Source organism: Anguilla rostrata, chromosome 8 (genome assembly GCF_018555375.3).
Source record: "Anguilla rostrata isolate EN2019 chromosome 8, ASM1855537v3, whole genome shotgun sequence".
NCBI classification, from domain to species: Eukaryota; Metazoa; Chordata; class Actinopteri; order Anguilliformes; family Anguillidae; genus Anguilla; species Anguilla rostrata.
The window spans coordinates 17548779-17692957 of record NC_057940.1 but is presented as its reverse complement, the minus strand read 5'-3'; the positions used below and the strand labels follow the sequence as shown (position 1 = coordinate 17692957).

The 144179-nt window shown below is 41.3% G+C and overlaps 2 protein-coding genes and 1 long non-coding RNA gene across 8 annotated transcripts in view; all 3 read left to right on the top strand.

The window, feature by feature from the left end:
- Positions 1–2576, top strand: part of LOC135260995 (importin-4-like) — a 12519-nt gene extending 9943 nt beyond the window's left edge. For all 3 annotated transcript variants that reach the window (XM_064346798.1, XM_064346800.1, XM_064346799.1), the window contains 8 exons: positions 29–222; positions 345–395; positions 551–676; positions 782–1008; positions 1137–1269; positions 1368–1472; positions 1795–1864; positions 1950–2576. In XM_064346798.1, the coding sequence (XP_064202868.1) occupies positions 29–222; positions 345–395; positions 551–676; positions 782–1008; positions 1137–1269; positions 1368–1472; positions 1795–1864; positions 1950–2080 (1037 nt within the window). In that variant the 3' untranslated portion in view covers positions 2081–2576. The remainder of the gene's footprint in view (positions 1–28; positions 223–344; positions 396–550; positions 677–781; positions 1009–1136; positions 1270–1367; positions 1473–1794; positions 1865–1949) is intronic.
- A 4644-nt stretch (positions 2577–7220) lies between these two features.
- On the top strand, positions 7221–12183 carry LOC135260996 (programmed cell death protein 6-like). Of its 3 annotated transcripts, XM_064346801.1 has the most exons (6): positions 7221–7541; positions 8040–8101; positions 9059–9103; positions 9832–9990; positions 10756–10865; positions 11362–12183. In XM_064346801.1, the coding sequence occupies exons 1-6, from the start codon at positions 7468–7470 to the stop codon at positions 11458–11460; spliced, it is 549 nt and encodes a 182-aa protein (XP_064202871.1). In that variant the 5' UTR covers positions 7221–7467; the 3' UTR covers positions 11461–12183. The 3 variants fall into 3 exon arrangements, with proteins under 3 accessions (XP_064202871.1, XP_064202874.1, XP_064202872.1); XM_064346802.1 differs by lacking the exon at positions 8040–8101 and having other exon boundaries at positions 7224–7541; XM_064346804.1 differs by lacking the exons at positions 8040–8101; positions 9059–9103 and having other exon boundaries at positions 7222–7541.
- Positions 12184–31423: 19240 nt separating this feature from the next.
- Positions 31424–131164, top strand: LOC135260994 (uncharacterized). 2 transcript variants are annotated; one of them, XR_010331802.1, is made up of 7 exons: positions 31424–32816; positions 95638–95766; positions 113608–113676; positions 127559–127669; positions 128079–128157; positions 128568–128715; positions 130096–131164. It is a non-coding gene; the product is annotated as an uncharacterized LOC135260994 (long non-coding RNA). The 2 variants fall into 2 exon arrangements; XR_010331803.1 differs by lacking the exon at positions 127559–127669 and having other exon boundaries at positions 31425–32816.
- The last annotated feature ends 13015 nt before the right edge of the window (positions 131165–144179 follow it).

Sequence of the window (144179 nt, the reverse complement as noted above, 5' to 3'; positions counted from 1 at the left end):
GATTGAGCGGGGGATCTCTCTTCCTCAGCCCTGCAGAAGCTGCTGTCGGTGGTGCTGCCCTGCTTCCTGGAGTCCGTGCGTAAGGAGCGCGAGAGGCACGTGGTCATGGCCGTGCTGGAGTCCATGAACGCCGTCATCAAGTCCTGCCAGGGGGAGGCGCTGCAGGCGCCCGGCAGGCTGGCGGAAATCAGCCACGCCATCCGCGACGTGCTCAAGAAGAAGGTGAGTCGCCAACGTCGAGGAGGGCGAAGGGCGGCCTGGGCTTCCCCGAAACTCGCTGTGCTGAGCTGCGTCCGACGTTCCTGCTCTGACCCAAATAAAAGCGGCTGTTCTGCCCTCCGCAGACGGTGTGTCAGGACGGAGGCGGTGATGAAGGCGACGATGAGGAGCAGCAGGTAGGACTCTCGCTTTAACACAACGTTGGGCGTTTGTTAAAGGCGGGCTGCCTTAGTGACATTCTGTGCGTGTGTGTACGTGTGTGCGCATGTGTATATGTGTGTATGTGCTTGTGCGTGTATGTGTGTGTGTGCGCGTGCGTGTCTCTTGGCAGGCGGAGTACGACGCCATGCTGCAGGAGTTTGCGGGAGAGGGCATTCCTCTGCTGGCGTCGGCCGTTCCTGCAGACACCTTCTACCCCTTCCTGAACGAGCTGCTGCCCCTCATCATGAGCAAGGCTGTGAGTCTCTGTCCCGCCCACCTTCACTGTCGGGATCTGCACGGTTCAGACTGCCCTCATCCATATCACTCCACCCCTAATTTTGTCCTTTATCGCTATCCGTAGAAATCCTCCTGCACCGTGGCTGACCGCTCCTTCTCTCTCGGCACACTGGCAGAAATTCTACAGTCACTCGGGGGTGTGGCCGGTGGCAGGGCGGTTGCCGGGCGGTTATCCAATCGGTTACTGCCTGTGCTAGTGGCCGGGGTGAGGGACAGTGACGCAGAAGTGCGCAATAACAGTGTTTTTGGACTGGGATCCCTGGCTCAGGCTGCTGGGCCAATCATCACACCGTATCCTCCCTAGTAACCAATCAAATGCTCAGGACATTACTGTGCGTGCATGTGTTGCGTTGCTCAAAGTGAGTGTGTTTTCCCTGCTGTTGTTGTCAATCTGACATCCCCTTGACTCCGTGTCTCAGAGACTATCCCATGATGCTCTCCTTGTTCTCATCCCTTATGACCAAAGAGTCGGACAGGAGGGTGATTGACAATGTGTGTGCTGCCCTGTGCAGAATGATCATGAGCAACACTGAGTGTGTGCCGCTGGAGCAGGTACTGTCTTTCTCACACGCACACACACACACACACACACACACACATACACGCACACACGCTCTGTGGGGCAGGGTGTGACCCTCTGTCTCTCCCAGGTCTTCCCTGCGCTCCTCTCCCGCCTCCCTCTCCAAGAAGACATGGAGGAAAATAAGACCGTGTTCAGCTGCCTGGCCTTCCTGTACTCTAACAAACCACCAATGGTACAGCCGCCTTGACTATTACACTACCAGCTGTACCACAGCACAGCTATAGACGCATCATAACATCCCTGTACTAAAAAACTACCCCAAATTACTGCAGCATCAGAGTACACCTCCATAAACTAGCCCAGATAACCACACTATTTGTGATCTGTAACTACCTAAGATTACTGTCCAGGATTTTCTTATGCAGATGATATGGCTCTTGCTTGCATAATGGACATATAGAAATGGTTTGCACAGGAAAGTAAAGAGATTTTAATGGTGTGAGTGAAGGCAGCTGTAGTTTTCTGGGCAACACAAAATGCTGCTGTGTTTTTAGGTTGTGAGCAACATGAAGGCCATAGTTTCTGCATGCAGTCAGACCCTGGGAGCCAAAGGCCTGGATACAGGTGAGTCTTAATCTGCGTACACTTCAGTTACATTGTTCACTCTACACACGATTGCTGACTGTCTGTCATGACTGGTGTTTTTCAGATACCCAGAACACCATGCTCCAGTTGCTAAGAGATATTGCTCAACATCACACTCAGGAGTTTCAAGGAGCTGTGATGTCACTGCCAACGGAAAAGAGGGCCATTCTCACAGCAGCCGTCACTCAATCATAGTCCTTCCTCTCACAGCTTTCCTTGTCAGAGAAAGCCAGTGGTATTGAGGGGGAGGGGTTTTGTTTTTCCCTCATGGACAGAAGGACAAGGACACATCCACCGCAAGTGACTTCAATAGGCCACAGACATTTACACTTCAGCACTTCAAACATAATACTGCAACTCATTCTCTCCTATAGAACCTAAGACTAGTTATCTTCTTTTTTTTGCTCCAACTTCTATACTATTACTAATAATAATGATGATTATTGTTATTATTATTTTTTTTATTAATAACCATTTGTAGTGTTCTGTGTAACCAGTGTTGACAGGTGTGGAGAATTGGCTGAAATGCAATAGAGGTGGGTGTGTTTGTGTTAATATTGCTCGAGTGTACTATTTGCCGACTCTGCACTTGGGGTTTCATAGTTATGGAGTCTCCAGGTTTGAGAGGAGCACTTGAGTTGAGCACCAGTGAGCTTCACTCCAGAGAAATAAAGTCACTTGTGAGACTCTCCTTCAGGCTTGGATTGGTCTTTTTCTGTGGCTCAAGCCCTGTTTTTTTATGGGTAAGGGGGTTCTTGGTGACTTGTATGTGGGCAGTGGGTATGTTGTTCTTTTTATTCTGCCCCATTACCTATATTTACCTGCTCCTGGTGTGGTTCGGCTACATACAAATTTTGAAAAAGTTGCAGTTTTTATTGCTTTGAGTTTAGCATCTGTTGCCTAATGCCTGTGTTTGTCACACTGTAAAATAACTGGGGTCAACCACCCTCTACACACTGCAGGTTTCAGTGTCTGGTCTCAGTCAGATGGCAGGGTTGTCCAGTGCATGAGTACATTTCAAACCAGCGGGCCATTGATTCTAGGCCCAAGACAGGACATTCTTGCCAAGGAATTTGATCTGAATTGCTCCTGATGTTTATCCGGTGCTTCTGGGGAAAAGGTAAACTGTCAAAGTCTCTCTGGATATGGGCTCCTGGTATTGGAACGAAATTAAATGGGTAATGCTGCAAATGGTGTCTGAAGCTGGTGCTTATACAAATGTCAGGTAGGTCAAGATATGATTGAGCTAGTTAAATAAGAGCAGAAGCTGGCACAAAATCCTGGAACTAGTGGGTCCTTCTTTTGCTCCCTTGGTGTAATGGAAATCGTGGGAGTCTGGGTTTGCTTGCAGGCAGGGACCGATGTGACCAAAACAAAAAGGATAGTTTCAAAGAGTTTATTTCTTCCGTGTGCTGTCCTAGCACATAGATTAGTTTGAATAAAGGGGTTTTCAGCTTTGGTTCTCTGTTAAGTCCCAGTAATGTTACGTAACCAAGCAACAGACGTGTGTGAGTTATAAATACCTGCACTTTTATCAACCCACCCAATCCCATCCCTGACAGATTCCACTGATCTGTATTCTGGATGGTTCTCTTTTGCCACTACCATTTCTTCCAGAAACCATCAATATTTAAATGCAAGTGTTTCTGTAACTCACTTAAAAGCTTCGGCCCTTCTGATTTGTGTGCTCATCTGATCTGCTGCCACACAGGAATGTGAGCAATATTTTTAATTAAATTAAATTAAAATAAAAAATATAGCTTAGTTAACAGGTAGGGCTCAGCCATTACAACTAGGTAACTGTAACCTAATTTGTTTATACAATATTGCAGATGTGCAATATTAAAATGGGACCCACTAAAACCAGGGCACTGTACCGTGAAAGGTGAAGGTAACCATCTGGATTAACAATGCAAAGCTAGACGATGGTCATGGGTTCATTCTTCAACCTCCTGCTGTTCTTCTGGCATCTCAATCTCAGGTTGTATTTCAATGTCCAAGGAGAGTGTCACCTCCACTGGCTGTGAGTCTGCGAGAGAGAGGGAGCGAGTAGGAGATTATACTGCAAGCATATTAACACTGCTCTGTGAAATAGGGCTCTGTACCTCTTGACTGACAGACACAGGCCCCAGTGTACTAGCACATTTGAGGGAGGGAAGGCGAGGTCTGAGGTCATTACATGCTCATATTAATGACTGAATGACAATCATGATCTCATTAATGGCTGCCAGGGAACAACTGCTGTGGGTTCGAGTTTGTGTTGGGATGATGGTGTGTGTTTGTGTAAGGGCACAGTGCGGTGGGTGATTGCGCAGTGCGTACTTGGTGAGTGAACAGTGTGTGCTGGGTGAGGATGCGTATTGCGTAGTGTGTACTTGGTGAGTGTTTTATCTGGCCTGACCTGGTATGTTTATCCAGGGCAGGACATCCAGAGAGCAGCGGCCGAAGGAGCGGTCGGAGTGGGTCTCGGTGGCGTACAGGACCTCCCGAAGGTCGGGGTTATCAGGCCGCTGGGCCTTCACTCGCACCTCCAGAAGCATGATCGCCTTCTCCTTGATCTTCCCTGAGCTGCTGTGCACCGTGGTCCGTCTGCTGTCCGCCCACAGCACCCTCTCCTGCACCTGTGTCCTGCACAAACCCCACACAGGCACAGCTACGAGCGGGACCCCTCAACACGCAAAAACCCCACTCTGTTCAGAGCGCAGTGGTTCTGCTGATACTACACACCACATCTACACTTCCACACTCCGCTCCGTAACATACCCTGACACCCTCATACATCTCTGACACATATATGAGACTCATCCTCACTCCAGTACAGATCTTACACTGCAGAAAACAGAAAATAAGTCTAATTACAAGACTAAAGCACTTTAGACATACTTTTACTGTGTAATAGACCCACACTGCTTTCTTTAACACCCCTCATACTGCAACACTACTTAACTGCAGATGGGCAGTATCACTGAACCGTATACACCATATCACATACTGTATCTAATGTAGCTTTATTCTTTTGCTGAGGTTGTATATTTACTAAAGCATTTATCTATAGATCCACACATGTACACTCTCTCAGCCGCTCAGACTCACGGTTCGATGCCCAGGTTAGCCAGTGTGGCTTCCAGGAAGGGGAAGGTCGTTTCGGCGCTCAGGATCTCGATGGGCAGAGGCACACACAGGGGTATGTCGTACCACAGCTCGCCACACCGTGTGTCGCCCTGGCGCTGAGAATCCACCGGTTCGTCCGTTGCTGGAGGCGTCTGTTCCTCTGACAGCTCCACCTCTCCCGGATCAGAATCTGTCTCTCCAACCGCCATTCTGACTGTCCAGGTTGGTTCAATCGCAGTCAGTCAGTCTTGTATTTCGTCTGTTTGTCTGTCTGTGTACTTTTTTCTGCCAGCACACGTCCCTGCTCCTCTTTGGGAATTCCTCCCCCGTCTTCCTTTCTAAGATGATTATTGTTGCAGTCCTAATCCTCTGCCACCTCCCCAAAAAGTAAAATCAAAGTAAAGCGATGGGGAGACCAGCAAGCATCTCTCCTCTTGTGTGAATCTGACGTGATGGCCAGACACTGGCGCCGTCTGCCTCTCTCTCCCCCTCTCCACACGGTGATATAAACCCTCGGTGGAAACGTGTGTAATCTGTCGCCCGGTTGTGAATTTATTAAAATGTCAACGTCTGATGAACGAACCTGACATGTTTGTATCCCAGGATTCTCCTGCCCTGGTGTGTGTTAGGATGTAGGTGGGGTTCCACTGGGAGGGGGTTACCCTCTACGGATCACTGTGCTAACAGGTTGGCAGTGGCTTGTGGGTAAAGACCTTAGAATTTCAACCAACCCTTCAGATTCCCAGCCAGTAAACTTTCACCTACTGTGCTCAGTATGAAGTGAAACTATCACCATGTTGTATACTTAAATCTCCACTTTATTGTTTATTAAACTACATGCTTGTCAGGGTTCTCATTGGAAAATGTATGTCTGTTTGGGGTCTGTATCAGTTGCAAACTTTTAAATTATATCAAGTATTCTTAATATGCTTGTGCAAGTTATGTGGTACTGTTTAAATAGCTTTTCCTGTTACTTACGTGTCTTTGAACTGCTCTAGTAACTCACTATTTCTTAGTTGTGGAATTTAATGTTTGTGTGAGAGCAAGCAAAGTGCTTAAACTGTACACATGTGGTTCCATGTCCACTTTCTTCTCAGTAATCAGCAAAAAAAAAAAACAGGTGTGAGATGCTGCTCTCCGTAGGGACCCCTCTCCTTGTTTCCGCTGTCCTCAGGCTTGTCTGGTGGCAATGTGGTGCTACATTTTTTCTGGATAACTCAAACCACCCCCACCCCCCACCCCCCACCCGACACCCGCTACCATGGTTTAATTGTATGAAGTTATTCAGCCGTGAGATCAGATAGAACATTTGCCAGAGAAGCACAATGATGTCAGAGAAGGCGGTGTGCTGCCTGTTGTCCCACAGGGCTGCTGACTTTGCTCTTTAATCTGCAATTTGTGCTTCCACAGCTGCCTCCTTGTGGCCAATCTGACTCACTAAACAAATCTTTTTTCTTGTAATGACCCTGAAGGATTTTCTTATTTTATTCCAAATGACCTCAAGACCTGTCTGGCTACTGCACAGGGAAGCCAATAAGAGTTGAATGTTGTCACTTTCCAGAGACTGGAAATGGGCCACTAAAATTCCATAGAGTAGTTATTGTCAGTACCAGTGCAATTGGTGCGTCAGATTCCTCATACTGTAGGAGCGGTTTTAATGAATGCCACACAAGTGCACTGTCATGCATCGTTATTATCTCTGCTTGAAGTACAAAGTGTGTTGCCTATGTCATAAACATTGCTATTTATCTGTGTATATCCTGGCAACACTGAATCACACTGTCTGTGTGTCTAATATGCCTGCTGAATCTGAGCTTTGTCTGTGTGTCCAATGTAGGCCTACCTTCTGAAAACTCATTAAAATAGGTTTGATTTGATTGTGATCAGTTTGGAAACAGAGGTACAAGGAGAGGATAAAAAGTAATGATGGTATGTGTAAGGATGGTTTGTTTGCGATTAATCAATTCCTTGAGATTACAAGAAAGTGCTTGTGTACAACTGACAGTAATGACACAAAAGAAAATATGGTGTTACAGCTTGAGTTCACTGTAATGCCACTTCAATGACCTGCAAATTGCTTGACCCTGGTGAGGAAAAAAAAATCCTAACTGCATACAAATACACACTCACACACGCGCGCCCACACACAAACTTGACCACATAACAATTCTTCCTTCATGTCTAATCGATTTGAAGACTACAACGTCAAACGAAATCCGGGGAAGGGGGGGGGGGACTTTCTGAAGCCCCTTGCTCGAGCTAACCCCTTGCTCCAGTTCTTGGGCTGTTGCAAGTGGCAAGTGTTGGCAGAGCTCCCAAAAATGTGTTGACGTCTTAGTTCTGATGAGAATCACGAAAGTTGTGGGGAAATACACACCATACTCAACAGTAAACATAGAACGTGGGTGAGAAACTGAAGGAGTAAAGCTGAATATTTCGCATTCCAAGACGCCTTTAAGACAAAATCTAAAATGGCATATCAGGCGTACCAAAGCGCTCAGCACAACGCCCCACCGGATCAAAGTTTGTGGAATATATTTCAGAGGTGAGTATTGTAAACAATATAACCAAGTTAACGCACATTTAGCGACTCACTTTCAAATGAGTCGCGAAATGCAGTGCTACTTTATTGCTTTCTGGTGAATAAAATAGGAAAAACGTTATTTTTTCCATAACGTTTAGTTAAATGTTGCTGTGATATTATTTGACATAGTTGCATAGTTTGAACACGAAATCGCGTTTTGGTGGCATAAGTAGCCTTGCAGTCCTAGCATTATACAATAATGCAAAAAAAATTAATTGTGTGCAAGCGTGAAGTTGGCATTTATTTTTTATCAAGCTGACAAATCGACCTTGGACTTTTTAAATATCATATTTGATATTTAGTTGGCGAGCTAACAGTAGCCTACGCGGATTCGAGCATTAACTCGAGATTTAAAAAATGTAAAATTACACCTTTAAGCTTGTAAGAGAAAGACCCCATGAAAGCAGCGTGCTGAAGTTTTATGTACCCCCACCCTCCTACCCCCGCCCCAATCTACAGAGTAGACAAAGACCACAGCGGTGCGATCTCGGACACAGAGCTTCAGCAAGCTTTATCAAACGGTACTGTGAACATGCACCTGCCGGTGTGGTATTCATGTGTGCTTCAGTGTCTGTGGTAAGAGGCGTCAGGCCAGCCTGTTCCTTGTGTCCATGTGGTTTCAGATTCCTGTTCTATTTTCAGCCAGAATTCCTGAGACCCCTGTGGGGGTGGGGTCAGTAGGGCTACCCCTGTCTGTTGGGAGGGTACACCACAGCGCCCTCCATGTACCTTTCCTGGTACTGCCCTTAACTCTGCACTTTATTCATGTGTGTTGACAGAGCCAGATGCAGTGGTTAGATATCTAAACTTGTAACTAGAACGTTGTCTGTTCAGATCCTTGGGTGGGGTACTGCTGAGTGTATACAAGCTTGGGCTAGAGGCCTCTTCTCACACAACCCTATTCACCTGTTCCAGTTTACCCAACCCTATTCACCTGGTCCAGTTTACCCAACCTTATTCACCGGTTCCAGTTTACCCAACCCTATTCACCTGTTCCAGTTTACCCAAGCCTGTTCTCCTGGTCCAGTTTACCCAACTCTATTCACCTCATCCAGTTTACTCAACCCTATCCACCTGGTCCAGTTTACCCAACCCTGTTCACCTGATCCAGTTCAGTTTTCTTGCTGAAAAGTGCTATTTCTGAGGGAAATCTATCAGCATGTGAAAATCTGGTCTGTCGGGGAGGCTGTGTGTTGGTTGTCAAGTTGGCCAGGCAACCAGAAGGATGTCGGTTTGAATCCTGGGAGGGGCCCTTAGCACAGGATCATGGATCTATAGGTTCAAAATAATTCAGCCTTTCTGAATTCAGATATTTTCATCAGCACCAGTAGCTAAAATATGATTGCTTTCCAATCAAGATGACAGTCCATTATGAAGGGCAAGATTGTAAAATCAGATCAACCTAACAAACCCATGTCATTACTAATTTCTTCATCCCTACATGTCATTTAGTAATACATCTCTCTTATTTCTTATAGGTACCTGGACACCTTTTAATCCTGTAACTATTCGATCTATTATATGTGAGTCTTACATTTTACCAGTTTATATCTGCTGTATACAAGCTTTGCACATATTTAGCCAGGCTCTGAATTTACATGTTGCAGCTGGCAGCAGTTGGTCCAAGTATAGTGCCGTGAAAAAATATTTGTCCCTTTACTGATTTCCTCTATTATTGCATATTTGTCACACTGAATGGTTTCAGACAAAATGTAACATTAGACAAAGGGAACCCGAGTAAACACAAAACACATTTAATGATAAAAGTTATCAAACACCCATATCACCCATGTGAAAAAGTAATTGCCCCCTTAAACAAAATAACTGGTTGCTCCACCTTTAGTAGCAATATCTGCAACCAGACGCATCCTATCATGTGATAAGTCTTTCACATCGCTGTGGAGGAATTTTGGCCCACCCTTCTTTGCAGAACTGCTTTAATTTAGACAAATAGGTAGGTTTTTGAACGGTTCATTTCAGCTCTCTATTGAGTTCAACTCAGGACTTTGACTAGGCCACCCAAAACTTAAATTTTCTATCTTTTCAGCCATTCAAATATGGACTTGCTTTTGTGTTTTGGATCATTGTCCTGCTGCATAACCCAATTACACTTCAGCTTCAGCTTTTTCACGGCACTGTACATTGTATACCATGATCAGATAATTTAACCTGTCCATCTAAGGACTTAACCCATCTGGATTCATCAGAGTAGTTTACTCAATAGTTGGCTCATGCTCTTCGCTTTGTGTAGCTATGTTTGACAGAGACAATAAAGGTGGGGTGAACTTCCAAGAGTTTGGGGGAGTCTGGAAGTACATCACTGATTGGCAGAACATCTTCCACACCTACGACACGGACAACTCAGGCTTCATCGACAGGAATGAGCTGAAGCAGGCCCTGACATGCTTTGGTAAGCAGTGTATTCGCTCCTCTTAGGCCTCGTGTTTGTTCATTCCTGTGTGTCTTCAGCCTCATGTGTGTTCATCTCTGAGTCTGTTCAGCCCTGTGTGTCTTCAGCCTCATGTGTGTTCATCCCCAAGTGTGTTCAGCCCTGCGTGACTTCAGCCTCATGTGTGTTCAGCCCTGTGTGACTTCAGCCTCATGTGTGTTCAGCCCTGTGTGTCTTCCGCCTCATGTGTGTTCAGCCCTGTGTGTCTTGAGCCTCATGTGTGTTCAACCCCAAGTGTGTTCAGCCCTGTGTGACTTCAGCCTCATGTGTGTTCAGCCCTGAGTGTATGCCTGTGACCTGTGGGCACAATTTGGATACGGCACAATATTGATAAAATTAAAAGAAATTGTGAGACCATGAGTTCATCTGTAATTCTGGGTAGTGAATGTACTGCAACATAAATATCCCTCTTATCCTACAAAGAAAGTTGACAAAAAATGACACAAGGCAACTTGGTCACTTTTATTCTTGAATATTATACTCATGAGGAAAAACGGTTTTGTGCAGACATCTGAAAACTGAGTAAATCTCAGGGTTAGTAAAGCTTTCAGACGCTGTATGCCTACATGTCCACACTTCCAATATCACATTTTCTGTACAGACTTCTGCTTCAGGCTGTGTGTCTCACCAGCGCTGCTCTGTGCTCCAGCTTCGTTTGCATCGGTTCTGGGCTGTAGGTGTCTGTAACGAAAATGAAACATTAACCTAACGTGAAATCCCTTTTAGGGTACCGCCTGTCGGATCAGTTCTATAGCATCCTGATTGAGAGGTTTGACAGACAGAGGAAGGGTCAGGTGGCCTTTGATGACTTCATTCATTGTTGTATTGCGCTCCAGGTAAAGTGTCTCCCTGTCATTTACACTCATTGAAATTATGTGTTTCATTTATGGTGTCTTCCTCACGTAAAATGGGTATGGTGTGTAAATGGACATACTGATGTTGGTACTGTATCTTGCTGTAGTTAACAGTGAGTAGCATTAGAGCCAGCCATTGGTATGAGAGTACAAACAGTTCTCTGCCAGTCTATGCAGGAATCTGGGACAGTGACTAGAGCTCTGCAGTCTGCATGCAAAGACTGTGGGCTGGAATTATGGGCTACAGAAGGGTTAATGGTATAATCATCATATAGACGTGCTGGTAGTTTTGTTGGAATTTGTTATGGCAAAATGTTCAGTTTTAGTCTCCTGAATAGTCATCGCTGACGTGGCTATGTTCTTTCTTTCTTCTGGCCGGGCCTTATGTTGTCGCTCCGGTGATTTGCATCCGAATATTACTGGCAAATATAATGGTATCCTGTTAACTCCTTTTTGAGCTGCTGTTGTTCTTCCGCAGAGACTAACGGACATGTTCAGACGATATGACACGGATCAGGACGGCTGGATCCAGGTCTCCTATGAGCAGTATTTGTCCATGATGTTCTGCGTTGTTTAATGATCCCGAGGTTTGCTTCCACTCTCTGGGACGAAAGTCAAAACCGCTGCACTTATTTTGCTGGTAAACGTAGCCAGACTTGCAGGATGGACACGTTGTTTTGAGAAAGCAGTCCATGTGAGAAACTGACAATAAACTCTTGAGTAAAATCAAGAGCAATGCAGTGTGTACGGATTTACACTGTGAAAGCAGTCTATAGGCACAGAGCCTACTGTTCAAATGACTGACATTTTAATTTAGCCATATTTGTGTTAACAAATATAGTTTATTTACAGTAGTATAAAATTAGAAATGTGTGGTCTTTGATTTTGCAAGGATATTATCAAATTCAGCTAATTTTGTCTCGCTGTTCCTTCTGGGCAAGTGCCTTGAACTGTACTTTATATTAAAAAAAATATTTTATGAAGAAGAGATGGAAACGGTTTTGAAAACTGACCAGAATGTTTTATGCAGGCATGTGCTAGAGCAGACAATAGGTGGCGCCTTTGGACTACAGTAAAGATTTAACATATTTGGAAAATCAGTCTGGCACTGGGTAGGAATCACTTCTTTGTTGCTCAGGAAGATCAGAACTGTGTTTTATTTAACCAAAATCTATTTGTAATTACAAAGCTCTTCCTTAATCATGTTGTTTTACTGATCATTTGTTGCATTCTGTAATGTTATGCAATGGGTGGACTTTGCTATTCCTTCAACAGTGAGATAAAATTTGGGCAGAAATGATCTTCACGGCCTCATGTTAAATCCGCAGTCACTTCAAATGGGAGGAGGTCTCCTATAAGAGTGTATAGTATGCTCAACATTGGAAAAATACATGCTGAAAGTTAATTAGCCTGCACTGACAGGCTGAGATATGAACACGGGCACGTTATATATAAAATAAGCTAGCTTGTCACCATGTGTCAGGCTGGCTTTATTCAGACAGCCTTGCTTAGATATGTGGCACTACTGCATCAAGTCCCTTAATGATGTAATGTGAATGCCCACTGTGCTGTGATTGGGTGAATTTTGTGCTGCGTGTTTGTGCATCTGTACAGGGGATGGCATTCACCAGGCACGTTGGTACGTTTCACACACACTTGCTCCAAGGCACAGATGGAAAACAGGTTTTCCCCCTGAGATGTAATATCCCATAAATCCGACAGCTGCTTTGCTGCTACGCACAAAATACACTTTTCCCACAATTTCTGCTGCAGTTACTGTACACTTCACTTGCAAGAATCAGTTGAACTTGCTAAGAGCCACAAATTTACTGTTCCTCATTTCCAGCTCAGTTAGCAGTGCTGGTGTTAAATAGTACCCTGCAGGCTGAGCCATGTTGAGCGGTTAATGACCGTGATCCTTTAAGATTAAGATCACTTTATTGCCCACTGGAATATCACTCCTGGATACACACATGCATGATCCTGCGACATACGTGCACTGTATCATCAGAGAGGTCAGAGCGCAGGGTCAGCCGCAGTGCCACGCCCCTGGAGCAGTTTCGGGTTCAGTGCCTCACTCGAGGGCCCTTCAACAGTGTTGATGGGCACCGTAGATGTAACTAGTGCTAGCCTGCTAGTTGTCAGTCAAATTCTCTACCCCTGTGCCACCTGCTGCCCCAGTTGTTTATCATTACTTACATAATTACATAATCATCACTTTAGTGGAGTTGTGTGATTTTAGTGGAGTAGTGATCTAAAACGTTAGTTTTATTAGTGGTAGGAAAATGGCGAGCATTTTTGGGCTGAATGGCCTGTTCTCGTCATTGTGTTGTGTTGTGTTGTGTTATGTTATGGTATGTTATGTTATGTGTCTGGATTGGGCCATCCAGGACTACGGTATAGTGCGCTATGATATTCCCCCTCTGCAGGTGGTAACCCCTGAGTGATTATATCTTACAACATGCAGGGATGTCCAGACCCTTTGATGCTGAAAGGCATTCTGCAGTTAAAGGGACAGGTCACTGTAGAGAGTGGAAACAGGCATGTTGTTTTGAATGGGCAAAATCAGACCCACCCCAACCCCCACTCTAGACAGAAAGCAGGCCCTTAGTCTTGATGTTGGGAAGTTTGCAGGCTGTGAGTTTGACACTCCCCCCCTTCCCTCCAAATTGGGAAGGACAGAGAGGGCCGGGGAGGAGGGTGTTTGGTGTGGTGTCTCCTCAGATTAGATGTGCACTGGCTGGTTTTGGTGCTCACCCCTAACAGACGGGCCCTGCCAGACACGGATTGCTTTGTCACATGATGCCGGAGGATCTGCTGAGATGGCCGAGGATGCAACGGGCTGCAGGCAGAGAAACTCAGACTCCACACTGCCCTTAGGGTCCTGTCTCTCCCAGCTGGAAGTGACATCACCCATGAGGTGCCACATTAGCATCACAGGACAGGATGTTCTGAACAGACTTGGCCTTTTGGCACTATTAGGATCATCGTAAATCAGAATGGTCCATTTGTGTGTGTGGGGGGGATCAGGTTGTTAGGGAGATGAAGCAGGGTGTGAGCAGCACTCTGTAGGGACCTGTGCAGAAGATATGAGGACCGGTCATGTGATCATGTTCTGTGGTCCATGTCCCAGTCTAGTAACCTTAAATCTCTTTATCAGGTAGATTTTCTGTGCCACAGCTAATGCATATTTATTTATACTAGCAATGGTAATAGAGGTAGCAGTAATTGTAATAATAGTAAAAACAACATTAACAATAATGATTATTTGTTTTGAAAATAATCACTTGTATACGGTATCTTACTCGTATACAGTTGTAGCTTCACTTAATACTACATAAAATAGTCACTCTGAGAGATTAGTCCAACAGGAGAGCAGACTGCAAAATAGGGTAAGCCAGTTACCGATGTACAAACTAACTCTCACCCACTCACTCACACAGACCCACACACATGCAAATATGCGCTTGCATACACACACACACACACACACACTCGCTCTCTTATGCAAACACATGCGCATTCTCTCTTTTAGCTGGTAAGGAGTGTTTCCCAGCACAAAGAAGTGTCTTATTCCATCTGTTGATTCTTATTGTGAGAACAAATGTCAATTTCACACAGGCCAAACTCCAAACACTTAGCTAAGCAATCAGCACTGTGTCATGTGCTGGTAAATTTAGCCGGAGAGAAAAAGTGTATTTATTTTTAATAATTCTCTGCTTTGAGGGCTGAGCTATCATGGAGGTATGAACTGTGTGCTCTCTGTTAATTAGCAAAAAAAACAGCACCGATGGCAGATACCCTTCCCCCTTTGGCCAAACTGTAGATGAGATGCTCCTTTCATCAAAGTACCTCCCAATACTTCAAAGAACATGTTTGAGGGAAGAATGTGCCAGCAATAGTTTGAGATTAAATTCCGTATATAGAAATGTAAAAAAAGCAAATTTATCAGTGATTTTGAAGAACACATGACTGTGCTTGCTACACAGTATTCATTCAGTTCAGCTCTCATTGCATCTGAGCTACGATTTACTTTTCCATTAGCTATGACGATGCCAATAAAATGCATTGGTATCTCAGACTCACGTTTTTGGCTGGATGTAAACGCCTGTATGTGTTGTGTGTAAATGTAAAAGCTGTAATGGCTTAGAGAACTGTCTCAGTGATAGGCTGACTGATGCAGGATGAAGAAGTCAAAATATGGCTTGAATGGTTGGTTTGAAATGCAAGCCGGTCGATTCTGTTGGACCAGCTTTGAAAGAGGAAACACTTTTGTGTGAAATATCGGTGCATATCTGCAGGGTCTGCTCTTTAAATGGAGAGAGGGCCCAGCACTGACATGTCAGTAGAATCCACAGTGGTCTGTAACTCATGCCAGTGACAGTAGGAGCTCATTGCCTGGGGGGCACACACAACGTGCAGAACAAAGACCCTTTCATTCAGAAATGCTCACGCAACCACATATGTGCTCACATGATATTACAGACATGCACACACACGCTCACTCACAAACACAGACCCACACACTCACACACACACACACACTCACACTTTCACACTCACGCTCACACACATGCACATGTGTATACACACGTACAGGACATGCACATACTGTATAAGCATTCGTGTACTAACTTGCATTCTATCTAAGACAGGTCTGCCTGTCTCAGCTGTCCCCTCAGAGCACCTACCACCTGCACAACCAAAATGGTGCTCAGCTTAATACTGTGTTCAGAATGGTGCTCAGCTCAATGCTGTGTTCAGAGAGGTATCTTCATCCACTCAGCTTCATTCAGCCTGCAAATCTGAAGCTGAAGTTTCCCAGCATGTTTGCAGTGCTGTCTGTCTGTCTGTCAGTCATGTTGTTGGGTACAGTCAGATGCACTTAGGGGCTCATGGTAGGACTGTTGCTGCAGAGGAAAGGATGTCCCTTAGACAGCCAGTCACAGCATTACGCAGCATTAACAGTCTCTAGCATGGTGCTTGTTGTTTAACTGGAGTAATGAAGACATGCTGTTTAGCCAACCACCTGTCTTTGAGGTACCAATCAGTCCCACTCATTACGTGCAGACAGAAATAATGGGGTGCCCAGTATGTGCCCGACCTCCAGAGACAGAACGTGTGCTCCTGTCTGCAGCACCATGACTCAGCCCCTTTCCCTGGAGGTGAATGCATGCTGTGAACTCCGTAGGGGACATGGGCAGGTTTTAATGCCGCTGGGACACACGTCCTGCTTCAGTCACCTCTGGACATTCCTCCTACGGACATGGCCAGGACGGTAGCCGTGCCGCCACTGTCCAGGAGTCCCCCGACGCGGTTCCTCGTCTTTCCCAGCATCCCCTATGGCCTCGTCGCACGCAGGAGGAGACCGTTCCCGGCCTGCGCCGAGTCACTTGACCTCTGGTCTCAGAGACCACGGGAGAGGGAAACAATTTAGCCTGAGCCCAGAGGCAGAGGGCCTGAATGGGGTCTCTGTGAGGGCCCCCGAGGGTGGGCTCATGAGAGAGAGAGTGGGAATGCACAGGGTTTATAAATCAGCTTCACATGGGCCTGCTGACTGGATGTGGGCTTGTTTTGGTAAGTCTTGAAATGTTCTTTTTTTCCATTTAATGCTCCTGTTAGATATGCATTGTGATTGCAAGTTGTCATTGAAAGGTCAAACGCGTCCCAGTGCTGGAAGATCTTCCTCATGTGCACTGCTATGGCGTTTTCTCAGGACCAATTCTGCACGGTCAGGCTTATAGAAATCAAGCCATTATGATGGATTGTGTCTCCTAGGCCACCTCTGTCACTGCATAGTAACTAATAGTTTCCCTACTCTGTGTTTGACCCACTTTTGTTTTATGTCTGATTGGTGATTCCCACCTTTCTGTGAGTACTGACATTCAGCACCGTGGCCAATACACAGGCTCAGTTGACTCAAGCCATTGCACAACGTTGTGCTTAGGCCACGCAGAGGCGTATGATGGTGGCTGTAAGAAGTGAACTGTGGGTAAACCTAAAGAGATCTTTTAGGGGAATGTAGAGACAGCATGTTGGAGGCTGGTGATGCAGTGTGTGCAGTGTGTGGGAGGCTGGTGATGCAGTGTGTGCAGTGTGTGGGAGGCTGGTGATGCAGTGCTATGCAGTGTGTGATAGGCTGGTGATGCAGTGTGTGCAGTGTGTGGGAGGCTGGTGATGCAGTGTGTGCAGTGTGTGATAGGCTGGTGATGCAGTGTGTGCAGTGTGTGATAGGCTGGTGATGCAGTGTGTGCAGTGTGTGATAGGCTGGTGATGCAGTGTGTGCAGCTTGTGATAAGCTGGTGATGCAGTGTGTGCAGCTTGTGATAGGCTGGTGATGCAGTGTGTGCAGCATGTGATAGGCTGGTGATGCAGTGTGTGCAGTGTGTGGGAAGCTGGTGATGCAGTGCTGTGCAGTGTGTGATAGGCTGGTGATGCAGTGTGTACAGTGTGTGGGAGGCCGGTGATGCAGTGTGTGATAGGCTGGTGATGCAGTGTGTGCAGTGTGTGATAGGCTGGTGATGCAGTGTGTGCAGTGTGTGATAGGCTGGTGATGCAGTGTGTGCAGTGTGTGGGAGGCTGTGGGCCTCAGTCTAAAAGCAACAGCACCTGATTTCTCAGGTCAAAGGACGGTTCTGAAAATGCAAAACTTGAACCATGAAATGTTCTTAATTTCTCTCTATTTCACAGGCACCTCTGAAAGTATTATGTGCACTTATCTTTCATCAGGAATAAGCATACAGCAATAAACAAACAGTGGCCCTGTTACAGACTGACCGCAATGTGTCTTGTCCCCTCTTCAAGTCACAAGGCATGTTGCAATGACTAGAATACTATTTTTTTCTTAGAGGTCTATGTTTTCTAAAACAGATACCTCTTTATTTTCCAAAGCAGTTGTCACTAAATGACATATGGACTGAATGTTTGAATCAAATTCCCAGAACCTAGTAAGGCGATCTATTGTCTAAACATAAGCAAACAAAGAACAGAAAAGTTCACAAGATGACACTTCACTTTTCAATGACCCTACTGGCCATGATACTGAATACCAGTAACATGATGATAGCATTTAGGCAGGACACATTTACCTGTGCAAGTCTGTTGCACAAGAGACTGAAATGGTGGTGCAATGATTACCAGTTCAACAGGGATATGCGCATTATTTATACAATACACGGTCAAACACAGACAAACACAAATCACGGGCAGAGGAAAGGCAGCAAGTTGGCCAAGACAAATAATGCAAAAGTGTATTTATTTTGGGCATTTCATAAGCGTGATTGTGGTGTGACTATATTATTTGCCTGCGCATTTGCATGCAGAGCACAAGCCCGGAGAAACAGAGCAGCTACAGCTGAGAGACATGCAACAGGACTTATTACTGCCACATACAGAGCAGCAGAAGGATCTCTCCGTGCGCAGGGTTCTCTAGGGATAAATACTGGGGGTAAAGCTGGCTTTGTGTTAGTTCTGAAAACTCAGATGGTCTCTGCTTAAGAGCAGTGTCACTTCCATAAACTATACTGTATATACACACTGTATGCATGCATTCATGTGTACATACACAACACATGCATTAAATTTGTATTTAAACAATGATTTTTAAATGATTTATATTGCCATTATGTTAGGTATACTTCTTTATAGTAATTATTATAATTTATTCTTTTTTGTTTTGGGGAAGTCATGATGCTACAGTGAGAATTCACAACATCCTGCTCTCATAATGGTGTATAATTTGTTTTTTCCAACCAGCAGAGGGCGGTATGGCACTTTCTTCAAAGGAGCTTCAAGTCTGTTAAATGCAGGACAGTTTTTCATTTGCTGTTTGCAGAAAATCAAAAATCAGTTATTTAAAAAAATTCTGCTGCACAAGCATGTGAAAATATAAATAATAAATATTGTGTGATACTATTTTTACTCATATAATTATTTTGACATTGATTTGATAGTTTTTAAATCTTGTGATTATCAAAGTATTAAAGGATTGCAAAGGAGTAATGTTTGAAAATAGTATAGGAATTAGTTTCGTATGAGTCATTCTAGACAATGCTTTACCAATGTCTGCACATTTCAATGAAATCCTTCGGAACTCGGGGCCCAAATTAGTCTAACTGCTTAAAATATTTCTAATGAAAATTTTAAAAAATATTGTGTATTATTTTGTGATAAAGGTCTTGGTGCAACACAGGGTAGAGAATATGAAAAAATACTTGAACTTGCACTTAAACAGCTTAAGAACATGTTTAACTATGCTACTGTAAGCACATGCTCATAAGCTGGTTACTGCAGTTAGCAACAGAAATGAGAGCTGGTTACTGGAGTCAGAAACAGGAATGAAAGCTGTTTGCTGCAGTCATGTAGAGAGAAATGAAAGCTGGTTACTGCAGTGGAGAGGGATGAAAGCTGGTTACTGTGGTCAGGAAGAGGGGATGAAAGGTGGTTACTGTGGTTAGTAAGCGTGGAATAAAAGGTTGTTACTGAGGTCAGGTGGAGAGCAATGCAATCTGGTTATTGTGGTTAGTAAAAGAGGGATAAAAGCTGGTTACTGTGGCCAGGAAGAGATGGATGAAAGGTGGTTACTGTGATCTGGAAGAGAGGAATGAAAGCTGGTTACTACGGTCAGGAACACGGATGAAAGCTGGTTACTGTGGTCAGTAAATCAGGGATGAGTGTGGGATGAATGGGATTACTATGAAACAGGCTGATTGTCTGTCACCAATAGCGCTTTAAAAATGCGGCTGTATGTAAAGCTCTTTTCTGTGAGAACACGGAGCTTTGGTGGTCTTGTCTCAATCACTGACCTGGGAACAGACAGAACAGCAAATGTCTGAAAATGCAACCATTTTAAATATCTCCAGAACGACCCAATTCCTGCCAGGTGCACTTGACTGTGGTTGTGGTAAGAATGCATTAACATTCCCCTTGATGTTGAAATAAGTCATAGCACTGGCATTGGAGTGTGAGATTAGCTCTTTGGCACCAAATGATTATGCTGTCCATTTAGCACTAGCCGATCAGTTATTTCATGGGCATGCTTCTTTCTCCCCCTGTCACCATCTTTGGGTAAAACACAGCATTTGCCAAAGAGTGACAGGTGGGTTATCGGAGTGAGTATGGTGTGGGCACAGGACAGTGGAGAGATACGCACCCACCTCACTCCCCTCCCCCCTCCCCCCTTCCTTGTGACAGTTACACCCACATTTTAGCGGCTCCTGACCCATAAACTAACACACATTCATTTGATCACATCAAAGTCAATGTCATTTCTGTTGATCTGAGGCACCAGTAGCTGTGTGTAATTATTGCTTTTAATTGGACATTGGAGCCCATCAGCGCAGCCAGTGGACGGAGGTAGTGACAAACAACCCCCCCCCCCCCGCCTCCTTTGGGAAACTGGGCCTTGTATCCCATCAGAGCCGATTTGCAAATGTCAGTCACGGCCTCCCAGGGTCCTGGAGGCCTGGTTCATTTACAGGATGTGGGGATCAGACTGGTGTTAGGCAGCCAGGGTCATGTCTGTCAGTCTGAGGGGTGAAGTCTGTCAGTCTAAGAGAGCCTGAGAACCTTGGCCGGCCCACACAGACCAGTGGAGTCACAGCCCAATCCTGGAGGGGCTGCCCTTCATACTTCCTTCTGCCTCCCCTGAATCTCTGTGCTGAATCTTGTAATCAGCCAAATTATTTACTCAAATTCTGAAATAATACACTACAGCTGAAGACATTGCGCTAACTAACTGGACAAACAAAACTTTTCCTTCAGAAACTGAATTTGACATCCCTGAGACAGGTTCTGGCTTATTAAAGACAACAGAGCAAATGACATTTTTCTGCATAGCGGAGATCAGCACCTGCTTCATGGGCTGAGAAACATTTCACAGAGCCAGGAACATGGCTCTACAGTATATCACGGGAAATATGGACAATCATAACTCACTGAAAGTGCGACGGTGTGTCTATCTAAACCAAGCCATATTGGGTAATCTACAGTTAGGCCTTATAGCTAAATTGGGCCATAGTAATGTACAGTTACTTCCTTAGACTGAAAATTGAAACTCATTAGATTATAATCTGCTCTTAAATCTTAATAACTGTCTTGAAGAATATACTGTGATATGTTGCGGATGTTTTCTCATTGTTGGAGGCTGATATTAAATGTAATGACACAAATTCATTCTTCCAACAAGGTCCTGTCAGTAGTGGCAGGTGGAAATTGGTTTATATTTCTGACTGTTGGTCAGTTGGGCTATAGGGAGCATTTCTTTACACAGGGATGAAATGTGACAACAGGAGACCCTAGGGCCTGTCAGGGCTGTACTTGGGGCAGTGGCAGGGCCAGACAGGCTGGCCACTGCTGGCTGGTTTTTGCCATTTACTCACTTATGCATTTGTTTCTTCTCTCGCAGTGAGAACTCTCCCGCCTTCATCTTTCTACACGTCTGTGTGAAGCAGGCAACAGTGGCTGTCAGACTGATCTCATCCACACTGACATTGCTCTATTAAACTGTTTTCTAACAGTTTCTCTGTCTCACAGGAGGAGGGGGCGGTTGGTCAGGGGTGGGGGTTGCTGTGCAGAGGGGCGTGGGCTGGGGGTGGGGCGTGGGCCAGGGGAGGGAGGCTGCTGTCCCTGCTTTCCCTAGCCCTCTCTGGCGCTGCAGCGATTAGTAGAATCCTCCCATTAAGATGATGGTACCTCCTGTCAGGGATGTCATGTTGAGGGGAGGTGGATCTCTGAAGGCCAGTTTCCATAGCGTCCAGGCTGGGGCTCTGGCTGGCATATCCTGGAGAGTGATTAGAGCAATTGCCCATCAAAAGCCTGTCAGAGCCAATCATATCGCTCACCCTATTGCGGCTGTGACTAACTGGCCCAGACCCACTGGGGAGGGGGGGTAGCTGGGAAGGTTTGGGGAGACTGTATTACCCTGCAGATTCAGGAGAGAGGATGCAGCACTGACGTGATGCCTCCACCTCGGGCCACCTTTCCCAAATATTTTTGGTCAGGGAACCTTCAAATCATCATCTGTGTCTCCCAGCCCACTAAACCCCGAACCCCAAACTCCTATCCTTATCCAAAGCACTACTCTTCCTGAGCCAGCAGTCACCTCAGCAGACCTCCAGCAAAGTGGTTTGTGTCTTTCTGCCAGGAGCATGTTTTCAGTTGGAGAAACTTGTGAGCACAAAAGATAAACAAGTTATCCTTGGATCCTTTCGAGAGAGAGAGAGAGAGAGAAAGAGAGAGGGAGGGAGAGAGGGTTTGACTGACCAACAGATAGACAGACAGACAGACAGACTTACTGACTGACTAACTTCCTTCCTTCAAAACCAGCTGAAGTATTTAAGTAAAACCAGGACACCTCTTCCTTTGTCCCTACAATACATACACAGGGGAGTTTGCTCTTGAATGGCTTGATAAGTAAAAGCTGGCACAAATGTTGTCAGTAAAGTAAATACTTGATAAGTAACAATAGCACAAACTAAGCCCTGTAGTGGAGGCAACATCAGCTACTTTGCTCACCAGTCAGAAGATACTTTTGAATGCATACTACCTCATAAGATGCTCCAATGCACTTTGCTCGTCATTTACTATCAGTTATGTGTAGTGTTTACAAAAACATTTACATAGCAACAATGAGATATGCATGGATTCACTCAGTAATTCTAGTTGTTAAACATTTGAGGTTTGTTTCATAAGCCAGAATATGTAATATTTAATCTTGTGGGATTTAATATGGCCCCTGTGGTGAACCTTATCCCCTTAATGGTAACATAGAAATTTAACTCAAACAGTTTTGACATTTATTTGCTTTACAATTTCTCTTTGTTTTTGTCTGTTTACATTAGGTCATGTAGTATCCATTAAAGGAGTCATTCTCATTTAAAAACACTAAAAACAGAGGCTAATATTCATATCATAATATTTAAGCTTGCCACATGAGTTGTTGTTAGCATAATGTAGAGACGTACGAAAGGCCATTTTCAATGACCGATGAAAAAAGTATGAAAAATAATATCAACATCTCATACATGACTTCGTATTATCTTTGCCAGGTGAACTCGTATTATTAAATCAGATATATCATTTGTGAAGTTTCCAATCTAGCTGTCAGTGGCCTGAGCAGGGCTGCCTGGGGGGTTATGAGTTCTGGGTGCTGTAGTCCATCTCATCCTTCCTGCGCTGCCCATCTGTCTGTGTGTCCTCATGCAATAGCGCTGCCGTTGCTCTGAGCCATTGCTCTGCTGGAAAAGCCAATAATGTCTGTTCCAGAGCCATCCGTTCCATTTCCAGCCCATGAGCGCAGAGGAGTACCCGCAGGAGATGGGCAAGCCTCTCCTCATCCGTGTGACACTTACTGATTTACTTTGGTTTGTTTGGAAGGAGATAAATGGAGATATTTTATAAAGTGTGGAGACATTTTGAACAGAGAAAAAGACATTCCACGGCCCACGATGTATTGACGATATATATGTAGACTTACACTGTTGTGTGTGTGTGTGTGTGTGTGAGAGAGAGATCCATTGGTTGACTTGTTAGTGTTGCTGGAGTCACATATCCCTCAGTCCAAACCCGTCAGATAAGTGCAGTCACTTGAGCTGGCCTATGCACGCATGGTCTGTCTATTGTGTTGCTTGCATTGCAGGTTACAGTTTGGCTGCTTTTGAAGACAGGGATGATCTTTGTGAACACACTCAATAGAAAGGGCTGGTGCTCATATTCCCTCACATTCTAAAGCACAGCGCTTACCCTTTTCACCTAGAAACTCAGATTCACAACACAGGTAACTGACACATCCCCTGAACACTGGAGACCAGCGACAAGCTCAGCTAGTATGATAAGCATGACGGTTGAATGCCTGTGCACTGTGGTAACTCAGTTTCCCCAGGGGCAAAAAGGTGTGCTGGGCATTACTGCTCAAGCTGAAGACAGCAAGAGGACAGAGGATAATGCCAGGCATCTGCAATATTCAGAAAAATATGTCTCTCATATTTGGAACTCTGACAGCATTCATGAATGCCTTAGAAATCAAAGCCCAATGTTATGAGAGTATCCACTCCTTAGACAAGACATTCTAACAATGAACACCTGAGTATCACTGTGACATTCTTTTAGCGCTGGAAACAAAACAGATTGTTCTAATATCTTTTTATGATCTGCCCCGCAGAAGGGTTGGGTGACTCACGTCAGCCACTACCAATACATAGCATACATACTCGGTGGCTATTTTGTATAAACACAGATTTCTGTGTGGTATATGGACAATAGAACAGAGAGCAGGTCCTGTCACTTCTGAGTTGGTCTCTCTGATCATGTGGGTCACTGATTGTCTCTCACCATTACTTTAATTCTGAGCAGTGCTGCTTTTGGCCACAAGGTAAAACGTGAATAAAAATCTATATGAATGCAGGAAGGGTACCAAAACTATTATCTGGATCATTTCATATACATCTTGCACATTTAAAGAGAACATTACAGAAAATCTCTGATTCTCTCGTACATTGTTGCATACCGTCATATGATTTTATATTATATTTGCAGATCATTGTAAGGATGATCTAGTTTCTATGATATCATGTTTTATATTGGTACACTATGCTAATTCTTATTAACCCTTTGAACGGTAGGTTTATTGAAATGTTTTTTCTTCAGGGTTCTAATTCAGTGTTATAGAACTGCATTGCTTTCACTTACAGTACCAGCAGTGATTGTTACTTTAGCATTAGCATGTTCTGTTCTGTTAATCACATACTTGTGACCTTATACCTTAAAGGGTCAAATTGGTTTTTATGTTTAACCCTTTTAGGTGTAAGATCACAAATATGTGTCTTAGAATATTCTTAACTGAACATTCTAATCCCCATGTAACAATCACTACTGGTAATTGTAAATGGTAAATGGACTGCATTTATATAGCGCTTTTATCCAAAGCGCTTTACAATTGATGCTTCTCATTCACCCATTTACACACACACACTCACACACCAATGGTGAAAGGCTGCCATGCAAGGTACCAATCAGCTCTAATTGTAAGCAATGAAGTTCTAGAACTTATTTTGAATTAAGTCAGAATTTTGAAAAAAACATTCCAAAAAATCCGCTCTTCAAAGGGTTAAATAATAAGGAGCAGTCTTTCCTTTGATTAGCAGTCAGGTGTTTTCTACACCAGGCAGTCTGAGGGATATAACCGAGCTCAAGTGTTCCCTCGGGAGCCGTTGAAAGAGTAGAGCTTCCCCCTTTTCCCCTGAGACATGGGGGAAATCGCTGACTGAACACAACAAGCTTCTCCTCCCTTCCACTGCTCCCGTTAGAATTCTACAAGTCAAGGCAAATCATCAAATGTGCTGCTCCTCGATTGCAAAGCTGTGGGAAGGCGTATAATCTCAGAGGAAGGGGACTTAGCGTCCTGTAAATTAGGTCAGTCCCCAGACCCCGAGCGCTACGCTACACACTTCATATTTCATGCTACATTAGGCTGATTTTAAAACCTAATCTCCTTCCTTGAATGTTTTTACGGGTAATTTCGCAGAGGTACAGATTGGGCTGACAATGCAGAGATATGAAGGACACGACCAGAGGATGGGCTCTGAACGAGGGGGGCATCACGCCCTGTCTTTTACGCTTCATGTATCACTGTGCAAATAAAGCCTTTCTATTATTATAATTATAATGGACATGTGGTCTGTTCCTCTGATGCAGATCTGCGTTTCTGCCCTTTACCACTGCAGATTAATGTCCTTCATCCTTTTACCACTGCATACAAAATGATGCTACAGTGTTTACTGGTTTTAAATCCCAAGCCATGAATGTGCATGGCCTTGTATATGTAAAACCATGAGATGCATTGTAAAACAGAGGCTCCTTAATGTCCTTCATCCTTCAGTTCAATTCAATTCAATTCAGTTTAATTTTATTTGTATAGCACAGTGTACAGAGACACTCAGAACTATGCTTTACAGAGGAAACAAAAAGTAAGATTTAAAAAACCAGTAGACACTAGCACCACCAAGGAATGCCAGTGTCTACTGGTTTTAAATCTGGCATGCATGAGTATTGTCTTATACATGCAAAACCATGAGATGTATTATAAAACCACGCTTCTGCTGATGCCTAGTGTTGTTGCATTCTTTTGATTTAACCACTTACACCTTTGTAGCAAAACCTGGTGCAGATGTAGTGCGTGTGTGTGCGTTTGTGTGTGTGTAAAATCCCTACTAATGAACTGGAAGGCCAAGGCATTGCTTCCTTAATCTGGCTTTTCAATCAAGTGCTCATGAAAGCGATTGCTTTGAGACATTATCTGCTAGACGTAGCTATGACCGGGTGCTTATTTAATCTCATTAGAGGAGACTGTATTGATGTCTTCTGTGCTAACCATGGCTAATTTACTGTGAAGCTCAACTGGAGCTCATGCTGTTTGGGGACTTCCCTAATGGTACTTGTGTGTGCACTGTGATGCGCTTTAGCCTTTTATTAACACTGAAACACATAGAGGCTGAACAGGTGATGCGATAATATCACAGCGCTAGACAACGGAGACATTTGAACCTTATATAACACCCTTAAATTCTCTGTTAATGACTGACTACAGCTACAGTATACAAGACATATGCTAGGCGTAAGGACTTCATTTTGCTTTGGGAGCACCTGTGCTATAACTGAGTTGTGTGATTATGCAGAGTTCGACTCCTAAATGGTTCATCAAATTGTGCTCACAGTTACTTTATCAGAAACATATACGTGAATATACTAGCCTCATGACTCCTGAAAACCTTCAACTGCAGTTGGTCATGGTGAACACAAATATGGCTGTACAAAACAGCCAAATTCTGTAAAAAAATAAAAATAAAAAATAAAAAAAATGGGGGGGGGGGGGAGTGAAAAGGAGAGGGAGAGTAATGCAGTGGTAGATTGGAATGACTTTCTCTGTTTTTATTGTTATTGTTTTCCTTCCTCCGACAACAGGAAAAAACGGATTGCCTTGAGGGAAGAAATTTTATTTTCTCTTCCTGTTTCATCCTTTGGCTTCATCTCATTTTTTAAGAGTTCCTGTCCCCCACCCTCACTTCATCGCTGAAGAGTCCCATCTCCTTTATTCCTGGTGCGGTGGGGTGTCTCCGCACATATGGACGTCTCCTAGAATCCTACAGTCAGCACAAAGGTTCCCGCTGATTTTATTAACCTTGACTGCAGCATATTCCTTTCTGATGGAGCCCTGGTATGGATCACATGCACTCCTCTGAGTAAGACAAGGGCCATGTTTCAGTTCTTCCTTCACATATGACATGACAGCATTGTTTTCATGAACAGATAAATATAAGCAGCAGTGATTCCCCTCCCCCACTGTCTCTGACTGTCATCATCTCCGTGATGGGTACAGGTGGACTTCCGTGTGGTATTCTTACTGTGGCATAAAGCAACAGAAAATCAAGGGGAAAATAAGCAACGTGCATGGAATGCGCAGAGAAACTTCGATCAGGAAACTCTTGCTGCAGCCAACCATTGGTCAGACTCAGCAACAACATGTTCTCATACTCAACCAATCACATACACATATCACTACATGTCCTCAACTCAACCTATCACATGCACACATCACTAATGGAGTGCATTTGGTAAACAGACAATCAGACTTCTCCAGTACTGCTCATTACCTGTGCTGCTCTTTGCACGCTCAGCTTCCTACTGCTCACAGAATTGCTCACCCTTCCACCACCCCAGCTTCCACCTGTCATTTGGATCTGGTTTTATTTACTGGGGGTTTCGGTATTTCTCCTGTTCAGCAGGGGAGATGTATCATGCACCCTGTTCGATAGATAGGCTGGTCTGTGCACAGAAGTACCTAAAGCAGATCCATTCAGTGCAAAACAAAAATAATTACATTGCATATTCACTAAAATATTTAATCTAAATACGTGAATTATCCTTACTGAAAGGGTATTGATTAATACCCTTAACCAAACTTGAGAGGTTGTAACAGGAAACAGGTATTGTATTGAAAAGTGGCTTATCTCCTGTGCTCATAGCGAATAGCTTATAGCTCATCATTGCTCATAGCTCACAGCTCATAGCTCATGGCTCATAGATCATAATTCATAGCCACATCATACTGCTCTCTAGTTAGCACACCCTCTGAACGTGTCCCCAGCTTACAGAAGTGGAACAGGCCTGATATTCCTCCGCAGACCAGGGAAAGAAAAAAAAATGAGCAAAAATGAGCTTTACAAAAAGGCAGACTAGGTCAGGCAACATATTTCCCAGTGCGCCCCAAGCACTCCCAGGATGCAGTTGGGCAGCTGCAGCCATCTGGGGGTGGCCCATCCAAACACTCTGATCCCAATGAGTGCATATAAATCAGTGTTATATTTTGTCATTAGAACAACGCATGCAGTGATAAATAGTCAATGATTCAACGTGTGCCTGTGCAGGAGATTCCTGGACTGCCAGGCAGGGCTTTCATTTAATTCATTTCTTCATTGTGCATAATTCATTTGAACTCTGCTGACAAACCGCTATGCTGGTTTTTACATTAACAAACAAATAAAACATCACCTGCATTAAGGTTTTTGGAAGGAGGCCACAGCACCAAGATGTGAGGTCATGAAACATTGCATAGAAAATAGATATTGTGCCCTGAAGACAGCTACAGCTACCAGTCCATTAAATATTTAATATTTATTCATATATATTTCACATTATGAGTGACTGCAGAATATTTGCTGTCCTCAAGTAGACTGTCAGGAATTATATGTATGAACCTCATTTTTATCCTTCCAACTGAGCAGCAGTACCAATGTAAATCTGCCCTGAAAGATTAATCAAGTTACTTATTTATGAATAAATCTAGCAGCGAGGAAAATGGCCGGAGGTTACAGATGAGCACAAATCATTGACAGGCTTACAGAGTTATATCACTGTTATATCAGTTAATACACTGATTCCCTCAAATCACCTCAAAGCATGTCCCATCTAGCAAGATGGAAGTACCCTATGATGGAAATTCAAGAAAAAAAAAAAGAAATTCAGGAATATTTTAAGGAGGCGATGTTTGTTAACTGCACCATTTTGTACTGTGAATTTAAAGGGTGTTTTACACAGTGATCCACTAGTGTTTCTCGCTGGTTTTGACGCTGTGCTGTCTCTTACACTGAACAGGGACACCTGTCCCTTTGAACTGCTGGCTGACAGAACAGAGGTATCCTACAGCACTGTTAGCGGAACTTACTGAGAAACCCTTGGAGAGCACCCTGCTGCTTCTCTGAACACAACCTGTCTGCTTAATATTCCAGCTTCAGGCAGGTGTATGTTAGTCTTCTGCCTGCATCTGCAGCAGAGCATTCAAAGTTACAGTATTAAAATTAGCCACAGCATCCTGGAACATTTCCCTTATTTGTATCCTGTATTTCACATCCAAGGCTATAAAACACAAGTTGAAGCAAACTTCAATTTTTTTTCATATTTTAATGTGCTTTCTGTGACTGTCTGTTGTACATTATTGAAAGTGCATTTAGATTTGAGTGAGACAGAACAGCTCAAAAGTTCTCTGGGGAAGTTTGATGTGTGTATGATTTCAGAACTTTCCACAAACCCTAGCCCCTTTTTCATACACACACACATGCAGACACACACACACACTCACACACAGAGTGGTGAACAGCAGTGCTGAGGCTAATTCTCTTGGGGGAGATGCAGTACCCCTGTGCATTGTCTTGAGGTGCTTTGATGCCTCCCTCTTTCGGTTCTGATGTGGTTCTGGGAGAAGGCATAGCTTCATTCCCCATATCCCAAACCCTGAGGGGACAACGGGGCCTGCATTGTGAAGCCCTCAGGACCACTCATTTTGCATGGAGATCTGCAAAAATGAGAGAGTGCTGAGATTTCTTTTGCCAGTTGGTCATTAATGCAGGTCTGGCCCATTCCACCGTTAAATGTAACACTAAGAGCTTACCATACATATCGTGCATGACAGTATTGCCAAAGAACTGTTGTGCAGGTTTTACTCTGCCTGTGACAAAGAACACTGCTCCCTCTCTTTTTTAAATAATTACTTGGTTAGCATAAATATTCCAGATATGCTCCGCCAATTTTCACTTAATATGTAGTAATATATGTAATAAGTATGTTCAGTTGTTAAACTGGATATTCTGAGATAGAGTTCAGATTAAGTAGCCTTAATTAACCTGGGATATGATAACGGTTCACTCCTTCAGGTTCCAATGTAATTTCTCTAATACTCTGCCTCAGTGCTGAAGGCGTGTTCTTCACTTTCTGATTTTTACGAAACATACAAGCTGCAGTACTTAGAGAAGACCCATGGGAAGATTTCCCTACAGGGACAGAAGAGCATTTTTAAAGCCTGGCTTTCCCCTGTAATGTTGATCCGTCTTCACAAACGAAGCGCAGTTGCCTGGGGGTTTTCTCCCAGGGCACGCCATTTCGCCCCCTTAGAAAATCTCCCAAAACATTTGAAAGACTGGCAGACAGAGATTATGACTGTGGAGATGCTTGTGCAGTCTAAAGGGATGGACTTCAGAGTTCAACATCAGCATACTAGCTTTTGTCATATGAGCATGATATCACTGATATTAATATGTGGGCTCAGGAGGAAATCAAGTAATATGTTTTTGGGTTGTATTTTCGTTATAGTGTTTCCAAAGGATGTTACACATTCTTAACTGCATAATATCTGCATTTAACATCTGACATTGCAGTAATTAATAATGCAAATGAACTGGAGTTCGGAAATTTGTGTTGATCAAAGGTGTCCTGAAAAGGGCTGATGTGGGTGCAGGTTTTGTTTCAGCCCAGCTCGAAGATTCAACTAATGACCTAATCATGCAACGGTCTGGGCTAAACAAAACCTGCACCCATATCAGCCCTTTTTGGATTAGATTGGACACCCTGAAAAAAACAAGGACCTATATGTTGTGAGTTAAACTACCAGTTGTGGGAGAAACACAACTGTTAATCGTAGTTAGAGCACCATGAAACCAAGAATTTTCCTTTCATCAGTTTAGATGGAATAGTTTTTGTTCACCTGTTTATTAGGACATGGGAATGCAAAATGCTCAAGTAAATCACAGCAGTTTATCATAAAGGTGTGCTGTAAAAGCAAGATGTAGTAGTAGCTCCCAACAAGGAGCCAACCAATGAGAGGAGAAGCCTTTTGGCACATGCTCAATGCAGTTTCCAATGAGAGGACAGAGGCCTTTCTACACATGCTCAGTCCGTTTTCCAGCAGCCTTCTCACGCTCTCATTGCATCTGAACATGAAAACATATGGAGGGAAAAACACAGGGATGGTTCTCTTTACAAAATAATCCCATGCTTATTTGTCATAAAGTCTGAATCCTTTCCCAGCAATGGAAACCTGCCATGTGAAAGTAAACACTAATGCCATACTACCTGATATTAAACTGGGTTCCATTATAACCCCTCTGTGTTCTTCTTATCCAGGGCTCAGTGCCCTGACTGCTGTCTGTCTGTTTCCTCTTCTCTTTTTTATTTCTTTGGATTTTTGGGGGGATATTTTTTATACAGCTGCATTCTTGTTAAGTATTTAAGGCATGCTTGCTTCTTAACTGCTTTAAATTAATTTTATTTACGGGGCAGATCATACAGTGTGTATTTACAAGGCAACCATAAACAAGGACTGTTTATTTACACATTGCCCGTATTAGCAGTACCTACTTCGGAGGCATTTTTCCGAGGTAGGACCTCTCCTGGTGAAATACAGTCAGTGCAGTTAACTGAGGGACGTCGCTGCTTCTCCTAGCCGAAATTCTAACCTTGTGATATCACAGATGTTGGCGAGTCTATTAACAGATGAGCTTATGAAGCCCAGTGAGAGATAAAAACACCGAATGATTTAAAAAAAAAGGAAGAAAAAAAAAACAATAAACAAAAGCAAAACAACAACCAAGAAACACAGACTATGGACGTTCTGCAGCTTCCGGATTCGAGTTGCATTGCGCTTAGAGTGGGAAGGGGGAGGGGGATCCTGGCCGAAGGCCTAAGAGGCAAAGGGGGGAAAAACATCAAATTGTTTAAAATAAATAAAAAAGATAATAGTCATAAAACTGTATCGTGCTTGGTAAGGTGCATAATCTTTCTTGTCCAATGAGTGAATTGTTCAACTTTTGATATGATGTTAGGTTTCCAATCATTCACACTCATGGGGCTGGGATAATGTGTTGCAAACTAGATAGAACAACATTATACAGGTAGCAACCTTAGCGAGATGGCTAGTTAGAATGGAGTCACTGGCACCATGACAGCTGAACACACACTGATGGTTAGCGAGCTGGCTCCAGCAATGGAATCTCAGCACCACAACCACCGCTGTGATCCCCGACACCCACAGCGGTAGCACCCACTGCTGGGTCACGAAAGGGCTGCCTGCTGCCATGCCAGAACAGACACGCTGACTTCTCAGCTTCTGAACAACAAAACGAACATCAAACGGGAAGCTATTCAAAAAGCGTTTTAATGAAAGTGTGTCAAAAGCGAACCTGTGCTCAGCAAGTTACTTTGTGTTACTTTAGTTGCGTTTTGTCTGTCGGTTGCTCCATGTAGCTGCTGCATTACATCTGCAGAAACATCGCACCGATTTGCAAAATGATTTTGCTGAAGACATGGACAAAACAGAATAAGGAAAACCAAACTGCACGAACATTGCTTCAGGTAGCAGTAAGGAACGTGCATATAGTATTTCCTACTGTGGACATAGCCTTTCACATAACCATGACGTGTCAGTAATCAACGCTTCTGGAGAACACTCTTTGTCCAAAAGCACAATGGTTAAGAAAATCATACAATCCTTAATGAGACAAGATGGACAAAGTCACCAAATGCTGATGTCCCTGGAAAGTGACATTTTGGGCCTTGGATTTTAGTAACCTCGTCGACGACGTTTCTTCCCGGAACAACAGCTTTCTAAAGGTAGGCCTTGTCTTTATTATAAGCCTGCCTTTGGACCGGTGAATTAGCACTTTTCTTTATTGCATTGATTGATTTGGAGAGCCCATTCCTGTTGCACACTGTGATTTTATTCTGTTATAAATTGTGTTTTATTGCGTCTCTTTGTACGTGCATTTTCCCCCTTTCTTCTTGTTTTATTATTATTATTATTATTATTATTATTATTATATGCTTATTGCATGCTTGCGATCATAGTCTGAGCGGTGCTGCGTACATGCCCGGTCTTGTAAGTTATAGGCTACTTATATACTTATACTTATTTATTGGTATTTCTGTTCTGTTTATCTTGCTATTGGTTATTAGGAGCGCCCACTCCTTTGTTTTTTGACTTGGTAGACTGACCGTCACTTGTGCTCATCTGCTTGTGGTGTGGTTTTGTGTTCATTTGTGTATTTCATAGACCTCTTTACATTACGTTCTGTGCCTTTTGTTGACACAGGCTGATAATAGTGCACGCTCTACCATTAGACAAAATGAAACACACATGCTTCTGTAACATAAATCCTGTGAAGTGTGCTGCCTGCATTCATTCCATGATCGTGGAATCTTTAGGAATTTTGTGGAGCTGTTTTTTTTTTTAAACAATCTACGTGGAAAATAGTTGTACAGGTTGTCTTTTGGATGGGGGTGACCGTGATTGTGAGCAGGATGATGGGTTACAGGTTAGGCGGGTGGCGATGGCTAGCCCCGGGGCCCACTGTCATTTTAATGGAGGCTTGGATCATGCAGCCAGGAGTGGGAAGCTTGTAACTTTGCAAGATGGAATCATTACTTCTGGAATATGAGCCTTTTTAACGATTTTAACAATTTGGAAATTTGAAAAAAATATTTTTTGACCTAACGCATGAGTAAAATTTGCGGGGCAGAACAGTTTGGCACTCACGCATATTTTACATATTTTACTTCTATTTGCGTGTTAATTATTTTTTTGTATGATGTCTGTATTTCCAAGTTCACTGTACAAATCTGTGGATTAGCCACTCATAATCAATACACTTTCTAATTTCTGTGTCCCTTTGTGTGTCAGATCTTGAGTAGCACAGTGTTTCTGCTTCCTGTTGTTTCCTGCTCACAGGCAGCTTGCTGCTATCTCTGTTTCTCAGTGCTGCGTAATCTCTCTTCACTGCCTGATGAATGAAGAGCAGTTAACCTCAGGCCTCACTGATGACTCAGCTCATGCGTATAATGTTTCATAGTTTGCCAAAGAATTCCACACCTGTGGCAGTCCATTAATCTAAGTGCACCTGAGGTGCCACTGCTGCTGGTAATGGGGTCCAAGGCACAAACTGGTTAAAAGGAGACGTAGGTGCCAATAACCACCCACAAAATAGCTTTTATGAAAACATTAACCTCAGTGGCCCTCATGTAATCCACAGAAACGTTTTGCATTCATATTTCCTATCACAATTATGCTGTTTGGTTGCTTGAGAATGGCCTGTTCGATAAACGATTTAACTTTATTTGTTGTACATACACAGCAATATCTATATTTGCTTTTGGACTTGAATGGGAGGACTGCAAACTATCATTTTCTTTATTCGCACTATTGTTTTCCAAATTGACTTTTTTATGTGAAAGTAGTATTTAGTTTTTAAAGCAATCTCCATTTGTTTTAGTAAGTTACTAATTAATTAGAAATGTGCACCTGAGGGCGGTTGTTTTTTAATTCAGAAATGGTGTAGGTTATGTTTATTTGTTAATGTTCCTGAATGCGCATGTAGGGCAACTGGTTGTGTCTAATTTTTTAATTGCTTACTACTAACTTACATTTGGCATGTCGTACCAAATCAGGAGTCAAAATTTTAGTGTTAGAAATTCACAGTATTTTGGAAACTTTGCTATCGAATGGTTGACAGTGGCTGTGATAGCTAGAAAAAGAAAGCAAATACATTTATTTGAAGATGATGACAAAATGTATCGTATTTTGTCTGAAATCTGTCACTTTCATCTTTTCCTTTCCGCATTGGTGATGTTTTAGCATCGCTCCGAGTGAAAGGCTAGCGCTGAGCGCACAGGAGAATGAAGCGCAGTAATGCCTTTTGCCTTGTCCCTCCCTGAAGGTTCAGCGTAACTGATTACACCTCTCCACCTGCATCTACACTGATGCGTCCACGCCTTTCAGGCCTAGAGCATGGAATTAGTCTACAATTACATTCACTTTCATATATCTGCTCAGCACCGTTAAACAGGCATCGCGTGGCCAGGAGGTGATTTGTCTTCCCAAGCCATTACTCCATTGAACATCTTGATAACCAAAGGTTGCTCTAAGCCATGTTTAAGCATTAAATAGCTTATTATTATTTCACATTAATCAAGCTGAGATGTGAGGATTCATAAATTTTGCATCTCTTACAGGCAGAGTTTGAAACACTTTCCCAGCATGCTAGAATTTCAGAGCAAAGAAATTTTAGTCCCTCTGTGCAACGTGGTCAGAGCCCTTTGATTTTGCAATACTAGTCCACAGAGGTCCGTAAAAAATACCGCAACACAGGTATTATGGTATGTATTAGGCCTATATGGAGTCTGTATGTAAGATTAGTCATTTCCCTGGAGATAGGCTAATTGCCAAAAATAAGGTGGACATATGCAAAATTTCTAACTGCCATTCTGGTTGTAACCTTGCATTCACTATCTGTTAGTTTAATGGATGAACCAGTGTTTCGATATAAAGTCTTAATATAACGGTGTACAGGTATAAAGAAGTCTCTGTTGATCTTTATGGTCAGCTTTTTCTCTCTCTTAGTCTCTCTCTCACACACTCTCTCTCCCTCTCTGTCTCTTTTTTCTTTCCCTCTTTCTCTCGCTCTGTCAATCTCTTCTCTCTGTCAAATTAAAGTAAATGCATTTTTCGTGAAAGCGGTACGTATGTCACATTACACATATCTAAAGAATCTCTCTTAACAAATTCCAGCAAACATAACATTTAGCGGTTTCTCTTCCCTCTTATCTTGCGCTTCCTCTCTGCCCTTTGGTGAAACGTTCTCCTGGCACGCAAATCCCTTTTACTTTGATTTCCCCTCCACCGAACTGCCCTCTGCCATGGTTTCCATTTTCAGGCACTTCTCTACATCGTCAGCAAATGCTGAAATTTGTGTAGAGGAGCCTACCAATGTTGAAAAACCTTGAAAAAAGAATGTTCCCCGTAGACAAGGATTATTTCCTCACTGTGCAAAAGGATTATTTAATAGGCTTTCTGAATGTGGAAAACATAAAATATGAATGAACAGTAAAATGGTTCATTTATTTCTAACCACTTTACAATTAGCTCATGATGTTACTGAATATTTTATAAGATTTTTGTAAAATCACATTATGATATGATGTGGAAGCCATTTCTAAATATTATATTATTTATATGATATTTATGGTTAATAAAGAGTATCTATGATGTAGATAACCTAAGAACATAAACCTTTAATATCATATAATATAGCTAATGTATAGTATACTGTCACAACATTTTAAATATTATTATTCCATGTTTACTAAATTCTTGAACTACAGAACCTGTAATTTTAGAGATGGCTGTATGTCCTGACCCCACTCCCCCCACCACAGACCGAAAATGAGACTTCATTTTATGGGGGTGGTGGGGGTCTCTATAAAATAGCTTGAAAACAGGAAAACCAATAGTGGGAATAGGCCTAAAACTCAATTAATTTTGGAGCTATTAATGCTTAATGCTGGAGGAAGAATTCAAATCAGTTGCAGATTCCTTCCTGTTTGGTTTGCGTGACCGTAACCAATTACAACTGAACTCTGCCACGGCTTCACTTCCTGTACTACCTCAGAGAGAGAGAGAGAGAGAGCGAAAGAGAGAGAGAGAGATATTTTTACAGATAAGGGAGAAAAATTATTCAAGACGCAGTGTATGTAAGTAAGGCCGGTTACAGTAAGCTAAATATGTCTCTGTGTTATGTCAATCTCATACCTAATACTCTGTCAGACACCAGTGTGGAGCTCAATGAATTGAAAATGCAAACAATTAGTTCCAACCGCAGCATGTTGTTCTCACTCTGTGAACCACACTGTTATGGAATCTCTCACAAGGGGCAGAAGTGTACCCAGATGTTTTATTGTCATAGTTCAGGCACTAGACCAGAAAGCAGAAAAAGTTGCAGAAACTATTATTTTCCACACTGAAAATCATTTTAATGAAAATAGGTTAGAACATATAAGCTATGTGAGTTACCCAGGATAAAGAATGATCTGCTTATGAAATTAATAATGTAAAATATGTCTGTCTGGGCATCAAAGACATATCTGTCCTACATCACAAGAAATAAATTCAAAACAAATGGGTGCAAGCTTTGCCTTTAGCCTGGTTCTCCTTGCCTTCTCTTTGGACTGTCCTCTTGGTTTTGGCATTTTAATAACTTTCCGCCCCATATTGGTAACTGACTTCTACCCTAGAGGTGAGTCTAATTCACTTTTCAAATGATTGTTTATATTATGTGGAATTACAGTTAAGCACTGTGGGATCCTGCAGATGTGATTAAATGAGCGAGGGCACCATAAGAGAGATTCATTAATTCTGCTCTGCTCTCTTTGGTAATTGGGTCTGCGTGCTCCATGTTCTGAGAGCTATCGTAATGTACAGTAGTCCTTACACAACGTCCAATGGCAAATATTTTCAGCATACAGGTGATGTGTAAAGCTAGGTAATCAATATAGGTACTATTCCTGAAAAATAATATTTTTGTGGTTCTGTTACATTCCTTTTGTCAGCTTCTTTGTGCAAAACCAGTTTCTTTGTATTTTAATCTTGACTAAATAATGATGACCTTAATGAATATGTGCTCTGTTATTCTACAGGAGACACTGTAGTTATGCCACATTGCAGGGTGGAGAAGGTTTTCATACTTACAGTAAGGGATCATCATTTTAAAATCATGATCTACATTTCACAAATTAATTTACGTAGCTCTTCACTAAAGCAAATGATTGTCAAATTAACAAGTTCCTAATGAACTTGCAGAAAGTAAGAAAAATTGAAAAAAAAAAAAAGTAACTTTATGTACATTTTGTATTATTTTTGGTAAAAGGGAAGGTTGCATTTAATAAACATTTTAAAAGTTTCTAGAAGCTACTAAAAAGCTGCATTTTATTCTCCCAACAGGTGTTTATTGTATGAATATCCTCAGTATAACCATCTAAGACTGGACACACTGTTGAGCTATCTAAGTGAATGATTGCATTCATTAAGACGAAAGGAAGGGACAAATAGTCACAGATTTTTTTTAGTTGTAATGTGCTTAGGCTGCGTTTGTAATAAGGAAAACAGGCCAATATACGGTCATCAATCAAAGCCCCAGCTCAGCCGCCCAGTTAGTTTCTCACAGATCTGATTAGAGGCTTCACAGTTTATCAGCCTTGGGCTGTAGCTTTAGCAGCCGGGCCTTTACAAATGCTCACTGCTGAGCGTCCACTGTAATGTGGCTGGACAGTGGAACAGGAGCATCGGCTGATTACCGTGAAGCACAAACACACAAACATGCCACACCGGGCTAGCTGTTCACACATTCTTAATGCATATGAAAAGCTTTGCCACCCTGAACTGTGGCAAAACTACTATATATATATATATATATATATATATAAAATATATATATTACTGGGAGCATTTATATGGTGCCAAAAATATTGACTTTTCTTGAATAAATTATCTCCGGCCAAATTCAATAAAGAATGTTTTTGTTGTCTATGACAATGGAAAACCTTTTCTAATACCTTTTCACAGATGTGAAACAAATCCTTCATATTATGGAACAAAAGGCACAGGGTTGCTGTTACATGTGCATTCAGGTATTTAGCGAATGTTCTTATCGTAGTTACACAGATTATAATTTTAGATACAATCCATTAAGTACAGCTGGATATTTACTGTATATTAAAGCAGATCAGGTTAAGGGCCTTACTGCACAGTACTGCACAGAAAGCAGGCACTGTTTTGGCTGCGGCTTGAGTTAAAGGGGGACTATATCACACCAGGAGGGTCTAGTGCTCCACAAAGCACCTTGAGTGAATGAATCCGTAAGGCCAGCACAGCTATTGCTATTTGTAACGTAATAGTGTCGATAAAGGCCTGGATCAAATGTGCATTTAACCTATGACTTTGTCTTTCAAAGTATGCAGATGGCTTCCCTTCACAAAATGCATTTTCACAACCGTAATGAGTTAGCATTAAAGACATGTATTGATTAAATTCAGGCCATAGTCTGGAATACAATACAAACCATGAATTTCTGTATAAAATCCATCAAATAATGAGCACATGTTTTCCATACATAAGAATCCTTGTGTGTATGTGTGTGTGTGTGTGTGTGTGTGCGCGCGCGTGTGTGTGCACATGTGTGCGTGCGTGGGCGGGTGTGTGAGGGGGCTAAGTTCCACCCTTCCAGTTTTTAAGCAAAGCGCAGAGATGTCACGCCATCCTTCTGTTTTGAATGTTTTGCCTACAGCTGTTAGAGAGGAAGCTGGTTTACTCACGCACCACAGAACCTGACAGCCTGCCGCCGTCCACACGGCCATTCTTCAAACATGGCGGAACTCTTAACTAAGGCTTACGCAACACATGCAGATCCTCGGAGTCATTCATTTGGCTACATGCACACGCACACACACACACTACAGCCGCCTGATGCACCACATACCTGCCAGTCTAATGCCACTGCACTTTCAGGACAGACATTTCGTAACATCATGGACTCGGTAATTAGCAAAAGAAAAGAAAGCACAAATAAAACAATTTAAAATTAAATATAGTACAAACATTTGTAAAATATTAAAGAAAATACAATAATAATTAATTGATTGAAACACGCTGTAGTCAGTCGCTTTGCACATATTTTCGGCTCAAGGGAAAAATCCAGTCTATAACACCAGGCTTTGTTTTTGTGCAGTCTTTGGAAAAACAGAAACATATAATAATGATAAATATGTAATGAAGTTGGCATGAAATGCTGCCTTGTTTATCCAGTAGCAGGCACTGGACCTGATGACGCTGAAAGGGTTGGGGTGGAGAGTGGAACAGGCTGTGGCTAAACATGTCTACAAGCTGTTTCCAATAAACTGTTAAATTTGATAAAGAGGGTGCTATTATATTACAATGCCCGGAAGGCAATTGGTCTCTCCATATCATGAATACGTTTTGGCAGATAATGACATTGAAACTTATAATTGCTTCAAAAACCCAAAACAAAACAAACAATGCGCCCCCCCCCCCCCCTTAAAAATGCACAGGTGTGAAATGTGTAAAACAATGGTCCAGTCATATTATATTTATGTTGTTAATTATTGTTAAGAGGTTGCAGAACTAACAGAATTTTTAAAAAAGGAAACCACAAAAGATGATCAGTGGGAGGTCTAAAACAAAACATGGTGCGCTGCTTTCAATATTTGCATTGTTGTTTGTTTTGTTAGTCCGTAAATAAAGTCAGTATAATTCATCACTTGGTGCTAACAATAACCAATTGTGCTCAGAGGAAGACTCTTTTATCATATGACCACATTTTCCATGTGGAACAAACAACTATTTAAAGATGACAGTTGTTTATTCAAAGAGAAATGCTCCCTTTCAAGCGCTCGATTTCAAACATTCAAGGAAACACAGAATAGAATATATAACTGATTAAAAAGTAGTCGTTATGCAAGATGAGCTATTTCTTGTTAGAGGCCTTTAACCGGTACTTGTATTCATTAATACAGCTGCATATTTACTGAACAAGATAAGGTTCTAAGCTCAACACACAGTCATATTTGACATTTATAGGCATTTAGCAGATGCCAACAAACTACACATCTTACATTCTTTTTTACGTACAATCATTTTATAAAGCTGAATATTTTACTGAAGCAATTCAGGTTAAGTACGAAGATCACAACAGCAGTACCCCACTTAGGAATTGAGCCTTTATACTACATTATACTACACTGATGCCGAGTAGTTAGTGTGCAAGCTTATGTGCATCTGTCCGCAGTATAAGAGCGAGGTACTCCTATTTAAACCATATTTACCGGATCATTTTACACGAAAGCTCACATATAATGGATAATTAAAATGTTACATGGTTACACGCATGCTTCTGAGATACACTAAATATATGAAATATGTCTGAGATTTTGTGCATTGCTTACAAGATTAAGGAGCAAATAAGTAATAAATCAATTAAGTCAATAACCAGGCCAAATTAGGGATATTTTTTACTTTTCCATGGGTCAGAGATGAAATATGACAAGATCATGGGAATGCCAAGAAGATGGAAAAACAGACAAATATTCAGACGGCAAGAATCTCTTGCTTTTAGCCATTAAATTCAATAAATATCCAGAATGCGAAGCACACAGGACAACCTCTGTTTATCATTTGGTTTTTTTCTTGGCTGTTTTCAGTTAGGCCTGAGGGACGAACACAGGAGGAAAATACAGTTGTTCTGTTCGACGAGTGTGTCTTTGTATCATGCATATGCTTCCCTCCAATCAAAGACCAAGAGCTTTTCACATGCATGTATTTGTTTGATTGAATTACCTTTCTTTGCATTTGATATTTTTCAAAATCTAAAAATGGCCTAGTGTGGAATTTGCATGTTTTATACATGTTAATGGGATTTGTCATCGTCGCATTTTATATTTATTCCCAATCAACTGTATATCACAATGCATAAAGGAAAAAAAAAATCTATAAATGTACAGTGATGATTAAATTACTGGTTGAATAAGTGAGTAAACACAATCATATACTGTGATTTGCTCACATTACTGCCATTGAACCAGCAATTATGAAGAATCAAATGGGAATATTAATTTAAGTTGCCTGTGTATAAAATGATCTATACTTCATTCAGTCCTTTTTTATTTTCTCAGTAACAAATAATCTTCCTAAGGGAGCTTGCAGTTCCTTATTCTTCATTGATCCATAATGAGACAGTTGTAATTTAGCAAAAGTTGCAAAAATTAAATATCATTTCCTGACACCGAAATCCCTTGGTATGTAATTACAGCGGTGGTTAGCCTTATTAAAAATTCATTAATTTTGCATTTTAAAGGAATGGCAGGACCTGTATCCTGTTTACAGCTTGTTTTATAAAAAATGATAACAGGATATGAATGACTTTTACTGTGAATATTTCCACCACTCAGGTCTTTGACCTCTTGAGTAACACCTGCAGCAGGTCACACAGCACCAACATGTAGCATTGCGCTATTTCACCTGAGCACCTGAGAGAAAGATTGAACTCAGTGGAGATTTCATCATCATACCCGTATGTGAAGGCATCAGTACGGAAAGTTCAGTGACTTTTTTCACTCTTCGTTTATAGATTGCCTTTATATTTTACTTCATTCAACATAAATTGCATATGTTGTGTAATTTAAGGTATGTCTGGTTTAAACATTCATACAGAACAGGGAAAGGCCTAAAACCCTATGTTCACACTTTTGAATTGCCTGAATCCATTGCATTGATGATTGTATTGGAAATTTGAATGATGAATAAAGGTCAACACCTTTTCAGTAGCGCTTTTGGTAATTCCAGACTATCGATGTTTTATACACAGTAGCTCCCTTATTTAGACATTCGCTTAAACAGCTGGATATTTACTGATGCAATTCCAGTAACCAGGAACTTGATTCAAGAGTACAAAAACTGTACATCAAATTGGGATTTGAACATTTGGGTTCCTACCATCTCTGTAGTGTTACAATATACATATTGTTGCCCATAGTCAAACCATGTACATATACTTATGACTAATTAAGCATCTAGGAGGGTAACATAAGTGTAGGCCTACCTCTCTACAATCACTGACCTTGTCCTCATCTTGCCTCCATAATCTTCTGTTTTACTTTAACTGGGACTGTGGATAATGACTGAGCTGGTTAACTCACTGTAAAACATGTCATGAGGGAGACCATCTGCAAACCTGCACTGGGGCAAAAACAGGCGTTTCACTTTAAGAATGGCAAATTGCCAGAATAAATCACGCCTGACATCAGTCAGCTGTAATGTATTATATCAGCTTTACAGTAAACCTCCCCATTTAACCCCGCAGTTAATGCCCCGCACTGACTCATTGGTTAATAAGGATATCAATAAAGGGCAAAGCACTCAACAACAGCTCCCAAGTTACAATCAGTATAATCTGTACAATCAACACAACACAAACGATCCTTTGGGATAGCGAGGGAAAAACCTCAGGCTGGTGATTTCCTGTGGGGCTAACCTGGGATGTCATTAAATCAACATTAAAGTGTTATGGGATTTATTCTACAAGATATACAGTCCCCTCCACACTGTAAAGATAAGAAAGGAAGGCTGTATGAAATAACAGTATCACGCACGTTTACCAGACGTTGTGATTTTCCCAACAGTCCTCCATGTGTCAGTGAGTGTGTGCCACCAGTATGAAGCTCACTGGTCTGTCGTACCCCTTTAATCCTCCGTGAGCTGGGGGAGAACTCCCCTCCTCATGGATCACATTATATGCCATGCTAGCGCACGAGGTCCTAATACAATTTGTGACCCCTGTTCCAGCAGAGAGACAGGCCTGCAGGGATACCTAGACTCGGTCCCTCTTCCAATATTTCTTCTTTATATATTGTGTAAAATGTCCCCTTTTGGGAAATTCTGCAGTAAAATGAGTGTTATTTATCATTACAGAGCTCTTTATCATTTAGTCAATAAAAAGCAGCCTTTCCACCTGGCACCCCCCCCCCTTTTTTTTTGACAGGACTGGGGGCAATGGGGGGAGCGGGGAATGGGGTGGGGAGGGGGTAGAGGCAGGGTGTCAGAGGCTGAATCATGACCAGCCTGAGCTTTCTGACTAAAATGTGTTCAAAGGCCTAAGGTGAAAATGGTGCACCATCTTGTCTGAAAAATGTCCTTTATCTTTATCCCATAATACCCAAGACAGTTTGTCGCCAAAACTTGCATGTGCATGTATGATTAGTTATTTTCTGCATATATGTGCATATACAGTACATTATAGTAAGTATTAGGCTACTATTTAAAAAACCTGTGGTTTTAAATAAAACTTAACATAGAGAGGAATTCAGTTAATATATAAAAATTAATTGAAAGACAAGCCAAAGTAAAAACATTTTATTTTCAATTTATACCTACAAATACACAAAAAGATGAGAAATATACTGAGCTTTTGGTGTGGGGATAGCCATCAAAGATAGTACTTGTTAATCATGAACATTTTTACACAGTTCACGGTTCACGGTTTAGCTATTGGCTAAATGGGTGCGCTATATTTATAACTATATTTACATACATGTATAGTTATGTATATATATCTATGTCTATTTGCAATTGAAATTCGATGATATACAGTATGTAATGTTACATTAAAGTTTCCATGTTCCAAATATAGACTGGTACCGAAAGACAGGAAGGCATTGACCAAAGAGGATTAGAAGGTGAGCGATATGATGGCCTAATACTACAGATTTCTTTGCCCCATCAACAGGTACTGTACTAGTACAGATTCATACACTGCAATGTACTGTGGACCACTGGTACTGATTTGTATTTCATGTGTTGTGAAAATGTGATTTCTTTTAAGATTTGACAAATGTAATTATTCAGTTTCTAGCACCATAAAAAAAAATTCTACAGTGTTCCCAAAATTCTTTCTCGTCTTCTGACTTTTCACAGGGCCAATGTCGCTAACTCTCTTCACTACAGGATTAAAGATGACCAAAACTATATCTGTGCTCACAGTGATAGATACATCTCTGTCTGCCGCAGGTTGATAAATTCTGGCAAGGCTCTCAGAGAGCAGACATATTGATTTTTCAATGATTAATAAGTGGAAAATAATTGTATTTTATTAAGATGGATGAGGTTTCATTTAGGCTGGTTTCTCTTCATTGGGAATCAAATTTTAGAACCACTCCCTTGGCAGTCATGACAACAAGGCCTCTGGTGATGGTTCCTCTGTGTGTGTGTGTGTGTGTGTGTGAAAGAGAGAGAGAGAGAGAGGGAGAGAGGGGGTTGAAGAGTAAATGCAGGTGCTGGTGAGTCTGAGAGGGTGAGAGAAAGTATCTGTGTGTGTATGTGTGTGTGTGCGTTTGTGTGCGTAAGTGAACGTATGTGTGCGTGCGCACGTGTGCATGCGCGTGCGTGTGTCTGCGTGTGTGTATGTGTGTTTGTGTGCATAAGTATCAGTTTCACTTTGTAAGGAATGCTTGCTCTAAAGCTGCACATGACTGCGAGATACGATGCGTGGGAATTTGTTTCCTAAACATGCTGACATTGTTAATGACAGAATGAATTTTAAACAATTATTATGGGGCGTTCTCCTGAAACTGACTCACAGTACGTTTTACAGTGAAAATGTGTCATATGAATTCATTATCAAATTAAATTTCAAAATATATACAGACTAAAAAAAACTTACAAATGGCTTTAGAAGGATGATGTTCAGTGCATGGTGAGTCCAACCTTACCCAAACTCAAAAACGCTTTTATAGTGCTTCTTTCAAGGAAAGGCTAAACACTGGCCCTTGTAAGAACCTTCCCAGCTGCGACCCCCCACCTCCCCGCCCCCCATTTGGGAAAAGGCATTTGCGCTCTTTTACAATGCTGTCGCTCCATGGATTGGCCATACAATCACTTTCACGTGTCGTGTATCATTTTAATGCTTATTTAATGACCATGAACTTTCAAATGACATCCTTTCCAAGTTTCTGTCATGGCCCATCAAAAATCGTAATTGTAAATTGATTGATTGTCAGCTGAGGGTGTGAGCATGGAGTTCTGTGATAGGTAATTGGTAAGAGAGAACAGATTCTTTTAATGAATATATCAATAACAACTGACAGCTGAGAAAGCACCCGTGCAATTGCAAATAAGCATGAGCTCTGCTCAAGAATCACAGGCTTCTCTCTTTTTCTTTTGCTTTGACATACACTGAGCTGTGCATAAGTGGGCGGGTGAATGTATGGATCGGCACAATTACTCAGCTGGAAATTTTTAAATTTTGAATGAAAATAGAAATGGAAAAAATAGATGGAAAAATTATAGTGGTATAAAGTATAATTTACAGAATTTTTAAAGGTTTTATAATTCAATGATTCTTTCACAGCATTCAGTTGGAATGTCTTTGCTTTTGAGGAGTTATATTCTGCATGGTCATATCAGGACAACTGAATGTTTTCAAGTTGATTGTGTTCTCTGTAGAAAGGTGATGTTTTGAGTAGGTGCTCAGGCATGCTGTTTCTAGGGCGGGCTCCATGTTTCCTTCAGCAATTTCCGAAATTCTCTCCCCTTGTACCAAAAACATAATTCTCACGGATGTAAGTCTGTTCTCATGGGTAGAAAATTGGCTTTTTTGTTTATTTATTTATGCAGAAATGTGGATGGCGACTTTTACCAACCCCAGTTTAAGGTCTTGTCAGAGGGACAGTAAACAGATGTACATTTCTTGTTTATAGCAATTTAGAATACATGATTGCACCAGACAGATGAATGCAATTATCGGAAAACAATTAACATTCCGACACTATCCATATCCTTTTGCTATGGTATGTTCTACAGATCAGAACCAAGATCTGTGCACAGACAGCATTAAAATAAATGTTTCTCCGCATTATATCCGGATCCAAAAGGATTAACCTTACTACAGAATCGTGGCACAGTATCACTGTTTTTCTTACTATAAACTTAGTTCAGTTTAAGTGATATACTTGAAAAATGTGATAAAGATATTAAAAAAGTGTGTTTAGACACTATAACCTAATAAAGAATGCTCTTTACTGACAGAATTACTCATGTGCATGGTTGAAACAGTCACACCTGGGATTTTTTTCTAGTATATTGTATTTGAAAATGTTTTTTTTTTTTCATGATGTGAGCATCAATGTTCTACACGTATTAATACACATTTACAGTATGCTGGGGTAGGAGTAGAATTTGCCAAATTAATGTTCATATTAATAAAACTTCCTTAGGAGAAACATTCAAGATTTTCAGATTTATTTTTCAGCAGAAATAAATAATGCTCGTGCTCCCAATTAGTTTAAACTAAGTTAGTTTATAGATGTGCCGCTAACAGTATGGGACATTATTTCAGAAAGAAAAAATACAACAGGCTTTTGATATGGGACATGCATCATGTTAGATATAGAGTGCTCATTGTTTTGTTTATTGGCTTGTTATTTGCATGCTAATTGAATTAGGCAGTGTAGTTTGTGGCAAGTATTTACCAAAGACATGTATTAATCAGCATCTCTAATGGAGTAATGCTGTAAATCTGGGAGCAATTATTTCCCCCCAGTACACACAGTACTTACATCAGTTATATACTAGCTCCTGCATTTAATCTTCACATCAGGACCTTGCTCATTTTAACCTCTTCCTTCCCCTCTGGTTTATTTGTCTTTGTCATGCACGGCCTCCACATGCTGGCCTTTCAGCGGACGATTTATATCCGCAAAAACACAGACTCTCCGGTCTGAGGCTGGCTCAGGTTTAGACTGGCGAAGCCGACAAGTACTGTCGATCACCGTCAGGGAGAGAGACCAGCACATCTCTCCCAGAGAGAGAGAGAGAGAGACCAGCACATCTCTCCCAGAGAGAGAGAGAGAGAGAGAGAGAGAGAGAGACCAGCACATCTCTCCCAGAGAGAGAGAGAGAGAGACCAGTGCATGACTGTAGATCTCCCTCAGGGAGAGAGACCAGCAAATCTCCCCGAGCAAGAGTCACTTATTTCAGAATTTATGTTCTTGGCTGCATGGTTCAGAAATATGGCCAGCTGAGATTCTGCTGTCTGTAAAAGATGTGCAAAGGCTTTCAGGCTCAGTCGGTGGACTACTAGCAAACAGCTGAGGCCAGATAGTAAAGAATGCAATATAGTTGGTGAGCAATCCTGCTTTTAGACTAGCCGATTTGTGAAACACTGGCAGACCAACAGCTGGCAGCCTGACACTGAGGGTGGTTTGATATATGATTGCTATGGCTTGGCAAGAAATGGTAAGGCCCGGCTTGCTTTGAGGTTTGTATAGCCCAGCATCACATAGGAGAATATCTTGGGTGCTAAGCCATTCCAAAGAAGAACTTAGCCAGAGCTCAAACAGGAAAATGGAATCTGGCCCATCACTGATATTCCCCAGGTCTCCTTCACCAGTGCAGCGTCATGTTTAATTAGGTCATCACTCCAATGCTCACCAAACATGGATAAACTGAAGGGTAAATGCTCAAAGGTAGCACGGATGTTTTCAGAAGAGGCCAGGGACTCAGTTCAGTGTAACTCTAATCGAGACTGAATTCATCTAACTATGACACACTGTTGTAAGTCGCTCTGGATAAGAGCGTCAGCTAAATGCCTATAATGTAATGTAATGATGGAGTTTGCATAAAGAATTTAAACAAGCTTAATATTATACCCAGTCAAGAACAGATTGATGCCTTTGTATTGAATGATAAATATGATAATTCTTCCTAAAGCCGAAGTTAAAGGCAAAGCAGAAGTTGATAGGGTATGTTTGATTGTGGAATTCTGCTGTCCACCAAACCTCCGGTCCTCCGGCACTTGGATATGCAAAGAATTACCGCATTAGTTTAATCTATTTGTTTGTTTATATGGGTAAATCATAGATTTGACTTTAAAACAGGCGGTTTTCATTTTCTGTTTGCTGAGGACGCGCCATGACAAGCTAATCAGATCCTGCTGAACCTCAAACCATCTTGACTTACTGAGTAATGGTTACGAGCTAAGAAAAACCACGTTGCCTGACAATACATCAATAGTCAGATTTTATCATGAAACCATGTCCTCCAAAGACATAGAATGATGGTTGTGCAGCCGGCCCTGCAGAAGAACAGCACAATCCCCCTTCATCCAGATGTCCATAGGAGGCACGCCCCTTTCTTAAATTTCAGGGCAATAAATTAAGCCACCCAGCTCAGCATACCTCTATCTTGGCGCCTGCACTTGTTCAGACGAGCACCATAGGCATTGCGCAATTGAAAATGTAATGAATAATGTAACAGCTGCCCATTCTGGCTTCATTATCTATTTACTCAATCAGTTCCTTAATCAGGTGCAACACATCTACCTGGCTGCATATGTACTGAGCCATTAAAGGAGAGGAACAGCTGGGCCATACTTGGGTAACAAACCTTCAGTTGTCTGGTTTAACGCCATCTTCCTTACCCACCATACCCGTAAAGCTAAATTATGTAAAGCAACGCATTTCCTACTAAACTAATGAAGTCCATGTCTGTTACTTCTGTCCTCGCTGCCTCACATCATGTGGTCTTAGAGTTCAGTAGCAAAACGGAGCGAGCTCTGTTCTGTCCTGGCCGCCTGATGATGTGCCTGTAGTCCAAACCCGAGCAAACGACACCTCAACTGACCTCAGAAATATACATTTTCAATGTACTTTAGATTCATTTTTATTTAAGCCTGTCTGTTAAGAGCAGTGCTGTGTAGATCAAAAGGATTTTACTGGTTAGTGTTGGACAATGTACAGATGAATGTGAAACAATATGCATTTCTACTCTCCATTCATCTTTCAAGAGCTATTTAGCACTAAATCAGTTTGTTATGAGACTTAATTTGAGTCTAATTAGTGTCTTGACCTATGATACTGACCTTATCCTTAAAGACACAGAACACAAACAAGAAAAATCAGCTTAATTGCTCTAAAAACTCTTTTTGTAGCAAAGTAATTGGACCTCTGTGAAAGAAATGGATCCTCAGAGAATTCAGTGCAAACAGCAATCAGACACCGGCAGTCTGACCATTGGCCCCTATTAACATTGAGGAAACCCAAATAAAAGTTGCAACCGAAGTACAAAGGGTACATAAATCCCTCACAAATGAAATGCAATATAAGTGTGTAGCAGGGTGATGCCAAACAATCGTTTATAATTCCTATAAAGAAATATAGAATTTCAGGCAAATACTTTTAATATCGGCCATGCTCTCTCTAACAGAAGACTCAATCTCAGAAAAAAATACAATTTAAACAATAATAAAAATAAACAACATAACAATAAAAAATAAGGTTTAAATGAAAGTGTGTCTTTTCCCGTAAATCATGTTGTATTACACACAAGCCACTCTAGGTCACATTTTATTCTCGCTTTCTCTTATCCCCTGATGCATGCTTGCGGAAATCATTGTGGTGCAGATACTCTCACGCCCCCCCCCCCCCCCTTCTGACAGGGTTAACACTCAGTGACACCTTTGGGACAGAATGTAGCAAGCTGGGAAGTCATGAGCTGCCAATCAACAGGGAGTGTTTGACAAAAGCTGACAGCTTCACTTGTGATAATCCAAAATAACTAACGTAATTTATTCTGAGTCACTGTAGCCAAACTCTAGCCATACTGTGGTGGTGGTTACGCATTGACTGTAGTCACTGCAGGCCTCCGCACTGCAGACAGTGCTCTGGTCTTGGGGTATTTCAGAGTGATGCAATCGGACCCTGTAATGAGAGAGTGACCTTTTCGTGACCTATTCGTGACCCCCTATTCTCAACGTTCTACACATTCAACCTTTTAAGGTGTTCATTGTGATGTCTTTTTTCAGGTCCTCACTAACCTGCGGTCATGATGATTTTTTTGAGGTATCATTATAGCCTGGAAAATGAAGACCTTAAGAAGAACATTATGAGTTATTTAATTTTCACACAAGAGGGTATTAAAAGAGGCAATGAGTGTAGATCGTGCATCTTCTTGAATAGCTGTGTAATGGTATTTAATGCCATAAAGTCCGTTATCAGCCTGGCTGTGGCACGTATAGGGGCTATTAAATATAGGAACTCATCTTGAATGGGTAAAATCATTCACTGACTTCAATGCTGAATTCTTCGTGTATATACTGTCCTCAGTGTTTTCCAGTATATTCCAGTACATTCCAGTGTATTCTAGTGTTTCCCAGTATGTTCAAGTACATTCCTTGCAGTCGAGCCAGGAAAACTCAAGCTAACATCCTCTGTATTTATCCTGTTCTCACACCTTTCCTTTACATCTTTTTCACATGTGCTCCATGGGTGTAGTTTATAATGCTCTGCAAATTTGGCAGCATTTTTGTGACTATGCAAGATACGATTGCCTAAAGTTCCATTTCCTGTCCAGCATGGTTTGGGAATATTCAACTGCTCTAGTTACACAAATGGCTATTGTTCTGTGCAAGGGGCTTAGAAAAAAAGAGAAATGGTCAGTTTTGCCATATTCTTCTTTAGTCTTGAAAAAGATTAATTATTTACAGGGTTATTCGTATATTAATATAAACTGTAATTACAGTTTGTATAAAAGATATGGGAACTACAAACCCAGACAAATCACAGTTTAGTCCTCCAGTCACAAGATGGCGGTAAAATGCAAAAACAATGGGACTTTCTTTTAAAGTCACCATACTCTGCTGTGATAGTGTAGTACAGAATGCAAGTTTATGAGGCTAGTTGACTGAACCAGGCTCAGAAACTGACCCAAATCTATGTTCTTTGGTATATATTGGAATGAGTCAGTTAGCCATGGCTTTCAGAGGAAAACCAGTAACTGTAGCAAAACAAATGAATTGAAAATTATTGTTGAGAATTGTGTATTTTTTTGTTTGTAATGCAGGTGTGTAATTTGATATAATGTACCATGACTATCTAACATCTGATCACAAGGGAATCTTTCGCGGCTGCAACTCTCGGGGAGGGAGGAAGTGGCGAGCAGGAATTCGGTTAAGCCCTCCGAGAGAGTTTTAATAGGCCAATTATTCATTGATGGGATGGAATTCTTTTAGGATGACTAAATGCTGTCGGAGACCAGCTATCGAGGGATTGGGATGTCTGCTGCATGATGCTCTTGCTTTGTCTGGACCAGCTTATGTTGGTAGGAGACACAAACCATTTCCTTTATTTAAAGAAAAGGAGTTGTGACACAAGTATGAGTAAGGTTCAGGCTGGCTTTCCAAAAGAATGAAGAATGAAGAGCAGTTAAACCCAACGAGTAAGCACAGTTATAATAGTAAAAATAAGCTGCTAATAAGTAATATGGCAAGACAAAGGCACAACTTCTGTATTGCACTGGTGCCAGCAATACTAGTGTAGCAATGCTGGCTCTTTCTATATTTAAATATGGCAAATAAGAGTTGAGGAGGGTATTTGTGATTATACGACTTTCTTTGGCAGTTTTATTTTTATGTCAGGGTTGGTCTTCAGCTGTAAACACATACAGTCTAATCAAATAATTTTACAGATGCGTATATTTAGAGTGAACAGCCACTGATATGCGCAACATGTGGATCTATTTTTTGATGATCATTTTCATTCCTCAAGGCTGCTGTGGTACAGCTCAGAATGCCATTGCAAGGCAAAGAAATATTCTGTATATAAAAGCTATTCTGATTGAATCATATGTTATCACTGCATCTACAAGAAATTGAGTGAAGAGCTTTCACATTTATCGGTGGTGGTGCAGCTGGAAGACATGCGGTCTGTTCTGGTATTAAGAGGCCATTCTCTGCAAACTGTCAGTGGTGTGTCCCTCAGAGAGCTACACTTCCTGTCACAAGTTTTTGTTTTTGACTGGCTGAAACGGCATTATGTAAAGCATGGACTTTATCAAGAATGAATTGTGTGTTTTTTCTTCATTGCCTCATAAAAATGAATTTCCACTATTTGTGATAAATGCTCTGGATTTTTTTTATTGTAAAAAGGAATTTTGAGCCTTGTGTTTGGGAACTAAATTTCTGGGATATTCATGAGGAATTGCCAGTATGCATTTAGATGGATCTGCGTTTTTTATGGCTGTACTTTAATCTTTAGAAACATGAGTATGTGCCTTTTTCAAATCAGAAGTCAAAGGTCATGTATAGAGCTCTAAGGCTTATTACACCAGAGATGAATCTGATATTTACCAGCGACAGTGAAATTCTCGTTTCAAAAATATTATTTGCCTGTGTTCATATGTTTTTAATTAGTATTAGGACGGACCATTGATACTGACAGGTAAACACAGTTTACTCACTTCCTGACCAAAAACAACCACAAATCTCATTACTTGTGTCCTACTTAAAATTTCTTTAATAAATGCAATAAATGAGTTATAAGCATGCAATGTTTTGTGTGTTGTGTGTTTTGAGGTACTAAGACTCTCTGAACTGGAAAGAGTTGCTCAGTAAATTCATGAAGGCAGTAATTGAATCAAGTGCTCTAAGGGTCTGATGCAGAATAAAACCTATTAGACCATGACATTCCCTGAGAGAGAGAGAGAGAGAGAGAGAGAGAGAGATGGACACACTGGTCTAACACTAGGCCAGTGCTACAGTACATTATTTATCATTTTGGATTTAATGTTCACAAGTTGACTGGATGTATGGATTGGCAGTAATAATGGGAAAATATGTCTTCGCAGGACATTTGGGGAACCGTACTTCCCCCTTGGATGAGTGATATTAGGATGAGAGGGAGAGAGACAGAATGAGTGATGTGTGAAATGTAATATAACCCATGACCGTAGACCTCTCCTAAAGGTAAAATGCAAAATGAGCTCTTAAATCCTTCTACATGCCAGTATTGGCCTGTATTAATCTGCTGTGCAATATTCTGTGTGGCACATTGTAGCGGGGCGTGCAGAGGCACTGCAGTCGTATCTCACGTTCAGGGGCTCCTTCGCTCCCAGTCATTTCTCCATTCAGTGGCATCCATCATTATTATTCATCTATTTGCACGTGTCATTTTTTATGAGAAATTCACTGCTGAATTTTCATTCTTTTCACATGCTGCAGTGGTTATGTTTCGACTTACGCTGCACCTTCCGTGCCTTACGTGTACTGTAGAGGAATGTGGGTTAATTAGTTTTCATTTCTTAAATGAAATTGTAAGGTGGGGTTTGGTAGAACTGAATTTTATGAGAGTCTGCAGAATTTGTTTAATAAGCTCATGTAAGTGTTATAGTGTGGTTCCCTGTAATAGCCCTGAGTGCTAGCTACAGTTCCTAGCTTCTATGCCACTCGGATGTGAACAGATTATAATGCCATTAGATGTTAATACCTGTGATCATTTTTATACAAATGTATAAATCCTGATAGATTCTGTACAGCACAAAACATGAGCTATCCCAGTGAATCAGCATCCCAGAATACTCCCCCCAAACTGGTCCTCTCCCACCCCAACTGGTTTTTAGTATGAAATAGGGCCTATACTATAAAATGTAATTTTTATGGCTTTAAATTAAAAAAACTAAATTAAAATGAATGCGCCATATGTAAATATTGTTAATGACACCCCAGTAGTTTATAACAAATATTTATTGACCTTAAGCAGTATCTCGGTTCTTCTTATCAGGGAGATCTCACATCTTTTGTACTTAAACAAATTCCCCCGAATAACCAAAATGCTGGTGCCTTATCTGCCATCTGTAATTACAGCCTTTGCCGGGAGTGGGCAAGCCTTAAGTGCTGCGTGGACAGATCTCTTTAACCACTTTGGCCACTCAGGGAGAAAAGCATGATCTTTCCTTTCAGCCGCCTGAGTTCACAGTTCTTTTCTCTGGTGACAATACAGCCATTGTAGTGCCCACTGACCCCACCCTCTCTCCTCCCTCCCTCTTCTCGTCTCTCCCTCCTCCTCCCTTCTTCTGTCCCTATGAGGTATATTACTCTGACCCCAGCCCATCAATCTGTTTCCACTGGATAATGATCTGTAATCGCTGTCTTTCAGAGGGAGTCTATAAAACAGTGCATCCCTCCCTGGAGAACACCTTCTGTTCACTCCCATTAGATGTAATTCTGGCCCGTCCAGGGGGGGTGAACACCCAAATGCACGGCCCTGTCCATTCAGCCAGCAGCAGGCGCAGCTCAGCCGATTCTTCACGCTCCTCTTCTTCAAAAGGAGAGCTAAACGCTGTGCGGAGGCGCTCTGTGGGCGCTCTGTGGGGCGGCTTTCAGTGCCCACGCTACATTACGAGCGTCTGGCACTCATTAATACAGACCCGTCCTTACCTAATGCACACAGACCCCCCACCTGAGAGAAGAGCAGCGGCCTGAGAGAGAGAGAGAAAGAGAGGGGGGGTGGGGGGAGAGAGAGAGAGAGAGAGAGAGAAGATGATGATGCTGCCAGTGATGATGATGAGAGAGTATGGCACTTAGGAACTGTACCGTGTTGTTTAAATATTATTTAGAATTATCATATTATTTTTTAATAATAAAAATTATAGAATAAAGAGAGCGAGAGAATGAGAGGGGGAGAGAGATAATATATTGAGAGAGGGATTAAGAGATCTGAGAGAGGAAGAGAGGCTGTACCAAGAGAAAGAGAGAAAGAAACAAAGAAGAGCGTGATAGAAAGAGTAAAAGACAAACTCATTTGACAATATTTCAATGGTCTTTCTGGATAAGAGGTATGTGAATTATATCTATGGGTGTTATGGTGTGCATGGGTTGCTAGAAGGAAAAAACTGATTTCAACCATTTCAGTGTGTAGTGTTTGGTGTAAAGGGTCAATCTATAAGACGCATGTGAACCACAAACAATAAGTTAGTTGATGGATAAGGTGACTGTTTGGCAGTCGGAGAAAGGCCTGTCTGGTCTGTTTTTAGCTACGCTCGTTCCACCGTGGGCTGAAGGCTTTTACGCGCTGAGCAGATGCCTACTGCAGGGTTGGCACCATGTATGGGCGGCCCAGATGGACGCCGTCCGCCCCTTAATGGGACAGGACAATGGGGAAAGGAAGCGGTGTTAAACGGGCTTGTCCCGTGCCATTCAGTCTCCACAAAAGAGGCTTGTAGGAGGGGAGTGCAGGGGAGGGGCGCTGTGACTGCAGGGATGTGCCACGGCTGTAAACCAATGGCCTGGTCCAGTCAGTCACCCTGTCAGTACAGCTTCTTAGTCACATAATGACACCAAATGTAAGTTCCCTGCCAGAACTGCCAGAAAGTAACACACTTATTTCCAACCAAGGTTTATAGCTAGTTTATGCAAAAAAAACATGCTTTGATGAGAGTGAATAGACCAGTCAGAGATTATGCTAAGAAATGGCAGACTGCTGTATGAACAAGCCTTTCCAACATGTCCTAAAACAAACAAAACACAACCGGAAACAAAAGGAATTTACTTGTTACTTCATGACATAATCTTGCTTATATTACGGACCAGCAGTTAAGTAATGCTCGTTATAGCCTGTATTTTATATTCTTTTGTAATTGTGAATAAATAAACGTAGTTAGAGAAATAAATGGTCAGATGGAGCAGGAGATGCTAAACAAACATCTTGAACAAGTGAGTGCAGAACTTCCAGTCAGTCTCAGTGGACCCGGCTTGTGCAGGACAGAGCCAGGTGCTACACTGACCGCATGGACCCATATGTGCAGCAGGATTGGCTGATTACTGAAAAACACCGTTGAGCCATTTTCACAAAACCAGAACCTCTCTGAGTGTTCTTCTGTCCTCCACAGCTGGAGCTCCCAAGCTGAGCAATGAGTGTGTGTCACAAGCCAAGCTGTGACCTCTGACCCTGGTGACATCACCAGCTGAAGGTCATAATCCAGCCTCCTCTTGAGGTGACCTGACTAATAAAAAGCTCATTTCCTCCATCAATGAAGCTGTCACAGCAGCCTTCTAGTGGCATAACTGAGAGGGGTCCCTCACCTACAGAATCCTAACCTCACAAACTTCCTAGATTCATTTTAATGTGTTTTTTTTTCTAAGATGTTCAGTTGTGAAATACACCAGTTGAATTTCAAAACACTGTGGCAATGTTTGTAATTGTCTGGAATTGTCTGTATTTCATTGTCTTCAGAGAGCAGCTATTTCCCATGGCCTATATGAGTGTGAGTGCCGTACTTTACCTGTTCGTATTCTGTGCTATTCGCCCATTTGAAGTTTACTAATGTAACCACAAACCAACAAAGTTTCTCTACTGTGTCTGCTGATTGGTGTGTCACACACATACAGAGACGCAAAGCCCATCAAATATGGCCATGGTTTAATTCCCACAGTTACTTAAGCATGGACTCCTACAGTATTCCTACAGAGACCCCATAATGCTGAGGTACAGATGAGCCCAGATGAGCCTTTAATGTTTCTGACTGCAGAGGCTGCTGTCAGTGGCCTCCTGCTTCACAGTGCTTAGATGTGGGCAGACCAGAGAGCCGGCGGTTACACAGAAAACCACCAGAATACACTACAGGAATAAACTGCAGGAATAAACCAGAGAAATAAACTGCAGGAATAAACCAGAGAAATAAACTGCAGGAATAAACCAGAGGAATAAACCGCAGGAATAAACCACAGAAATAAAATGCAGGAATAAACTGCAGATATAAACCGTAGGAATAAACTACAGGAATACGCCACAATAATGAACCTTAGGAATAAACTACAGGAATAAGCCACAGGAATAAACCTTAGGAATAAACTACTGGAATAAATTTCAGGAATAAACTGTCGGAATAAACCACAGGAATTGGCCACAGATGATCAGCAGTGAATCAACCTCACTGATCGGTGCTTGCTCATGCAGTAGCCAGACCAAAGGAGAGGCTGCAGGAACATCTTCTCTGAAAAGGGCGCTCTGCGTGTAACAGGAAGTTGGGTCACAGGTCAAAGGCCTCGGTTCAAATCCAAAGCAGCTGCCACTATGAGAGCATCTGTATCCTAGGGCTGTTATGCTACTGACCAGCAATGCAACAGCTAGTCAGTAGGTTTAGGCAGATACACACTGCATCTCACCACAGAAAGACTTTCAGCTTTACACTACATATAACCACAAAAGCAGTTTCCCCTTAACGCTGCATCTTACGACAAAAGTACTTTCTGCTTAACAGTGAAACCAATCACAAAAGCACTTCGTACTTAACACTGCATCTCACCACAGAAAGACTTTCAGCTTTACACTACATATAACCACAAAAACAGTTCTCCCCTAACACTGCATCTAACGACAAAAGTACTTTCTGCTTAACACTGCATCTAACCGCGAAGCATTTTCCTCTTAACTTTGAGTGATTTCACATTTTAGATGTTTATTTTTTTGTGCTGCTTTCCTGGTCAGGCCAACTGGGATGTGTAGAGAGTTCATATTTAGAGTGTACAGAGAGTGTGTGATAGAGTGTATAGAGAGTGTGTGATAGAGTGTACAGAGAGTGTGTGATAGAGTGTACAGAGTGATATGTTAAGAATTCCCTGTGATGTGTACAGGTAAAAATAAAAACGCCCAGCGTTTCATTTGTTACTGGAGTTGAACCTTCAATAATGATTAGATGAATGCTCTGGGCCCAAGGAAAGAGCCAGTTTGTCTGAAGCAATTTTTTTAGATATAGATAAGTTTGAGAGCTAAAAAATGAGTAAATAAATTTATTTTAAGGAAAATGCAATAACTGCTTGAGGAAGCAGGCTTTGTTTATCTGCCATGCCAATACAATCACCCATTATGTAATGCAACATTGTATGGTGCAAGCCGTGATCTCGGGGCTGATTAGGTGGATTTGGTCTGGCCTTCATCATGTATACAATTCTATTACAAGTAAACAACACCCAAGGCAGTCTGAGACTGTTCCAGTCATCCCTTTTGATGTGAAGAGAGAGCTTTGCATCTGAAACCAGATGTTTTAACTGCTAAACGAGACAGTGGAATAAGCCATCAAAAATCTATCCTCCATCAGAACCAAATTATCGATAGGAGAAATATTGAACCAATCTAATGAGTAATTACGAAAAAGCTTGGTTAAAAACAAGAAAACCAAAATCACAGAAAATATTTGATTAAAATAAAAATAAAAAGCAGACATTTACTGTCAAGTTCTTCAAATAGTAAGCAACGTTCCAGTAGGCCAAAATTCAGTCCTCACAAAGTCAAAGGTACATTTACTCTGTACTGAAACTGATATTGGGTCATTAATTAAAATTAAATATAATTACACTGAACTAAAATGACTATGGGTGAAAATCACTGCCTTAAAAATTATCTTAGGAAAAAAAATGACAGGGCCCCTTACATGAAAGAACTGTACTACAAAAACGTTTACAAAGTAAGTGTGTTTGTTTTTATTACGCGGCGAACAGTGAGAACTTAAAGTAGCGAGAAGTATGAAGCTTTATTTTAAGAAAAAAGAAAAATGATGTTCTTAACATACTACTGATTTCATTACATGCCAAATAATTCATGCCTTCCATTAATGATGTATAATTTCATTTTTTTAAACTAATGCACTCACACAGATGATAACATTAATAGTCAATTTTTCAGTGGCATATAATTATAAAGCTTATTGCAAGAAGTTTGCATGAATCTTGAATAAATGTGCATAAAATTGTGTAATAGTTATTAGTCTGTTTTGTATTTCATTTGCCTTGACAAATCCAATGTGACACTTTGATGTAAAAGTTTGATCATAACCAGCAACAGTGACCCTTCATAAAAATGTAAATTAAATTGACACCAAAAAGTGTGGCTAATATGATTCAATAAAATGAGTTTCCCTGCGCCTGATACAACACAATTTAGTTCAGTAGGTGATCATGTCTGATCGAGCAAATGTCTTGAAATGAACGGCTTGTCAGAACTGTGTATTTTAAGGGCACAGCACAAAGTTAACAGATGATTTGAAATGGAAAATCCTGCACATCATTACTGCAAACCTACTAAAGTTTAAACTGCTGCAATAAACTGCCCGGTTAATAAAGCACAAACTGTTCAAGATTCTGGAGATGTGACTGGTCATATTTCAGAAAGGCCTTCTCCACTAGGGGGCGCTTAAATACAGCTGTCATTGCAGCCACCAGCCATTCACACTTAAAAATAAAACAAAAACAAAACTGAACCTCACCTGAAAGTTTGTGCTTGCTGTCCGCTCTCAGATTTTCCTGTTAGCATATCACAAGCACCACGGGTGCAAGAAGATAAGCAGCTTTACACGTTCCAAGAGAAAACTGAATAGTGTGCATCTCCAGGCTAGAAAGATGAGCTACTGCAGCAATTCTGCAATTGAATGATTATCTAGAGGAAGGAAACATATACCTCTCTCAGCCCTGAGTCAAAAGGAGAATTAGGTTTGTATATCATCTTTGTTTTTGATATCACTTTCCTCAAATTCAATATCGTCCTGTTATGAAAGAGTTTTGGTTGGTTACTCAAAATGGAGTCTTGTTAATACTGTAATGTATATGTACATAGAGGCAAACATTCATTTTCAAACAAAGGTTTGGTGAGAGCTGAAAAATGCATACCGAATGAAGCAAGTCATGGAGTTGGCATTAACTCTGTATATAGAAACCATTGTATGTGTATTAATGCTGCCATTATAAATGGCATATGAACTGACACTGTATATCGGATGACTACGTGAGAAATTTCTGTGTCAAGTCAGGCATAGAAATAAATTAAGAATTGATGGTGTGTGAATTAAAATTATTCTCATCGATGTTAATGTCACAGGCTGTTGGTTGTATTTTGTATTAGTTTCATTTCAGTATGAAATGAGTTTGCAAATGTGAACTTCTCACATTTGTATAATTCATCTTTCAATCTACTGTACCTTTCATTACATCTTTAGTAAAAGTGACCCATAAAAGAGAGGATGTTTTAATCACAGAAGAACGATGTTGTGCTGTTGTTCCCAGCTATTGTGATCGGAATATTGTGATTTGTGGAGTAAATTGATTTCCTGTTGGTTTATTCCATCTTTATTATAGCGCTGGAGTAAAACCTCATTCTCATTTCACTTTGCAATGCATTTAAATGGACAGACAGGTTGCTCAGCAACAAATAGCAGCTGCAGCAATGTTTGACAGACTTTATCCAGTTGAAACATATTTAACATGTTGGGGGTAAGGCTTGCCAGTCAGAGCCGGGAGAAACAACAGAATCCAGGGTGGTCTCATGAGGTCTGTCCCTGCATCTGCTAGAGGAGAGTGGCTCCGTGCATCTGCTCTGCTGGGGCAGAGGGCCTGGAGCAGTCACAACCCCCCTCCCCCACCAACCCCCCAACCCACCCCCCAACAAACAGGAATTTTCAGACTCAAGTCTGACTGTCACTTGAAAATCTAGCAAATGCCTAAATGGGTCTTCCATCATAAGTAAGGGAGGCGTGTGACAAAACAGCCTCTTGTGCTTCACTCCAGTGCTTTGGGTTTGGCCAAGGCGTATGGTGCTTGTCAAAAACCAGCTGGATCCAGATGCTAAAAATGTGGTGCCACAATACCATTAGGAACCAGACTTCAAATTCCAAACAGGGTATGCGTGGTTGTTCTCTCGGATGCATACACGTGTTTCTCTGGTAAAGCTGTCACTTGTAATAACTTTTTAGATTCTTATTAATGTGTGGGGTTGAGTGTGTCGTAAAGTGCTGCCAGTCCGCATTGAGACAGATTGCATCTGTGCACATGGTTGGTACACAGTGTGGAATAGTTTTACAAAAGCTATATTTTTCAGAGCTGACAGAGCTGCTTCCCGAAGTAGCAAAATATAGCACAAGGGATTGATTATGCTTCACTAATTTGACACTCTGTTCTACACTGTGACTTGTGTTTTATGATTTTGTCATATTTTAAATAGGGCTCAGCTGTGGTAATCAAATGGAATTGCATAACAAGGAATTTTAATTAGATTAATTCACTGTTGTATGTGGATCAAAGGGGACCATGACGGCTCTACAAAGGGGACCATGACGGCTCTACAAAGGAGGCCATGACGGCTCTGTATTAGTCATTCCACAGTCTGATTTCCTGCACAACAACTCCACAGAAAAGCAGAAAAGGAGAATTTGATCCAGTTTCCCATTCAAACCATTGGTGAGGAAATGTCTACATTAAAACAGTGAGTCACTGTTTAAGCCCTCAGCATTGTCACTGATGGCTGCATGTACAGTAACTTCCATGGACAAATATCATCCAAATGATTTTATGCGTTCTCTCCTTTTGTTGTAATTTTTGAATGGATGAAAGGATGACTATATGTAACTGAGGATTTCCCCCAAAATCCAATATGATTTCATAATTCTTACATTTTCAAAAAAAAAAATGTAATGAAAAAATCACATATAAAACTTGAAACACAAATAAAGGCAATACTTACTCATTAGTCATTTGACATAAAAGAAAGGGAGAAAATGTCATATCCTGTTAAATACAAATATATTATTCTGTGAGTGCAAACAATGCATGTCATATAAATAAAAAATATGTATCTAATTTTACATTTCATGTAATTACCTTCTTCTTGGTGATGCGTGCCAGTATTGCCTAATAACGTGTGTTATTACTACTGTATAAGGTCCAGACCCATCACTGCATACCCCTAATAAGCAGCCAATAGCAAGCAGTACACACTGTATGGGCGCCGATAGGGAGAGAGGCTGCGTTTTGTCAGGCCGTTAGCCGAGTGTTGCGCGGACAGGGCTCCCCACCCGCATCTCTTCCTCCCAATAGAAGCTGATTGCCTACAGCTGGGGCCCATTTAAGGCATTTTAATATTACACAGAAGATCAGAGTAAACTACATTATTCTCCAATTACGGCTCATTTTGTCCAACTGATGCCTTAATTTCCTTCCTCTTTGTCGATTAGCCTAATGCGAAAATTGGAACGTACTTAGTGCTGCTGTTCCGATTGCTGCTCGGCCGACTGGTGCGTTGCTCCACCATTAAGCCGGCCTTTCCTGGTAACTGTACAGAAAGTGATTACAGGCGGCAAACCGCAGATTTAATTTCACCGATCTGTTTATCGACATTCTTCGAAGGTCCGAGCTTGCTATTCTCTCTGGAGTGATTTTAATTAAACCCCTGTCTGAAGCTGCATTACAGCAGTAAACCTCAACTGTACAGAGCTACTCTGTATAAATCATGTCAAACAAATAAACCAATTAGTTTTGAATGGAAATGAATGTCTATCCTACTGGTTCAGATCACTGAATCTCTCGTGCCAATTGATATGACACAGTGAGTCCAGCATGATTTCCTTGATCATCTTCACAAGTGACTTGCATTTAAACCAGAATGGTAAAGTTTCTGGTGAAACTTTGAATTGAATGTTAAAACAGTTTTCATAGTGTCCAATTACAATATTCAAAACATGTTTAAAAGTGCCCACTTTTTGTTTATTAGATTGTACAGCATTGTACAGATATGAAATAAGATTGAAATTATATATTACGGCACTTTGTGTTCAGGATGAACATATCCCAGGTGATGAACAGAAAGTGTTATGTTGGTTATTTCACAGCTCAGAGTAATAGTGTTTTAATCACAGCAACAAATCAGTTTGCCCTACTTTTGGAAATGCAAGGATAGAAGGGATGTTCAGATGCATCAAAGTGGTCAGAAAAGTGTGACGGGAATGACTTTAATGATAACCTTATTTTCCTTGTTTCTGGATTCATGGCACGTTCAGTCAATATTTAGTTGCTCTTCATAACTAAGTGGCTCATGATAGTATTTATTGCCTTATCAGGCACTCTTTTCCAGGATAACTTGCCTTAAATGTAAAATGTTTTCCATTTACACAGCTAGATATTTGATGAAGTAATTTTGGCTTAGTACTTTACTCAAAGGCACAATTGCACCTGCAACCTTTTTGTTGCAAGCTTCTTATCTACTATTTCACATAACCGGTTATGGTAATCCACAGGAGTTCATTCTGTGCATATCTGGACAAGATATCTATATCTTTCCAACCATGAATGACTTAATTTTTTTCTTTGGGATGGGTAGATTGTTTTTCTTTCCTTTTCTTCTTTTTTCACTTCAGAACAGTCTGTTTGTGATATATTTATTTTCACATCTTTATTATGATATACACTGGAGCAGAATCAAATACATGTATCAAAAGATCTATGAACTTGATACATGCCATTATGTTTTTAGCTTTGAAGATGATAGGAAACTAAATGCAGTTTGTCAAAGTTGGACATAGAGAGTGAATGGAAAATGTAATTGTTGGAAACATATTTCTCTCCTCTCCCTCCCACCCAAGTGAGTTAAAACCATAAATGGACCATATTAGCAGATGCATATTGCATAGATTTTGCTGGAATGTTTCGCTCTATTGTGCTACATGATTGTGTGATTTATGGTAGAATGTACAAATTCTATTGATGACATTGCTTCAAGTTCTCACCTACATTATATACAATGGTTTACTGACACAAGCCAAGATTGTGTGTTTCATTAAAAAGGCACTGATTGATCGATCATATGGTGGGTACACCCTTCAAGATCCACATGACAACCTTTGGGTGTCTTATGGAAACATGTTTTATTTTGGATACTTCATGTTCAATAAGGATTGTGATAGGTGTTTAAAGTTGATATCAGTGCTGTTGATACAACACAATTTAGCTCGGAACCAAGTCTCAAATGCAGCCTTTGTGTTCATACGGTACTGCGGGGTCATTGGTGATCCTGTATAGGTGGTGCTGCAGTCTTTTATGCTCTTGGATACTGAACCCTCCTGCCTCGAGCAGTACCTTACATCACCGTGCAGAGAACAGCCATTAATCACACAGGTTAGACAGCCGCACCTCTCTGGATTTCCAGGTGTTCTCGTCGAGCCCTGCCGCCATGAATGGGGCCTGTGGTTGGGTGGAAAACCGCGACTCAGACACTGGAAACGGGATCTGGAGACCGATGGCTTATCTGGAAGCACGTTCCCACGCAGCTCTCAAGATGTGGCCATGGTGTCCCACTAAACTGGTGGGACACTGGCCATGCTGGCATGCTGGCACTGCAAGCTTGTTTGCTTATTGAACATGCTCAATATGTAGAGGCTATACACATTCAACGCACTGCACGCCTATTTGCTTATTGAACTTGCTTAATGTGTAGATACTTTACACATTCAACTCACTGCAAGGCTGTTCGCTTAATGAACATGGATGGTGCGTAGAGGCATCACACATTCAACGCACTGGCTTTTGGTGAGGACTGGACACCCAATACTCAGTGAAGTTTTTTATAATTTTTCAAGAAGTTTTCAAGATTTTAAGGATTTATTTTTTAATTTTTATCATTTAAAAATAATGTGATAATTATAAATAATATTTAAACAACACAGTACAGCTCCTGAGAGCCACACCCTTTCTCATCAACAGTGGAAGCATCATTTTTGGTAACACTCTTTACATTTTCTTTAATCCTTCTATGTCAAACTTTTCTGAAAGGTGAGCCTACCTTTGGCACCCTGGATTATAATTTGTTTTGTCATTCTGTCTTTTTAAGTTAACCTGAGATTTCCCAGAGGGGGGCTGAAGACTGCCATGCAGAACCGAAAAACTGTCTTGGCTGCATAACACACAGCGTTAATCAGGAGGATTGTGTGTGTGTGTGTGTTCAGGGTCTGTCCCACCCTGTCCAGGACTGAGAATATTTCCTGAGAATATGTCACCAGCCCCTCACAGCACTGCATGTGACTGATGATATCACTGGTAATGCCCATGAGGCCACAGGGTACGTAAGTTGCCAAGGAAACAAGGTGCCAGACTGCTTTTGTGGAAATGGAGGATGGAGATCCTTGACCTCGGGGAGCATCGTGGTCTAGAGTCAGGTTTGGAGCACAGCTGGAGCTGGGGGCACTGGTCTGGGTGTGAGGAGCTGGGGGCACTGGTCTGGGAGTGGGGCTGGGACGGTCTGTGTAGGAGCTGGGCACTGGTCTGGAGTGAGGAGCTGGGGAACTGGTCTCGTGTGAGGAGCTGGGGCACTGGTCTGAGGTACTGGTCTGTTTGAGGAGCTGGGCACTGGTCTGAGGTACTGGTCTGGGAGTGAGGAGCTGGGCACTGGTCTGGTGTGAGGAGCTGGGCACTGGTCTGGAGTGAGGAGCTGGGGCACTGTCTGTGTGAGAGCTGGGCACTGGTCTGGAGTGAGAGCTGGGGCACTGGTCTGGAGTGAGGAGCTGGGGCACTGGTCTGGGTGTGAGGAGCTGGGGGCACTGGTCTGGGAGTGAGGAGCTGGGGGAACTGGTCTCGGTGTGAGGAGCTGGGGGCACTGGTCTGGGAGTGAGGAGCTGGGGGAACTGGTCTCGGTGTGAGGAGCTGGGGGCACTGGTCTGAGGGTACTGGTCTGGGTTTGAGGAGCTGGGGGCACTGGTCTGAGGGTACTGGTCTGGGAGTGAGGAGCTGGGGGCACTGGTCTGGGTGTGAGGAGCTGGGGGCACTGGTCTGGGAGTGAGGAGCTGGGGGCACTGGTCTCGGTGTGAGGAGCTGGGGGCACTGGTCTGGGAGTGAGGAGCTGGGGGCACTGGTCTGGGAGTGAGGAGCTGGGGCACTGGTCTGGAGTGAGAGCTGGGCCTGGTCTGGGAGGAGGAGCTGGGGGCACTGGTCGGAGTGAGGAGCTGGGGGCACTGGTCTCGGTGTGAGGAGCTGGGGGCACTGGTCTGGGAGTGAGGAGCTGGGGGCACTGGTCTCGGTGTGAGGAGCTGGGGGCACTGGTCTCGGTGTGAGGAGCTGAGGGCACTGGTCTGGGAGTGATTATGCAGATAAGCAGTGACGGCGAGATACAGGAAATGCTCCGATAATATGGGCAGGAAGAAGCAAATGGCCTGGAGAACACGCCCCCCTCTGACCTCTGGTCTGCCAAACTCTGCAGGATGAAAAGACCCAGAGCCTTTCTTCTCCTAATAGTTTCCTCAGTAATCAGGTCAGAGGAAGTCATTGTGCACATTGTGAGTAGCTGGAAAGTATTTTGTAGTCATTTGGGTTTCAAGAAGGGCCAGAATGAATGATAGCATCCCTGAACTGAGCAGCGCTGGACCAGTCTGTGCAGACGAGTCACCCACAGAATAGGGTGTCTTTGCCTGGATCACGCCACTTCGTGAGGGACCTGAACTTCTCTCAGATGTTTTTGGATTAATTAAATTTTAATGACCTCCAGGTTCAATCCAACTGCAGGGCAACAGTGAAGCTAGTTTTTGTATGGATCTCCATATACATGCTGTAGTATGACAACCAGTGACATATGGTAATATAAAATATATATTTCCTCTGGTAAATGTGAAATGATGTGACAGTTGGATTGAATCTTTGCCAGAGCTCTAAAATCCCCCATGATTCATGTATTTTTCTCGGAATACAGCGCATAGAATGCATAGCTGAGACTATGGAAACTAGACCAAAGGTAGATCACAGGTGTCCTCCTGACTCATTGTCTGTTGTTTTTTTACCCAATGTCCCTCTATAGTTTGCAGATGTTTTAGAGGTGCTCATAACCTAAATCAGACGGCCATCCTAATCCCCCGTGTGAGTACACAAGAATTTGCCCTTTTGATCTTTCTCTGCCGAACAAAGTTGTGCCAGAGCTCCTGTCTGTGACTCAGACTTATCTGCATGGCAGAAGGGTGTAAAAAGTGTGATGCCGGAGTTCAGATGCAAAAACTGTGAATTTAAACTTCAGCAGAAGCTAAGATGGGACTTTTCCTAATTTCAAGTATGCAGTATAGATTTTTTAAATCCAGGGAACCAATTACACTCTTGCCCTGACTGTAGAGGGTGGCATCACTTTTGGCAGGTTCTTTTCAGCTTCATAGGGAGGCTGATACTGTGGAACCCATAGACAGACCCAGAAGATGAGGATTAAAATTCGGTGCACTAGATCTAGCTGAAAAAAAAACATTATCTGTACTAACTAGATGATAGCATATACTTGGTATTGAAAGATGTGTCTCTGCAGATTTTACTGACTTTCAAACTGTTAGGAATTTCTGTCTCGTTATGAATATTCATGAAGCGTTAAAGACAGAACATTTATAGCTGAATTAGCAGTGCAGACAGGAATATAAATGGATAGTGAGACAGGTCAGCTGATGTATATGTCTCTCTAATTATAATCAATAATTATAGTCAAATAAATGTGTGCAACAACCAGTAGCAAGAACAGAGACGTGAAGCAGGGCGATACAGATGAGACAGGCCTGGGAAAGAAGGAAGGGGATTTCTGCACTTGTACACTCACCTGTGGAATGTGAATGAAGAAGGAGCATAGGTCATCTGACACCTTCTCAAAAGCTCAAAAGATGGAGGTATTGCGAGAGGAATTAAAAGGGGTCCTGGGGTGTCATGGGAATAGTATACCTGCCTTTAAAAAAAGTTAGAATCTCTGGAAACGATACTGCTGTATCTGATTCCTCAGCCCAGTGCACTCTCCTTATTTTAGACTGTATCCACTTACAGTTTCAACAATGGAGGCCCACGGTAGCGCAGTCACAGCTTATTAATGTCACTACCCAAGTATGTGAGAATAGGGACCTGTTTGACAGCATATAGAATGTTCTGGGATTTCCCCATCTCTTCACTGACATTGCTGGACTGGGCATTGACTCTGACACCTAAGCTCGCAATTATGACATTTTAACTCTTAATCTCATAATTACCTTAAGGGGAATAACATGGGTTAGTCGCTACAACAGAAGCACCTTTTCTGTGTCAGTACTGAAGTTAAGCTGGGCTGGACTTGGTTAGCACTGAACCTAAGCTCGGGTGGCTCTGGTTAGTACTGAAGCCTCAAAAGTTTATGACCTGGTTCGCTCAGTTTGCTCGCAGAATCATCCCCCAGTTTCATTGGTTTATTAATAATAATAATAATAATAATAATAATAATAATAATAATAATAATAATAATGCATTTTCTATTTTCATGAGAATGCTCTTGCCTGTGACAACCCTGTCAGGAAACCCTCAGATCAGCTTTTATGTGATGAAGACCAACTGGGTTCGCTAGTGGGAAAAAGTGTGTCAAGTTGCAGACATTGGAAATTGAGTCATGCCTGTCTACAAATTCAGTTATTCTGGTTTTCACAATGTGAAAACACTGAAAAACAAAGAAACACATAGAAACCTTCCCAGAGTGTACAGAAGGAAATTTATTTGTAATGTACTTCATTATTTCCTGGACATTATTTCAACTACAGGAATATATATTTTTATTTTCTTTTTTTGCCTTGTTCAGCAATAAATAATCTTAATGTAGGCCTGCTGATCTACTGGCAGGCAGCAACCAGTCACAGTGTTCTTAATGTGCCCCTTCCTCTTTTGCATTGTACAGGTAAATGAGTATCTAAATATACTGTTGTTCAAGAGAAGTTATTCACTTTCACATTTCTGACTAAAGCTAAGTGTACAGTATGCACTCATAAATTCTATTTTTAGCGGGTTCTCTGAAATGTAGGATTTGTTTGACATGCTTTACCTGCTGGTGCTTATATACTATTTGTTTTTACACACAGTCTGAATAATTTCCACATGTCACATGGGAATGTTTTCTGTGATTTCATCGCTCGAGAGTCTTGGCCCAGATGTTTCTCATGACTTCCATTTTTCTCGCAGACTGGATCGGCTCAGTGGTTTAGCCATGTTCCCTCCTCTTTAATCATCTGAAAAACCACCCATTTCTCCACCCATGCAGGTGGAGCTGTTTCCAGGCTAACAGCTGCCGTAGAGAAACGAGACAGATTCGGTGAATCAAAACAAGCTGGGTTCCATTTGACTCCACCCTCTGTGAGAGAAAGGGGGAATTCCTCCTCAGATGACCTCGTAGGTCACCTCCGCCCTGGGCTGGTGTGGAAATTTAACACTTAGAGCCAAAGGGTTGGAATGGAGAGAGAAAAGGGGAAAAAACCTCAGAACTGTAGACCTGGCAGGTACACTAACAAGCCGTGACATAAGTGAGCTCTCGAGTGAAAGGAACCTCATTTACAAAGCCTCAGCCACATTGACTTTGTGTGATGTCAGTTCATATTATGGCATGTTTGCAGCATGTTTTGTATGTGCTGAAGACTGTCACTGGAGAACTGGCAGCCATAAAAATGAAGGTTATACCTAAAGACAGAATTTTCTCTGATATGATTATGTGGAATATTACAGTGCCCTTCAGCTGAGTATGTAAGTACACGGTGCTCTTCTAATTAAATAATGCCTCCTCTTTGCCCTTTATCTTACTGTGTTCTCTGATCATGACAGCCAAAACATGGCTAAGCTATTGGACTGTCTATGTGCATGTCCAAATGCCCTCGCTAAATCCCTGTACAGCACTGTACTTTATGTTCCTTTGTGTCCTAACTGTGAAATTACAGTTGAAACAGCCAGTTCCCTCCTGTGTGTTGTTTGGCTTGAATACATAAACAATTATCACTAAACTCTTGGTGTTGGTGATAACAGTTGCACTGGTAACCAAATTGGTTTAATGGGTTTATTTGATGGAAGATATCCCACTCAGGGAGTCTGTAGTAGACTCTGGTGGGGTGTACAGGCAGGTGACTCCTATTTCTGTACCTCCCAACATGACTGTATGGGGCCTGATTATTTTTATAATTTGCATAAATTGCTTCTTCAGAATGATTTCTAGATTTGAGAACTCAGTGGTTGAGATGGTGAATGTTGAGGTTATTACTAGTTTGTGTCTTTGTGCTAGTATCGCACTTTTGTTGTTGTCACTGAGAGACTTGCCTCTCTGTTGATAGCAGGTTCTCCTGTGCAACTGTAGGACTTGTGCTGTGGCAATAGGAGTCACTGTCATTTCAGACCTACTTATGGAGGGAGTGCATGTCCTTCAGCTGCAGTGCTTTTTATGCAGGTGTGTTAATTGGCACAGCCAGCATTCCGAATGGGACCACCCCTTTTCTCCCAAATTTGGAAAGATTTTCTTTCATTTTTCTGAGCCAATACCCTTCTGTATCTGACTTATAAATATAAGCTGCCATTTCACATATTATCAGTTTAAACAGCTGCACATTTATGACAGAAATATGAAGTTAGGGATCTCTCTCCAGGGTACAGCATCAACACCACACTTGGCAACCGTCTGGTTATAAACTAATTTCCATAACCACTGTGCTGCACTCTCGTCTCTTACCTACCCCACATCTCGTCAGGGAAATATTAAATTCATAGTTCCGTTTGAAACTGAAATGTGAGGAGTTTGGTGGTGTGTTCATACACGAAACTAAGAAGGAAACTGAAGGCACAAACAGATGGAGATCCCTAAGGCTGTAGCTCTAGATCTATGGATCTCTTGGGACCTCTCAGATTTTCCTTTTAAAAAGGCCCTAAATATTCATCCTTCCCTGCTTCGCTCCACCTTTTTCACCCTGACAGTGAGTGTTTGATGCCAGGGACCCTATGGTATGCTAATGATTCAGTGTGAATGCAGAAACATTGTGTTTGGGGGGAGCAGGGGGCCATTACTACTGATCCTTTGTTTTCAGTGTTTTGAAACCAAACGCTGAGGCCATTTTATACCTGGCTTCACGTGTGCCTGGTCTTCCGCCTTTCATTCCGTTGGGAAATATACGTCAGCCAGTCTGCTGATGTCTCCTGGTTAAGGTACATCAGAGATTAAATGGAGATAACATGCATGACCCGAAGAGGCTGCTTAAACTGATGAAAGTTAGTTGATTTCATTTGTCAACACGGCTCTTGTATCCCCTTAGTAACATGCTTCAGGAGCACAGACAAGCATGTTCTGTTCTCCGAAACACTCTCTGCCAATCAGCATTGCCATTCGCTCTGCAGCCCACTGTGCAGCTGCTGCAATTGTTTTGTTTTTTATCATACAGTCTTGGCTTCTTGCTAGTTTGCAACACATTTACGTTTGTGTACACAAAGACATTCAGACCAAAATGCGTGCACACACATGCAGGCCCGCATGCACACACACTCTCACACACACACACACACACACACACAGTGCCAACCCTTCCAATCCTCTGACCCCATATTTTCATATGCTCAACTTATGTGTAACAAAAGGATAAATATGAAATAGATTAAAGATACCTGAAAACATTAACCTCACAAATGTCCCAGTCACTCAGACCAAACCCTGCTTCTGTGACACCCGGCACAACAAGTACTCTGTTTGTTCTGAATACAGTGGCAGGGGGAACTGAGATAGCATTTAGTTGCTGTGAGTAATGGAATACTGTTATTAGCACCGACAGGGGAAAAGTGCAGTTTCACAAGAATGGTACATCACCCTGGCAAGGAATAAATTTGGGAGTTGAGTGACAGCCCAGGTCATGTGACCTGCTTTAGATAGATGAGATGGTGTTGACGAGAATAGTCAATGTCCTATGAAACCTGATACCTTGAGAAACTTGTTACAAGAGCTTTTCCCCCTTATATATTTCTCTTTCTGTGACCAGTTTTTGAAATAGTTTTGAGAGCAGGGGAGTGGAAGGGGAATGAAGGAAATTAAAAGGGAATGGGGGAATGGAATAGAAATAGAATAAAAGAGAATGGCTGGAATTAAAGGGGAATGGGGGATTGGAATGAAAGTGAATGGGGGAATGAAGGAATGGAATGAAAGTGAATGGGGGAATGAATGAATGGAATGAAAGTGGAATAAAAGGGAATGGGGCAATGAAAGGGGCATAGGGGAATGTAAACGGAATGATAGGGTAATGGAGTATTGGAATGAAAGTCTAATGTAAGGGGAATGGGGGAATGGAATGAAAGGGAATGGGGGAATGGAAATGGAATTAAATGGAATGAGGGAATGAAAGGGGAACGGGGGAATGGAAGGAAAGGGGTATGTGGGAATGAAAGGGGAATGAGAAGATGGAATAATTGTGAATCATCAGCTTTGCCCCATCAAAGTTAATGCCTTGGCCTGCGTCCATTGCTGCTGCCTTTTAGCCTGTGGCTCTGTGAATTTGAGCTGGAAGACTTTGTGTAAGAATTAAACCAAGGAAATGTCACACCCATATCAGCTTAAGAAAAGGTTAAAAGTTTCACCAAGCCCTTCGATTGGGGTTTCCTTTGCAGCCATCAGATAGTGCCCTGCTAGAATTAATCCTTTGGTGAAAGGAGCAAACGCTGAATGTTGGCACTCTTCTAAGCACGATTCCTCCTGCCTACAGTGATGTATGAGGATATGACACATGTGGATGTACTGTGTGCTAGTGTGTGTGTGTGTGTGTGTCTGTGTGTATGTGCGTGTGTGTAATATATACAGTACATATAATTTTTCAGTGCTTGTCAGCTATTCACAGATTTCCTTCCTGAAAGCACAGGGATTATGCAGTAATTAACGGAGAATAGCTTTTTATCTTGTGTTTTCATTTTCTTGATTATGTGATCCTTTTAGAAATACCTGGTGACAGAGCAAGAGACGCTGATTGTCAGCGGTTTGGATAAACAGGCCGTACGCTAGCAGAAGCGACAGAATGACAGCCTGGTTTTGGCAAAGGGGCTAGTTTACCGCTCTGTTTGCCGTTGCGTATGAGCAGTGACCAGGAGAGGGCAGGCGGGGTGTTGAATTGCACGTGTAAGAGCACACACACTGCAGTATGATGCATGCGTGAGTGAAAGGTCTGGTCTGAGCAGGGTGGAGAGCAGCAGCAGCTCAGTTGCATCTGCATCTGTCTGGCAGGACTTCATAGAATCAGCAATTCAAGGTTCTGGATGACGGCTGACAGTTGGCTTTTTGTTTTTAATTTTTGTTTTTTGCAGAAGCTGTGGAGCTGTTGCTATAAGAACGCAGCTGCTACTGCTTTGCAGGAATAATTCAATCTAACTGCAATGCTGCAGTTTGTCCTTCACTTAACCCTTATCTAGGAAAACTAACATAACATACCCTAAAGCTTGCTTTTTTATATGCTATCCATTCTTTTAGGCTACATATTTAAGTTAATTACTTTTCCCAACGGTTCAACGGGAGTGCCGCACCTGGGAACTGAACCTGCCGCCTTCGGGGGCAGGTGTGCCTGGGGGGCAGACGAAAGTGAGTACTCCGCTTTCTGTACCAGATCTGCGCTTATGTGTGAACACACCCTGAACTCACAATATCCACACCAAAAAAACCTAATTTTATTTACATCTGTTGGACAACATGCTCCCTTTATTCACAGTATAATATTAATAGTATTTTAGGAAATTAAAAACATTAAGTACTCATTGTTAAATAAAGCAGAGATGAATAGTGCCCATCCATGGCACTTGGTTATGGTCTCAAGACTCTCTTCCAATGGCTGTTCCTGAAGTTCACACTCACTTTGGCAAGAAGGCCTTTGTGTATTCTGCACTCTCTGCCTGGAATAGCCTTCAGAAAGAGCTGAAGCTTCAGGCCTTTGTCACTCTCAGTCAATTTAAAGCTATTGTAAAGAGGTTGGAAATAGATTCTGTTGGAAACTGCAAATGGTTTTAGCCGTAGTTTGAATGCTTTTGCGCCTGATTGAATTTTTGCACATTTTGCTTTTCCTTGTTCTTTTTGCATGTTTTTATGTTGTATTGTGTAAAATTAAATGCGTTGGCCTTCTTGGCCAGGTCTCTCGTAAAAAAGATTTTATTCACAATGGGACTAACCTGGTAAAATAAAGCTTAAATAAAAAAGGGAGTGCAGAATTATAGTTCTCCAGTAGAACTATAATTCTATATAACTGTTTACTGTAGAATATACAACAGCTTCATCTACTTCCTCTTGGCTGCATACATCTTATACATTTTTTATATGTGAGGAATTGGTTGGATGGTATAGACAATTTTTTTGAGGTCTTCTTCTGCACTGCCATTTAGTTAGAGGGGTTTGTTAATGTCACCTCTGTCTATCATTTCGATGACAAATCAGTGTTAGGTGAATTAGAAAGGACAGTGTGCGGGTTCTAGAGCCTCGCCACACTTACCCCACACCCTCATCCTCTCTCCTTCTCTCCTTCTCTGTGTAAAACAGCCGATGTTTCAGCCCGGCTCTCAGAACCATGTTTTTACACATTCCCTTTGTTCTCTCTCCTTCCCCCTCTCCTGCTCATGGGGCTGTCCATGCATCTGTGGGTGCTGCGCATTGCTTTGGGCAAGTGTGTTCGAGGAGAAGAGGAGGATTCGCTGGGGAGAAAAAGGGCTTTGAGCTCATACAGTAGAAATTGGGGAGGGGGTGCGAGGGGGGTGGTGAGGCTTTGGAGAACTATGAGGGGGAAATTAAAGAAAATAAATATTATGTAAATAGTTTAACGCAGTCATTACAAGACCCTGCTTTTTCCTCATTTTGCTTTCTAGTACCACCCAGCCCCCTCTACAGCCCCACCCCCCCCCACTAAAAGCTTCAGCTTAAAGCCTGAGGGATGGTTTGATTTGCAGTGATATCATAAAATGGCCTCATGGTGCTAACAGGTTTAAGCTGAGCCTCTTTCTGTCTATCTGTCTGTCTTTTGGGAGGATGGGATGGTTGCCAGGTAACAGGACATGGCTCCTGTTTGATGCAGAAAGGTTGCCTTTATGACCTCTGCCCTAAGGCAGCAGCTTAACTGGCACAGAACTCGGACACCGGTGTGCCAGCCAAGGCCGTTGTCACACTGTGTATTATTGATGTGATTCAAACGCTGTTGTTGGATATATTCATAAATCCTTTTTGCTGGTTCAGTTTAATTATCATTTTAATAGCATAGTCTCCTCATGAAATGAATTATTAATGAGATAATATATTGCCGTGTTTAACACTCCAATTATAGTCGAGCTTTATGGTCACTAGAGTTCAGCTGGCCAGTCAAGATTAGCACAGCACCTTGATGCTGTGGTATAAAGCCAAGGATATAATGTAAAGTGCCATCTTCATTTTTTTCCTTTACTGAAAATAAATGTATAAATTAAAATTCTGAAATAAATCAATAAAAACACAAGCAAATGTTCTGCATGGACCACTCCTGCACATCAGTATTTTTCCAGAATTTTCTCTCAGCTTTTTTAACAATCCCCATTCCTAATTTGACAACTGGCAAACAAAAACAGCACATGTCCAGAAATACTTGTTCGTGGGTTAATAAAGCCATGGATTTAGTGGAGTCTGTGCATGTGTGTGAGCTTTGTGGCCCTGCGTGGATCCCCCACTCTCGCATGTTAGGCGGAGTTGAAGTCTGGGGGGCTGCAGATGCTCAGAGATGCCAAGCTAAGGAATCAGGCAGGGGTTGATCCAGTTTAACTACCGTCACCTTGCTCACAGAATCCATTTAAAATTATCCTAGTGTGACTGCATAGTAAATGCAATCAGTTTGTTGTTATTTTGCTTGTAATAACTGCGTTATTTATTCTTCTTCTTAATTCAAATTTCCCATTTCAAAGTTAACTTTAGAAATAAGAAAACTCGCCAAACTGAATATGTGGCCATGTACTGTGCACAGTGTGCCGCTTCTGCTGTTTGCCAGTGATTCTGAGGCTTCGGCTGAGGGTCCAAGAGGATTAAGCGAGAGGAAGGTCTTTACTTACCTCTGGGAATTCACCATTATGTTTAATCTTGTGGCTAATTGGCAACATCAGCGTCCTCCCTCCACAATACTGTACAGTAGCAGCTCATCCATATTTAACGCACTGCGCGTTGGGGAGGGATATCATGCTTCCCTGATGGCGTCCTTTGGGAATTCTCTCGTTCCAGCCCAAAGTGTGCACACACTTCTGGGGTCCAGCAGACCTCCAACCGCACCTTTGAGACGGGTCAAGTAACTGAATCCATGCGGTAAATTTGAGAGGGTTCATTCATAACCTCATTGGTGTAAAATCTAATTTGGCAAGACAAGACTTGAGTGCATCCCTTTGAATTATATATGATAAGTGTGAATTTAATTATGCAGCAGGGAATGTAAGACTTCATTCAGATAGTTACACACTTAATTTAACACTTGGTGTTAACTGCTAAGTAACGGCTTGGCTGTCAAAACAAAACAAGGTTCATATATGGTTCAGTTTATCCCCAGTCTTAGCAGTGCCAAAACCCCTATATTAAACTCCACATACAGCCAATATACAATATATATGCATATGTACATAGACATGTCATTGTTATGAGCTGAGATTGGTTTGTCATAAATGGCAGATATTCTTTTCAAAATTGTTGTGGCATTTATTTCCTTATAATCTCAGCTATGCATCAATACACACACACACTCACACACACACACACATATATATATATATATATATATATATATATATATATATATATATATATATATAAATATAGATATATAGATAGATAGAGAGATGACCAGTCAGAGAGAGTGATGATCCTTATTGACACATGTTGACACATTTTTTATCCTGAATTAGATGAGAAAGATGAATCCTAGTCTAATTGTCTAATATACTATTATTTTGATGTTTTAATAGTCTATTACTGTACTTAAAAACTGATACCAGCAGAAGCATACAACCTGTCCGAATCTGTGGTGCTAAATGATTGTATTTATCCTCATTGTGAAGCTCATTGGTGAGAAGGAACCGTTCATACTATTCAAAGGGTCATTCATCTGAACCAGAATGGAGAAACAGGCTGGGATAAGAGCCTGGGGTAACAGCCTGGGGTAACAGGAGCCACAGCATATCTGCCATTAAGTCATATTGAGGCGATGATCTGTTCACTGACTGATAATAATCAGCCACTTGGGCGTGTCTCAATAGCCCACACCCAGTCCAACTATACACCCCACCCCCACCGAGCGAAACCCTGGTCTGCACCCATGACCACCCCACCCCCAGCCCAGCTTTATCCCCCCGCTTCCATCCAGCACCACCCTCTCCTACCACCTCCCCCATTCATTTCCATATCGTAAATATAACATTTGCATAAATTATGCAGATTGCAAGATATTTACCTTGGTTTATGTCACGGTCAAATAACTGCTGATCTTCTATTACATTGCAGTACACAGGAAAAGGTTGTTAATTCAACCCTAGCACACAGAGTTTACAGTGGTGTGAAAAATAATTTTCACCCTTTTCCCCCCTCTATTATTGCATATTTGTCTCCCTGAATGGTTTCAGATCTTTAGACAAAATGTAATATTAGACAGATGGAAAATGGGTACATTTTTAGATTATTTAATTTGAAAAAAGTTATCAAACACCTGTATCACCCTTGTGAAAAAGTATTGCCCCTGTAGTTATTCAAGCAACCAAGTAATTGAAATTTAATTGATAATTAGATTCAGCTGATTGATCACAGCCAGGCTTGATTCCAGCCAGCCCTGCTGAATATAAACCTCATTCATATTGAATCTTATCATCAAAGTGAGGTAATCACCACAAAGTTTCTACAAGCACAAAATCAAAGTCAATTCCATGAGATGACAAAAAAAGTTGTTGAAATATATCAGTCTGGAAATGGTTTCAAAGCCACTTCTAAAGCTCTCAGACTCCACCGAAACAGTGAGAGCTATTATTTCCAAATGGAGAACACTTGGAACAGTGGGGAATGTTCCCAGGAGTGCCCAACCTGCCATAATTTCTCCAAGGACACATGGAGAACTCATCCAGGAAGTCACAAAAGATCCCAGAAGGACATCCAAAGAACTACTGGTTTCTCTAGCCTCATGTAAGGTCAATGCTCGTGACTCCTCAATAAGAAAGATACCAGGCAAAAAATGGGATTTGTGGGAGGGTAGCAAGGCGGAAACCACTGCTAACAAAGTGAAGTATCAATGCTGGTCTCACATTTACAAAAAAGCACCTGGATGATCCCCAAGCCCTTTGGCATTATGTTCTATGGACAGATGAGCCAAAAGTGGAACATTTAGGACAACACAGGTCCCATTATGTCTGGTATATAGCACATATAGCATTTCATAGTAAGAACCTCATACCAACAGTCAAACATGGTGGTGGTAGTGTGATCGTGTGGGGATGCATTGCTGCCTCAAGACCTGGATGGCATTATTGAAGGAATCATGAATTCTGCTCTGTACCAGAAAATTCTTAGGGAGAATGTCTGGTCATATGTCAATGAGCTGAAGCATTCTTTGTGTAAAGAAACAAAATGAATATGGTGGAGTAGCCTGAAGTCAAAGTCCTGAGTTGAACCAAACCCAATAGAGATGCTGTGCCGAGACCTGAAGCAATAATATGGGATTTCAGGATGGGGAAAATGATTTCCGCCCATACTCTATAGGAGTAAATTGACTCTATAGGAGTAAAATTTACATTGAATATTTTCCTGTATAAGTGTTTAAATTCACTTTTGTTCAGGCATTCACGCAGGTATTATTATGTTGCTTTCCAATGTGCCTATGCCACAGTTCATGCACAATGTACAGTAGCTCTAAGACTTCTAACAATGCTGGAAAAGCATTTTTTTTTTTTTTTGCTGAGACTGTAAATCTGTGGTGTGGGCTTAAATAAATCCTGAAAGGGGCTTTTGAAATGTGGAATGAGCCAGCAGGGTTATATCCAGGGAGTTTTGCTGTTTAAAAACCCGTCATTAATGCCGTCCTTTGTTTTGCCAATTTATAAGTTGTGATCTGTGGATTAGGATGAGTGCAGAGGCCAGGATGGTTTCAAAATGCCTCTCAGCCACAAAGGGTCTGCTTGTGCACTGCAGCAATAAGCCTTAAAAACAGAGAGCAGGAAAGGTTGCCCACATTCGCGATATCGTGAGAACTTAATGAAACTTTTATAACTCTCGAAATGTTTATGACCCCCCCTGCACTCGCCAGCTTGTCTCTCCAGTTAGTGAATGATTACCAGGGCATGCTGGCTGCAGCTGGGTGGGGGGCATTCAGGCATGCAGACTCCAGTCCTAATGCCAGTCCACAGTTTCTCTTTCCCACACTTAGCCATTCTGTTCTTCCTGTCACATCGCCATGCTCTGAGAAGGAACCACCAGCACTTACTGTCTCTAAGTTGTGCTCTGCAACAAAAAACCTCCATTCTCCACTTTTAAAAATGTACGTTCTGTGGATGTATTTCATAATATTTTTAAAAGTGTATTGCTTGCAAATGCATAACATTAAGTTATTTTAGTGTAAACCTTTCAGTTTCTGCACAGTGATGGTGTCTTCTTGTGTCCTGAGATTCTTGTGGAATGGTCTGTAACTTCCCATTAGGTCAAAAGACCAGAATGAGTCTTAACGATCCTAATTTTTGACTGACCTATATATATTTCTGGGCTGACCTTTGACCTCTGCTTTCAGGTCCTCTCAAGCTATCATTTTCTGCCCGCTCCCCCCACCCACTGCCATGTGTAACTGTGATCGCATTGTCTAGCTATTTGTCTCTCCGTGGGAGATTAATGTGGCTAATAAAGTCTACTTGAGTTCAGTTAATGAGATGCATTCCCCATGGGCCAGTGAAGAAACACCACAAACAGACTGTTGGCGTGTGAATATGGTTAGTGTGGAGAGGGCCTGACCCTGCTCAATCTGCATCACAGAGGATGGATGAGGCTCCCCTTTCCCACTTTACACAGAAAAGTTGTTTTTTTCTGTCAATGTTTTCCCCTAGGAAAGGAAATAAGGAACTCCTGTGGACATTCCATTCCTGATTGGCAGGTGGCAGTTTCATTTCTGCTCTGCTGATGCTGAAAGATCACTTGCAAAATATCAGCATGCGTGAATGAGGCCAAGCGTATTGCTCGTTCTCTCTTTCTTTACAAGTGGGTGTCATTCTTTCTGAAATGAATCCCTCTTTTGTTTTCTTTCGCTCCCTGTCTCCGTCTTTTTATTTCCCCCACTTTCAAGTTTAGGAATATTTTTGTTTGCATAGCATGAATTTATTTTTATTTGACAGTCAGGGTACAGAACGTGAGTGTATTTTTCACTGGCTAGCAATATCCCGGGCAGTAAAAAATCAGAATCTGCCTGCAAATCAAACATAAATTAAGATCATGCAAAAACAGAATGCAGAAGATCAGAAAAAAACTATGAGCTTTCTTACAGCCAAGAAAATGGCGATCTTATCCATTCATATCTATGTGAATATTCCAAACCAATGTTGAAAAGAGCAAGATTTTAATTAGAACAGAGATTTTAAAAAGATTGTAAATGTGTCATCTTGAAAAAACAAAATATTCCCATTTTAAAGGCATGTCTCTTTGTCATTTTATAGAATCATATTTATTAGAATCTTTTAAAAAAATTAATAGAGGTAAACACATTTGTGTAAATGCCCAAGAAGGCTGCATTCACAATAATATTCCATCTATATATATCTGGAATCATGTTATCATTTGCATAACAATGTTAATATTACTGGAAACCCAGTTATGGAGGAAAACCTTGTCAGATAATTAGCACACTTTGGCAAAGGCAAGGCAGCCTTGCATTAATGAAAAGTGTATCATCGCAACATTATATCACATGGTTTATATTATTCATGACTCTGATACAAATCAAATGTAAATACATAATAAAACATAATAATACATAATGCCAAGGTACTTCCTGCGCAGGTTATTGCTGTGATTATTATTTGCCATATTATTAATGTAATAACTATAATTATCAGTACATGATTAGTATTGACAATGCGGGCACTATGTCACTTTCAAGATTAATCATTTAACCAAATTAGGTAATGTTTTTATGACAAAATTTTTTTTATCACTCTTTTGTGTGGGCCAATGAGGAAGCGGGCACCACATCACAAATTCAAGATGGGGGACTGGTGGGTTCACAGTTCTGTGTTTTTAGCATGTGTTTTTTTTAGGATAAAGCTTATGTAATTCCTAAACCCAGAGAAAGGCACTCATGCCTCGGCTCCGATAAGGCCGGACCTGATGCAGCATATCAGGCCCTGTGAGGGTGTTTAACACTACCTTGTGAGGGTATTTAACACTACCCTGTGAGGGTATTTAACACTACCCTGTGCGGGTATTTAACACTACCTTGTGAGGGTATTTAACACTACCCTGTGAGGGTATTTAACACTACCCTGTGCGGGTATTTAACACTACCTTGTGAGGGTATTTAACACAACCCTGTGCGGGTATTTAACACAACCCTGTGCGGGTATTTAACACTACCCTGTGAGGGTATTTAACACTACCCTGTGAGGGTATTTAACACTACCCTGTGAGAGTATTTAAACCAGGATAGTGGACGACTGCAGCACAAGCTTGTGTTGTGTTTCAGTGGTTTTCCCATTGGCCAATGTGATTTACTATAAACTTTTATTTTCTTTTGTAATGTGTTTGTTATTGTGGTGAGTTTCTACATTGTTCTGACTTTGACTCAATGGAAAGATGCGTTGATCCCTAACAATTCAAGTGGCCAAGCTGTATTAATAATAGTAATATGAAGCATTTCTGTTATAAAGGAGGGTTCCATTGAAACAGCAAAGCATGTAAACTGAGGAGAATGGAAACTGTTGAATGCTGTGTGATGTAGAGGTACAGCAAGGTCTCGAAAAGATGACAGACTACGTCAGAGAAGTCCCTCTTCCCCACATGTTCAAATTTGCAGTCCTTCTATTCCTGTGTTTTGGCTATCTCACCAGATAAATGATGTTACGTGGTCATGTTAGTCTACAACCCGCAGTTCTGCAAAAACATCACTTACAGGCATCATGACTCTATGGAAAGTCTGGCCGGTGAATCATAAGATGGAAAGCTCTTGTTGTTTCATATAACAACGAGAGCATCTTTTGCATCTTTTTATCCGCACAGTTGTTTTTCTGCCTTGGTGACTTAAAACAGGGCATGTGCACAAACAAAAGACTCATGCTGCCTGATTTTGCGGAGAACTGCATGGGCGCAGCACGGCACAGCTTGCATATGCACTGTGTAGGCCGGCTGCATGCTGAGGCTGAGTTAATGTACTTCAATCCCCAGCATGGCGCTGTGGTGTGAACCAGCCGCCTGAGAGACGCGCAGTCTCAGCCTTGCAGCCACTGACTCATTTATCTCTGCCTGTTTCAAATACAGATCCGGTTCACCGCAGTGACTGCCAGAAATCACAACCAAATTTCTCTGGGCACATCCATGCAGAACACCAGTTTTCCCACCTGTGAGCTTAAAGCTGGGATCGTGCCACAGTCTGGAGCCCCTTCGTGTTCAGTTAGGCCAGCTGGGAGCAAGCTCACATGATGCAAATAATATGTTAACATGGCCTCCAAATGCACCACACCTTCTGCACACAAACCTGTCTGTACAAGCAACCTGTCTGTGCTGTGAGCTCTAAATCAAAATAAGCAAATCCTTGTGAGATCAAAGAGATATCACAGTTTAGTTACGTCACACTTATTAATCAATCAATCCTACTCTAGGTGATCCCTCATTTTAAAATTTGCGCTCTTGGAAAAACACATCAATATATCACTCATCGTGAAATCCAAAATGCATGTCATTTCCATGTAATATATATTAAAATATACAGCATGAGTTAAAAGAACATTGTGCATGCAATTGTATATGCAATTTATTTTCGGTATATATTGTAGCGCATATTGCATTGGTAAACTGCATTGAATTTCATACATCAAGTTCCAGAATTGTCTTTTGTAAATTGAATACTACCCCAGTTTGGGTCAGCAGTTTACAACTATTATTGTGGCTCAGATTTCTAAGAAGTAGAGGTCAAACTGTCAGTGGCTTATGAGCAGTGGCTTATCTGCATGATCCTGTACAAAGTGAGTAATGAAATGCCTGAACTTAGAACTCCTAAGTCTCCACAGTACTGTACATTTACATCTGGGAAGCAGTCTGCAGGTTTTGAATTAAAGGCAAATGTAGCAAATTTTGACGCAAATCATATTAACGGCATGTCAAAGATAATGAACATCAATAAGCACCAGGGACATCAAGGCTCTCGGGTCTGTTATAGCTGTTAAAAATATATATCGCAGTGTGTGCTTAAAAGAGCCATCTGGTGTCCAGTATTTCCAGACCAGAATATCTGGTTTTGAAGGATGGGTTTTCAAGATACAGAGACAGGTGCAATTATGCTTCCCCCAACACCTGACAGTCCAAACACCAAGTGAAATGTGATATAGAGTAATGGTGTTGTGATGGATTATTAATAAACAAGCAATATCAATTCATATCATTGCTGCTTGATACTGCCATTATCACAGCTTGCGTAGGTAAACTACGGGCATCCAAGCAACACGAGGGGTCATCAGTGTGTAATAGGACAGGTGGCCCTGGACGAGACCATGGTCTCACAAATGATGTTACTGTTTTTCTTATACATTTACTTAACTTATGTTGTTGTCCACGACAACTCATAAATGGCATTTTACATAGTATCCATTAATGTAGGCTGATATTTTAATGAAGCAGAAGATGTTGGTTCCTTTCTCATTGCACAAAGGTACAAACCTGCAATATTCTAGTTGCTGTGCCATGTGCCACTGCCCAGTCTTGCTCTAATGTTGAGTAAACTCTTCTTATGGTGTGTTAATTACTGCTTAATGTAGTTATAATGATGTACAGTACTGGCTTGTGCCCTAGTGTAGTCAGAGGAGTTAGGTAGTCCTGCTGGGACATGTTGCACATGCCAAACATACAGCACATGACCAGACAACCTGTCCCCTGTAAAGAGCTGTCATGTTACCATGGAGATGGCTACGCTCCCACTCAGCTTATACGGCTTATAGAATTCTACAGCATTCAATCACAGGTGAGAGATGTCCAGAGAACTTACAGATTCAAGTCAGACTCTTAGGTGACAGTAATGAAAGCTCATTTGTTGAACATCAGAAATGAATCAAATTGATTTAATTCAGAATTCCTTCCTGTCATGGGGGCAAAAATGAGTAAAAAAAGATATTTATTTTTCTTTAGTTATTTTTATAAATGTAATTACAGATTAAATTTGGCTATATCCTCACAATACTTGATTTGGGACATCAAAATCAAAGACTAACCCTTTAGTTATGCTTTCCTAAACATAACCCTAAACCCTAACCCTATCACTAATCGTAATTCTAACCCTATTCAAGGGTTAATCCCTTGAAACCTGCTTTAGTATGTGCATTTTGGAAAATGATGGATGAAAAATGATCAGATATCGATTCAACCAAAGAACTGCAAGGAAATTAGTTTGAAGTAATTTCTTGTGAGAAATATATTTCAGAGAAATGTTTTTTTAAATGCGTAAGGCCATTGTCCTACAAACCAAAAAAAAATTTAGTCATCTTAGTCGTCATTATCATTTTCATGAACCTGAAATTGGGTGGAGATATGCTGTGCTGTTGAATTACTCACTGATTTGAACCAAATGATTCTGATAGGTTCATATAAATCGATATATAGTGATTGTTAGTGTGTGATGCTTCATTGTGGGGTTCATGAAACGTTATTCCTCACTCATCTTTATACTACTCTTCTATTAAGCAAAAGTGTTCTCAATTGCATGCATAGAATTTTATCACTTGTTTTTCAAGTGCTGTTAGCATGTCCCACCGCATCCATAAACGTGTTCTTTTATTTTACCCTGACAAACAATTTTGCCATTGTTTCCTTGCTACCATTGGTCGTTTATTGATACTTTTTCACCAAAACAGGATGCTCTACAGACTGGTAATGCTTATAATGAATAAAGATGTCCTTCTAGTCACATTCATCCTCTGGGTTAACTGGAAGATCCTGTTGGGCTGTGCGTTCTGTTGAGAGCGCTTTTTAAAACTGTCAGGACTGTACGTAATGCCATTTAAGCCTCTGTTCCCGTCTGTGAGTGTTCAGATGAAAGAAGCTCTTGGCAAGTGTCAGAGGAGTGACGAGTTCTGCGGAAGAAAGCTGCTTTCAGGATGTAAACTTAAAACAATAAGACGCGAGTTATATTTTCCATCCCCTGCAATGCAGTGAGAGAACAGAAATGGTGTCACAGATGCGCTATTTGTGATATTTGGTTTCAAAACTTGGTTTCAAATCATTTTTATGTTTACATTATTTGTCAGAATTTTGTGTAATATGTGGAAAATCTAAAAACTAAAATATTTTTTGGAAATGAATCCCAATAATTAGAATGTGGGATATTTCCTTAAGTCTCTAGCATCATGGGATCTGAAATATTTCAGATTTCAGTCCATTCTACAGGACACAAACTCTTTAGAGCTATAAATGGGTCCGTGGTCTGTGTAAGCGCAGGTAATTTCTATGGACACGCACTCTCATCTCTGTCAAGTGCACAGTTTTATTTTTTAAATGTTTTTTTTGGGGGGGGCAGGGGTGGTGAGCTGAATTTTGAGAATGTATTTAATAATTCATGATCATCTTTCTTTGCGTTTGATCTTGGATCGAAAGCACCTGGAATGATCCTAACACGGCTGAGATGTGCTGCATTTTCTAGCCGTGCGGATTTTTAATCGCTCCACAGGCTTTCAACTCAAGTTCATACACGTACCGTTAAATGGAAATATGGACTCTCTCCATAACAAGTGTGAGAGTCATTTAGTGTAATTAAGGGGAAAGGGCATTTATGCTTTATGATGAAAATAAATGGGTTGCACTGTAAAAATGAACCATCAAACTGAAAGGATCATTTGATCGTATCTATAGATTTATGGTTCAGATATGCCTCCAAGAAAAATTTTGAACACTACAAAAGCTTTGAACGCAATTTTGTTTGGTTGTGGAGGTTAATATTCCCTCGCTTGTGGAATGTGCATACCGGAGTCAAGACCTGTCAGTCAGCTTGTCAGGTGTACCAGATCTAAGCTTTACTGTACATGCAAATCAAGGACGTGAACCAATAACAAGGTTGACATTGTGTACTCAAATTGCTTCTAATAATTAAGCAATGGCTGGCAGTGTACCCTGATGTTTTTCCTCTTTAAAGATGAAAGCATTTTATCTAATGTCTAACACAAGGCCGTTAACCATGTTCAACATTTGGGGGGGGGGGGGATGGAGTATTTTAAAAAGATACATTTTTAGAAGTTTTAAGTGAATCTTAGTGTTAATGAGAACATGTTTGCAGTAATACTACAAGAGTATTTATTTAATAATTTCTGTTGATTTAGATATATTCTTACTCTGTTGAAAAACATTCAGCTGGTAACTAGATGATGGTACCCATAGCAACTATGGCTTATAGCAATTTTAATCTTACAGTATATAAATCGTGTGCGTATGTTGGTTGCCTTGGTCTATCATAATAATGTGTAATTGTATTCATGTGTATTTTATGCCCTTCAGGATAAGACAATTTTTGGAGTCCTTAGATTTCAGTATCTATGGCAAGCATGAATAAACGTGTCTCCTTAACTTTGACAGGTACATTTGAGAAAGCTTTTTTTGTCACAAATGTAATTTTGAAGATGGCTAAACTCACTGTGTGTAAAAAGAAGAACAAAAATTTGCATACAATCATAAGTCAATGTTGCCTCAGAATGATGGACTGAATCAGTCCCTTTGCTTCCATGGTGTTATTCTTTTCTTATTGTATTTGTCCAAAAAGGTTTTTCTCGTGGCTCATATATTTTCAGTATTGCATGCACCAAATGTGTTCAGACCTGTTCAAACAAAGCAACATTGCATCTCAGAGCTATAAAATCAAACAACAAAACAAATGTGCCTCAGACATAACGTTAAATATTCATTTGTTTTCCTGGAAAATTATTTTCCCTGTGAGTAGAGCTACGGCTCTGAGAATGAAGTTTCAATAGAAAATAGATCAATAAACAGAAGTGGGCTGATAAGCATTGGTGTTCTATGTGGAAGAACACTACTACACTCACGCATGCATGCACACACGCACATGCGCACACACACGCACATAAGCATCCTCGAAGGTTACGCTTACACTTGTCATACCGCATGATGTCATCATTTTGGAAAGTATCAGTGGAAAAACAAAATATGAAGCATCAAATTGTCACTGGTCGCCTCTGTCTACTTCCCAAACAGGAAGACAAGACTAATTAATAACACTTTATTTAACTAGGACTGAGAAAACAGCTAGCAGAGGGAGATGGTGCTTCTTGATCTGTAGTAATTATAAAAGAAGTCAGTTATTTGATTTTATAGTTTTGTCAGGGGTGGCATCACCAGGTGCAGACTATGTCAAACTTTGTGCCTGATTCAGAATTGGCATGATAGTTATTTTGCAGATGCAAACAAGACCATCAATATGCATAGATGCAAATAAGACCATCAATAGAGCCATAAATAAATTGCATGCTAAAATGTGACACTGCTTTGCTCAGACAAAAAACATCTATTACAGCCAAATCATTGATACTCTGAACACATCCTCTGGTATATGATGCAAAAAACACATGTTAATAAGATCACAACCTGTAATTATGCAATGTGCTAAAACAGGAATGCTGTGATTTGTAGTTCATTACACCAAGCCCCAGAGACAAGGAAATTTTCAATACAAATCAAGCCACCTGCGTATCATCCCCATTAATGTGTGTCCAATATTCATACTTTATTGCTGCTTCTGACTTATGACCTTAGATTCTTCGTTCTACCCTTTCCATTTAGTTTGGGGCCGGCAGTAAATGTCTAATGACCAAAATGGAGTCACTTGCTTACCCCTCTTCAACAGACTCTTGCAGTCACATCTTGAAACCTGCAGCTATAACTGTTCATTCCACACATATAATGCTTTCATACCCTTTCATACAGACACGCCAAACATTCCTGTGGTTTTCTCTGATTAATTCCTCATAAAATAAGTAAAAACAGTGGTTCTTCACCACCCCTTTAATCTTACTTGGTCATTTTCCTCTTATGTCATTTTTTATTTGTTCTGTTGCTCAGCACCAATATCCTTTTAATTCAATGTTTAGCTATACATTTAAATTAGCCTATGTTGAGAACTGCTTTATTTTCTGTGACTAATGTTGATCTGGTATTAAGAGTCGGTTATAAGTAGTTTGTGGTTCAGTAATTTATTATTTAAGGATTAGCATGTTGTTTTCTTACATACAGCAAAGGCTACATCATGGTTGTCAGGTTTATTTAGTTAGGATCTAACATCACAGATAAAAGGCATATAACTCATTTGATGTCAAACTCAGACACAACAGGATCCAGAGTGTTTCCTAGGTTTCTTTCAAGCTTCCTTTCAGATTTTCTTGTAAATTATGTCATTTACATTTCCTTGAAACGACTCATGATTAGATTAGCATTATTATTAACATTATTATATCATTGTGGTGTAGTGGTCCCACACAATTAAATTCTGCAAAAAGAAGATCTGATCTTGGGTGTTTCTGTATGTGTGTGAGGATGGGATGGAGATCACAAACATTAAGGTAGTATAGGTTCTTTTGTCCAGATACAGCAGCACACTGCCACCTAGTGAAATAAAAACTCCCACCTACCCCTGTCAATACCACCTTTAATTAGGCACCAACAAGGGTGTTCTCACAGCAACCAGGTCTCTCTCTGTACAATAAGGGAGGGGGTGTGGGAGAGAGAGGAGAGCAAGGGAGAGAGGGAGGCGCAGAGAGAGAGAGAGGGAAGGAGTGAGGGAGAGAGAGAGAGAGGAAGAGAGAGGGAGAGAGAGAGAAAGAGAGTGAGAGAGAGAGAGGGAGAGAGAGAGGGAGAGAGAGAGAGAGCGAGGGGGAGGCTGCATTGACTCAGATCCTCCCACACCACACAATTACCTCCCCATACAGTTCAGCTCCATTAACAATGAAACAGAAGCTGACAGGCTGGTTAACCTTGGAGGCAGCTGGCAGTAATCCCCTGTCATTTGCTGTGAACTTTACTAAAGGTTACCAAGCCACCACTTTGCTGAATCCACAGCCTCTGCTTGGGCTCTGTCTCTCAGAAGTTTGGTAAAGAACACAGATCCAAAAATATTACGTGTGAATTTAAGTTATGTGAGGAATAACCAATATTTCCATACAATTGTCAAAACATACTATACTGTACATACCGTAGGATACAGCAAGCCTCATACATATACAGTGAGCTTCATAATGTTTGGGATATATATATATATATATATATATATATATATATATATATATATATACACACACCCTCACCGGCCACTTCATTAAGTGACAGGAGTGGCACCCAGTGTGGTCTTTTGCTGCTGTAGCCCATCTGCTTCAAGGTTTGACGTGGTGTGCGTTCAGAGATGCTCTTCTGCATGCCTCGGTTGTAACGAGTGGTTATTTGAGTTACTGTTGCCTTTCTATCAGCTCAAACCAGTCTGGCCATTCTCCTCTGACCTCTGCCATCAACAAGGCATTTTCACCCAGAGAACTGCCGCTCACTGGATATTTTCTCTTTTTGGGACCATTCTCTGTAAACCCTAGAGATGGTTGTGTGTGAAAATCCCAGTAGATCAGCAGTTTCTGAAATACTCAAACCAGCCGGTCTGGCACCAACAACCATGCCACGTTCAAAGTCACTTAAATCACCTTTCTTCCCCATTCTGATGCTTGGTTTCAGCAGATCGTCTTGACCATGTCTACATGCCTAAATGCATTTAGTTGCTGCCACTTGATTGGCTGATTAGATATTTGCGCTAACGGGTGCAGTTTGCAGTTGAACAGGTGGACCTAATGAAGTGGCCGTGAGTGTATATATATATATATATATATATATATATATATATATATATATATATATATTTGGCTCTGTACTCCACAATTTTAGATTTGTAATCAAGTAATTTGTATTTGGTTAAAGTGTGGATTCTCAGGGGTATTTTTATACATTGGGATTTACTATGTAATAACCCCCCATTTCAGGGCACCATAATGTTTGGGATGAATTGCTTTACAGGTGTTTCTTATTAGACAGATGTTACATTATATGTTTTCAGTTGCTTCCTGAGAGCTTGCAGTATCTAGTCTTGATTCTAGGCTTTTGATTGCATTTGGAGTCTGTTAATAGCATTTTCAACATGGGGACCAGAGTTGTGCCAATGAAAGTCAAGGAAGCTATTATAAGGCTGAGAAATAAGAAAAAACAGCCAGAGACATAGGCCAAACCTTAGATTCACCAGTATCAATAGTTTGGAACATCATTAAGAAGATGAGAACTGGTAAGCTCAGTAATCGCAAAGGGCTTGGTAGGCCAAGGGATATCTCTGTGGTTGATGACCGAAGAATTCTGACCATAATTAAGAAAAACACATACCGGTCCAACAGATCAGAAACACTCTTCAGGAGGCAGGTGTGGATGTGTCCATGAATTCTGTCCACAGAAGACTTCGCACAAAGAACCATGGAAGCTGCACTACAAACCACTAGTTAATCACAAAAACAGAATGGCCTGGTTACAGTTTGCTATGACTGCCACAGATACTGGTTCACTTATCTTCATGTATGATGTAACTGCTGATAGCAGCAGTATGCATTCTGAAGTTTATAGAATCATCTGCTCAAATTCAACCAAATGCTTCCAAACTCATTGGATGGCACTTCATCCTACAGCAAGACAATGATCCAAGCATATTGCTAAAAAAATAAAGGAGTTTTTCAAAGCCAAAAACTGTTTTCCAATTGAGCATGCATTTCATATGCTGAAGAGAAAAATTACCGTAAGGCAACTAGCCTCCGAAACAAGCAGGAGCTGAAGATGGCTGCAGTACAGGCCTGGCAGAGCATCACTGGACAATGTTCAGCACCTGGTGATGTCTATGGGTCACAAACTAAAAGCAGTCATTACACGCAAAGGATATTCAACAATGTACTAAACATGGCTACTTTCATTTGTGTAACATTAATATGTCCCAAATGTCATGGTGCCCTGAAATGGGGGGTCTTTGTATAAAAATGTGCTGTCATTTCTAAATGGAGCAAACAACGTATATACAAATGGCCGTATATACACTTGTGAATTGTTTGCAAATATAAAATTGTGAAGTACTGAGCCAAATGAGGAAAAATATGTCTTTGTCCAAAACATTATGAAGCCCACTGCATATATTTTCTAAATGACATATACTGTGAAATATATTTACATGTTTCTGTATCATGATTTTTCATATGCTTTGACTTAGGATCAAAATTTCCTTATATTTTGATCTTGTACTTTACTTTTTATTTATGTGTTTTTTGATGAGGGGAAACCAGTGGGACGGAACACACATTTCAGTTTTTTTTTAGGCCTGTGACCGATTACATTTGTATATCAGGGGACCTTCCTTACATTTATGATAATGGATGTTACTGAAACTCTCTCGCACGTGCAGTGAGAGAGAAAGAAAGAGAGACAGAGAGAGCAAGAACAAAACTGGTTTTATGTAAATTAATTTGAAGCAAGATGACAGAGCACCATGCGGGCCACTTTAAGGTCCCATGATCCCCCCTCCCAGAAAACCCCAACTGTGCTGTGCGGCAGCTGTGCTGAAGCGAGCGTGGCCGTTGAGGGCAAACAGACGGCAGAGACACTCTCCGTCAGGACGCCGGCAGGCTCGGGCAGGCAGGAATTCCGTCAGATGGGGAGCAGGGCTGCGTATGGGGTGAGTCACTCCTAGCCGAGCTAGAGGAGTGCCTTTCCCATGTCAAACACAACTCACTGTGTTATTTATTAGCTTAGCATACGCCCTCATTCCGTCTAATATCTGATGTACTATTCGTCCATACAAGTGGATATTTACTGTTACCACAAGTGTTGATTGGAAAATATCCTGTTTGAACAGGCAAGCCATTTTATGGAATTCATTAATGTTCAGTGACTGTATCACGGTCATGCAGAAGGTGTGCACAGTGCCTACTCAGGAGAAGGAGCACAGGAAAAGAACTAATTATTAGAATCATCATTGAAACAATACTAGATGCCATGATATGTTTCCCGGGATTCTTTTTGAAAGGCAATTCACTTGCTTGTGCACTTATACTTTTACATACCAGCTGGATCTTTACTGAAGAATTTCAGCTTTAGCATGTCGCTCAAGGATACAACTTTGGTATCTCATGTGGGATTAAGGTGTGAGGTTAACTACAGATCATTTTGCAAACAGCAGCCCAAGGTGCCATTTAGATTAAATGACATGAGGTCTGGAGGCCAGCTTTACGCAGCAGGAAAAGGAAGGAATAAAATATCTTGCATACTGAGAGTGCTTCCCTTTCAGAGAATATCGGTTTGTCCGGTGTACGTTCCACTCTGTTATTACTATTATATCAATGCACATTAATTAAAAAAAAAAAAGTAAAATCAATTATTGGAACCTATAAGGCTATTCTTTGCCTTACTGAACTGTGTAAATATCTGGTTCAGCATTGATACATTTTTTGATTTGTTAGGATTAAAATAAAACCGTAATAGTAATCCACAGTGTATTCCATTATTATTATTGTTCATAATAATAATAATAATAATAATAATAATAAAATTCTGTAGAATAATCTTGTATAAATTATTTCCCTCTGCATAAATTTCATATAAACAGATAAGGGTATGTGAATTTTCAATTGAATATATTCAGTTTGATCTCTCTATTGCTAGGGGTGTTCATTCATCAAGGGACAACTCAGTATTTCCCCTGCCTTCTCACTTTGCCAGTCTTGTCCAAAACACAGTGAGGATCTACTGAAGCTAAAGACAGAGAGGAGTTCTTCTGCAAAACACCTGGCTCCAGCTTTTGCGATTCAGCCTTTGTGTATTTTGAAAGCGGCTGCACAAACCCAGGTCCTGTGCTTGGGCACAGAGCTTACCAGCAACAGCCATTTTCTCAGCACATTAACAGCCAGTGCATTTGTGTCTGTATGTCTATGTGAATATAGAGAAGTCAAAGCCACTCTAGGTATAATAGCTCAGTAGCCTGGTGTTCTAAACTACATTGTTCTGTCTCTTCATCGTTCAATAGAAGACCAAATATACTATCAACATCACTGTCACAGTCTGCTTGCTGACTGGTTGTGTTTTTCCAATTGTCCAAAATATAAAATATGGCTATCCCATCTGAAGCCCACCTTCACAAATTCACATTTCTGATCAATGTACACAGCACCGATGAGAGTCACATTCAGTTCTCTCGCACAGAATCATTTAAACATGAGCGAATAAAGGCGGCCCAAAATGTAATTAAAAAAGGGTAACCCTTCATCCCATCTGCAATGTGCACGTAGCCCTGGGCTTTTTATTTTCCATAAAGAGGTCACACGCTGTGCAGCAACTCTTCCCCACAGCCAATAGGAAACTGTTACCCACATCCTGCAAAGACTCCCTGCCCTACATTTACAGCTGTGAGCGGCTGCAGGATCATTACACTGGGCTGCTGCCCATTCAAACACATTCAAACACTGTGCATGGTGCTGACATACATCTGGTGTCATCTTTCACATTAAAAACACATACTCTGAATTCAATAAGGATCAGCAGCATTGTTATTGATCATATAGTGCTTCTTAGTGTCAGTAGGAATATGTACATTGAAATACTCAGGGGTACATAATGTGTATACATTACATTATATTACACACATACACACACTCTATAGGGGGATATGTGTTCTCACTGTTATCCAATTAGGCCTATGTTTTATGTACCAAACTATTACCAAAAGGACTGAATGAATGATTAATATTTTTATAAGAGAAAAAATGAATATTTTCTTGGACTTGAACTTGAATAATTGTCAATAATTGTTAACAGGGTTTCGCTGAGAAAACTGGTAACCTAAATCTCAAAATACACGCCAGCAACTATTCATAATTCTGCCACGTCCCTTCTAGTGTAGTTCAGAATTGTGACAGTTTTGCAGCCACTAGGAAGGTCAGACACAAATTCAAAGTCAACATGAAAGCACAAAAATCATCTCTGGCGAAAAAATCTATATAAAAATCTATACAGTTGCAGGGGCAGAGAGACTAGAATCTAAATAGTTCAATCTGCACCATAGTACTATTCTGCCACTATTGTGGACATACTATTGGAACCAATCCGTTACTTTTCTTCGAGAATGTACTAAAGATAACCCTTTCTTTGAAGGCTACTGTACAGTGCACCTTCGTAAGTACTTCATGAGCATTGATACTGATATTGTCCTAAAAAGAAAGATGACTTGTATAGATCAATCTCACTGTTGACTCTGTATAATGTGCTTTACAGCCTGAAGTTGCCGAATGTGTTCAAATATTAATAAGGATTTGTTTGCTAGTTACATCCATACATGGTATTATTCATATGGGTTTTAATAATACTCAAAAACAACTTTAATATAACAGCATATTGACCACACTTATGAAAATGTACCAAGGCAATAGCAAATTCATACATTGCTTGATACCTATTGCTGCTTATAAATAAAAATAGGTTATACTGAGGGAAACCATCCAAAATAACGCCCTAATGTAACAGAAAAAAAGAATTAATCTGGCTCTAACACACACACACACGCACACACACACACACACACACACATATAGCCTTGTGTTTTGCATTCTCCATTTTTTAAGACAGAGAAAGCTTCTGTTTAATGCGCAAGTTATTTTAACTGACACCGCATCCACTGCAAATGCAGCCAGAGGGGGAAGCCCTGTCCACACTCCCAATGCCTCGATAAACTCTGACAGGAGGAGCGGCAATGAGACAAACATCAGCTGACAGCCCCATTCTGATCACAACCTGGGCTCAAGGTCAAAGAGCCGCCCACAGCCATGGCCACATCCGCTCATGGGTGTGAAGCAAGGGATTCTGGGTAACAGGCTCTGCAGTAAAGAGATTATTGCTAAGATCTTGGAAGTGATGGGAGAAAGTCAGCTTACTGTGAATCTCCCTCATTCTCGTATCTATGTCATTTAAAACATTTATTAAGGTAAAAACAGAGCGGGGTGATTTGTTTAAATATCAGTCATAGTGCGACAAGCCCAAATATCATGTCATGTTTATTTAATTTCTGTACTCTTCAGTTAACGGGAACAGCTAGTGTAAATGCGTTCCCAGTAAAGTCTGCGTGATCGGGGTGACAGAGAACTGCTGATAGACAGCTGTGCACTTTCAGGAGTCTGGGCCATATTTCTGTCTTATGCGCAGATGTGCATCATGCATGCGCTCCCATAAATGCATTTCAGAGTTCATGATCATGTCCGTGTTACAGATGTGGTGGCACATGTCCAGTCGCTCTCCCTGGAAACCACATAAGCTCAGATGAGCCCTCTCTCCTTTCCGCTTACACTGCACCCATAACACAGCCTCGTCCTCCACATCATCTGTCCCAATGCACCGCCCTGCTTTTTTTCCGTCTTTTCTTTGGCAAACTTAAACACATCAGAGTTTTTTTCTGAAACATGTTTTTCAGACAAACGGGCTGCTGGGGCGTTCTGCTGTCACGCACTGTTGCCCCCAAAGACTCGCGCCCGAAAGGAATCGCAGGAAATTCCTCTCTCTCCTGGGCCTGTCGGAAGAGTCATCAGCTGTGCTGACTCAGGTGAGTCTTCCCTCAGATCAGAGACAGGAGCAGCCTAATGAAATGGAACCTTGCAGAGCCTGTGCAGTCCACTGGCCCCAGCGCTGGCGAAAATGCATCCGATTGGCTGGTGTCGGATCAGCTGTATGAATGCACAACAACTCCAGAGGGAGATTTAGCAGAAAAATTCCCTCTCTCCTAGTAATGTCACTGCTTTTTAAAATAATTTACTGCTATATTATGACAGAACAATGACACAGCACAGCACAGAAAAGAAATAATAATAATAATAATAATAATAATGTATTTCATATTAGGCACTCCAATTGGTAAAAATAATTCAGCCTGAGAGACATTCAACCCCTTTGTCTCGGTATTGATAATAGTTTTACAGCTGAAATGTAAAAAATGCGATGTTTCCAGGGTTTCACTTTCTACTGGAAATCAGCTAAAGCTCTTTCGAAATAACATGGATTCAATATTAAGCACAAACCTGCATAAGCCCATAGGTTCATAATGATGCGCCAATAGAGAAATGAGGGCTTTAAGTTCCAAGCAGATCTATTTTGGGATGACTATAGGGTATAAGTAGGGTATAAAACATGAAAGTAACCATGGGAAACACTTGCCATCGGTTAAGGCCTTAAATCTGGAATGACTGCAAGAAGGCATTGTCTTTATAAAGACATTTACATGAGAAGTTGTTACACCTAATCTGGGTGCTCCTTCATCTTCAATGTTCGTCATCATTTAAAACAATGTTACTACTTTTATTACTGCTACTCATCATCATCATAATCAGCATTATTTTATTATTTAAAATACAGTAAAACAAAAACAATAAATTCATCATGGATTTAATTTCATTTCATATAGTTTATTTGGTAGGGACAATGAAAGTTAGCATAGTACCACTTCAGCTCGTTACAAACAAGTTGATGTAACTGATGTACCGCATACAGTGATTATAGCTATTGCTAGTTGCCAACTCCTGTCCCTATTTAGGCTTTTAATAAGAAAAAAGAAATTAAAAAACATTATTTAAAGAAGAGAAAAAAAATAAAATCATGAAGTAAATAAACATGCATACAGCTCTCATTTTGTTTCAGCCAGCCTTTAACATTTTTTTTTTAAACCTTAATATTTTGAGCTAATTTTATTTCGGTTGGCAGCATGTTCCACAATTGAGAGCCCTTTATGGTAAAAAGCTGACTGCCCAAAGGAGGTCTTGCGGCATGCAATTTTACAATTGCCACTTGCTGTGCCCCTGGTGATCGTACTGCTATTTTGCCTGCTTATAAACTTGCATAAAATATCTGGTGCTAAGTTTTGTAAACATTTAGAAAACCAATTTAACGTACAAAAATTTAAAGAAATTATCAAAACTGAGCAAATTATACTGCTTCATTTGCTCTTTCCAACTACAAAAGATCTTTCAATATAATATTCCACTCTGAGACACAATAGCAATACTACAGGCAGCTGAGAGTTGAGTCACATTAATCAAAATGGCTGAGAGTGCTATTGATTTTCTCATGCATTTCCCTGTGCTGTTCACAGTGGCTCTGCAGTACTTCTGACCTATAAGAATGCTGAGAATGAAGCAATGGGAGGTGCCCGTAGAGTGACCTCTGACCCCCTCAGCTGACCCTTAAACGTGTGCAATGCCTCTATCTACATAGAGCAATTGAGGCTGTGGGAAAACCAGCACATGAGCCTTTTGCTGCACACTGCCCACTTTTTAAGCACCACTCTTCCAGAGTGAAGACTGGGCCTTCATAGGGGCTGATGGTTTTCACATGTTCTGCACAAGCTTCCTGTCCATGTCTAAGATGCTAAAGGATGAGCTTCCTCCTGTCTCTCAGCAAATGATAGAAGCCCTAGGAGACACAGGTGAGCACACCCACCTTTGTCTGATGCATTACATCATAACCAATTTTAGTCGGAAGTGATGAACGTACAGTAAGAAGAGCAGGAACAGCAGCTTGTTTTAACACCTGCCAACTGATCTGGGATCAGATTTTACAGTGGTAATTCTGTCTGTTAACCATGATGTGAGGCTGATCCAGGGTCAGTGGCTGGGGGCAGTATCTGGGCGGAGTGTCACGCGCAGTAAGCGGGATGTAAACATGAGGGACAGGCAGGTGTTTCAGGTGTTTATCACTCAGTGAGTCAACAGACTGTGTGAATGGAATGAACAGATGCTCACTGACAAAATGTTTTTAAGATAACAAATTCCCAAAGCAATGAAAAAAATCTGTTTCCACACAACCATACAAATAAAGCATACGTTCCTTTTATCATTTCTAAGTAATTGGACTGTGTGTGTGAGGGAGAGGGAAAAAGAAATTGGAAAAAAAAGTATGTATATGCACGTATGTATACACACAAAAGAAATCTAAACTTAAGCTTTTTTTCAATTGGATTTAGATTATAAAAACTACTCAGATGTTCAAACTGAGGCTTCCCATGTTGACAAAGTGCATTTGCCTGTTTCTACATCAGTCTCTACACTCTGTAGAGCAAGTGTAAAGCTCACATTTTTGTGCTGAATCCTGGAATACAGCAACACAATCAGTTTCAAACGGTGAAAATATTTTGACATATATAGCATGCATTATTAATACAGTCCTTACATAGAACATGCAAACTTACACCACTGTGCATGACAGCATATGGGTGTGGTATTCACGTGATCTTTCCTGGCTATGGGAGATCCTCTGTAAATACTGGGATCAATATTTCCTGTATTACATTAAGCAGCCTGGTCTGGCTAACAGAAAAATGGTTTACATTTGAACAGTTTGAAGTTCTATCCCAATAAAAAACTCTGCCCTTAAAACAATGAATAATCTTGTGTTTGTTTGATCTACGTATGCAGATTAAACATCATCTTTGAGGAGTTACTGTTTAATTCATATTACATTTCCTGGAGGCAAATCTGAGAGCTTCACTGGCACATTTAAATTCAGTGCCTTTTTCCCTGCATGTGCACACCATTACTGTCTAAGGCACACTTTCAGAACCCCTTTCAAGTGTGTTACGGCTTTGGAATTGCTGTGGTGAAAGCAAATTAAAACGTAACTTAGCGTGCCATCACTTTAATCCCGCATTATACTGTAGCACCCTTTCATCTTTCAGAAGACATTCTCTGTGTCCCCCCAAAATGAATGTTTTAATTGTGAATCTCCCAGTGACAGAATGACTTTTCGTTGAGTTTTTTTTTTTTATTCCATCAAGCACAGGCCTTTAAAGGGCTTATCTGAGAGGATTCCCTTCCAATTATGCCAAACTTAAGTCACAAGTTTGCTTTAAGGGTCACAGTTCCCCTTTCTGAAGGAGAACTGCAGGGCTCTCCTTTAAATGAAAACTTCCATGTTCATTAGAGCCTGCTCTGTAAGTAGACTCCCTAATGTGCACCCCAAATCTGCTCTCCTCCACCCCACCTTCCCTGCTTCACAAAATTCTCGGACCCATCTTTGCTGTTTCTGTGACAGAGTGACTCTGGGCAGTGGTGCTCGTGTGTGTGGTGCTGGTGGAGGGGGGGACTGTGCCCCTCCCATCGTGTTGGGGGCTTACAGATCTGAGGTGTTGCTCTCATTGCATGGAGACTCCTGAAGCAGTGTACGCACAGTCTACCTGCACAGTCTACCTGCAGTGGTGACGTATCACCCACATCACATATACGAGGCAAGCACTGCTACTGCTGGTACGGAAATTGCTACAACTCTTTACTTCCTTGACAGGCACTTCCTGGAGCTCTCTGTTCATGTTTATGCGCAGTTCACAATACCAACGAAGTCACCGCTGGAGTCAGTATAACTGCATGTAAAAAATTGTAATGTGATGTAATCTTTGCTGGCTACACAATGTGCTGTACATTCTGATGCCAGACTGCTGAGAGATGGGAAAAATAAATAGTAACTAAATTAAAGTAACTAATAAAAACTAAAGTAAATATATGTTTTGAAAGTCTCTTCTCTATCAGAAAATATGTAAGAAATTAATTAGTGATGGGAGTGGCCTATGAAGGTCATCATTTCTGCAACAAAATTTACCATGGTTCGCTTTTTTCAGAAAATATATGATTTACCCTTACTTTCCTTCGTTAACCTGTCTTTTAGCATCTAACACAACCTATTATATTATTGAAAATGAACATCAACACCAACATTTTTAGTATGTTTATTAAAAGCTTGGCTGGACATACACAGTTTGTGAGTGTGTGAGTTTCCATAAAGGCAAGGAAAGGTATTAACTCTCAAACACTAGCATTTATATTCTGAGATTGGGACAAAAACTGAGAATATGCTGCTTTAAATTAATTAACCACAAGTCTTTGAGCTAATCCACGATCTACACCTTACATATATTTATCTCCCAATGCATACAGGGTTTAGGCACGCAAGGTGTCCGTGAACATCCGTTTGGCTCGTTGTACGATGACTTGTTGGGACTTGTTATCTTGGAATGCTGGATCAGGCCTCTGAATCGGAAAGTGGGAGCAGGAATGAATGGCGCTGCCACTCATTTGGAAGTTAATGAAGAATGAAACCTCACCTCTTGCCTTGGCAGGGACTCGCACCCCCCATTCATGCTGTTTTGTGAGATACCGGGGCGCTAGTTTTCCTGTCATGTCAAATGTTAAATTGCCATGAAGCCTGAAAGCTCTTGCGCTACAGCTATTGAATTTGCTCCTCTCACCATCTCCCATTAAACAGCAATACAAGGACACTAAATTAAAGTAAATAAGTAAGTGAATTGTTTACTACGTATGCACCCCTATGTCTTCAGTGAATGTCACAGAAACACAGTTATGTCAAATTCAATCTGAACATTGGCAGGGTAAAAATAAGAATAAATGATTAAAATAATTTCACATTGAAACATGACAAGCAAGAGCACCATATTACCCCAAGCCATGTGTCTTAAATTAGCTAATTAATCCTTACACCAATTATGAGCAATAACTCATCAGGCAGGGCCCAGCCATCCAATATTCAGCCCATTCTAATTTCTTCTGTCGGGACTTTTCACAGTTTCCTACTGGAGCATCTGGAGGGAAAAACTAAGTGAATAAATCAACTGTGGAATGAAGATCTGCCAACTAACATATCACTTATGATCTGTATCTAACATAGCATGTGAAATATTGGTGAAATCCAGAGGTGCTCTAATTTGTGCCCTTGCTAAAAGGGCCACACAGCAACTGAAAGGCAGAAGTGGTGATAAAATGTCACAGACACGCTATAAAGGACATGGTATGATGGTGGCATAGATGCACTGTGAAAATTATATAGGTATTTCCGAAATTGTCTTGGAAACTGTATTGCATCATATGTGCATTTTTCTTAGTCATGTGAATTGTGGAATATGGTTGTTTATTCAATATTATAATACATGAGTTGTTTCTTAAACTGTGAAATAAACACCCCACTGCAACTTATATGTTATATGTAACTTATATATATCTTCGTTATGTTCAGCTGTACAGAGCATCAGGAGCTTCGTTATGTTCACCTGTACAGAGCATCAGGAGCTTCGTTATGTACACCTGTACAGAGCATTAGAGCTTTGGTTAGGAACCGCTGTACAGGACACTGGATGATGTCATTGCACTGACATCAGTATTATGTGTGCTTGTTCCTTTAAATAAAACAAAAAATCTATACATAATAAATAATTCTGTTGAATAATTCTGTAGGAATGCTTACTGTGTGGTTGCCATGTACCTTCACCTCTAAATATAGGAGAGATCATCTGGAAGCCTGTTAGGACAGACAGTAACATGTGACATTAACGCTTCGTAATTAACAAAGACATTATCACGCAATTCTACAAGCATGCTTCAGTGAATTTGACATTTTTCCAGCACAGAAGAAATATGTTAGCTTTCATAATACATACGTAATCATAAACAAAAGGAATGACATGATTCGATGTCTGAAGGCTAGAAAAAACATTTTGTTGTCATTAATAATCACACAATTTCCTGCCATGTTTCTTTCAGCTGAAAATGAAAGTCTCACAAAAAAAGACTGGATCTCTCTTGATAAGAAGGCAAATATAAAGGACACAGTGTGGCGGGGGAATTGGGTGCAGCAGCTCTTTGCTTTCTTCAGCTCTTCTCTCCGCAGTGGCATGGCAGTGCGGTCCTTCGGGAAGCCCGCTCTAAAGGCTGCAGGGCATGGACCAGCTATAATGTGAATTTTGCATACTGTACGGATCATTGCCCAGTTCAGGACAGTCACATTGAATCTGTGATCAACCGATTGTGCTTCACGAAACCGTCAACCTTCATTTACATCAGCCTGTCTTCCCACTTCGCTGCAAACGGTCTCCGCTCTGCTCGGTCTGTCTGTCTGTCAGCTCGCAATGGTCACGTAGGCAGGGCAAATTCATGACACTGGACTTCAATATAAAGTCACCTCTTCTGGCCTGCATTAACCTGAGTGGTTTTAGCCAGACAGATTGCTGGTGTGACGCAGAGTCCTGCTTTTCCCACTCAATTTCATGTTTCAGGCGCTGTCCTCCTTTGTGCTACAAATGGAATCCCAGCAGCCACTGCAAGAGCTGTACAAGATGCCCCCGCAACCCACCCCTGCCCCAAGCTCACGAGAAGGGGCAGAATTGAGAATACAATGACATTTAGCAAACACAATTAGCTAACTTTGCCTCAGGACTACTGGACAAAAAAACCCCACAATGGTTTTTTCCTGCTCAGAGGAAGGACATTAAAGGCACAAATATGTACTTTTGTGTAGCCAAACTCAGCAAGAGAGGGTGAGCCAGACAGGGCTGTTTCATCGCTGTTCTGTTGACCTTGGGAAACTCCTCTGGAACTGAAAGGCCTTTTTGTTTCATATCTTCAAAATATTCCACACTGTTACCCGCAAAGATCTGAGCCGACAGTGGAAAGATCTAAATGCGAAAGGTTCTGGGACAACTCTTGAGACACTGCACTCCATTCCGGACAGTAGACTCCAGCCCAGACCTACCATCAGGGTGATCTGGGTGTGCACCGTGGGGCCCAGCATTCCAAAGGGACTTTGCATATGCAAGGAAAAATAAAATTTTTATTGGGAACAATAGTGAGTCATTTTGCAAATCTTCCTAACGAACAAACATGGCATTATCCCATTATCAGGCAGTGCACATTCCACGCAGCGGCATAGCTATCGCAGATAATATTTAGATAATATTTAGCTAACACACACACACACACATACATGTAGTTAAATGGAAAGGTATTGGCACAGTGACACAATTTTTGCTGATTTTACGATCACATTGTAATTAATGTTTATGATTATTTTGAAGTAAAACTGATCTTTTTGTGTTATTGTAAGTAGAAACAGAGAATAAAGTTTGTACTTTTGTTTGTTATTCAATAAATGCACATAAATGAACTTAATTCCCTACCTACTTTGAAAAGATAAAAAAAACACAAGTGGCCCAAAGCTTTGGGTTTGTACTGTACATCTCACAAGTATTCCTAACAAAATTGAAATCAAAGGCTAACACTTGCCCTCATTTTTTCTTCAACTTCTAAACATTACACTTAGCTTACCTGAACCCAAACAATTTCTGTATTCCTAACGCTAATCCTAATTTTACCTATGTTTAGCCCAAGGAGTCATTAAGATGGAAAAATACAGTTTGAATGACATCAATTCATCAAAATATGCAAGGAAATTTATTCTATGTAATTTTTCATGAAAAATATATTTCACAGAGAATGTGTTAAAATGCGTAAGGCTATAGTGTTATATCCCAACAGTGAAAAAATATGGATCATCCAAAATCAAAGACTAATCCTTGCCTTAATCCCACAATCCTAAACATCACTCTAATCTTGCTTCAGGCCTAACACTAACCACATTCCTAACCATAACTCTAATTTGAAGTCTAAATCCTATTTCTAGCCTGAGGGGTTATCTTCTACCTGATTTCTCCATTAAGATGTGTGAGAAACAATGTACATTTGATCAATTCAACCAAATAAATGCAAAGAAATTACTTTGAAAGCTATGGTGTTAGGCCCAAATAGTGAAGAAAATAGTGTTTTGCTTGTCCATATCAAAGAATAACTATTGAACAAATATTTTCCCATGCTCAGAACCATAACTGTAATCTTGCCTCAACCCTAACACTTTCTACCCCTAACCCTAACCCTAATCATAAGTCATAACCCTAACTCTAACCATATCTATAACCTTCACTTTCACCCTAACCAAAAACATAATGCTCAAATGAACATTAGCTCTAACACTAAGCCTTCTGTAATCTTTTATTAGGACATATTTCCAGCTGTCCAGTCTATATTTCCAGTAAACATGCTCCCTTATAAAATTTTGGATAAAATTACTTTTTATATGTAATAGTCTTTCTACTGACAAGTAGAAACATGCTGTTCTCTTCGCTATCACGAAAGGTCAATCACACCTGAGTCTGGAACAAGGGGGTGTCTTCTACTGTCCTCAAGCAAAAATGAAAAGAACACATAATTGTACATAATAACTAAATGTACCATTTAAAAATACTATGGCTTCTATCCTTTGTCAGCTGAAGAAATTCCTGTGCTCTGTTTTTCTGTGTAGCTGTAATTACTTGTATGAGATTCTTGGAACCTCATGATGTATGTCCTTTGATATGTAGTGTGATATGTATCTATTTTCTATGTGTGCACGTGTGTGTGTGTGTGGGTGTGGGTGTGTGTGTGTTTGTGTGGTGGTGAGTGGGTTTCAGTGTTGAATAGTGGTTGGGGAACTTGTTTGCAGCTTGTTTGTATTAAAAGCGCAGTTAGGACACTGCTGTTATAGCCTGGAGCAACTATTCCTTAGACCTTTACCTTTTGTTGTGGATTGTTTTGTTTATGCTTTCCAAGAAGGTGGTGCTATTTCTATGGCTGAATGCTTCTGTTTCTACTTAATTACCGAAGCTTCAGGCCAGGTCATTATTCACTTCCAACATACAGACATTCACCTTATTGATTTATGAGTGGTTGAGATGAGCAGAATATGGAGAGACTCCATAAGCGGAAGGGGAGAGAAGCAAAACCCAACAGAGAGCCTTTCTTTTTATGAACAGTTTCAGTGGCTCCACATGAAAGGAAATGCCACACTAGGTCTGTTAAATTGTCACAGTGAATTAGCCATATTTGTGCTGGAAGCTACTCAGTAAAGATTTAAGGGAATAATTAAAACAGAATAAAAACAGAGCTTTGATATGTATGCTAATTACCACAATGTTTAATGCATCTGATAAGCATGCAAACACCACAACTATGCCTTCAAATAATTATCGTGAAATACTCTTCACTAATAAAAACATCCAGGGAAGGCACTATTTAACTGCAGTAGGAGGCCTACTTTATTACAAAATTGTATGCAATTAAACTGCACACTTTAAATAAGTAGCTGGAATGCCTACCTGCTGTTCTCTTAAATTTGGATTGCTTTTTGTCATGTTCCCAGGAGGTAGCATGTTGCTGAGGGTTCTTTTTCACATAGTATTTGGAGCAAATTATTGTTTTTGGATATGATCAGTGTTGCTAGCATGAGAGCAAAAAATTGATGGGAGGAAATGGTAGAAGGGCAAAGAGGAAAATAATTAATGATAAATTATTTACTTACACTACAAGTTAATTCACTATTATCGTTATAATGTGTAATTGCACCAGTCAGTACCTGTGTAATTGATAAGGTCACCTCCCAATGTAACCATGCCACTTCAATCATCAACTACTTCAACATTTCACTTTAATAGCCATTGCACAGTAAGTAAACATTAATTATGTAGTACTTACAGTGTACTTACTAAAGATAAACTACTGATGTGAAAAACATTCTTCCAGAAACACTGAATCTGGTGTGTTTGATGTTTACCCTGTTTCCCTTTGTCTGATATTACATTTTGTCTAAATATCTGAAACCATTCAGTGTGACAAATATACAATAATAGAGGAAACCAGGAAGGCGGCAAATACTTTTTTCACAGCACTGTACTGTACTGGACTCTCTCTCGCTCTCATATATATATATATATATATATATGGGAGAGAGAGAGAGATGCTATCTTCCTGTTAATCAACTGTTATAATTTGTTTTTCAGTCATGAATGGTGCAAAAAAAAAATTATAATCTGTTCTGTGTTTTGATTTGGTTTTGATGCTGCAAACAGTATTTTATTTTTAGCTTTATTTTCTTAATGACAAAATTTATGCATGCTGGGAATTTTTTTCAACCTGAAAAATATTCCATTGTGAGATTGCATGTATGACAGCTAATTATTTTTACTAACTTGAATTATTTTGGAGTCTTAATAAAATAAATGAATTTCTCATTGTAATATTTTCATTTATCATTATAAGCTACACTTTGGTTTCTCTTGTTTTAGCTTATCTTCTATTTTGATATGATTACATTTTAATGATTTTTTCAAAAACGACCTTGTCATTAAGTACCATGTATGGTTTTAAAAAGCACTGCTTGTGAAAAATAAACCAATTACCCTTATGCTCATTTTGTGAAATACGCCAGTCATACAGATGTATGTGGCTGATAACATACTTCCTCTATTGAAGTACATCTGTCATTTCGAACTTGCTTAGTTGTTATTTGTCAGAGACAAAGCTAAACAGAGACATAAAGTATCAGCACCGCAACCCTGAAAGCACCCACCAGCTGGCATCACTGTTTGTATCCATAAACATCATTCATTATTCATATGGATCTCCGTGTGTTAAGACAGGCCTTCAAAACGATTTTACCACGGTACACACAGGGAGAATCTTTATTGGAAAAAAAGGCTTTGTGTCTTGCTACATCAATTAGAATGATGTCGCTGCAATGGTAAGACTTTACATGAATTTGTCAACATCCATTATGTAGTTTGGCAATTTGTATAAAGGTTACTTCATACATTATGCAGAGTGCTCTTCAAGATAATGTACATGAACAAAACAGGTGGGACAGTGGAGTGGCTGTGCACAAAGTAGGTAGGCCCTGTGCCACAATGGCTGTGGGCCATTCCTTGTGCTTACTTCACAATGGATGTAGACCAGTGCTGTACTTGTTTTAAATAAAGGTGGGCATGCTCATTTTCCACCCTGGCGTACGTGGCTGGCAGGTGAATCGGCTGGGCCCACCTTTACGCAGGCCCAGGGCTGGCATCAATCCCTTCTTCAGATCAATTCAGACCCTTGGCAGTATATATTCATGTAACTTGTTTCCCATTAAATCTTTTATTATCAATTTACTCGAATAAATTCTGTTCATAACTGTTCCCTCAGTTCAGCCCCCTCTCATAACTAATTCCTTAATTCAATCTCTTTTCAATATCACTTTTCTCAATTAATAACGCCAATCCCCTAAATTATGTAGTCTCTGTATTCCATTTACATTGATAATACTAAGGGAAAATAATCTAAATACAGTATGAATATGAATATTGCAAGTAATCCATGACTGACAATAGATTTAAAAAATAATGATTTTCTATGTTTCTGTCTGTAATGCAATGTTCACAATTTTTAATACAAAGTGAAATTGTCATTAGCATGCTAAATAATAACCAGTAAAATTAGTTTGAACAGCCCCTGAAACTAATGCTAACCAAAAGTTTTTTTCCACAGAGGAACAGGTTTATATGTAACAAACTGCTACAGAAGAATCAAACATGCTCACAATTACCCAAGGACAACAGCAGGGGAATCGAAGGGTTCATACAGTCTTAACAGCACTGTCTGCAACTTTATTGATTTCAGCCACTACTTGTAGTGTTTAAATGGCTTGAGCAATTGCACTTTTGTTTATTTTGTCTTTCACACTGTGGTCATAGATCACGAATGGAAATACAGTATCTAGCAAGCTAGTTGGCTAGCTTAGCCACCAAGCTAGCACTGGCATCATAACCTCCACTATGAACCACAGGTGAGAGAGCATATTTGCTCCATTGCATGTAACAGTATATATAGCCTAGTCTGCAGGCATATGAATGATGTATAGGGGAGAGCGGGGAAGTTAACATTTTTCGTGTTTGGCTCAATTCTGAAAATATTACTAGAGATAGGTTAATCCATTTTAATACAAACAACCTGCATTGCTTCGCTATGACTGCACACCACAATGAAATTTCTGGGACATACCATTCCCTAACAATCTGACCGAAAGTGTTGGGAGTAAAATGTTAGGCTACATTTAACCCTGTGGGTGGGGTAATATATAGCCTATATATTATATTATTATAATCAATCCTTTGTTGGTTGCAAAAAATTTCACAACTTGTCTTGCATCACCTAAGTTGCGCCCCTTTTATGTAACAAGATCAGGTCAAAACCTAGTACATGGCAGAACCGGCCGACCAAAGGTGTAACTTCAGAACTCGGTCACAGACATTTGTGTTTGTAGGGGTGGCCTCGCTGTTGCGGTCCAGCCAAAAATGTAGGCTAAATGGTACGCAAACATCTGTGAAAAGCCTAACAACGGTGTATGCTATGTAGAAATTCACCTACAAGTGACAGTAGGCAACTTATGTCTGAGCAGTTTTTCACTGAACCAGTTTGAGAATTAGCTTGCATGATTGTGTTTGGTCCTTCCTTCAGCCGCTGTGTGACTCTGATCTATTGACTAAAGACAATAAATAATCTAAATGTAAACAACTGGCATATGCCTATGGGAATTTTTAGTATTTGCACTGTAGGCATTGCAAATACTATTTATGCCATTAAATAAATGATAAGAAATCGCTTATGTACTACTGTGCTAGAGCGGAAGCCCGTCAGACTGGTCTTTTGTGTGTTTCTTTCAATTCATTCAAAGTTCGAAGAACTCAAATGAACAAGATGAACTGAGTGTACTGAATGACTCAAATGATTCAAATGAACGAAATATACTGATTTTATGGAATAACTCAAATAACTGAAATAATGGCGCTGAATGAACAGAACAATTTAATTGGTATGAAAACTTGAAAAGTAGTAGGCCTACTAATGGTAGTGCCTTATGCGAGCAGAAACAGGAAATGCTATATGTTCGGCGGAAGTGTTTAGATTTGTGATAATCACATGAATGTTTAAAATGTTTATAACGACGTTAATGACAACCTTGATGACAACTTGAACTTTTTAAACAGTGCTCTGAGAGCATATTAGGATAATAGGAAAATAATCAAAATTTAAATACAAAACCCCCCTGGGACTGATAGCCTTTCATTCAACTTTCATGCTGTAGCTAGCAGTTAGCGGCACCCACCTACCCAGAAGCATAGGCAGCGCAGCAAGATGAAGACTGATATTTCAGAATCAATGTCGTTAAAGTTGCTAAAAATGTTCAAGTGTTGTAGTCGTAACATGTGCTTAGCAGTAGCTTCTGTTTAGATATTTATTGAACTAAGGGTGAATTCACACCATGCGAAGAGTTGGCTGTGTGTGGGAAAGACTTTGTTGCTCTGACTGGAGTTAGCAACTTCACTGATTATAAGGCATATGGTCCAATTAAACAGGCATCTTGACCTAGTAGTATCTAGGTGGTAGAAAAGAAATATAGTTTCTCTGATCTGTTATGCTGCAATGTTGTGTGCACCTATGTTTTTCCAGGAGCTGTAAGTGTATAATCGGAGTTGGAGCTGGAGAGGGAGGACTAGAACGTGAATATGATATTCAGTAAGTGAGTGTTTTATTAACAGTGAAGTACAGTATACAAAAATGATTCGAAGGACTTGAAAACTCGATTCATTTTGATTTACTGACTTCCCAACACTACCTTGTGTTACATTTTGGACTGCAACAGCGGGGCCAGCCCTACAAACGCGAATGTCTGTGACTGAGTGATGAAGTTACACCATTGGTCGGCCGGATCACGTGTGTTAAGTCCAGCCATATACTAGGTTTTAACCAGGTCTTGTTATGTGGAGTGGTGGGGCACAATAACTTGTCGCTCTCTAACAATAGCATTAAATGATGTAGAAAAACTAGAAGAATGAAGCATTTGTGTGAGCAAACTTTAAAAAAGTGGAAAAAATCTAAAGGTCATTCTCCTTGATGCTTACCTCAGGTTGATGTCGATAATGATGAGGTATTCTTGTGCTACCTCATAGTGAATACACGATAATAATTCAATTTAATTCAATTTTTGGCTGGACCGCAACTAGGTACTAGGTTTTGTTTTTTTAGTATAGCCCCTTTTACAGAGAACTGTCACAAAGACACTACTAATACTAGTAGTAATAATAATAATATTATAATAATAATAATCAATATCATCATCATCATCATCATAATAGATCATGCTGAATGAATGTCATGAGGTTGAGGCAACTTGCAGTCTGTTACATATTTGAAAAATTTATTTGCTGAAAGATGTGTTGCTTTTTAAATATACAGTATTTAATTTGAATGATCTTTTACCTCCCACAAAATAACAACCTGTTTTCATATTCTACATAATAATCTATTTGACACCTTGGACATTGCAGTTAATATACAAAAAAAAATGCTCACAATTATTCACACCACTGGTGTTTAATCCAGGAAGTAGTCTTCCCAAGTAATGTTAAGCCATCAAACCTGATGGTCGTAATCATTTTACACCATTTTTAAATGGGGAGAATCTAGTCCTTTAATTGTATTTAATATAGTACAAAAATAATACAGACATCAAAATGCATATGCATAATTCAGCACCATGGCAGTACCTTCAATGAATCCCATTTCTCATTAAGCAGGTTTTATACGTGATCTAAATAAGACATCGTAAGATAAGGACTTTTCGATCTTCAGCTTCAGACATTCATGATGGTTTAAATGATTAAAAATAGACCTGATTTTCCAGTCTGATACATGGCTCATCCAATTAATTCTTTACACTGGCCTGATAGTGAATAATGATGTTATCTTACCTAATTAACCTGTGGTGGAGTTATACTCCATTGCTGGAAGGAATGAGCCCTCATCATTACCACAACAGTCTATGTAGTCTTTAGATTAACTAACCAGGGCTGGTATTCCACAGAAAAATATTGGCTCTTTGCTTTAAATGAAAGTACAGGCTATTTTCAAATGACACAGCAAAGTCCACCCACTATGCACATATCTGAATTTTTTATTATAATTTATTTATCCAGCTTATACCAGTCATTGAAATATGAAAGAACAATAATTGCAACATTAACATACACAACACACCTTGTTTAAATTAAGGGAGGCCACCAGTGCAATTAGAGGATTAATCTGTTCTATGTCAGATTGTTCTTCTTGTTGACAGACCCATCTCAAGGGAAGTGAGAGGCAATCAGATTAAGAGCTGTACTGTACTATTCACTACACTGTCTTTTTACTTAATCTGTTATACAACAGGACTTTTGCCCATATCACATGGAATAGTCATCAGAATTGGAATTAATTGCATTTTAAATGATAGAACCTGCACTGGACTCTCCTCAGACTTGTGTCCGTTGTTAGAAGCTCTTCTTTTTGGTTCACTGGCCGATGGTGTTTACGTTGATAAGTAATTATGATGCGGTGGTCTGTATGTAAATAGAGAGAACCAGGTACTCTAGGTTATAGGTCAGTGATGGGCATAGATGGCTGAACAGCTTGTTCTTGTCAGTATGTGTTCTTACGTGAGTCAGTATGTGCTCACTCAGTTATACTGTACATGTAGGATTTGAAGGTTCCTGTTTCACCAGGTTGCAGAGGCAGACATGTGGGCACTATAAAAACAGGTGGAATGTCTCCTAAGCTGAAATAAAATATTGCAATATATTTAAAGGCAGAGAAGATAAATAAGCCTGCTGAAGAATTTAGAACTTTCATTGAAGATATCAACCATATTGTATGTGATAGGTGTGATAATATGCCTGTAAAAAGATTATGACTATCAGACACGGAAAGTCAAGGTTTGTTGACTGTAGAGGAAATTGTGCAAAGAAGTGGAATAATAACTTAAAAGCCAAAGATTATTAAAAATAAGCCTGGGGTCATCATTATGGCATTGGGATTTTTCACAAACTGGGTCACCTTCTTGCATGGCACTCCCACATTTCTTGACAAAGATGTGCGGCCATGTGTGTCTTCACAGAAGCTAAGTTTTCTATTATCTTATAATTCTGAAGGAAAAGAGCAAAAGGAAGGTTCTAGGTTTAAATTGTTCTGCTGACAATACTAAATTCTGTTATATTCTGCTAATACTAAATTTGCTATGCAAATTTCAGAGCAGAAAATGTGACGTTGACGCTGGGTATGTGCTTCTCTGCTTGGTTAAATGCCTTTGGCTTCAGTTTACACTGCTTGACTGAGTGAGGCTCTTGTCCAGATGGTGGTGTTCACTTCAGTGATCCGGATTATTTAAACAGTGACTTATTAATGGAGTGCTCCTTTTTTAAAGGGGCTTTTGACTTTCATGAGAAGTTAGCGCATCAGCTAACTGCTCAGCTCACTGATGGCACGCACTGAAGTTGTGCAACAGTGATGTTATAAAATGGCTGTACACTGAAAGTATTTCCTTTTGAAAAAAGAATTGCAATATACCTTTCAGTCAGCTGCCACCCTGCAGAAACTGGTCTGAACTTGTGTTTTTAAAGGTAAATTTCATTTTCATTTAAACACTTCAGGAAGTGTCAACACTGTGTGCAAATATCTAGTATTTCACTCTCTGGCAAATTTACCAGCATATTCTTTTTGGACTGTGTTCAATAAGTCATGAAAATGTATGTGCTAAGTACTGCATAAATAGTAAAGAAGAGAAATTAGCTTTATTGTCCCAAGGTCAAGGGATAGTGTGCCAGATTAAGGTGTTTCAAATCTACAAGTGCAGACAATAACAATAATAATAATAAGTTTGAGAATCCCATGAAACAAAAAAGTAATATTGACAGTGTACGGGCTGCTCCCATTATGCACTCACTACAAAAAAGTCCATAGAACATAATGATACCAGACGTCACCATAAAGTGCAGTTACATTCGTGAAAACGGGAGAATTGCAGCTATGGAAAATGTTGCCAATCTTTAAACTGGATTTCTGTAGAGATGAATTCGCAGTGTATCAACGATGATGCTGAAGATCGAATGACATCAAAGTGCAGCAGAAATGAACAAGGTCTCTGGAGATGATTGTGGAATGCATTTTGTAATGATAAGAAATGGAATGCTTCAAAAAGTGCAACGTTTCAAATAAAACAGGTACATATTTCTAATTTAAACAAGGCAGACAATATTTTCTACATTTCTAGAAATGTTAATGATCTTCATTCTTATAATTACAAAAAATACTTTTCTCTTCAATTAAGAGACCAAGAAGATTCAATTATTTGAATATGGCACTGCACTATACTTTGCATTGAGACAGCGGAATTCTTTCTGAACATTAACTTGAATAGTGTGATGACTAATGTGTCTGCATTTTCCAAAAGAAAGACACGTAGAGACAGACAGAGAGAAAATTAAACAAATTTCAGTAAACAGCAAAGAATGTTGATACAAAAAAAATGTTGAAACTGTAAAATGCATGCAGCTGTCAGTTAAAGCCGGTCCATTCTTACGGCCAAAGATTTTTTTTTGCAGACGCCAGTTCAAGCATGACCTCTGTGATCACAACGCACTGTTTGTGCACACACAAGAACAATGAGGTGACCTGGCAGTTTGCTGGTTATACATTCCTCAATCTTTCAGGGTATGCCATGCTTAAAATCCTGGCGTGCAGGAGGGGCGGCCCCTGTGTGGAGTAAGTGCTCGTTTTTGCAGTGGAAACTGAGATATGCACTTTTCCCCAGGACTCACTGTCTATGCAATGCTGGGCTAGAGAGGGAAGTCCTTCGTGTTGGTCTGACAGTGCTGTGAGATTCCCTGTGGTGTCCTCCGCAGGGACCAGGGAGAGAAGACACAGGACCAGCTGCATCAGTACTGCACCCAGCAGAGGAAGCAGTTTTGTAGGTAGAGTACCATTTCCCCGAGACCCTATGTGTGACCAAACTGCAGGCTCCATCTCCTCTTGGCTAAGATATTTTTAAATGAATGTACCAAGGGAGTTCCTGTGATACTATTTCAGATGAGTGGTGGGTGGGATTACTGGTAACCATAGATGTGTTGCAGGTTAGTGTGTTTGGATGTTCCTCTGCACTGGAGGACTGTCCTGTAACAGCTGCCTGCTTTTATACACACACATCTCCTGCATTTACACACACACACACCTGCTTTTACACATGGGAGTGTGAGAGAATGAAGGGGTGTTCTAGAAGCTTGGAACTGCAGGCTGAAACTATGGGAAGATCCTGAGACAAAATATAATAAAATATTACACCATCACACTATGCCTTTAACAAGACGGGTCATGATACTTATGAAAATTATGATTAATATTCCATCTTGTATTATGCAAATGCCTGTGCCTGACACACAAGATAAAAAACCTGATATTTCTAAGGAAAACAAATCAATGTGAGTGTGAGGGCTGTTATGCAATTATGCCTGCACACTTTTGACTAAAATATTTATACATCATGAGTATGCAAGCTTTTATCCCGAAAAGTGAATTAGTTTAAAACAAATAAATTTCAATACTTCATCTTGAAGCTTCGATGTACTGTAAACTGAACTTTTTTGTGTATCATTTAATTTCTTAAGTTCAGAGCCACACTTAGAGCCATTTATGTATATAAGTAATAAAGTGAACACACTGAGTTAATCCAGACCACACATTTTCACATGTAATTCATGCACACAGGTGGATAGTCATTGAAACAGTCAGTTTTTGCACTTTACTGAGATAGAAGTGCCCCAATTGGTTTTATACCTGCAGTCTCCCTGTTCAAAGCACATTCTCTAACCACCCCACCCACTGCCCCCTATGCATTCTGATTTGCGGAGTTTCTGTAAACAAAAAGAATCCTTTGGTATGTAGAAGATCTTCCATGGTTTTTGTTGGTCAGGGCGTGATTAAAAGGTTTCTATGCCCAAGGGACATTTCAACCTCCTCACCTGAAATTTTAAGCCCCCTCCTGAGGTGCCCAAGGCACCGTGAGCCCAGGCCATAACCTGTCTCATTCCTGGCAAGGGAGGATCTCCAAGGAACCAGAGGTCCCTGCAAAATGCCACCACCTCATCTTTTGCTCCATGACAACATAATATATAGCTCCTAACCTCACTATCTACCAGCAGCTGCCAAAACGTACGCTTCGTCTATTCATCATAATCTATATCCCTTAAGCTTCAGGCATCTATCACAGCAAATGTTCAGTGTCAAATCAACTCTACTGATAGAGTAGATTCTGCTCTGATAGAGTGCATTTGATGTTCTGTCAGGCTAAATTAACACTGGACATTTTTCTCTCTGCCTGATACTGCTGAGATGGGAGCCGGTCTGCGAAACATTAACATGTCAGTCTGTGTGGCCACTGAAACCATAAGATTTGAGTGTTAATCTCTTCCTCTTTGGTCCCGGTAACAGTAAAACCTCCTTAATCACTTGCGGGACATGGAGGCTTGAGAAGGGCAGAGATGTAAATATGAGAGGTATGAGAACAGGGCCTGCATAGTGGCTACTTCCCCATACCAAACATACAGACTGTCGTGGAGGGGGAGGGGGGGTTCTGACATTTTCAGCTTCTTTGTTTTGGTAGCGCAGCATTAGGGGGAGTTGTGGGGTGGAGGGTTATACAGTCGCTGCGGGAGAGGTCTGCAGGGGGGTTTGGAAGAGCAGGGAATAAGGGTGGGGGGTTGTGTGGTGGAGAGTTATTCAGTCGCTGGGGGAGAGGCCTGCCAGCAGGTATTTCTGCTACTGTTCCAGTCTCATGCCCTGTGGCTGAGCCAGCTGGAGCTCAACACTTGATTATGCTCTGGTTCCCCTTTGCCCCCCCCCCCCAATAACCCCCCATAGTCCCCACCCCTTCCCCGTATATATAGCTGCAGGTAAAACAGGGAGTCGGCCTTCTGTTTCACTGTCTGTGAAGCCTTTGTCCTGTCTTCTCTTAGCTGCATCAGGCTCAGCGCATTGCATTGTGGGTTGTTAGGGCTGCGGTACAGAGCAGACCCTCCCTGTGCTTTTGGGCTAATATCTGACAGCAGGCCTCTCTTCCCCTCTCAGACCCTGAGAGGATTCTGATTTCTCCTCCCGCCGGGCCCTGGGGACGGCCGCTAACTGAGCCAGGAGTCGCGGGAGTTGGGCCAATTACACTTTTGGGATAAATGTAACGCCATGCAAGGGATGGTGGTGCTTAACAGCCTACGTGAATCCAGCCTTCCCCGGTTATTCTAAATGGAAGGGAATTTAAAAACAGATTTATGGGTCAGTTAAATATAGTTGATAAAATGATATATTCCTTTTGAAAGGGTGGAACTTTCCCCTGGTGGAACATTTAGGCATAGACTGAAAATACCTGAGGGTCACTTCAGTGGCCCCTATATTTCCCCCCAAAACAATAGATTTCCTACAACGATAGATTAAGTGAAAGCTCAAATGAGTTTGAGCTAATGAATGATCGTAGCACCTGTGATGTGATTATATTTGAATCCAAGAGCAGCACACCTGCTTTCCTCTGATGTTCTGTTCCATTGCCGTGGAGCCTCTACATCACACAGGGCTTCAGGCTCTTCTGCTGGGATCCGGTGCTCTTTCTTTCTCTTTGCCTTCTCTGAAATAAATCCATGGCTGACATCCAATTCCTAAGCTTCAAATAGGTCTCTGAGTGTGCTGCGATCTTTTCTCTTTTTTTAAACGCAGATCTTTTACAGTGCAGTTGTAAAACGTGTCAGGAGATCGGGCTGTCATTAACTGTGTGGTTTAGTTTCTCCAGTCGGTGAGTGTTTGCTCTGGGATGACAGGAATCATTTAGCAGTCCACAGCGCTGTTTGTTCAGCGCTTTGTGAATGGCCGTACATCCCACATGCTCTGTGGCGTTCGCCGCCCGAATGCCGCTTGGGCGCACTGCTGGGCGCGGTTCGGTCCGAACGCCGCTTGGGCGCACTGCTGGACGCGGTTCGGTCCGAACGCCGCTTGGGCGCACTGCTGGACGCGGTTCGGTCCGAACGCCGCTTGGGCGCACTGCTGGGCGCGGTTCGGTCCGAACGCCGCTCGGGCGCACTGCTGGGCGCGGTTCGGTCCGAACGCCGCTCGGGCGCACTGCTGGACGCGGTTCGGTCCGCTCGGGCGCACTGCTGGTCGCGGTTCGGTCCGCACGCCGCTCGGGCGCACTGCTGGACGCGGTTCGGTCCGCACGCCGCTTGGGCGCACTGCTGGACGCGGTTCGGTCCGAACGCCGCTTGGGCGCACTGCTGGGCGCGGTTCGGTCCGAACGCCGCTCGGGCGCACTACTGGGCGCGGTTCGGTCCGAACGCCGCTCGGGCGCACTGCTGGGCGCGGTTCGGTCCGCACGCCGCTCGGGCGCACTGCTGGACGCGGTTCGGTCCGAACGCCGCTTGGGCGCACTGCTGGACGCGGTTCGGTCCGAACGCCGCTCGGGCGCACTGCTGGGCGCGGTTCGGTCCGAACGCCGCTTGGGCGCACTGCTGGGCGCGGTTCGGTCCGAACGCCGCTCGGGCGCACTGCTGGGCGCGGTTCGGTCTGAACGCCGCTCGGGCGCACTGCTGGGCGCGGTTCGGAATGCGGCGGCTCGCAGAGATCGCTGGCCATTGCTCAGCGACCTCCGGCCCGGCTCTCCCTGCCGGGCCACGGTCACGATCCGGTTAAAGAGCGGCGAACGTTGCGAAATAGGGCACCGGAGCATATTTCAAGACAGTTGTCAGCCATGTTTGCGCTCATCTTTGCTCTCAGTTACACGCAAGTGCCGGGAGGCCTTTCATCTGACAGCACAAAGACAGGTAATTACAGAGAGATTTATGCTCCAGAGTTCATGTAGCAGTGCCAATATGTAAAGAAGATTCCTGTGTGTTGCCTGAGATGATTCATGCTTTCTTATTCCTCTTTTGTGGCGGCTACTCGTGACACTGGAGAATGTTTTTGTTGTTGTTTTGAATTACATTTGGAATTTCATCTATTATAATTTAGTATAAGCAGCGATACATTAATATATCAATAGCACCAATGATGGTATTACAAGACTAATGTGCAGTTCTGTCTCCTTTTCTATTTCATTTTTTAAAATCCTGTTTTCATTTTCAAAGTGCTAGTATTAAGAGTGTATTTTCCCATGAAAGTCAATAAGGTGAAAGGGTCTTTTGATAGATTTATTGTATATTCCAAATGAAAGTGTTCAGGAAATCTTTTTTTATTCAGCTGAACAAATAGTTCATAAGAAACTTTGACCTGTGATAGACCTGTGATAGTCTTCAGTTTATAGGTTTTGTTTTCTATTTTGACATGATTTTTAAACAAAAGCAAACGCCAGACAATGGTAAACGAACCATGAATGTTAAGGCGTCACACATACATAAACTCACATATGGTGATATGACATAGTAGATTAAAAATATCTTGTGATAAAACCTCTTTCCTGCAGCAGCGCCATTATATTGAACTTGCTGGCGTCTTTAGTTTGGCAGCGATGGCCCTGTTTCCACTGAATGTGTAGAAATATGGAGCCAGAAGCCTCTGCCCTGAGGACCCAGAAGCGTGTTGCTTTAATCCTACCTCCGGCAAGCACGAAACAACAGTGATGAAAATGATTTTAATTAACAGCGCTGGTCTGGAGCTACGTGGCCTGGAGCTCCTGCTTTCTACATTCTGACTGAAACGTTGGCAGGATGTACATAGATGCAGTCAAATATGAAGGAGCAAATATATCAATTCGACCTCTTTTTTTTTTTTGAGGGGGGGGATATTTAATTTTCCTTTTGTTCCACAATCACAGTGAGCAGAACAAGCTGCAATTAAATATTACATCAACTACTACACAAACCACTGCTCTCACCACTAGACTAGCCACTTCTCTAACCACTACTCTAACTGCTATTGTGACTAGTGCTCCAGTGGTTACATTAGCCACTACAACTGCTACACTAATCGCTACTCTAACCACTAATCACTACTCAAACCAGTACACTAACAACTACTCCAACCACTGCACAATGCATTGACAAGAATGGAAAGTTGTGTAATACACTGAACATAAATGTTTTTAATTTTTTTTTAAACTGTCCAGTATAAATAAAAAGTTCATATCATTGCAATTAAAGGAATTATGCAGTGATCAAATAGACTCAAGTAAATATTGGTTCCTATGATCTTAAAGTGTTTGTTTTATTATAATGCAACTTGACAATTCTGCATTTATTTGAGAATATTATGGGATGCTTTATTTTGTTGTTGTGTTAGTCCTCTGGACCCTCAGGACAAACACTTTGGTCGCTGAACAGAGAATACTCTCTGAAAGGAAAACCGAAGCTGAAGACCGTCCGGTTCAGCCTGTCTGTGGGGAATGACCTGATCAGACTGTTCAGAGGGAGTTAGAGGTCTGAGCTGAGAGCCAAGCTAGGGACAACGTGCTGCCCTCAAAACATATTTTAAAGGAGCATGAAAAGGCGCAGTGCTCGCTCTTAGGAAACATATAATCTTTTCAATACTTAAAACGTTTTGGCCATGGCACCATGGCCTTCATCAGATTCATCATAGTCTATGTCTTCAGCTTACCGTGGGACCCTCCTACCAGAAACTCTAGCACTCAAGCATTTTCAATGTAAACCCTTAATCATGGCAGATATGATGTAGTTCAACAAGATTTCAAAAACTTGAATCCATCCTTGAGTACAGAATGTATTATTATTATTATTATTATTATTATTATTATTATTATTATCATTATTATCATTATTATCAGTAGTAGTATAAATCTTATGTGTGAGCTCAGTGAAAACCAGCCTAGGATTGCGCTGCACTATGTGTGGGAGGACACAGTGGGTTTGGTATTGAACATTACTCATCCTGTTTAATCACAGCGCACCTGGAGTAGAAGGCTGACCTGAGACAGTGCACAAAACAGGAAGTCAGAGGTTAGAACCAGCTGTCTGGTGACTCGTGCATGACTGTGTTTTACCAACAGACTGGAACAGACTGGTATCATTTTGTTTGTGTGTGTGTGCGTGTTGTGCGTGTTTGTGTGTGTTCTTCCTATCAGAATCTATCGAGCCCTGCAAAACACAAATCTGTGGAGATGTAAACATGTGGAAACGTGGGGAGTGAGTCAGTCACCTGTACCTGGCTGTACTGTGTGGTGTGTGTGTGCTCAGAATAAGACTCTTGTGATTTCTGCAGGTGTGGCTCTGTAGTGCCAGAGATCATCTAGCTGTAAGTTTGCTCCTCCAAGCTAATTATCATTTTACAAACTAATGCTGACTATTATTATGTTTTCGTACATATACACCTTTTAATCTTTGCTCAAAAAAGAATCCCTTTTTTGCATGGTATATTCAGTGTTTTTTTATTTTTGTTAGTTTCATATTTTATAGAATCAGTGAAAAAACATACGTAAGCCATCTGTCCAAAAGCCATACATGTCATTCTTGTCTCGACTACATGGAAGCAAGTCATTAGTTCAGTTTATATGCCTGTAAGAGCATATTTCCCAAAAAAGAGGCTCATGCACAGTATTCATTCAGAGTCTACCTAAATACATTCCCAGTCATTCTTTGACTAGTTTTGCAAGCATGCAGCAATTAAACAGAACTCCATGTTAGTTCTACACATTGAAATGATTTGTGTGGGTTTACAAGGTGTGAAACAGGGCTGGTGATTAACAGTTAAGTTTATCAATTTTTCTGAATTCCTGCAAGCATTGAACATGAAGAGGCTGAAGTATGTGACTATCTGTGAGAGCTGGTATATGCAACTGCATTTCAGTCAACATTTAGGAGGATATTGTTGCTCATGATGATCACTGAGAGGTCTTTCTGTAATGCTGCCAAGACCACCTACACCAACCACCCCCCACCTCCCCCTCGCCTTGCCACTGGCACACTTTATGGGCACATCCCATCCCCTCCACCAATAAGATAGTATCCATCCTCTCTCAAACAGAGTACCACAGCCCCGCTGAATTTTACTGTGGTTGTTCAGTCTTTAATCTGAAGACCACCTTCATCATGGCTTCATTCTCTGAGGCTAATGGCTTCCTGAGCTGCAGGTGTAGGGATGATACTGTGAATAATGAAGGCTCATCATTTCTCTGACCGGAGCCTTTAATCCAAATGATGATATTAAAACTATAGTAGCTTTTTCTGGCATGCTTTATCATGTATCAGTGTATACTCTGTTTGTCCAAACTGCCCAGGGCTCAGGGTGACATTCTCTCTGGAGGAGACTGCAGTGCTTCAACAAGCATCCAATATGCCAAGGTGACAACTTACAGAGTAATGGCCTCTAGGAAATGGGCGATGAACCACGAGGAGCCACGCCTCCTGGGCTTCACCCCACCCCCACTCTCCAATGTCCCTACGGTCTCAATCCCACACTGACACACACAGACATACACACATACAAACATATACACATACACACTACACACAAGCATGCACACACACACACACACACACACATAAACACACAAGCACACACACAAATGCAGGCAGGATGTGACAGATGAAGTGACTGATAAGGTTTGATGGGCGGGGCCTGTTGATGTGGGGGGGGGCAAAGGGCAGTAGGACATGACTCACTCTCTCTCTCTCGCGCTCTGCAACACGACTGACTAGTGGAACCAGTTTTCCGTGCTCCCGTCGGCCTGGCAAAGCCGCTTAGCATGTCAAAGCCACTTCTGTGGAAACAGGCGGGAGGGCCCACTGCGTGCCCCGACTCGCCAACAAGCCCCAAAATACCTGCGCCTTCGACCAGCGGGGATCACCAGCTCAGCTTTATGCCGTATTCTAAACAGGCCATTCTAGAATATTCCGAAATTCCCTCTTTTCTCTGTAGAAATGACTCATAAATTCAATAAACTCAATAAACCCCAGGAAACCCCCAAAACCCAATACCCAATCATGCACCTCCTCTGAGGTTCATAAAAAAACAAAATGTTTTGAAGAACTTTACATTTATTTTGAGCCTTTTTCAGATATATACATCAAAGAAAAGTAGAAAGGTAACCTACCCATGTCAGAAATATAAATCCTTTATTAAACTGTTCAAATGCGATAAACACATCAATTGAAATCATTAGATGAAGCACATCTCATTTTTTCAGCTTTAGTTGGCCTTCTGTGTATGCTGGAGTTAATAACTGTAAAGTGGCACAGTGCCAGCCAGTGCCTGGGGGTGGGGGTGAGGGGGCAGGGGTGGTGGTTTGGGGGGGGCTGCGCTGAGCGGAGCTGGCCCCCTGTGCTCAGGCGTGTGTTTTAGAGAGCATGTCGCCGGACCATGCAGCGCTACGGCAGCCGTGATCTTGCGCACGTGCACGTGCACGTGCACGCTTGCTCGTCAGACGGAGCAGGGGGTCGGGAGACGCCGCCTGGCCTCGTTACCCTCCGAGGGGAATGGATGCGCATTTCGGCGCATTAACGGGCCCCCGCCACGCCGCCTCTCCGCTTATTGAACCTGTCACTTCCACTGCCGGTCAGGCCAGCTGTTTGTCACGCCAGGGTCTCCTTTCCCCCGTCGGCAGCCTGATGCACGCTTAATGAAGCTCACAGGTGAACCGGTTCCAAGTAACCCGACAAGATTTGTGCTGATTATTTCGAGAGCTCGCCACTGAGCCCCACAAATGCACGCAACCACATTCACCCATGAGCGAACGCATAACAGCGCACTAAAGAAGACGTTGCCCCCCTGCGTAAGAACAAGAGAACTGTTGGTTACTTTGCTTGGTGACACTGGTCTTTAGCTCAGAGAGATAGTTATATTTTTTCGATGTTGTGTGAAGACTGAGGGCATGGTTTAATACCTTTAAAGGAGTACCATGGTGATTTTCACACTTTCTCGGTTTTATGTGCTATTTGCACAAGAGGCATTGAAGAAACACAATGAGCAAAGTATTAAATATGTCCGTTCTGTATTTTTGGAGAAATATGCGTTTTAAATTCATCGTCCTATTTTCAACCGGTTGAGAAAGTTGTAATTTTGCTACGTCACTAATACAGTAACTACTCCCATTTCCACGCCCCGTAAAGAAATCTGACAGCACACACCGTCCTGCTGTTCAGACAATGCAAATATTTGACTAACGTTAGGTTCACTTAAATTAGAGTACCTTTAGATTATTTCTGGTTATATTCATTTAGCTAGCTAGCTAACGTTAGCTAGCTAGGAGGTTTGCTTTCATAAGACAATGTTATCGATAACGTTAGCTTGCTAGTTTGCTTTTATGAGGACATTATAGTTGTGCTTTTATCTTAACTTGGCTAGCTAGATATCAAAAATTATAATTGGATATAAGTCAACGTCCTTACCTTAGCTATCTACCGATACTTGATATACTAGCCCTACTAAGCTAGCTAGCTTGTGAAAATTCAGTCTCCCAAAGAGAGCGCATATCAAGGGGGTAGCTATGGAAACGGGACACGGTCTGTCAATCATTCGGGTGAATTTTTATCGTGGGAAATTTAGGCTTAGAAAAATACGTTTTAAAGTGCATTGAAATGACTGAAGAATTAAAAAATTATGCACATTTGTTTTGTTGTTGCCTGAAGACAACTGGGAAGTGTCACGTTCAACCACCATGGTACTCCTTTAACAAGCATCCCTCTGTTACACATACTGCCGTGACAATAACATTGGCTGGTTTTCTAGTCTTCACTTGAAAGAAAGAGTGCTCTTCTGGGTTTTATCAGCTCTTACTGTGAAACAATTTGGCTTTCACAAAGACGAACACGTTCAGAAGCCTCATCTGAATAACCTTGTTTTCAGTTAGCAAATGTAACCTTTAAACATCATTAAACCATGCAAATGGTACAATGGCTATTAATTACTTGCTGACACTTAAGACCAAAGCAGTTTCCAGAAGGACTGCACTGGGCCAGAGATGCACTTTTGCACACTGCACTTTGTTAGGGCTTTGACATTTTCAATACTGCAGTTTGTTATGGATTTGACACCATGTTTTTCTGCATTCTGCTAGATCGTTTTAAAACAGTCTGTGTGTGTGTGTGGGGGGGGGGGGGGGGTGAGAGTCATCATTCTCACATCTGATTTATTTGACAAAGTGAGTTTATCCTCTGTACATTCCAGAAAAGCAGCTGCTTCTGTTGAGTGCTTTAAGACATAAAACTGGCAAATTCCACAAATCACTAAGGCAGGCTTCACCGAATGGGCAGGGCCTATCGATGCAAACTTCAGATTAGACTGGATTTCGTGCACCTGCATTATTGCAACACGACAGGCTGAGTCCTGGTGACTAAAACAGGCGTTTATGTGTCATAGGTCCTGAATAAGCACCACTCCAGGTCTTGCTTCAGTATTTAAGTACATCTGTTCCTCTCCTGATCAAGCTGCTCCAGTTTTATCCTAACATAGATTTTCATCAGAGACGTATCGACTTGGCAATGAAGCAAATAAGCAGAAAATATGTTTGACAACAGCTACTGCTCAGGGTACCAAGATATGAGAGATGAGATGGCTGATCACCTGTTTACTATTAATCAGGTAACATTATACTGTTAATGAAGCAATAATCTACACCTACACAGAGACAAACCCACTACTTGTATTTTCCTGTAACAGGCTGTGACATGAAATGACACTTCTTGAAAGTGTTATTGCTGGACCCAAATACAAAGATTTCCTGGCAAATGTTACAAAACCCCTCCAAAAATGTTGTATTTCAAGTACAGGCTAATTCAGAAAGTCCTGGTTTCTCAGTTAAGCATCTCTCAGTTCTGTAGAGCACATGATCATTTCCACGGAATAACTCATTACCTGAGTACATCAGCAACATTTATAATATCCCCTGACTTTCTCAAATTCAGCACAGTTCCTGCTTTTACAGGTATATTTACAGAACTGTAAATGCTGGAAGACTTTACTGTGTGCTGACTACCCAAGCACACCATCTGTCCTAAACTGACTACTTTATACATTTTACACTTTTACATTTTATATAGAGATATCCTTACAGTTACCAAAACTGCGAGTCAGAGGTGAGACAAATACTCTAGTTGTAGGTGTATTGTTGGTTTTCAGCTGAGTGTTGAATTTTTCTTTAAACTAGGGACCAAATGATAAATTACATGCATTGTATTTGTACTAATAGTAATGACCTGTGCACGTTGAGATTGGGCATGGTGGTCCAGTTTCATTTAGTGAACATAAAGACAGATCCACATTACATATATCATTAAAAAATACCATGATACAACCTATTTTTACAAAACCAATATTATTAGAAAAATATATCTGCCTTTTTCATTATCAGCTCTCAAGTTGGAATGTTTTTTTCCAAGAATGTCCATTTCTATTACCTGTCATGTGAGCCAGGTATAATATCCAAACTATAACTCAAACCGAAAGCCATAGGCACTCATTTCCACCTCCTGTCAAAGTCTTATATTTCAGCTGAGATAATTATTCCCTCTTCATATTTTCCTCAAATGCTTTCGTCTTAAGATTGATGGTTCCCTGTTCATGCGCATGCTAGCCTAACAGACAATGTGTAAAGGAATCTGACAGTGATGATTTTGAGCCAGTGATGTCATATCCCATAAAAAGACCTATTTAATTAGCCAGTTCAAACATGATGGACTGGCTGTTGTGAACGTTGACCCTTACCAGAATATATGATGCATACTCAAAATCTCCTTAAAATGTTAAGAAAACATAATCAAATGAAGTTTAAAATTAATAAAACACCTAAGCTTCAGATTATAGTTACTACACATCAAAAGGGATGTAGATGTAATTACAGTAAGTATACCTTTGTGGTGACACTATACTAATGTAGGCTGGGGAAACAGTATACACTAATACAGCAGCCACATCATTCAAACATCTTGCTTCTCGGGTTACTCAAATCATTTAAAGACTTACGGTTGCACAAATGCTTGTATTCAGTCAACATTTGTTCTTAATTTTCACTCTCAGTTAAATTTAAGAATGCAATTTACCTTAAAGATTACCAATTACCTTGTTGGAAAATTAGCTTTGCAAACATGGTTTGCCAAAAAATGTATCTGTGCAACAATCACCAAAACAACACTTGCATTTAATTGTGATCGAAAGTTGAGGACAGATATTGTTTGAATTCAATCCAGGCCAAAGTGCTCTCTCATAAACTGTAATATATTTTTTATTTATATTTTTAAGGGAAGTGCATTTCTATAATAAGTAGTAAAAATGCCATATAACTGTGTATGCACACATCAATTACTGTGTGCCATGTTTCTGCAGAAATATGAATAGGGCTGGATATTTTGTTTGCGTTTGAATGTCATACAAACTGCATTATGTGAAGTTTGTCAATTGATGTAATTGACAGAGGAAGATATTCACAGATGTGATAAAAACAGTTTATTTGAATAATGAATTCAGTCAGCAATGAATGAATGGAATTGAGCCACCAATTGTTTGTCAGTTCAACTTGCTTTTTCATTTCCTTGTGACATAAATCCAACCTCCCCTCACCATCGGGAAAATATCTCACAGCTGAAATCCCAGCTGATTCTATTGGGAATGAAGTTGATAAGTGGATCTGTCTTTTGCTGCCGATGATTATTTCACAATGGACCACTCACACTGTTCCTTCAATTGAAAAGCTTATGGGCTCAGGAGAGTAATGTGTCATTATGGCAGTTTGACGGGAAGCATGTCATTCCTCCAGACATGGCTGTCCTCCGTGCCATGATCTCTTAGAATCCCTGTCAGCCACGTTATATCACGCCGTTTTCCTTCATTGCCATGGCGACAGCTGATCAGGGCACCTTGGCCAAGAGAAATAGTGATGCAGTCATGAAAAGAGAGAAAGGACACCACGCAGCATTGCTGGATGGATGGAGGTGAGAAATTCAACCACAAAAACCACAATTTTAAAAATTCTGCTTTTACATGTTCTTGTTGAACATTTCCCTTTTCAGATTTTCAACTAGAGGAAACATTTAACATTTTAAGAGGCTACACGAACTGACCAACAAGCCAACCAGAGCATGTGATTTAATTATTAATTGGGACTTACTCAAATTTTTTATTTTGTCAGTGCAGTGGTAAAGGAACCACAGATTCCTGATTGTACAGTAGGTTCACTTCCTAAATGGGGCACTGCTTTTGTGATCTTGCGTGAAGAACTTTTCTTCTGCAGCTGTAAAAATGGTTAACGTGTTAAGTACAATCAGCTATGTAAACTACTTAAGCCACGTAATTCGTCCTGTAAAAGAGCATCTGCTAAGCAAATATAATGTTAATGCCTTCCATTATACTGCAAAGTGTTTTTTTTCTGTTAAGAGACTGCAGAGGAGTTGTTTGCCGGAGTGATTGAGGGACTAGGAATCTGTGCTTCACCCCATGAAAATAAATGCAGTCTGGAGCGTTTAGGGTGCAGAAACAGATCTCACGGTGTTTCACTACAAAGATTGCTTTCACCTGCAACCCCTCAGGCACCAATCTAGCACAGTTTCTTTCCATCAGTCTCCAGGCTCATAGTCACGCGGATTTAGTCGGGCTACCATGAAGTCATATTGGTCTGCCTGCCAATTCACAAACATCCCGCATGGCACAGCACGATTAATGACGTTTTACAGCTGTGTGCGTATGCGTGTGCGTGTTTGTGTACACATGTGCATGTGTGTGTATGTGTGTATGTGTGTGTGTGTGGGAAGGGTGGGGGTGTGTGGGCTAGATTGTTGTTGGTCTTTCAAGTTTCAGCTAGAAATGAAAGTTAAAGAAAAAATGTGTTTTCAGTAAGACGGATATCCTTGTCTTGACAGACATATTGTGATTCTGTGCCTGCAGCAGAGTTTGAGAAAGGAATGCAGGGTTCCCATGAATCAGCGCACGCCTATTAGCTTACCTGCTTCACATTCAGAGGCCATCAGCAGCCGGAAGACGCCAGGAGGGAAAAAGGTGTGGGTGTGGTTACGAATGTGTCAGCGGCAGCTACTGAAAGGTTTTGTGTACAAGGAAAGCAGAGGTGCCTCCCCTCTCTCACACACACAAACAGAAGCCCCCCCCGCCCCCCCACCATGCTGTCAAACTCCAATTAGGGAGGAAGACAAACTGCAATGTGAAAGGGGAACACAATTTTACACGCTTCATAATGACATCATCTTTTTTATATGATATGAAGGGAGGTTAGGGGTTTAAGTGCTGAAGACCCCATTCTCACATATCCCTGCATGAGGGGCATGTGTAGGCTCTTCCTGATCTTACACAGGTTCTCCAGGAGATCCTGTTTCTCTCTATGCCTCCCAGAGCCTGGGGAGGGAGTCTGTAATTACTCATGATGTCATCCCACCACTGTTTTTTCCTGCAGGAACTAAACCATGAGGAAGTCCTGCTGGGAATCATTACAGCAGTTGGTACATATTGAGGAAGTCGGAGCCATACACACAGTATGTGTCATCTTTATTTACTTATAGTTCACATGGCTTGTAATTGCATGATAAACATCTCCCATTTATACAGGTTTGCAGCTAGCTAAAGTGAACTTCCGTAGTATCCAGCATGAAGTTTGAACCTGAAATCTTTCACTTGCTCTGCAGGTTACTTTCTCAAATTATAGCTCTGCAATGTCACCCATCTTTGCTCAATTTTAGTATAATGATTTAATAGGCACCATTATGCAGAGCTACTGCTGGTGTAATAAAATGTAAAACTACAGTGCAGAGTACAGGAAACCGCTGTTAACTGTTGAAGGTGCCACCCAGATCGAAGAGTCCGTACACCTTGTTTCCAATGCCTCAATTGGCTGCAGATCACAAAAAAATCAGACTGCGGCCTGGCAGGACTGACACCCCAGCAGGACTGTCTGTTCCCAGGAGCAGACAGCTGTGACAGGGTGTGCTCCCTCTGCGACGCTGCAGACTCGGGCGCTGATGTCCCAGTCCGCCACGCCGCTCACGTAAGCAAGCCACAGTGTGGCTGCTCCGGTTGGCCTCCTCTCCGCAAAGGTAAATATTTTCAGAGCCGTCACTCAGCGACCTCGTGGGAAACGCCTATGCATGCTGTGGCATGGCCTGTACATGCAGCCCGTGTCTTTGCCCTCTTTTATTTCACTGTGCCACGAGACATGCCAAGCCAATCGCTTTTCAGCATGCTGGTCTCGCAACAAATCATCCGTTGAGATATTGAGCTTTAAGAACAACTGCTCAGGTTATATATTTTTTATTATTTAAGTTAATTTCATTGCTAGTTTATGTTCAAAAGAGTGCATGGCTCCCAGCCTGAGATAAACAATATTACATCTCCTGCTTGAAATCATATAAAGGCTTCCTTAGGTCAGCTGCTCAGGGTTAAGGACAAAGTGGATAGAATTACTGAGCGCATTTCTGGTACAATTTCCTCCATAAATTTAAGAGCTGATTGGTTGGAGAGATATCAGCATTTGCATGCCGTTTATGGTCTTAAAAAAAGAACTGAATGTACCAGGGCATTGGCAATGTAATTAAATTCTGACAGATACATTTTTAGAGAGAGCAGTAATACCACTTCCGCCAGAATTGCATATTTTGAGGCTTATGTCATGGTTTTCTGTCAAGGCTGTTGATGTGGCAATGTTCATTCAAAGCTGTAGTTTTCATTGCAGTGGTGTTCCCCAAAATCCTCACTGTGCCTTTTTTGAATAGGTGATCTATGGGTCAATGTTAAAAAATTAAAACCAAAAGCCAAAGAATCGCTCAGACAAAAACAGTGACCCCTCTGGTTCGTGAGGCTGAGCCAGGGCAGATTTATGCAAATGGAATAGTTAAAAATGGAGCTATATTCATAGGAGCCCTGATGTGATGTAGGAACTAGGGTCAGTTCTGAATAGACCATTTAGCCTGTGAAGTAGAACCAGGTTCATATTTTACCAGCACATAAGTATCATGCCACACTGCACAATCAATGCCCAAACTAGATAAACTCCTATTTCTAAAATATGCAACCTTTAAAGATAATATTGTACATTTTTCAAAAGATATTTGAATACAAAACCTGAAATTCACTTATTTTTGAGGATATGTCTAAATATGAAAGATGAAATTCATATGCTTTTGAGAATGCTGAAATACAAAAGGTGAAATGCACGTTGTTGAGAATGTTTAAATACTAACAGTGAAATGCATGTTTTTCAGACTGCCATCAAATATGAAAGCTGAAACGCATGCATTACGTTCTAGTATATAATTCATCTGGACATTTTAACCCCAACATGACTAAACACTCTCCTGGGAAGCTGTTTTCAAAATATAATTTTGATGCTTTCCCAGCAAGAAATCAAGCTTTAAGATGCAGATAATCTTTTTGAAAATGTCCCAAGGCATCTCAGTTTGAGCTTCCCTGTGTTGCAGGACTCCACACATTGCACCAAAATGGATTCCTGCCATCAAACGAGAGTGGATGATGTTAGGTGGTCGCAACCTGCCAGGGAAAGACCGCGTAAAGATGTTCATGATATGAGGTGTCTGTTTGTTGAATTTGACTTTATTGAATCAGTTATGCACCCACACGCTTATTTCTGCTGGGGTAAAAAATGTGTCTCACTCAAAGTCTGCAGGGCCAGTCCTCACTCTGAAAAAAAATAAAAAATACGGCAGAGAGCTACTTGTGTTTGGTCTCCAGCTCAAAGCAAACCAGCATCCCTGTGATTGAATGATCTGCTCCGGTATCATGTGAATGAAAACACTCTCTGTCTTTAAAGCATTATCTAATCTCCAGAGGGTAGTTTGTCAATGGGGGCACTTCACCTCCAGGAGAAGGAGGCGTTGAGCAGAGCCTACAGTGGGTAGATGTTGGCGATGTGGATCAGTGGCTTAGGAGATGGAATAACTAGAAGAGAGCAAATACAAATCTTAGCTGGTTAGACGATTTGTTACTTTCCTTTCTTGAGTAAGACAATTGGCATTGGGAAGTGTATGACTGAGCAAAATGGATTCAATGTAGACAGTGTGTTGCTGATGGATTGTGACTGGGCCAATGTATTGGAAGCTGAGCTGTATAAATAGTATCCGTTAAAAAGGTAAATGTTGCATTTAGAGAGAGAATAAATTCTCTATTCATTTTAGCATGCATGCGTTTAGCATATGAATCTACTATATTTTAGAACCTACAGTATGAGAATTATCTTAGAGCAGACATAAAGGTCCATACTGTACTGTAATAAAAAGATCACTGGTTTGGTAAGCACATGTGCATTGACTTTTCATACAATCACACAGGCATATATCTCTGAAATTAGTTTTCTGTCTTTTGCATCAGAAATGGTGTTATTAATAGCCGGAATATAATGAAGAAAATGGAAGCTGTCTGCACTTTCTGTTGCTGTGTCTGCTCTCGGCTCTTCGTATTCAGGGGACCGTAATCTGGAGCTGGGAGAAAACCTTGTAGTTTCTGCATTTATAACATCATCAAAGATCTGCCTGCTGGCGCTGGTTTGTTAATAATTTAGGGGGTAGGGGTTGTGTGTGTGTGTGTGTGTGTATGTCGAGGGGCGGTACAGCTTGGAAATAGCAGGAAGCCTACTTACTGAGTTTGTAAACCACCTGATGATTTATGGGAATGCCTTGTGTGAGACATAGCCATTAAAATAAAAGGCTTCAGTTTAATCAGCAACATGGAAGTAAACTGCTCTCACTTTTACAGGCTGACCAGGGGAGTTTTGTTCTCCAGAGTGCACTTGTATGTAGTATACATATGGTATAGTGCATTTACTTAGTGGACTTGTTATGTAGTGCACTTATTACATAGTGTAGGTGTTCTTTAGCACTCTAATTACATAGTGCATTTGTTATGTAGTGCACTTATTACATAGTTCTGTAGTGTCCATGAATGTGCTGTTTCTCCAGTGTGGCTGAAGTATTTGTAGAGAGGTGGCTTAGAGTAGATCGTCACATACTGTTCAGCTTGAGGAAATGTGTGGTATCTGGTAACAGGGTCAGGTTGAAGCAATATCATATTATTATGATATTAGAGAATGGAAAATTAAAATATGTTGTTTATGTTGCCATTAGACAGTTTTGTCCCCAGTTTTCCAGAATCAGTGTGTATTCTAGGTCAGCAATATAGTGTGAACATGAACATATATCACAGAACTCTACATAATACTTAAATACGCTGCATAAAATCATTAAATACATTTCAGAACATAACCTAATTGGTATGTTCTTTTTTATTTATTCAATTCAACTCAACTACGAAACACAACTCCTAACCAGAAACACAATAATTTCAGTGTCCTCATTTGGGAACTGTCTTTAACCCAGGAGGTGACATCACCACATTTAATGGAATCATGTCACTTCAGTACATTCGATTTGGTGGCAGTGGGACAAAGGAGTATAGTACACATCAAACAGCTTTTCAAGTAGAACATCTAACATTGGTTATTTATAACAGTATTTTATGTAAGTAATCAGATAAAAGCCTTGATCATCGTAAAAATAATTTTGGACACATTCTACTGTTGAGGCATGCATCATTTAGTGCCTCCAGCTTATTTTCCAAATTTATTCTGTGACTTCAGCCCTAGCAGTGGATCACATAACATCTGCAGTAATGTGCATATAGCACACAGAAGCTGAACATAGCAGAACATTCAGTGGGAACTGGGAGTGCTGTGGCTTGTGTGTGTGTGTGTGTGGGGGGGGGGGGGGGGGGACGTATTCAGAACAGCATGTCTCAAATCTGTGGCATGTAACAGCATAACACTTCCAAAACTTCAATGAATCATCGCCTCGATTGGCCAAGGCCCAACAATGCCTGAACTGGATCACCTGGGAAAAGGATCAGCTGTTTCATAGCAGTATGTTGACCTTGGTCAGTAATCTGCAGGACATGACCTGAAGATCTCATACATAACAATGTGAATGTCTGGTGTAAAAATAAAAATAAAAAATAAATAAACAAATTGTTTTATTTTACATTATGTAGGTACACACTATTTAAAAAGGTGTATATTAAGCCTTTTTGAAATGACAATAGATATGAATTTAGAATTATCACAAAAATTGTATTTTAGTAATAGTAAAGCATTTCTTCATTAGAAGTACTCTGAGTATGTCAGAGACAGGTGGAATTATTTGGATTTTGCGACCTGTGGGAATCCGGAATGTTGCTTACTGTCTTCGGTGCTGTGGGACCGCCACCTGTGCTGCGATTCTTTTGAAAGATTTAAGAAATGTCTTTGAAGTGGCAGAGACCAAGCATCACCAGGGGCGATCTGGCCGTAGTGCCTTTTTGTTATTCAAAGCCACGTCCCCTAATTGCCGGTGCACAGAGGAGAGGTAACCTTTTAAAGAGCGACAAGAGGAATGGCCGTGTGAGAGGTCAGACCGGGGTCACTTAATGCCTGTAGGTTCTACACTTTCATCACAGACTTGCAGGTCCATGAGCAATAACGTGGGCTAATTATTTCTTCAGCAAAGGGCCGCTTCTTTTTCGGTTTAGGAACAGCTACGTCCTGAGACCTGCTGAATCAGGAAGGCAGATTCTCTTCTGACCCTTGTAATCTAAGGATGTTAGCCTCAATTTGCCCAAGAAAGCTCTGAAGTTAATTTGGCTGCAGATGTCTATTTTTAATGTGCTTTTTAATGCAGTTTTTCTTTTAAAATACAGCAGTTTGAACCTTTGAGGCAAATGTTAGAAGCGCACTTCCAAAATAAAACCTAGTCACCCAGAAGGAGCTTTACAATACCGATGCCTATTTGACTATTCGATCCACACAATCCCATGCTTAATGTTTCATATGAATGGAGTTAACTCACAGCATTTTCTTATGCGGCGATGTTGGGTGCAAAGCCCAAGAAGCCCTTTTCCTTTGTATGTCCATTATAAAGCATCTTTGTGACTGTGTATCTTTAAAAACACTATACAAATAAAACTGAATGAATTCATATTGGAATGAGCTGTGGACAACCCTCAGTCTACAGTAAGTGGGGAGCAGGGACAGTAGCAGCTCTGTGCGGTCTGCAACCGGTTTGCCTTCACCTGCTGTGCAGATGCCCCTCTCTACCCATCGCTGCTCCTTGTCTACACACCGCATTTACTGCCCTCTAGATGTAGCCCCACTGCACAGGGTCTGTGCGCTTGTAGTGCCCCTCCCTTGATTCACAGGGTCTTAGGGAAATGCTGACTGTAGCGAAGACATTAGATGACTGCCAGCGTGCCGTGCTTCCGTTAAACACGTTTCCCAAACTCTCTGCCTGTTGTCCTAAATTAACATCAAACACTGTTTTGGCTGCATGCGTATAAGGCATTAATGCATTGCTCTCATCATTGAAAGTCTGTGGCTGCAGGGTCTTCCAGGCCTCATGGTCTTTAGATGAAGCACTCTCTCTGATTCACTGTGGCTCAGAAAAAGCACATCCCCACTTCTGTAGATTCTGTTACTTTTTGGTGGAAACAAACTGGACCATTTGTGTCATGTTATAGATTTTTTTTAGCTCCATAATCAAGTTAACAAAAAGCATTTGGAGGGTGGGCTGGAGAAGGGGCCTGTGTGAATAATGGACTGCTCAATCAGCTGAGCCTGTTTAAATAGACCTCTATAGACACCCATTGGGTGATGTCAGCAGTTGGCTGTAGGCGATTGGACGTAGACACAACCAGCTGACTATAATGTTGTTTACTGGTGCTTAGCATCCCAGCGGGCTTCCACTTCATTGGTCATTAATGTCTCACAAACACATAAAGATGTATGAAAGATCTAGTGGACAGAAACCACAAGTGACATATCAGCTTGGGCTCATTCTCACTGTAAGGTACTTGGCTCAAAATGGATAAATGCAAGGGTCATATCATTAACACATTCCTTAGATCATTTCAGAAACTGTTAAACTTATAGTAATTTGCAAGACTTTTTTAACAGTTGCGGAAACTGGTTTCCAGAACTTACAGACAAAGGCAGTTTGACCAAACCAAGTCCTCAGTGACAGTGGTGAGGCTTCTCTTCTCTTGTCCCTCCGCACTCTTCCTGTAATATTCTCCATTGAAAGTAAAGCTGTACACTCAGGTTCAAACTGTCACAGGGACAATGTGACAAAGTGGGTTTAAATTCCAGACCAACTGCAAAAGACTGTCACTGTACGATTGTGAGAGAACAATGGCGCAGGTCTGTGACTGTGGGACCCTTGTGGGTCTGCAGCAGAAATTCATTTTCCGTGACAGGTGCCTGAGGGGTCCCATGTGAGGCGGGTGTGTTAGAACGCTGGCCGGGCTGCACTGAGCCCGCTTTACTACAGCCTGCTACTCGCACGCCCTGTCTGAAACCCTTTTACACAGACCAGGGTTAGGTGCTCGGCCCCTGTTCAGCTTCCTGCCGCTCCCCGAGGCCTCATGTCACAGACATGTATGCCCCCGGTGACATCACCTTCCCCTGCATCAGCCTGCCAACCAGCTAAAGCTTTTTTTTTCTTGTGTTAGTGGATTTCCAACTCTACACTCATATTTAATATTATCATATTTATTGTACCACATATATTTTCAGATTTGCTCAACTGGTTTCCAAATGCTATACATATGAGCAGTTTTCTGCTGTGTCAGTGCACTTGTTTCCTTCTCAGTTTTTATGCAGTACAAGCTCTTCACTCCCAAATATTGGAAGCTACGCCAGTTTCCTGTAGCGCAGGTCGCATGGCTATAAGGAATAGTTCCAACCGAAAATAAGACTAAACATATTAATAATCAGGTAAAATGCACACGTGCAACCTCAGGAGGCCTACGTCATTGCAGAAACTGTTTTGCAGTTACCTAAAGTATATTTCCATGTTTTAGGCTGCAAACCCTTAAATGCCCTGATACCCACCACTGTGAAACCAGCAGGTCATCAGAAACTGTAAATATCTAAAATATCCTTCATTGCACACAAAACTATCTAACTATCTAATATACACTAAAACTGAAATCATACAGTAAACTATCCCTTTAAGCTGAAAAGAAGTGCAGACATTTATCTTTTTGTTTGCTTTTTCTTGCAGATTTTTTTATCGGGATGTTTGTAATTTTAGCTTGCATGGCTTTTTCAGCTTTAGGCTGATAAGTCGTGTGGCGGAACACCTGTCCGATAACATCTTACTTCAGCCCGCAGGGCAGCCAGGTTTATGTAAGTGTAATCATTTTAAGCTCCACTTTGCTCTTACTGAAACTGAACTGATGCAAATCACTGAAGCAACCAGCCAATCAAATTCCAACTGCTTGCCACAGGTATCTTTGTCTGATTTTATTCAACTCACCCGTTCTTCCTAAACCATCTTGTAACGAGCCCTGCATCACCACACCCCAAGGTTTGTGCCTGCATGCCATGCGTTGTGCTTTGTCCTTAACGTTGAGAGCCAAATTTAAGGAGCTGTTCAAACACAAATATGAGTTTGGATGTTCTCTTCAGAAACAGGAAGTACAATACTTTAAGCTCCTTATACAATGGCACCATAGCTTATCTGACCTCTAAGCAGAAATACAGGCAATGTGTGAAACATATAAAATCCCCTGGCATGGGCAAGAGTTTGGACCCTGCCATGCCATCTCCTGAGCTCGTATCCCTTCTGTGTGTTGCTCTCTCTCTCTCTGCTTTCTCCCTGTCTCAATAAAGCAAAAAGGTGGGCCTGGCAGTTTTTTGAAAAATGGAGCTAATGTGTAGACCCTTTTTATTCTGTGTCCAAGTGAAAGGAGGCATAGTTTTGATAGGAGCAACACAGATCAATCTTATAAATATGAGGGCTTTTTCTTTATCTGATCATTGCACCTATCATTTGAAAAATAAGACTGCTCTTTCCCTCCTCCACATGCCTTCAGGCCAAGGTCCATATCTCATGTGGGTGCAATCAGCCCTGACCAATCAGTAACGAGGGTTGATCAGCTGATCGATTAGCTGCCGCACACCGCAGCCCCGGCTCCTCTCTGACTGGCTCACCCCACCCCCCCACCCCCCACCCCCTGGGGGCAAAAGGGTTGGGCACTTTTAATTAGCAGCAGCTACTCCGCCGACTGAATGGTCAATGGTTCCAGCGCTGAAGCCTCGGCTTCTGAATAAGAATAGAAAGCAATGTGGGAGACAGAGACCCACAAAACAGAGCAGAGCAGGATGTGGGGCGTGTGCACCGTTAGATAAGGAGCACTGTTAATTGCTTTACAGGGAGACGGAGTGCGGGGCACACAGGCCTCCATGAGATGAGCAGCCATCGGGGCCCTGGCGACAGATGCTTTCACGCTTCGTTCCCGTAAATGAACCGCTCAGGGCGGTTATCGGTCGGAGCGGAGCGGCTACCGCGTGGTCACAGCTGGAATACTTCCCGTGACTGATGACGACAGAAAGGCTTCACATTAAAGGGGGCAGAAACCAATGATCTTTTGCTACAATGGCTCAAGATGCTTTCTAAATCTTTGAGAGGATGAAGGCTAAGTGGTTTGGAGTGTGCGCATACCTTTGTTTTGTTGCTCTGAACCGTCTTGGTACATTGCCTTCTGCTAAAATGAAAACTGCACACATATGGTGCATAAGTGTGTAAAGCTGCACTGATGAATTTATGGTGAAAATCAGAACATGAGCACATAATATGAACTCAGAAATTAACATCAGGTAACTAGCATGCTATACTGTGTAATGATCATGTATAATAATTATAAGTTGAATGACACAGGTATAATAGACCAGTAAACATTGTTGGATATTATTTTTCTGGTTTGGTAATTTATTCACAGGAGACTTCTTTTGCTCAGAGTGTAATTCTCCATGAACACATTTAGATAAACAGCGGCCGATTGCAGAAAAGCTTTAAACACGTTTTTCGATGGACTGTTTATTGTCTCGCAATTCACCTCCATCCCAAAAGAACAGTATCCAAAAAGGAACTGATCTGTGATCAAAACGCCCTGAGCAAGCGATCCAAATAAGTGTCGAAGCTCAGAAGTGGTGTTTTTCAAACTGGCGCCAGTTGAATGCGGGACCCTTTCCTATGATCTCACACTATTGGACACAGCATGCAATGGAAGCACTGTGTCTCATTTACTATTTATATTACTCTTATATTACCGTCCCCTGGCTCCGTGCTCTCAATTCATAATTGTCCAGTTTTTCTAATTAATCACAAAAGATTTTTTGGTGTTTAGCCTGCAGCTAATTCAGGGTGGGGGGAGGGGTGGGGGGGTGACTCACAATGGACAGCCAGAACTCATACATCAAACACAGCCCCCCAAAACCCCCCTGCCCCAGTACCAGCTGTACAGACTGAGGCCCTGGGGCAGAGGAGACGCTCAAGTCTGTCCCCTGCGTGTGACTTGTTATTTTTATCTGATGTCCCTACCCAGACCCAGACTGACTTCTGGATTCTTTGTCTTTGTGTGTGTGTGTGTGTGTGTGTGTGTGTGTGTGTATGCATGCACGCATGTGTGGGTAGGTGCCTGCATGTGCATGTGTCTGCACACGTATGGATGCATATATGTATGTATGTATGTATGTATGTATGTGTGTGTGTGCGAGTGTGTGAGTGTATGATAATTTTGTAGGTATTAGTGTGTAGGTCAGTGTGTACGTGTTGTGTGTGCATGTATTTTATGCTGAATTATATTTACCTCCCAAAACAGAGTGGTTGAGTGGTAACAAATGCAGTATGTACTTGTGTCATGTGACCCCATAACTACAGCACTAGTCGTGGTGCAGTGTCGAACCTCATCATCCAGAATCAAACCCTGACTATGCCAGTGCTAGCTGTGGTCCCTGATGGGTGATATTGGCTGCATCTCAAATGGCAAAAATGCTGCCTTCCAAGGCAGTAAACCAAGGCAGGAATGCATCAAGGCATATCTCATTTGAAAGTTAGCAAATAACGATGCCTGCTAAGGTGTCATTCTGACAATTTTGAAAGCAGCATCAGATGTATTGGCTATCCCATAGGTCTTCGCAATTACTTCAGGCTTCTTACTTCAACTAAAATAGTGGCGGCTGAATGCTAATTTACAAATGTTAGTATACAGTGAACTTGATAATTCCTTGTAGTTGTACTTTTAAAATTACTTTTCAATTATTTAATACACTGGAATAGCATACTTAATGTGTTTAACCTCAGTGAGTTTTCCATAAACTAGCTAGCTAATTTGATTGTAATTACACATCGTAATCACGTTACTTTTCTGTGACATCATCCTGCCTTCAAAGTGTGTCCCAAATTCTTGCCTTTAGAGGTTCCTTTTTCGCAAGGATGCTACCTTTGGGGAAAGCTGACTTCTGAGAATGTAGGCAGCGAGGCAGCTGACTTCTGTTTGAGACACAGCAAATTAGTTTCTTTGTGAAAATGAGGACATAAAATATGATTTGGGTGTGACATGTCAGGAGGGGAAAACCACAAGGCAAAGAAGAGGAACCTCCAGCAGCAATAACCTGATTGACGGCTGGAAAAGGGAAAAACGACTGATAACCAGTTTGTGCTCAAATGCAGTTTGTACGGCGGCCAGGACAATGAAAGTCTTTGTCTTCAATGCTGACCTGTCTAAGCTGGTTAGTTGCTGAGCTGAGTGCTTTAATTTTGTTAGATGCAAATAATGAAGAATCCATTAAGTACCTGCCAGAGCTGTAAAGAGCAGCCATGATGCATCTGACAGTGTCCAGTCCTGGTAAATTAACGGTCGTCAGGCTGCCTGTGTGAATGAATACCCCAAGTTAGAGCTCTTCATCACACCCTTTAGAGGTTTAAAGCAGGAAAGGGAGGCACCACCAGGACAGACCCATCCATCAAGAGTCAAGCAGAGTCATCGCTGCTCATCACTGGGCCCTGTTTCGGTCTCCCGGGGTTCCCCCAATAAGCCTCCTGCCACTGTTACCCCACATCAGTATTTGATTTTTCTGTGCTTGTCCAGATTAGAATTGTGAGTTTGGTGACTGGCAGTATGGTAGCACAGCAGATGACAGAGAACACACAGACACCAAGGCCTGGATTCTATAAAACTGTTCTGAGACTTTGATCAGTTTGCTGTAAACACTGACAAAAGAACTTATGCAAGAACATTTTTTAGTGCTTTGACTGTTGCTGTTAATATATAGACATTTAACAGACATTGTCATCCAGTGTGACTTTTGCATAGTTTTCATGCTTTTACATGTAATCTATTCATACTGATGGATATTTTGCTAAAGCAATTCAGAGTAAGTACCAAGGGTACAACAACAGTGCCTCAGCTGGGAGGGGAACCCTCAACCTCTGCAGTTCTCTACCCATTACAATACACTGCCACCACAAAATGTAATCAGCCACAAAAAATAAATAGAGATTTTAATGCCTTTGTGTTATTATAAGTTCATATGGCAGTCAGAAATACCTCCTTTCTTCTAGCCAAGCAATAACATTGAAAATAACTGAAGTGTACACAGCCTCATTTATCTAAGAAGTTGTCATGCAATTGCAGGTATTTACAAAGCTATCAGACAGAACTGCATCAGTATCTTTAAGGTGTGCTTGCCATTTTTAATCATGGAGGACCACCTCACAGAGTTTGTAAGTCAATAGGGCTATGTGAGGAGCTCCAGCCTACACGTTTCTCACCAGAGCTGTAAATCCCTCCATTCCTCAGACCACCTCAAAGCACTTTCATTGACAGGGGGCACCATGTCAGAGATTCAGTGAAATTATAGCCTTCTTGAATTAGATGGGAAAAAAGCACTGTTTTTACAACGAGCGAGCTTCAGTAAAATCTCCCTGATGGCTACAGCCGTGCAGGTGGAGATTTTATGGGAATTAGAGCAATCAGACCTGTGAGAGCAGAAACAACACGAGGTGTTTGGCGGTTTTGATGACAGACTCAGGCTCAGACTTGCAGTGATAAAATGCTGTTTGAAAGCACAGTTGCAGAAGAGCTTTGTTTGCTTTGAAGTGCATTAACACAGAGAGAGGGAAAGTGTTGGACTCTCTCTATGCTACTCAGAGCAGGTTTTAACTGTAACTTTCTGTTCTGGTAGACAAAATCAACCCAAACAGTTCTCTGGGACCTCCCGATGTAATGGTCAAGACTTCATGCATATACAGAAATATACTGTATTCACGGTGAGACAATGCTGAAGCACAGTTCCGCACTAATCCCACCGTTATTTCCTGTGTGACGGTGGCAGGTCCTGATGATAGGATTATCACACTCATATAACACAAAGGGACTGTGTGCCTGTGTGGCACTGGCCCTGGGCCAGTGTCTCCATTTAAAACAGTACCTCTCTTCAAAAGGAGACTCGCCCTGGAGTCTCACACAGACAGCACCATCCTGTCCTTAACGTGGTGTGAAGAATCTGAACGCAGAAGCCCTTTTGTTCAAAGCTGCCTGCCGCACGTTCATCTGCACAGGACAGCAGACGACCGTTCCTGTGTGCTGTAGGGTTAAAATACAGGAGGAGACATCCAAGGACAACCACGCACTGTCCTTTATTAACGGCTGTTCCAGCACGTGAGGCGTTGTGTGTCTGACTGAGCTACTGTCTTTTACCGTTCCTGAAATCACAACATCAGCCATGTTACAAATAACATTATTACCGTTTTCTCATCCAGGGCTACGCACATTTTATATTTAATCTGGTTATACATCTAGATACCTCCTGAGGCAGTGCAGGTTAAGGTATAACAGGGAAAAAAGCTCTCCCTTACCTGGGATTTAAACCTGCAACTTTCTCCTCGTGGATTAAATGCAACTTAATCACAGCACCAGATAATATAGAGATGTTACAAGGTCACCCTTCTGCAGGGCAACAAGCAATGCATTGTGGGCTCTTCAGAGGGAGTTTGCCTCCTGTGGCACCAAGTCATTTCAGCACAGGATCCTCTACACTGCAGCCCATATGAAAAAAACGACTATTATGCTTTAACCAGTTATAATTTGATAATAAAGAGATATGGTATATTCTGAAGTTTATTACCAATAAAGACAAATAGTATGATTCAGAGGGTCAGCTCTCCGTGAGTAACGGACTATTTGTCATGACATAGATTTAGCTTACTGCACAGTGAATATCTTTTCAAAGCAAATCAAAGAATAACTTTATGCTATCATTTTTAATGTTTCAGGCCATTCAATTTTGGGGTTATAATGCTGGAAAGGAACCATGCCCTTTTGATGCTCCTATAGTGCTCTTTTGGAAACCATGTAGGCAGAAAACATTTATTAGTACTTTAGGTCACCCATTTTTATATCTTAGACTCAATAAAAAGACTGAACTGCTATCAAAAGGTAACTTGACACAAGGCCTTAGCCTTGGGCTAGGCTTGGATTTATTTTAATTTTTCTAAGCAAAAACTGGTCATATTTTCAGATCCTTACCAAGTGAATCAAAATGTTGTTGAGTTCCCAGTGCTCCAGTGGGCAGAAGTATTGCTGCTTGGAGGATTTTTGAATGCAAGATGAATCACATTAAGCAGCGCTTTCCTGCAGTCTTAACCAAATTTGGTTTAATTAGGTCATCATGCATAATTCTTCATCACCCCATACCGTGAGGGCAACCATCTTGCTTATTGCAAGATTTTAAGTCATGTTAATTTTAACAATAAAGAAATCATATTAAAAGAACACTGCTTATTGACTAAAATGTTACGGCTCTCCTGTTATTGTAACATAATTGTGACCACAGCGAGCGAGGGATGCATGTTGGATGGTTTGCATTTCCCTCGATTTGTAAGTTTTGAATAATCGCATGGAAAAGCTGGGGTTGGGGAACAGATGGCACTCTTGCGCCTCAGTTAGTGTTTGTAAGTAACTCATGTAGGCCCTTCAGGAGGGGAAGTGGTCTGAGTTGCGGCTCGGAGGCCTGGGGCTGTTCTACCCTTTGTCTTCTCGCCCTGTTTCTGGAAGTGCACAGACAGCAGCATGCGAACATCCCTCCTTCACAGGGTCATTACATGCGTGTGGCTATTCCTGCTTTCTCATCAGCATTGAGCTGCTATCTCATCACCATTGTGCTGCCTGTGTTGACTAGACAATTATAGTTCAACATGCAAGACCAACAACCCACCCCATCAATATGAAACACGAGCATCCGTTAGCGTTGGCTAGAAAGTACGAAATGCATTCAACCAATGTCCTATTTTAAATATCAAATTGTCACCAGGTTACTATTCACTGATGTCTTATGACCAAATTTCTTTGTGCTCATGAAAAGATGATAGGTTTTTATAAACCCTCTGAGCCCTCAATAATGATTTTTCTTTTAAACAAAAAAAACTCCAGCAGCCAGATCAGTAACAGTACTTGTTTCTATACACATAGACGTGGCAAACAGATCACTGAATCTTAGATAAAGTTTTATCCAACGGACACTAACACACTAGACCTGTCCACCAAGTTCTATGCAGCCAGCATTCTAATGCTATTGGTGTCCCCTGTGTCTCCACATTCACTGGAGATCACCGGTAGATCTGGTTGGTTGGGATGTGTAAGTAATTACAGAGGAGGGGGCATTCCACAGTAAATGCACCTTCATGACTGACAAAATACTGTAGAACTCCCATGGGTTTTGTGGCCACAATGCTTGAAACAGTGAGATTGTATCTGGTTTCCATTGTTCTGTATTTTCTTTAATGTAGTCACATGGCGGTGGCTACGTTGCCACTGAACCACAGAGTCTCTCACAAAAAGGTAGGGGGCCAAAAGGGCCCACCCTCTCCCCCCACCTGGCACCCCCATGGCCCTCACCTTCAGCAGAGGCTGGCGTTTGTCTGTTTGCTTGTCATTGCTTTTCCCAACAAATATATGCATAAATTATGTATAAACAATATTCGATGTGTACAGTTTATTATCGTTATCCATCCATCCAATGTCTACACCTGCTTATCCTGGCTGATTTAGAGTTTCCAATCAGCCCACCTGCAGGTGGGAGGAAACCCACGCAAACACGATAACATGCAAACTCCACCTTCACTCGCGAAAGCCATGCTGGCTATCCTTTAGGATGTTGTTATTTTCAAAAAACACTTCTAACTTGTCTCTAATGATAGATTCTAGTATTTTACTTGTGATGCAAGTTAAACTGACAGGCCTGTAGTTTACTGGGTCCTTACGGTTCCCTTTCTTATATATTGGTATTAAATTACCTAGCTTCTTGTCCTCTGGTATTTATGCAGTTTCTAAAGACTGCTAAAATATCTTCCAATGGTTTAAAGATGATATCTCCTAACTCTTTAAGTACCCTTGGATATATGCCATCAGGGCATGCTGCCTTATTTGTCTATAGTTGCAATTTATCCAGTACTTCTTTATCCTCTATTTCAATATCTGCTAAGACTTTCTGAGTATGAATATGCCTTCCAGTCTATTAGTAACCTCTTCTCTAGTAAAACTCTCAACAAAATAGTTATTTAAGGCATCAGCAATATCTTTATTCTTATAAAGTAATGCTCCTTCTTTATTCTTGGTGCACCTGATATCCTCTTTCACTTTCCTTTTCCTACTACAGTACTGAAAGAAATGTTTAGGATTA

What these genes read in the sequence shown, in the direction of transcription:
- LOC135260996 (XM_064346801.1), top strand. Translation starts at nt 7,468, where the DNA reads ATGGCATATCAGGCGTACCAAAGCGCTCAGCACAACGCCCCACCGGAT. An exon ending in TCAGCAAGCTTTATCAAACG is followed by an intron (nt 8,102 to 9,058) that starts GTACTGTGAACA and finishes TATTTCTTATAG; the next exon opens with GTACCTGGACACCTTTTAAT. An exon ending in GCAGGCCCTGACATGCTTTG is followed by an intron (nt 9,991 to 10,755) that starts GTAAGCAGTGTA and finishes AATCCCTTTTAG; the next exon opens with GGTACCGCCTGTCGGATCAG.